The sequence below is a fragment of the Anopheles moucheti genome, chromosome 3 (genome assembly GCF_943734755.1).
Source record: "Anopheles moucheti chromosome 3, idAnoMoucSN_F20_07, whole genome shotgun sequence".
In the NCBI taxonomy this organism is placed as follows: domain Eukaryota; kingdom Metazoa; phylum Arthropoda; class Insecta; order Diptera; family Culicidae; genus Anopheles; species Anopheles moucheti.
Window position 1 is genome coordinate 20,450,347 of NC_069141.1, and position 139,490 is coordinate 20,589,836.

At 43.8% G+C, this 139,490-nt stretch overlaps 20 protein-coding genes across 29 annotated transcripts; 12 read left to right on the forward strand and 8 right to left on the reverse strand.

Annotated features, from left to right (window-relative positions):
- The first annotated feature begins 11,739 nt into the window (after nt 1–11,739).
- Nucleotides 11,740–16,662, forward strand: LOC128304712 (uncharacterized). Its single transcript, XM_053041925.1, has 4 exons — nt 11,740–11,836; nt 13,137–13,139; nt 14,826–14,996; nt 15,062–16,662. Exons 1-4 carry the CDS (start codon nt 11,740–11,742, stop codon nt 16,660–16,662), a joined length of 1,872 nt encoding a protein of 623 aa, XP_052897885.1.
- Nucleotides 13,102–14,379, reverse strand: LOC128304713 (uncharacterized). Its single transcript, XM_053041926.1, has 4 exons — nt 14,058–14,379; nt 13,796–13,958; nt 13,526–13,721; nt 13,102–13,455 (listed from the first exon to the last, which is right to left on the reverse strand). Exons 1-4 carry the CDS (start codon nt 14,377–14,379, stop codon nt 13,102–13,104), a joined length of 1,035 nt encoding a protein of 344 aa, XP_052897886.1.
- Nucleotides 16,663–17,184: 522 nt separating the features above from the next.
- On the forward strand, nt 17,185–18,163 carry LOC128300648 (uncharacterized). Its single transcript, XM_053036775.1, has 2 exons — nt 17,185–17,242; nt 17,307–18,163. The coding sequence occupies exons 1-2, from the start codon at nt 17,185–17,187 to the stop codon at nt 18,161–18,163; spliced, it is 915 nt and encodes a 304-aa protein (XP_052892735.1).
- Nucleotides 18,164–19,787: 1,624 nt separating this feature from the next.
- Nucleotides 19,788–20,280, forward strand: LOC128300652 (uncharacterized). Its single transcript, XM_053036784.1, has 2 exons — nt 19,788–19,848; nt 19,928–20,280. The coding sequence occupies exons 1-2, from the start codon at nt 19,788–19,790 to the stop codon at nt 20,278–20,280; spliced, it is 414 nt and encodes a 137-aa protein (XP_052892744.1).
- A 312-nt stretch (nt 20,281–20,592) lies between these two features.
- On the forward strand, nt 20,593–21,349 carry LOC128300654 (uncharacterized). The gene is made up of 2 exons (XM_053036786.1): nt 20,593–20,656; nt 20,727–21,349. The coding sequence occupies exons 1-2, from the start codon at nt 20,593–20,595 to the stop codon at nt 21,347–21,349; spliced, it is 687 nt and encodes a 228-aa protein (XP_052892746.1).
- A 70-nt stretch (nt 21,350–21,419) lies between these two features.
- On the reverse strand, nt 21,420–25,138 carry LOC128301197 (WD repeat and FYVE domain-containing protein 2). Its single transcript, XM_053037554.1, has 6 exons — nt 24,274–25,138; nt 23,675–24,022; nt 23,357–23,596; nt 22,955–23,293; nt 22,746–22,879; nt 21,420–22,109 (listed from the first exon to the last, which is right to left on the reverse strand). Exons 1-6 carry the CDS (start codon nt 24,432–24,434, stop codon nt 22,102–22,104), a joined length of 1,230 nt encoding a protein of 409 aa, XP_052893514.1. The 5' UTR covers nt 24,435–25,138; the 3' UTR covers nt 21,420–22,101.
- Nucleotides 25,139–28,215: 3,077 nt separating this feature from the next.
- LOC128300399 (putative inorganic phosphate cotransporter) lies at nt 28,216–38,357 on the forward strand. 3 transcript variants are annotated; one of them, XM_053036437.1, is made up of 5 exons: nt 28,216–28,629; nt 36,130–36,458; nt 36,523–37,398; nt 37,501–37,651; nt 38,065–38,357. In XM_053036437.1, the coding sequence occupies exons 1-5, from the start codon at nt 28,521–28,523 to the stop codon at nt 38,121–38,123; spliced, it is 1,524 nt and encodes a 507-aa protein (XP_052892397.1). In that variant the 5' UTR covers nt 28,216–28,520; the 3' UTR covers nt 38,124–38,357. The 3 variants fall into 3 exon arrangements, with proteins under 3 accessions (XP_052892397.1, XP_052892399.1, XP_052892398.1); XM_053036439.1 differs by lacking the exon at nt 28,216–28,629 and adding an exon at nt 33,346–33,464; XM_053036438.1 differs by lacking the exon at nt 28,216–28,629 and adding an exon at nt 35,414–36,013.
- A 188-nt stretch (nt 38,358–38,545) lies between these two features.
- LOC128300402 (phosphatidylinositol-glycan biosynthesis class X protein) lies at nt 38,546–39,705 on the reverse strand. Its single transcript, XM_053036440.1, has 4 exons — nt 39,473–39,705; nt 39,130–39,408; nt 38,856–39,039; nt 38,546–38,786 (listed from the first exon to the last, which is right to left on the reverse strand). Exons 1-4 carry the CDS (start codon nt 39,595–39,597, stop codon nt 38,628–38,630), a joined length of 747 nt encoding a protein of 248 aa, XP_052892400.1. The 5' UTR covers nt 39,598–39,705; the 3' UTR covers nt 38,546–38,627.
- Nucleotides 39,706–39,894: 189 nt separating this feature from the next.
- Nucleotides 39,895–43,837, reverse strand: LOC128300750 (threonine--tRNA ligase 1, cytoplasmic). Of its 5 annotated transcripts, none has more exons than XM_053036932.1 (4): nt 43,812–43,837; nt 42,348–42,396; nt 40,334–42,256; nt 39,895–40,271 (listed from the first exon to the last, which is right to left on the reverse strand). In XM_053036932.1, the coding sequence occupies exons 1-4, from the start codon at nt 43,827–43,829 to the stop codon at nt 40,126–40,128; spliced, it is 2,136 nt and encodes a 711-aa protein (XP_052892892.1). In that variant the 5' UTR covers nt 43,830–43,837; the 3' UTR covers nt 39,895–40,125. The 5 variants fall into 5 exon arrangements, with proteins under 5 accessions (XP_052892892.1, XP_052892891.1, XP_052892890.1 ...); XM_053036931.1 differs by lacking the exon at nt 43,812–43,837 and adding an exon at nt 43,085–43,214; XM_053036930.1 differs by lacking the exon at nt 43,812–43,837 and adding an exon at nt 43,085–43,214 and having other exon boundaries at nt 40,334–42,259.
- Nucleotides 43,838–44,839: 1,002 nt separating this feature from the next.
- LOC128304024 (uncharacterized) lies at nt 44,840–47,344 on the forward strand. The gene is made up of 4 exons (XM_053041146.1): nt 44,840–45,040; nt 45,101–45,884; nt 45,945–46,436; nt 46,507–47,344. Exons 1-4 carry the CDS (start codon nt 44,889–44,891, stop codon nt 46,696–46,698), a joined length of 1,620 nt encoding a protein of 539 aa, XP_052897106.1. The 5' UTR covers nt 44,840–44,888; the 3' UTR covers nt 46,699–47,344.
- Nucleotides 47,345–47,566: 222 nt separating this feature from the next.
- LOC128304136 (uncharacterized) lies at nt 47,567–48,318 on the forward strand. 2 transcript variants are annotated; one of them, XM_053041278.1, is made up of 3 exons: nt 47,567–47,723; nt 47,787–48,025; nt 48,094–48,318. In XM_053041278.1, the coding sequence occupies exons 1-3, from the start codon at nt 47,648–47,650 to the stop codon at nt 48,283–48,285; spliced, it is 507 nt and encodes a 168-aa protein (XP_052897238.1). In that variant the 5' UTR covers nt 47,567–47,647; the 3' UTR covers nt 48,286–48,318. The 2 variants fall into 2 exon arrangements, with proteins under 2 accessions (XP_052897238.1, XP_052897237.1); XM_053041277.1 differs by having other exon boundaries at nt 47,567–48,025.
- Nucleotides 48,316–49,593, reverse strand: LOC128304135 (protein tilB). Its single transcript, XM_053041276.1, has 2 exons — nt 49,584–49,593; nt 48,316–49,520 (listed from the first exon to the last, which is right to left on the reverse strand). Exons 1-2 carry the CDS (start codon nt 49,591–49,593, stop codon nt 48,316–48,318), a joined length of 1,215 nt encoding a protein of 404 aa, XP_052897236.1.
- Nucleotides 49,594–51,179: 1,586 nt separating this feature from the next.
- Nucleotides 51,180–70,439, reverse strand: LOC128300894 (phosphatidylcholine:ceramide cholinephosphotransferase 1-like). 3 transcript variants are annotated; one of them, XM_053037141.1, is made up of 4 exons: nt 69,784–70,439; nt 51,962–52,664; nt 51,711–51,889; nt 51,180–51,626 (listed from the first exon to the last, which is right to left on the reverse strand). In XM_053037141.1, the coding sequence occupies exons 1-4, from the start codon at nt 69,847–69,849 to the stop codon at nt 51,465–51,467; spliced, it is 1,110 nt and encodes a 369-aa protein (XP_052893101.1). In that variant the 5' UTR covers nt 69,850–70,439; the 3' UTR covers nt 51,180–51,464. The 3 variants fall into 3 exon arrangements, with proteins under 3 accessions (XP_052893101.1, XP_052893098.1, XP_052893099.1); XM_053037138.1 differs by lacking the exon at nt 69,784–70,439 and adding an exon at nt 61,046–61,945; XM_053037139.1 differs by lacking the exon at nt 69,784–70,439 and adding an exon at nt 54,644–54,951.
- Nucleotides 70,440–71,074: 635 nt separating this feature from the next.
- Nucleotides 71,075–73,309, forward strand: LOC128303372 (pre-mRNA-processing factor 17). The gene is made up of 4 exons (XM_053040306.1): nt 71,075–71,334; nt 71,393–71,951; nt 72,024–72,502; nt 72,581–73,309. Exons 1-4 carry the CDS (start codon nt 71,143–71,145, stop codon nt 73,112–73,114), a joined length of 1,764 nt encoding a protein of 587 aa, XP_052896266.1. The 5' UTR covers nt 71,075–71,142; the 3' UTR covers nt 73,115–73,309.
- Nucleotides 73,310–76,804: 3,495 nt separating this feature from the next.
- Nucleotides 76,805–77,692, reverse strand: LOC128300663 (SKI family transcriptional corepressor 2-like). The gene has a single exon (XM_053036812.1). The coding sequence runs from the start codon at nt 77,690–77,692 to the stop codon at nt 76,805–76,807; it is 888 nt and encodes a 295-aa protein (XP_052892772.1).
- A 1,752-nt stretch (nt 77,693–79,444) lies between these two features.
- LOC128304749 (uncharacterized) lies at nt 79,445–80,239 on the forward strand. The gene is made up of 2 exons (XM_053041978.1): nt 79,445–80,098; nt 80,159–80,239. Exons 1-2 carry the CDS (start codon nt 79,853–79,855, stop codon nt 80,237–80,239), a joined length of 327 nt encoding a protein of 108 aa, XP_052897938.1. The 5' UTR covers nt 79,445–79,852.
- A 7,048-nt stretch (nt 80,240–87,287) lies between these two features.
- LOC128303556 (uncharacterized) lies at nt 87,288–88,783 on the forward strand. Its single transcript, XM_053040544.1, has 2 exons — nt 87,288–87,468; nt 87,543–88,783. The coding sequence occupies exons 1-2, from the start codon at nt 87,458–87,460 to the stop codon at nt 88,057–88,059; spliced, it is 528 nt and encodes a 175-aa protein (XP_052896504.1). The 5' UTR covers nt 87,288–87,457; the 3' UTR covers nt 88,060–88,783.
- Nucleotides 88,784–90,636: 1,853 nt separating this feature from the next.
- Nucleotides 90,637–93,538, reverse strand: LOC128303980 (uncharacterized). The gene is made up of 4 exons (XM_053041089.1): nt 93,492–93,538; nt 91,346–91,458; nt 91,062–91,268; nt 90,637–90,983 (listed from the first exon to the last, which is right to left on the reverse strand). Exons 1-4 carry the CDS (start codon nt 93,536–93,538, stop codon nt 90,637–90,639), a joined length of 714 nt encoding a protein of 237 aa, XP_052897049.1.
- On the forward strand, nt 91,854–93,433 carry LOC128303979 (uncharacterized). The gene is made up of 2 exons (XM_053041088.1): nt 91,854–92,916; nt 92,982–93,433. Exons 1-2 carry the CDS (start codon nt 92,025–92,027, stop codon nt 93,356–93,358), a joined length of 1,269 nt encoding a protein of 422 aa, XP_052897048.1. The 5' UTR covers nt 91,854–92,024; the 3' UTR covers nt 93,359–93,433.
- Nucleotides 93,539–97,083: 3,545 nt separating the features above from the next.
- LOC128300674 (vitelline membrane protein 15a-1-like) lies at nt 97,084–97,542 on the forward strand. The gene has a single exon (XM_053036828.1). It carries the CDS (start codon nt 97,084–97,086, stop codon nt 97,540–97,542), a length of 459 nt encoding a protein of 152 aa, XP_052892788.1.
- Nucleotides 97,543–139,490: the final 41,948 nt, after the last annotated feature.

Sequence of the window (139,490 nt, forward strand, 5' to 3'; positions counted from 1 at the left end):
TTCTATTTTCACTTTACAATTATTTTCTCCTAACAACAGCCTCAGGAAAAAGAGCTGCTTAAGTCATGCTTTTATTTAGCGGACGTTCGGTGTGTCACGCCGGTTCGGTCATCGCATTCGTTGCCGAAAATGCGCTTATGAAACCCTCTTGAACAGTGTTACAGACCCACACCCGGTAATGCAACACTTGGGTGCCATAAATGTCACACGAGGTGCTAAAAATTTGGGTACATAAAAAAAATTCACACCTTGTGCGTTGGAATAGCACCGGGAAACACGATCACACATTGGGAAGATTATCTAAAGATCACGCCGAGAAACATCGAGCTGCATCGCCGGTGCAGCTTGCTGTAAATATAGATGAGAGCACCTGATACGGTGACGTTGAAATTCTGACAAAAAGTTCCTCCCGGGGAAAACGGGAAGGGGTTTGGCAGGTAGAACGAAAGGGAAGAAAAACAACCTGTCGTATAATTTCCCGCTAATCGCCAGCCAGGCACCAGAAGGCGTACCAGCACCCGAAGCTACCCCTAAAACCAGCTCCATCAAATTTAAGTCACAGCAAGCCGCGAGTTTTTCTTTGTTTATGTTTTTTTTTTGAGTTGTTTTGCAGCGGATCGCTTAACGGTTTTCCAGATTCCAAACAACAACCAGCTCATGACTCAATGGTGTTGTGGAGAATGTAGTGTTTGCTTGCCGTTGCCGTGAAACTTATTGGGTGATGTGATTTAAAGGGAATTTCACATGAAATAAACAAAATACAAGCAGAAATTCAACAAGCTTTAATATTAAATCATTCACTCTTTGAAATGATACCCTAAATCATAACTTTAAATTTTGAAGTTAATATAATTATACACTAACTAGTTATGACGTTGACAAATGCAACACAAAGTACTTTTGAGGATTTATTTTTTAGTTCGATGATTTTAATTTCTAATGCTGTAACATACTTCTCAAATTGTTAAGTTTTCCCGAGAATATGCACAGTTTTGGTTTTGGGTCTATTAAAGAGGAAGATGTCCTTCAGTTCTGTTTAATTCACATATATTTTATTTATTTCTGTAAGCGAAACACGTTGAAAATTTTCAATTTCATTTTTTTATTTTTTACGAATTGTCTACGAACAGACAAGGACAAATTGAAATCGAAAAATTGATTGACCAAAAAGCAAGAAGTGTATAGATTGCCTAGTTTTACTGTAGTAGCTCATAATGAATACTCAACTTCATATATATACCAATTATACGTCGTATGATTTATTCAGTTATATGTAGCTTTCCTCGCTAAAGAAAAGACAATCATTACAATAAGAAGCATGAAATGGGGTATCGAATAACAATCTTTTGTTTATCACCAAATAATCGACCACGTACTCTTTTTTTCCAATCTTTTTATTGGCCCCAAATGGCTTGGTAGAGTCAACTACATTTAAAACTATCAAATATAACTAAACGCCCCTAGAAACAGATAGCGTTGTTTAAAAAAAACCGGAATAAAAACACCCCACACGCAACCCATCCGAATGGAATGTGACCCCAACGAATCACGGTGGAAGCGCTTCTTCACTCTAAACACGTTTTCTTTATTACTATTTACATTCCACCGAAACTTCACCCATTACATATTCTCACCGGACACCGCTACAGCTACAGGGGACATTGCTGTGCGTTGTGGATTAGCTACGGAACTGTTCATCTGTTCAGCATGGCTCGCGAACGAACCATTTCTCCTTCGCACAGGAAAGCAAGAAATTTCACCATTCCTTGAATCAGGTTTCGAGTCACACTTTTTTTCGTTTTTTTTTCGTTTGTTACTGATCGATCAACCACTTGCGTTCGAGATTTCTGGGAGTGTGCAGTGGTTAGCTTGTTTATTTGCCTTGCATGCTTTTTTATGCGCTGGAGAATCACATACCAGCCGGTGTATGGATGGAATATGTTATCATTTAGCAACCGGTCCTTTGCAATCAATCAAATGCGAGACAATTCGATCGTGGAGCGTGGATTCGTAACCGAGGAGTGTGAAAGTTTGGTCTATGTTTGCTTCTAATCGGACGTGTTCCATCAATGTTAAGTTGAACTGATTTGTCCATCGTCGAATCATTCATTTCTTTACTTTAAATGGGCGGTGATTAAAGCAGCATTAAGAATATGCATAGGCAAAAAACGTGTCCGAAGTAAATCTTTTATTTAACGAGTTAATTTAAATTGAAAAGATTCGATCAACAGAAGTGTTGAAACTTAAAATTCACAATAGAAACAATCAATATTAATTCTAAAACATTTCACAACGATTGAAGATTATGTCCAAAAACTGTAAGCCATATACGTACAGCAGGTGTTGAATTTATCTCTAGACAGCTCCTTTCGACTTTCGACAACACGTATCATTTTACAGACCATCGCACTATCGCAAGGGCACACGTATGATTTCACCCGCACTCAGACAGACATTGTTCAAAAAGGTTTCCTATTGCATTCCCCAAATAAACATGATCACACAAACCTTAAAAAAAACACAGGTGTCGAAGGTAAAAAAAAACTTCCCTCTGCTTTACCGAAAGTATTAAAAAATGCTAATCATTTCCATCGAACCTTGTACACAGATGGTAGCTTTCGAATACACTGGGAACGCATTAGAATGGCACAGATATCAGACATAAACCACCAATAGCTCACGCGATGAGTTTACCCTCTTAGCAAAATAACGATATATATATAAGCAATATAACTTATATGCTAATTGTTTTTTTAAGAGAATCATAAATACCAGAGACCCATATTTCGATAGCAGAATCATTCAAATAAACGATTCACATACCAGTTTTAGCTGTGTACTTACATCTTAAATTCATTGGAAACAAACAAATCTTTACATAATTTGCCTCTTTTTTTGGTTATTCTTCAGCACATGAAGGTAAGTATTTGGCAATTAGTTTGCCTAACTCAAACCAATATTTAACTTTGGCTTTTTTTAGCAACTGTCGACAGCAGAACGACCCCTATCACGCGCGATGTGTGTTTTGTTTTTGTCGTTGTTTTGGGTTTTTGAGACACTTTTTCTAGCTGTTCGTTCTGCCACCGCTGTTACCGCCATCCTTCACATTTCCCCCTTTCCGTCTCTCTTCCTCATGACGATCCCCAAAACCCCCCCTCATTGTTGCTGTTCTATCACCCAACATTACATGGCGTTTTTTTTTATTAAGTTTGCTAGCTTTTCTACCATCCATAGCACACACCGCTTGGAATGAGTTGGTATTGTTCCAGCTTTTTCCACCCCGGGGCGCTCTCAAGCTCGACCAAAAACTTAGACACGGTACACAGCTACCCTGGCTGATGTGTGCCGTATGGGTAGCTGTGAGTGTGTCCGTGTGGTGCCTTTTGTTGTTGGATATTCATGAACCTTCTCTACCGTGACCGATCGCGCTGGAGAAAAAGGGGTGTCAGGCAGTGTATTGCCGAGCGGGGACGGAAAGGGCACGATACTGAGGCCGAATGTAAAATTAACCTTTTTTTAAACAAGTCAAAAAAAGAGCGAACTCAATAAAACATTACGACTAAAAACGCCATCCGAAGCAGGTGCCCCAGAATGGGGTGGTGACGATCATGTTTGGTGTGCGGTTTTCGTTTTCATGTTGGGCAACGGTGACCCCATCGGAATCCATTTACAATTTGCAACAAGCGAAGTGTCATAGTGCTTATGACATTGAGTGAAATGTTGTTGGAGGTTGAATATATTTAAATTTAATTTTAGTACTTCTTTTAAAAGCGTTACTACAGCTTTCAAGGTTAGAAAAGATTTGTTTTATAAAATATTTATTGAATAAATGAATTGCAACATATACTCACCTTCAGCACGAAACAGTATATTCAGTAGCTTTAGTCCAAATCAATTTCCACGAGGAGGCAAAATTTGTCAAATAAATTTGTTCTAACTTATATTGCCACGGATCTACTGAGCTAGTGAGCTAGCTTTGGAACGAATTTCACTACTTTAATAATCGAACGAATCACACACACACACACAAACTGAATCTTTTTCTCCTTCTTACCGCTGGCGATGATACGTTATCATGCTAATTTCGTTATGATTTCAATATATTATTTTTAGATTCACTTCCTGGCCGCCATCACCATTATTATTGATTGCACAGCTTCAGCACACACATACACCCCAAAAGCTCACTCATTTAAAATGTGGCGCTTGTCAGACAATTACACTCACTCACTCACGTACGCGCGAACGTTCTTCCGATCGCGATCACGGTGGGCGAATAAAAAAATATATGAGCTATGGAATTTTCTGCCACTTCTTGCTTTGCTTTCCCGCACTCTGCCACTCCTCCTTCCACCGGTCGGCTTTCCCTTAGCGCTCGCTTTTCCGCGCTCTATTCCGCTAAAGCACTGCCTACCACACGGCTGTTTTAGAAAATAATAATAAAAATGAAACAAAAACACACATTGTACACTGGCACACACACCTGCGATAGTCGCGAGTAACGTAGACGCGATGCGCGATGCTTGGAAAATTCTCGCCCCGTTCAAATTCACCTCTAATGTCCGATCCGGGTGGTTACTAGCATTCTTCACCCACCACCGGACGGATAAACGAAACACACCGAGACACGCGGCCAGATCTTGCGTGCCCCATTGCGATCTCGGTGCTCGTGCAGCTTCTTCCTGCCTGTGCCGTAAACCAGGCCAGGCCAGGCTGACCAGCTCCGATGAGTGCCCGATCGTGGTGCTGGTGCCTGTTCTGTCCAGGTTTTCTGCTTCGGACGGGCGAAAACTGCCGTTAATTACGCTGTGGTAGGCAACACCTTCCCCGATATGCAGCACCCCTTCACATTCCTACCCCCATCCCTCCCACCACCTCCCTTCTTTCCTCACCAGGGGAACCGGTTCGATCGTTTCGAACCACCCATTCCCCGTACAGCCATTGAACGGCCGGTTCGTCGCTGCGAGAATTCGAACGGTGCAGTCACTGGCGCATACGGAAGACTTCTTAAGCGGCAGAAGACGAACCCCTATTGTGGAAGAAGCGCGCCCGCTTTGCCAGTGTGTTGGTTTCTGTTGTTGGTGCTGCCCGCATCGGTATGCCTGTGTCTGTGCTTCGGTTGTGTTGTGTGCACGCTAGAGAAAGGTACGTACGAACGGGGCCGGGCGGAACCGGTGCGCGGCAGGGTATGGGTATCGAAGATCGAAGGGAAGAAATCAGAAACAGTCGAGTGCCGAATGCCTAGCGTAAAAGAAACGCGTTCCCAAAGAAGGCATACTTCTCGGTGACCTGTTTTTCTTTCGCCTTCGATTCTCACTTGATTTGAATAAAAATTTCATTTCTTTTCATTCGTTCTCCCTCGTTCGATGTTGCTTCTGCCCGATGTGCACACATAGCGGGAAGCGTATCTTACATTTTTATATTCCATTCTTTCATTTAACAACACACGAAAAAACACACACATTCACGCATAGATGTGGAAATGTGAGGAGAAAATGTCACACTGCTTAATGTCACCTCAGTCTGTTATCATTAACGTACAGTCGATTTTTTTAGAATTATGTGCAGCAAAAGGAATAAAAATCGGTCGAGTAAGGAAAAAAAAGGAAATTAACGTACACAACACAACAGCACACACACACACACACTAGTACAAACACACGCACACGGGTTTTCTCCATAGGTTAATGACGCAACCAGCAGACGATCTCATCGCATGATCATCACCATCATCATCGTCATCAGTGTGATCATCATCACCTTTCGAGTGTGTATTACGGGAGCACTGCGAATGATATGGGCGAAATACCACCAACTAAAAGCGAACCACTAAGCGCGCACACACAGACACGCGCCCATCACCTGATCACGCAAGAATGATCTTTCGGGAAGCAGTCGAACCATACCGGCCGAAATGGGCGTGCAATTAGCGCATCCTCCGTGTGTCTATTGATTGCACAAGTTGTTGTACGAGGGGTTTTTTCCAACCTTCGGAACTATGGTCACCGAGGAAAATCCACAATTTCAATTCTGGCACTAGCCACTCGAGGCTGCTAACACCCGTCGCGAATGGACATTTTCCTTTCGAGCCGAAAACGACACGTACACTTTTCCGGTATCTGATCACCGTGCACCGTTTTGTTGCCTTACCGTTGTTTACTAGCCTGCGTACGCATCAAAGGTATTACTCCAACTGGCCGGAGTTGCTCGGAGCTTCCGGAGCACGGTCTCGTACTCGGTGCCACTGAACCCGCCGCTCTCAGGCGGCTGAATCGTGCTCTCACCACATTGCTCGCGAGCGATCCGATTCGGCTCTCGCCCGTATGCAATTCTGACAGTTCGTTGCATTTAACGTTGATGCAGCTGGAGATCTTCGCGAGAGCGCGAGAGACAAAGAAAACAACCCCTGGAAAAACGTTCTTTTACTCGTCTAAAAAAGAGTGAGCGTTACTGCTCCATACGCACCGGCAACATATCGGTAGCTCAAAATGCACTTCAAGCGACGGGCTCTATGCTGGGAGATAAGTAGCAATCGGAGGTGTTCTGTGCTCAACCGTTCTCCCGATCGCTCACCGTTTCTCTCGAATCGCGCGCTTACGCACACACAACGCACCCGGCCAGCAGCGGCCGGCGAACATGCTGATGCATCTGCACTCTTTCTACCCTACATCGGGACACCTATCCGTCAGAGCCTTCTCTTTCTCCGTCCACTGACAGGTACGGTACGTATACAGCGCAACACCCCTAAATCGCGCAGGGGATGATGCTTAACACAACCTTTTGTAAACGCAATCACAATGCCGAACGAGGTGGACGCAGGAAAGAAAAAGTACCAACGGCCCAACGAACCTGTCTCTGTTGTGTTCCGGCATCTCTCGCAGGTTGGTCTCGGAGGGCCGGAAGGAAAAACAAGGTGTGTTCGATGGTGGTGCCTTTTCACGCTTGACGTACTCCTATCGACAGAACCACCTACCAGCTCCCGGTCACGTTACTTCCGGTCCGACGATCGTTCTCCGTGTTCACATTCTCCCTGGTGTCACGGGGTTGACCGAGCGACAAACAAAGGCCAAAAAAAGCAGAACTTTTACACAAAATCCCCAACCCCTCTACGGTGCGTTATGATTTGTACCACCCCTGCCAAACTCAAGCTTACAACTCCACTCGCGTCCGAAACACGGTGCGTGTTTATTTCCTTTCCGCGATATGAACTACACGCAACGAATGGTCGGACAGACTGTGGAGGCTTATACCCATCGCTCGGACTCCGCTGGTGTGCGTGGCTGTGAAAGGTACCGTAAGGCAAGCTGCGACCAATACTCACGCACCGTTTATTCGCCGCGAAAACGCGATTAATGCGCGAACAGGTGAGTAAGTGAAGAGAATTTCTGCACTATGGGTCCGATTGGTTGGTGTGGCGGATGATTTAATTTTGACCCGTTTCGTTTTTTGTTGATTGTTACTTGATCAAGTTCAAAGACCTGCGATATGTTTACAGTTTTATGAACAGTTTACGAGTTCGTACTGCAGAATAAATGTTAAAAAAAATCATGCATCAACTGCGTTTGATTGATTAACCCCAAAAATCAATTTAAAAAATCGTTATATGATGAACATATGAACATATGAACAATTATATGATTATTTCAATATGAATAATCATTTTTGATGCGTCTCTCTTAAAGGTCACGAAACATGTCACCGAACTACTTTTCTAATATTACTTCCTTTTTTTTATTATTAAATTTTCTTTTGCTATTTCAAAGTAAAATTTTAACATGAACGACGAAGGTTCCTTCGAAATTACAAATGATTTTTTAGTTATTCTTACAAAGTACAACTCTTTTAAACTCAATTTCAATCCCTTTCGTTTGCAAGCATGCCAAATAGGTCCATATGAAACTTAGAGCAAAATGCTCACAAAATTGAAAATTCATTTTCAATGAGTCATTACCAAGGAGATCCTGCTTGTCAGCGAACAATGACCCAGTGATCGCGACTAACGATGGTTTATTAATATTTCATCCTGAGAGGATCATCTTTCGGCTTGATACTTTACATACCATACCTTTAATATCTAGTAATTCACTCCCGGAATTCCATGATTCAAGATGATCTCACTCTACCCACAAAAGCTATGCCTACCAAGTTGTCTCCAATGGATTTAAATTTATCTTTTGTTTTACGATCATTTCTAATAATCAAACTTGTCGTTATGTTCTGTCGGCCAATAGCTATAGCTATTCTACTCGTCTCTATTTTCACCATAACGGGCGCGAATCATCATTGCAATAAATCCGGTTTGAACATTTATTCGACAATTTATTCCGACAAAAACGAAATGCCGCTAAAGTCGGTAGCCAATCTTATACACGCCCGTGCGGTAGCCTTTCTACGCCCGGTGTCAATCATTTACATAGCCATTAAGTAGCCTCCAACATAGCTTACAGGCTATCAATTACCGGAATCTTTCACTCCATCGTTTGGTAACCGACACCGTTGAACAGAAAAGCCGCCAAAAAGCAACGCTTCCCTTTAACACGATGTTACGCGCTGTAGATGTACGAAGATAAAAAGAACAAAAGATGATTCATCTTTTTCTTCACACCGTGATCGTCACCCGAAACCCGAACATTTTCAGCAGACAGAGAAGCGTCAAAATATTTCACGCCTTGCGGTTAAAATCAAACAAGCAAAAACGGCAAAGTCATGGATAATTAGCATGCAAATGTATACTATTCTCCAAAGATGTTAAATGACCCACAAAAAACAACAACTAACACCGCTAAATTAGGTTAAATGGCAATAGTTTGTGGAGTTGCTAGCCGTGGAGCAAACTACCAATCAAACCAGCAAATTCAATCACGTCCATATCAAAAAGCTAACAAAGGTTAAGCAACGGAATTTTGGGTTCAAAATTTCAATGGAGGCGCATGATCCTTTTCATTCTAACCCCATGGAGCAATTGGTATACGAAGGTGTTCCGGTGTCACTGGTCACAAACACATATACGAAGAATAAGGTAATAAAATAAAACAAAATTTAAACTAATGCGACATCATCTATCCGTAAACATAATAATAATCATCTGCTAATCGCATGAGCTTCAAAGTTTCACCACAAACCGAGTCATGTAACGAGAGAACATCCTCAAATTGTGCAAATTAGAGAATACTCTGCCTCACCCGCACCGATTCTCACTTTCTTGGCTGGCCTTTCATCCACGGCACACGGACGTCGTATCTAATTCTTCCAGAACTGGTTAAAGCTTGTCGGTAAAGCCCCACCCACCCAGCGAATAGCCGAAATAACCTCACACCGTGCAACATACGATGGACGTCTCGTCAACTGACGCTGAACGTACGCGTTCGATCTGCTCATGATGTTGCTCTTGCGTGCACGGGTTCTCTCCCTCTCGGGGGGAATCTTTTTTTCATTTCCCACCGACCTATAAATGCGAGACTCGCTGGCGACTCTGCCTTCATTCAGTCGATAGCCGGATGATCAGCTTCATCCATTTGCGTGCCACTGGACCGGTCGAAGAGTTCGCGCAACATTCACAATATTTATACTCAATGTTTGATTGAGCCGATCGATTATCGGCTGTGTGGGTTGGAAGAATTTGTGTGTTCTATGAACAGCTGCTTACCCGTTCGGTGTTCCTGTGCCATGTGAATTACCTTAGCTCGGTGACGTGCATGTAACAAAACGGCCAATGCCTGCTGGCGGTGGTTGATAAAGAGCAACGGATATCAGAAATATCAAGTGAGTGATTATTACACCTCATCAATTAAGCCGATAACCTTTCGCTAAAAGGTTTGCTCGGCTCGTTTGTGCCCCGTGCATTGTGCTACACGTTCGGTGCATTGTGTGCGTAAGAAAATATTGATGTTCCGATAAGCATTCAAACAGCTTCGCAAGCAGCGTGTGCATGTGAAACCAATTGAAGCCGGCTTGATCAGTTCCGGTAGTGCGAGTCGAGCGTTCGCCATGGGTTTATTTGCAGTTTTTTTTAGTGGTTTTGTTTTCTTACTGACACCGTTCCATCCATCCATCCATCCATCCATCGCGAGGATAAACGGAAAGACATAGCGATAAACATCATAAATAGGAGAGCAAAAAAAGGCAAATAAATAACATTGTGTAATCATCTTGTTTTGTAGTTCACAGGGATCCCAATCAGCAGCAGAATCGCTTACAACAATAATTAACATCAGCATGTTTTTAAATCATTAAAAATGCTTAAATGAGAGTTTTATCTTCAAACGCACAGTCTTAATCAGAGGTCAAGGCCTGCGCGTGTGCTATAAGTGATAAACAAAAACTACAGGGTGATTCATTTCCATTACTCACGCAACTATAAAAAACAATTAATGAATGATATTATTTTCTCTTAATGGAACTGTTTTAGTTCCAGGTTAGTGGTAAAAGTTTGTTAATTAAATATAAATTAAATTACAGTGTGGTCAAAGGGTCCACGTAGAACAAAAAGACATTTTGCAAACGAAAGACTGCAAGCGACGAACCTCCAAGAGAAACAGTGCCCATCGCATAGATAGGAATCTTTAGTTCCGGTAACTGTACGCACTTCACAAAACGTCCTTCAACTTGTTAATCGATGGACTACCGATGATACAACGCCGAATGCGTCCGTAAGCGCCAACCGTAGACCTTGACATATTAAAGGCGAGGCATTACAAAAAAAAAACACCCGCCTCCCCACACGACGGTAATAATGGACTGCACAGCTGAGCAGATTCTGGCTTCTGACGCCGGTTCCATCTCACACGATCGTGCGTAACATCGTATGCATCGTTCAAGAGAGCCATCCGCAAAAACCCGTATTTGTTTTGCGCATAAAACAAGAGATTAGTGCTTTAGTGCGCATTATCGGTGACATCTCGTAAACATCGTCCCATAAAACTGACATTAAACCAACGGCTTAGCGCTAGTGCTGTGTGATGGCCTGCGCGATGGCAGGCATGGGCTTCTAACCCATCCACGTAACGCTCCAATCTAGATCCGCCTTCACGAACTGGTTTCTGCTTTCTAGATTCATCTCTTTAGTGACGATCCTCCGGCGTGGTGGGTCTAAGCACGTACAGCCACAAACTCGTCGGCTTGTCGGTTTGGAATGCTTTTGCATGCATGTTCGGGGTGGGGAATACATAAAACACACATACAGTGGTCAGCATTCCGATACGCCAATAATCGAGTCAATCACCGCGCCATCAAGTCACGTGCCAAGACGTATCCCGCCACGCAAACCCGTGCCCACCTTCAATTGCTCTTGTCTATCAACCGCATTTGTTTTTCTCTCTCTGCCTTCAATTATACAGCGAATTCTCACCGCCACCACAGATTCACCCCGGCACTGGCAGCAACTCATCCGCTCCTCTAATCACCAACGGAGCAGCTAATTAAGCTGTAACCTCTCGTTTGTCGATTGCCAGTGGGCAACCGGAGAAACAACCGACGAAATCAAATTATAAAGACCCTAGCGTACCCTCCGCCACGGTAACAAATCGTGCCCTGGGTCGTGAATTCAAATTCGCCACTAAATCCGTTAACGGAAGCGCGAACAGACACGATCAGTGCCGGAGAACATCTCAATCGAATTACGCGACCGACGCGACAGACCTGCTGGCGTTTAACTACGCTTTGGTGGGCTCGGAAGGTGCGGTGAGTGTGCAAACGGGAGGAAGCAAGATTTGAGGTTCACGCGAGCGCCACGGTGGAAGGATGGGGAGTTCCGGGCGGAGTGGCGCACGGAGGAATGGAAATTTATGCAAACTCATAACGACCGCCGCTGCGCTGGCAATGACCGTCCTTGCCAGAGGTAAGCCCATCATAACTGAACCGAACGAGAAGAACAGTTCGTGACTATTTTTATACCATACAGATCCGGGCCGATAAACTGCGCTTATCTTAGCCGTTTTGGGAGATGGAGGTTCTTTTCACCATGTGGTTGAATATTTTCTTCTTAGGGGTGGTTTCCACTCGAAGTTGTTATCAGTGTATTAGGTTGTTCGAAAAGTTCTTTAGAGGTACTTTTTAGGTAGTGAAAATAGGTAGTGAAAACTAATTGACATCTAACTTATTTTCCTTGAAAGTTTTCACATTTACCTTTAGAAAAATTGATCTCTAGGTAGAATTTATTCTAAAGTGCAACTTTAAAAAATTTTAGTGGGAAGTTAATCTCGATACGGTAATTACAATAATATTCCTATAATAATTTTTATTAATCATCGATGCATTAAAAGCTTTTTAATGCTTATTTTACTTTGCGACTGTAATTTGTCATATTTGCTTTAGTTTATCTAACTTCCGTGAACTGGCAATTAAACTAATCATTGATAAAAAATAATTTTGACAGGTACGACTTACTGAGTCCCGAAAAGAAGTGCATATACCCTTTTTAAAAAGATAAATCTGTAAAAAGCATTATTCACGAAAAACGACAAAACTTTTCCTCCAACCCTATATCGACCACCATGATCGAGCTCTGGTGACAGCACGCCTTACATAGCTAATCAGTGCCTGTTTGGAAAACTATCCCAATCGCAGTGAAACGAAAGTAGAACCGACAGCAAAACGAAACACACCAAACAAACGCTAATCGGTTGATTTATCGTTCGATTGGTACGAAACACACCCGGGGGTACGTGTGTGGCTGCCGTACAATCATTCATAAAATTTAATGCCTTGTTAGGCGAATCCGGGATGGAAGAATAAATGTATCGAAATGTGGAATTAAATCGACAGCCTGTCGATTGGCCAATGTTCGTGACCAGCGTGTCCGCATACATGCTCTGCATAATATGGTTGACAGTTTTGTTTCCCATTCTGGACGCTAGAGCGGACATTGCCAGATGATGGTTCAGCCCACCTTCGTCGAGGAAAACAGATGGCAAACGTGTGCGAAGTGATGATGCAAAATTTGATATTCAAGCAGTGTAGCCATTCTATTGGAAGGTGTACGCGATCGGTTCGATACAATGCAACCAAACTCGTTACAAATTCACTCACGTGCTTATTGAAGCATGATTTATGTTCAGAACCAAAAAGTAAGCTGTTCTACATGGAAAAAGCCAATGAAACAATTCAAACAACGTCGCCTTCGTGGATATTCATCTCAGCTGGTGACATCGGAGTTAAAGAAAGCGAAAGGAATTCGGTCACCTGTTCGTCTGAGGATTCATTTTCTCCTTCGGTCTCCTCCAGTATTGCATCAATCCAAGGCTTCGCCACCGATAAGTTCATGAGAGTTAATTTCCCGAATACCCGCTCGTATTTCGTCCGATCCATGGTTAGCATACCGGCTAACGATTGGTCACAAATTAGCGCATAATCCAACCCATACGCAGCCGATGCACGTGTTCGTAGACAAATGTGGTTCTCGCTACACAATGCCTTTGCGCGTTTGAAAGGCAACGGTCGGATGGCCCAGGAATACAACTAGAGACGAAACGAGTCAATGTGTTATCTAGCTAATTTTATAAAGCATCCTAAAGAAGGAAAAGTTTACCTCAAACAATCCGTAATCTTCCTGCAGAACATACAATGCACAATCGTTAATGGACCCAGGGGTATGGTCTCGAATGATTGCCAAATGAAGTGGTTCTTGTTCTTCCGAAGGACTTAAATTTGGAAGCAATCGTAGAATCATTAAATTTAAATCTCTTTTCAAGAAAACTTCATCAACCGCATCTTCAATCTTCAGACTGCAAATCAGACATGGGAGAACATTAATGATTTGATATGCAGAAACTAGTGTAGACTTCCATGAAACACTTACTCCATATCCTTCGACCAACAGTCTCCGCGAACCAGTAACATATCCTTTTTTAGCCAATAGCCTGGGCACAAGAACTCTATCCCAAATTCATCCTCTTGATAGAGCAAAGCCGAATATGGTGTATATTCGATCCTTAACTTTGACTCCATCCAATCTATATAGTCTTCCATGATGGGCATTTCACTCAACAGGTCCAATTTCTCAGGAATTTCGGTTCTGTTCTCATCAATTGCAATGTTTTCATCAAGACTCACCGTAGTACTGAACCAATCTTCTTCTATGATGGGCATTTCACTGAGCAGACCTAATTCCTCAGGTATTTCAGTACTGTACTCATCAACTGCAGTGTTTTCTTCGAGATTCACCGTTGTACTAAACCAATGTTCGAAAATAGAGGCGTCTTCATCATCCGACGTTGAATATTGGCCACTATACGAACTCTCTTCCGAAAATATTCCACTCAACGCATCTTCTTCCTGATTGAGTATTTTGCCATAGCTTATACCGTGCGCAGTAGGGTCCAAATGTGCACCGTAGCACGAAAATACAAACGCGAGACAAAACCAGACTAACCACAGCTTCATCTTCACTGGGAGATACACCTGTTTTACGGATCAAAATGAGAATCGTAGCTGATGTCGTAGACTGTCTTAATATTTCTATGGCTGTTTGGATGACCTTTCTATCTTGTTGGTACTTGACATCGGTTATAGCAACGTAGTCGAAAGCCTACTATGACGATGCTGGCGAATAGTGCAGGGGCTTTAATAATCTACATTTTGAAACAAACATCAAAGAGATGGGAATTTCCTACTAAAAGAACGCTCAATATCCACCGGTTACCATTGACGTCAGAAGCTTAATTCCTTCCAAGGGAACTGGTGAGATCCGGTTGAAAACACATTCGAATAAGTCGTTACACGGATCCGAACTCAATGACGACACTGACGATAGATTCTTCATTTTATGAAAATATTCTGACCCCTACCTTGATGTCTTCTTCTGATTTCGTCCTCATTCCTCCCCGCAGGAACTTTAGCCCAAGAAGTGTTGTGTACGTACAGTGACGAGTTCTTCTATTCGCTGCCGGGATCACGCTGTGGTGCCTACTATCGATGCTACCAGAACCAACCGATCTATTACAGTTGCACCGATGGCGCCATGTTTGACTTTTACCAGCAGAGATGCATCAGAACAGAAGGTACATTTTGTGAGAATATACCAACAGAAACGATTTTAATTTTTTTTAAATGTTTGCCCTTCTAGGAACGTGCTACGAAGCTGTCTGTGTTGGCAAAACGAACGGATTGTACGCAGACACCTCCCAGGGTTGTCAGCGATCGTTCCGATGTCGGGGCGGAAAGATTACGACCATCGAAAACTGTCCCCAAGGATTGATGTTTAATGGGAAGGTTTGTGACGCAGAGGAGAACGTGATCTGCGAGAGTCCGGAAGCGACGGCAGCAAGCATCCGATACGAAACCGATCCACGCTGCTATGGACTCCCCGACGGGAATCACGTGCTGCCGGGGGATGGGTTGGATTGCACCAAGTATCTGCTCTGCGCGAACGATCAGGTGCTGGATGTATTGGAGTGCCCGTCGGGATATCGGTTTGACGAACGAAGCAAACGTTGTAGACTCTCCAGCAAAGGGGCGAGCTGTCGTACGTCCGATCAGTTTCACGACTGGAAGATGGCAGACGAAAATGGTTGTAGCTTTCTACCGGATGGTCTTCACCTTGCGATAACGTCCTACGATTGTCGGACGTACGTAAAGTGTGAGGGTCGTCGCATGATTAGCCGCCAGGACTGTCCCTCGATGACGGTGTTCGATGGCAAGCAGTGTGTTCCAACGTTTCTCCATCACTGTCCACGGATGGACGTACCGGGTGATATCTGCCAGCATCGGAACGACGGATACCAGGTGGATCCCCGTAAAGGCTGTGCGTATTATGTCCGCTGTCAAGCACAACGCACCGTAGAACAGCACTCCTGTCCGAATGGATTCCATTACGATGCGCTGGATAATGTGTGCCGTGAGGCAGTTCTGGACACAACTTGCCATCAGATCCCCTACTCCACGGATTGCGTGCAGCGGGCGGCTGGATTCTATCAGGACTTTACCGCCATGGACGATGTATCGTTAAGTCCTTGCCGTGCATACTTTCACTGCCATAATGGCGTGAAGACAAGCTTTCATTGCGACCAAGGTCACGTGTTCGATGGGGAAAACTGCGTGCCACAAGAGAGCTACCAATGCCCGGTAGAGGACGTCAACTCCTGCCAGGGAAAACCTAACGGGTACTACAGAGACACGCGCACCGCTTGCCGTTCGTACCATCTCTGCACGAACGGGAACAAGATATCGTACCTGTGCGCACCGGGACAAATCTTCATCGACGGTGCATGCATCCAACGGGTACAGCGCACGCACGAGTCGCTCTGTGCCAGCGACACGCCTTGTGCGGAACGGCCCGACGGGTACTACCAGGATCGGGATACCCAATGTCGCCAGTATTACTTCTGTCAGCGGGGTGAAAAGCTCCAGACGCTTACCTGCCGGGGAAGCAAAATCTTCGATGGGCGTACATGCGTCCAGCCGGACAGCTACACCTGCCCGACCGGGGCCGATGATGTGGATGCCGCTGCCAGTGAGAACTGTATCGTGCGCCACTGTGAACCGGTCTGCGCGAAGGGTGGATTCTTTGCCGATTATGATAGCGGGTGCGAACGGTACCATTTCTGCATCGACGGCAAACAGAGCACACTGTCCTGCTCGGGGAATTATGTTTTCAACGGTGAGCTGTGTGTCCCGAAAGTGTCCTATTACTGTCCCCGTTACTGTACACCACCCGAGTCGTGCTAGAGGGCAGCACACGATAAACGGACTCGAAGCCATATTGACCGTTGTAACGCAAATACTCTTACTCAATCTGTTCACCATACGTACTGCCCGGTAGATTTGGACCGTTAGTGGTTGTGTTAAGGATAAAGTAGTTTCCCTAGCCTCGAATGAGTCACGGTGTCCGTTGCTCATTGTACAATGTACGTTTGAATTCAAACAATGTTCGTAAACGGCTGATGTAGCTGCATCATTATTTATGTGTGTTACATGTTACCTTATTTTGCCAAATAAACTATTTCCATCTACACTGTACCTTCCATGGTCTTCCCTTTTCTATTTGGCGCTTTATTTGCTTGCAATTCTTGTGTCTCCCACGGGTACCTTCCAGGTATTCAGCAACATCAGGGATCAGAGTACCTGTTGTTCGGCATTTGGTCGATGTTATAAAAATGCCTCACTAGTTACAGATCGTCGACAGTCGTTCAAAAACCTTTTGGCAAAACGTGGGAAGCTCTGTCCATGAAATTCTGACAGAATTCTATAATGATCACCACACTAATCACCTTCTTATCCGTTGGAAGTTTTCTGCTGGTAAATGCAGGTGAGTTACTGAAGAACAAAATAGAAGTCACAGAAATAATCCTAAACCGTTGCATGTGTAACAGGAAAACTGGCTTACTACAATGACCGATTGCCAGCTCTGGAACCAGTTCCCGTCTCGTATTATTGGCCCAACGAGGATGTCCTTGCCTTCGATGAACCGGATGCGATTCATTATCCCGCGTGGTTCCAATTGCCCTGGAGACCGATTTCCCTACAGCAGCCGGTATTAGAAGAAGACCCCATAGAAAAGCATACACTACCCCCGGCAACTGAGTCTCCACCGGTAACAACTACCGAAGACGATACACCCGAAGGACGGCATCTTCATCAGAAAAAAACACACAAACACAAGCATCACCACAAGTACAAACAGCATCAGCATGATAAGGCGATCAAATCGGCTGGATTTCCTGTGGATGTTTCGGATGAGTTGCAGTACGCCAATGTTGGTCAGCTGAAAATGGTTATCCTACAGCTGGAACATAAACTGCAAGAGCTTAAGCTGCAACTATTCGGTAGTCGAACGCTAACCAGTGATGCCACTATTGATGATACCGATGATACTGCGCGAGCCGAAGACGAAAGCACTAACGGTGATCATGAAGCATACGAGAAGATGGAACAGACTGTTGAAGATGCATCTCGAGTATTGACGGATATTACGTCCACATCCGCTGAAAAGGATGAGGGAAAACTTCTGCTAGAGGAGAATAATAAACCCGCCACCGAGCTAGAGCTGGAACATCGGAAAATTGAAGCGAATCCCTTCGACAATGGAAGAAGCTTGACGGAAAATGTACAAAAGTGGTTCGAAGGACTTGATTTGGGTAAAATTGCCGCGTTACCATTGGAAGAGTCGGTGGAAAGTGAAGATGTTTCGGGAACTATCGATGTTAGGGGTAATTTTAATAAAAAGTAACCATCCGGAAACAAAGGTGTATGATGTTTTTTTTATAAATGGAAATAAAACTGCGAGAAAGGTATTATCGAAACAAAGCTGAAATGTCTTACAATTTGGATCAATTTTATGGATAAATGGAGTAATCTCTGGGTAGGTAAAATAAAATCGTATAGAATTTTGAAGATGGCGAAAATGTTTGGAATTATCTGGGAGTTTGCTTAAATTTGAACTATGAAACAACTCAATCTGTCGGTTAATTAAATAAACACCATTTTAGATAGCAATTGAATCCAAAAATTCTTGAAATTTCAATCAAAAGGCATCACGAAAGGTAGTTCGGGAGTAATATGCACCAATGTAAGTTATATTATCCAGAAGTGCAGCAACTGGTGGATCACAATTAAAGTTTAGCCCATCAAACTAGGGTAAATCAAAGGCAGCAGCTTCTTAGCTAATTGTTAAATATTTCCCTCGTTGATCAGGTGAATTTCTCTCGCCCTAATCTTATTCAAATAAGTAATCGATCGAGCGATCGAGTTGATCCCTACAGAAAAGCGTCGTGTCAAGCAAAGAATACTAAATCCTTGACACATTGTTGCCTCTACAAGTTTAATCCTTCTAGCGCATAATCGTAGCACGTCGTCGAGACGTGGTGATGTCGAGAGTAGCTAAAAGTGATCGTCACACATTTGTTTGGACAGAGTGTTAAGGCATTGCGATGGCACCTAGACTGAATAAACATCAAAATATTTTACTTGAAAATGTTCACATTTACCTTTAGAAAAATTGATCTCTAGGTAGAATTTATTCTAAAGTGCAACTTTAAAAAATTTTAGTGGGAAGTTAATCTCGATACGGTAATTACAATAATATTCCTATAATATTTTTTTTTAATCATCGAGGCATTAAAAGCTTTTTAATGCTTATTTTACTTTGTGACTGTAATTTGTCATATTTGCTTTAGTTTATCTAACTTCCGTGAACTGGCAATTAAACTAATCATTGATAAAAAATAGTTTTGACTGATACGACTTACTGAGTCCCGAGAAGATAAAGTATAAATACCCTTTTTAAAAAAATAAATCTGTAAAAAGCATTATTTACGAAAAACGACAAAACTTGCGATGGCACCTAGACTGGAAGTAGTGTAATGGCGCCTGTAATTGGGTATTGCCGTTAGGTCCCCGAATACCTGTACCTTAATTTAAAAATATAAAGCTCTTTGCTCAGTTTTATACAAAAAACAATACTAACTGAAGGTTATTGATGTGGTATTGGTTATAAGCCACACCTCAAAAAACCCAAACGCGTTTTTGGAACAAACCAAAATCTTTCTAAAAAAATACTACCTGTGTATCACCTAAAACAAATGAGACAAACATGAACATTGATGTAGGCGTTTACAAGCATTAAACTCAAACGAAATGTATTTTCTTAGATATTACCTGTAACACTCTGCACTAGACGTACCTAGACGTTTTCGTTAGGTAAAAACAATGTGGTAAACCAAAGTTTGACAATCTTTATCGTTCATCCTTAGTTACCCGTAAAATGTGTATAAATATGAACAAATTTCCACCGAGCTGTGTCAGTCAAGTTTGCTCCTTCCCTCGGAACGTTGTGTTTAACATTATTATAAACCATGAAGATCGTGATCGTAACATTTATCGCTTTAGGATACTGTGCATCACTCAACAGTGCTGGTAAGTGGATTTTTATAAAACTAAATCGTATTGCTTCTTGCAAACTAATTGTAACATTCATGAATCTATTCCACCCTAGGCATGTATCACTACCATAACCAACCAGCTGGACCACCGCCATCCCTTCCGCAATACCTGCCGAATTATGACGTCCCTCCGCCACAAGATCACGAAACGGTCAAGCATCAGTCCTGGGAAAATTTGCCGTGGACCCCGATCACAACTTTCCCATGGCCCGGACCGGAATATGGGCACGAGGTATACTACGCACCACACTATCATGGCGCAGCAAAAATACCGTGTCCGAACAAGAAGAAAGTAACGACAACGACAACACACAAGCCAACGACAACGACCACCACTACCCATCGTCCTGTGGAGACGAAGAAGCCACATCTGCTCGAGAAGCTGGGCAACACTCATAACCACTGATTGAAACGGATGATAGAAGAAATAAAAGGATTCGATTTCGACCTACCAAAAGTGTTATTTTACCTTGGTTTGAAGGACAAGTTCTTGGACATCTGTTTGACATAAAACTGTCCAACTGATCATCCAAAAAGTAATCCCGATATTCTGACGTTGTTTCTTAAGGGTACACAACTCACCAACTGTTTCCCATACCTGTACCATTTCTTTTCATTTCACAATAAAACTAAAGAATTGCTGTAGTATATGCTTCAGTCTTCAGTGCCGATCTTTTCAATCTTCACCACTCTGAACAAACTGATCATCAGCAGAAAGATGGGAAACATCTTTCTTGCCGTAACTATTGTTATTGGATTAAATATTTTGTCCACCTGCACAGGTAAATTGAAGCGTCCTAATAATATATAACACTAAATGATTTTGATTCGTACTTTACTTTTATGTTTCAGGACATCTTCCCTACTTCAACAATCATGCAACGCCAGCAAGGGTTGTTACTAAACAAAACCACTGGTACACTTCCGGTCGTCATCCTTCGTTTCATTACCAAAAAGAAAGCTATTCAAAATGGCACCCCATTTCTTCGAAACCAACTGTGTCTCTTATGCCTTGTCGAAACAAATTTGTTTCACCGCAACACAACACTATTACACCATCATCTCCCGTGGCACAACCATCACTGATAACTCAACCAAAAAACAACGTATCAGCCGATAAGCAAAAGGATTTGTCTGATCTTGAGGTCTTGATACATCAGCTTGAACGAAAGCTAGAACTAATCGAACAACAACTTTCCGCAAGCGGCGGCTTCAAACAAGGTGAACCTCACGAGAGTGTGACTAAGAAAACCTATCCTAAATCAGATCCAAAACTAACAGAAGACATCGCAAACGATCCATTTTGGTTAAAATTGGACGTAGTAAATAAGGAGATCGATCTTGAACATTTGCTTAAAACCATTAAGCTTTTGTTCGAAAATTTAAAACAACCCACACCTGCACCGGTCGCGGATCGGTCCGAGGAGAATGTGTATGATTTAATAGATATTCGAAGTAATTTTGGCAGCCGCTAGTGTGCACGTGTACATGCATTTAACAGCACAATAAAAAAAAGTCCCTATCGAATTGTTTCGAGGTTGTGTTTATTTAGTGATTAGTTTTATTATTAAATTTAACAATATATCTCTTCTATTTGCGAATTATTATTACGATTATAATGTACAGAGTTTGCTTGCGGGTTTTCTTTTTTGTTCCGTATCCGAGATGGTTCAGCGAGCTGAACATTCGGCCCACGGATTCTTTTCGTTTCAATTTGTTCAATTATGATTACAGTGCTAAACTATTTGTCCCCTTGTGTCGGATCGATATCCACTGTAGTCGGTTAGCAATAGGCATCACCAGGTCCTTTTTATCTTCCATTCTCCCCCAACGAAATCCTCATGGCCTACAGACAGAAACATTAAAAGCACCGACACTATTACTTTCCTTCTCTACGTCACGTTTTGTTGGTTTTGTTCGGTTTCACTTTCACAGTATTGCACTGTGTTTAATTTTGCTTTTTACTAGGTTTGCTCTGCTGGATCGCTTACCGTATTATTTGCACATCAATTTATTCCTTTCTGTGTGTCTCATCCCTACAATCCGACAGAAGGGAGGAAATCGCTTCATTTTAACGCTAGCAGCAGCGGTTTTGATTCGTTGGTTTTTTGGTCCGTTGAAAGACGCGAAATACCTCATGACACTTCATGGCATTTACACACGCCGGTTCCGGTCAAACAGACTCATTCCTCTTTTCCTTGCCTTTTGGTTACAAGTGTCTCTTGTATTACTCAACTGTAAACAAAATGGGGGGGAGGGTAGGGGGATATGAAATTCTCTTACAAGAATGTCGCGTTCTGTATTGTTTGGACAGAACCACGCACACATGTGTACACATTAAAGGTACTACACCGATTACTTGGCGGAACTAGGTTGTCACGCGAAATGGGAGGGACAGATATGAGCTATTTTAAGCATTCATTCTCTAATCGAACAAAGAAAACACACCTCTAAAGGAAAACGTATCTCTTTCAGCCTTAAACATAAAGCAACAAGGATTGTAACGAGGAAGTAGATAAAGGAATGGGATTGTGTTAAACAATAATTCAAAATATTAAAGCAAACAAAAAATCTCATCAAAAAGGAAAGGAACGTTCATTAGTAAGTGTCCCAGCCAAACGGACGGACACTCATTCAGGCGTAATAGCGGAGCACAGGGGAATAAATAAATGATAACCGGTAGTGGTTACTGTCTTACCGACATTAAAAAAAAAAACATTTTATCGATTCTGTCGTGCACCTGATTCCACTACCATTTCCAAGGTTGTTTTACAGTATTTCACCATTCTTCACTAAGAAAAACGCTTTTGCAAGCGATTATACACGTCACAAATGGGGTTTCTCAATTTCCAAGTCCAACACACTACTAACCCCAGATGGAGGATAGATCCCAGATCTTGATGATACGGTCCTGCCCGACGGTCAGTAATCTTTTCCGCGGTTCGTCCAAATCCATCCCGACGATACTGTGTTTGGCATCGTGGAACGTTGCCAGCGAGGGTCGTCTAAGTGGGAATTAAAATAAACCAAACGAATTAAACCTGAACTCACTGAAACTCGTACCATCATTTAACACTTACTCTTCACTCTTCAACCGCTGGTGACACTGGTCGCAAACGCGCACATCGAACTCGAAGCCCATGATCGGTATGTTGATCCGATTGGTCGAGCATTTGTCACACACCGCTTTGCCACAGTAGCGACAGTGATGCTGTCGTAAGCCGATCTGCTTCTGATCAATCATCGCACGCAAATTCCAGAAGAATGCACGCGTACACAGCTGACACGTGTCCGATTCGACCCATTCGGGTGTTACCTTGCGCATGGCGTTCATTTCCCAAAACACGATTACCGAATCTTCGCCGGCTGATATCAACTGTTGCGTGTTCGAACCGTACGACAGGGAAGACACTTTATTGCTGTGGAGAGTGGATATAAGCGATTAGTGCTTTGATAGTACGGTTAACGCTTCTATGCCATACTTGTGTCCGTGTAGTTCATAGGTAGTACCACGCTTGCCACCAACGTCCCACACGATTACGGACTGATCCTGAGATCCACTGAAGAGTAGCTGAGGCCCTTCCGCCCAGTACAGCGAGCGTACCGACCCCGAGTGGCCCTTCATCGTTGTTACCATTGTGGCACCGGTACCGCTTAGCTTTAGCATCGTTATTTGTCCACTGTAATCTCCAACGAACACATGCTTTGATAAGGCGTCATACCTAGGGGAGGCAACCGTGCGAAAATATAATTATTAGGGATGAAGTTAGCCTCCTAATCGTCATGCGTCTCACACTTACTGCATAGCAGTACACATAGCTTCGAACGTGTAGCAACCGATCCGTTCACCTGTTTCGGTGCTATGATAGGCGAAAAATTTGTCCTTTCCAACCGACAGAATCCACCCGGTGTGTTTGGCAAACGTGACGCTGGTGATGCGTGCCTGGTGCGCCAGATACTCCCGGATCGGTGTCAGCCTGTTGCAATCATCCGACAGCGTAAACTGCGATATTGTTCCATTCTCTTGGCCAATGAACAGTGTTCTCGTCTCCGGCGTGTAGCACAGTGACGTACATCCCGATGGCATGTACTGACAGATCGACGGCCAATACTGTCCCGAATCGCGCTTCTGCCATACCCGTATCGTTCTGGAATGGGGGAAAGAAGAAACAAATGCTTGATAATTCTACATCGCACATACCAGGCAGGCACTTGCCGATGGCAAAATCAATGATTCGGAACGAGACTCATGGGTTCGCCTTCTCGTGTTCGTCTTCATCCATTCTTTCGCTCGTTCCTTCTTCGTTCAATGTGTCGTGGCACACTGCGATCGATTCGGAACGGTCACTGTCACGGAAGCTTACAGTGCTGGGGACAAAATTCAATTAGACCCACTTACTTGCCATCACAAACACTGATAACACCGTCCTCGCCCGGAATCAGTACGGCCGCGTTCACGTCATCGTTGCTGCCCTCCAGCTTGCTCAGCAATTCCGGCTTTTTCGTTGTGCAGAAGCGGTCATTAGCACTCCGCGGTGCAGGCTTTATTTCGGCCGCCATCGCCAAACCAAAAACAGCGACTCAAATGCTTAACTCAACGGGAAGCTGCTACGCAACACGGGTTTTCTGTCTTGCTGATGACACACAAACGCCAGCAAGTGGTATACGCGGCGAACAAAACAAGCTCTCCTGTACGCGCACCAATTATGACGGGGCGGTGTGTGATGTTTGTGGTCGCCCAATGACGGTTCCCTCGTTGGGGAGGGTAGGTTGAACTTGATCGAAACGAACGAAACTTGATTCGTTCTTGTTTTCTTTTGGCTGATGCTCTTCTTTCCTGCTGCTGCTGCTGCTGCTGCACACTCTACAATCCACCCCAGGCCTTAATGATGCGTTGCACGTTCCAGAACACCGGATGTTCGAACGGAAGGTGACTAACGAATTCCACCAGTCGCTTGGCACTGTTTTCTCCACGCGAAACCGGAAGAAATAAAACCGGGATTGTCTAGATAACACGGAGGGAAAAACAAAAACACATTCGCTCACACAAGTTGCAGAGCCCGTGAAGTGGCCGACCGAACCCGCCCTTTGTAAAAATGCAGGCGAGCTATGGTAGAACAACGGGCGGATGTTGATATTCACAGATACACAATCGACCGAACGACACTAAACACAAAAGAGGGACGCTTTATCGCTACAGTACTGGTTTTTTCCTACACCCGAATGGTAATACAATTTGCCAACGAGAAAATTAACCAACGACGATGATTTTATTTTGCGATAGAGCCTGATAAAGGCGAGCGAAAACTGTCAAACTAGGGTTTTTTTTTTGTTGTGGCCATGTGTCATGTTGAGCGAAATCGATTAATCGACGAAAGAAACAATCGATGTACTGGATGCAAGTTCCAGCTTGAGATTCTTTCACAAGAATTTTGAAAAGGAAAACTATGATTTGCGATACGATTTATATTTGATTAATCAAATATAAACTTACAAACATGCTCAAAATGTAGCTCAAGTTGCCAACATGTTAAAATTGTTTAAAAATTAAAGCATAAATTTTATAGAGCGCAGCCTCATGTTGCGTGCAAACGGAATTCGCAAGGCTTCACACCTCGTCAAATAGCTTTGAAACAAATTACTCAACAGTTTAAAATTGTTCTTAAGTGAGAAATAAACTATTTAATAAAAATCTTATTCAAGGCTGATAACTTCTATCTATGTTCCTTATCTGTTTATCTATAGCTTAAAGCAGTCGTAGCTTGTGAAATAAGTAGTGAAGGGCTAGGAAGCAGGATTATCCTATAAAAACTGGATAATATGGTGAAAACCGTCATCATGGAAATATAAATAAATACATAAAAACTGCCTAAATATTGAAAAGAATAAAAAAACGGAGGTGAATGAACTTGATAGTCTCTAAAAAAAACTCACAACCAACCACAAGTTTATCCGTTCGCGTTATTTAAATTCATTCAAATTTTCAAAACATTTTCATGTTCCATAACATCTCCACGTACCGCTTGTGTTCCTTGATCATTAAGACACCCTGCAGCATGTTTGCGTTAGCTGTAACTTGTACCCATCAGCCGTGTGTTCTATCATCATAAATCTCCATTCCATCGTGCACGCGTGCCAACGACCGAATAGGAAACATGTTTTGGAAGCACGATCGTCACACTGTTCGAAGGCTGTTTATTAAACGTTGCTCCTAGTAGCGCAGTAGTGCAGCACCACGCGTGCTAGTAGCTGAACGTTCATTCATGTGATGTGTATCGCATCGAGCATGATGAATCCTCAACACACGCTTGGTGACGAACGATGAGTGTGCTGATTGATCGAAAGTCCTTGCTTTACATTGCACTCTAAAGCAAACTTTTCCCTCCATTATGGATGGTGCTGCATCTAACTCATATCATGTGAGATACCGTAGGCCTTTAACTGGTCCACGCCTGTATCAGCCAACGTCCCCGTGAAAGTGATAGCGTTGATTTAATTTTAGCTCTACGCTTCTTTTTTCCAACGTCAAGTACCGGCGTTGTGGATATTCCCTATCCATTACAATAGTACGATGCACTTACGCGTAGTACAGCTTTCAAACATTTCCCACTCGTCGTTTCCGGTACACTGTCACACGATAATGGGGCAGTAAAACAAAATAGAATGCGCGAATCTTCACCACATACTCTACGCTTCCTCGCAATAGTTCAAGGTGATCGGCACCCAAACACGTTTATGCGCAATTCTTGCAACATCGTCCGGGTATCATAACACTTCCCGAAAGGATAGCAGCTCATCATTGTGGGGCCTGTCCCCGCCTGTCCGTGCTGTTCGGATCTGACGCTGCGTCCGCCCGGTTGACCCTAACCTGACGCCCGTTCCATTGCCAAAGCGGTGTGTCAATGTGCCCCGCGTATCTAATTAACATTCACTCAAAAATTTATTGAACACCACCGGATATCTATCCACACGTACCTCTGTGTATGAATGTGTGCGATGGAACAGCTGCTCACGTGCGTAGCACACGACCGTACGCAACGAGCACTGGCGGGTTTTTACTTGCGTCTGATGTAACCCTGTACTTGAAGATCTAATTGACATTAAACGGCACATTTATGGAATCTCGCCATTTCCTTAAAACCCATCCTATTAGCTATGATTATTATCGGTACCCCTGTTGGTCCCATCCGATCGGTGCGATCGTCCACACGGTATCATCCCCGAGACGGAACAGGAACTACGGCAGGTGCCGCTGAGAGATTGTTCCAGGAAGCGGTCAGATTTTACTTTCCATCCGGATTATTTAAAAAAAACAGCGCAAATCTCGCCACAGAACAAGAACGCTAAACAATGCGCGTGTCGCGTAATATGTCGATTAGAACGTGATCGTGTAATACTTTCCCCGCGTGTAGTAGAATGCGCGCGCCAACATGTGGAGTGGTAATTAGTCAGCAAAATTAAAAAGCATTCCAGTGTGCATAGTTGCATTTTTCCTTTCCACCATTGGCAAACCCGGTTCATACCGGTATGGTGGGCTGATAGGCGACAGCTCCTAGTTTCACTACGTTCAGCCGTATCAGCCTCTATTGAAGTGGGTCATCAATAACCACCGCAGGACTGCATTGGTTCGCATGACCTGATGTGCGGGAATTCTGACGTCAACTTAAAACTGCATCAGTTTCAATGTACCTGGTAGGAGCTGGTGGTCACGGGCTGGACGACTGATAGGATTGTTCCTGATAATGAACCCGGATGGATAATGGTAATCTTACAGCTGAAGATTGCACGGGTTCTAACGGGTTCTAACAGGATACGGAACTCCAAGTATTTTAAACTCCAGAATTCGTGAAGAAACTGCAGAACTCTGCCGTGGAAAGTTCCTCCTAATCTCCCCCCAACAAAACCTTCCTCAATAGAACACTTCCCATTGCACCAACACACACAAACACACTATAGAAACGAAACCCATACACAAGCCCAGTGCCCACTATAATCCATTGTCGATTTAGTAGTACGGAGGGAGAACTTCGAAAGCTGCTGCAACATTAAAGTGCTACCAGATCGGGTTAGCCGTCGGTTCTCGATGACGGGCGCACAGGTGTAGTCGTGCGGTGACGGGGCCGGCCATTTCACGCTTTATCAGGCTCGAACGATCGATTGTTTCTGCATTCTATCGGGTGCCTCCGTTCAGTGCTGAGGTGCCATTCAGCGAGTCGGTTTGCCCAGTGCATGATAGGCGGTGCGTACTATAGCACGCCGTTCACCATATCCAGTGTGTTTGCCTTTGTACTTCCCTGATTCGGTTCTCACCGGGCCCATCTCACGTCGCGGCGCACGTCGATGACGGCGGTTGGCGCAGGTCGCGTGCTATTGTTTACGCGCATCAAACTCGATCGGCGCGAAAAAGCCCAACGATCGCACCAAATCATCCCATGGTAGACGGATGCGTATCCGGAAGCAGGTGGTTAAATAACGTGCAGTGAAGATAGTTTGAAACCTACAGGAAAAACCTAGTGACAGTTAAAACGCGCAACGAAATGTGTTAAAACATATTGGTTGAGAGAAAAAGGAAACAGAGGGCAATAGTTTAGAGAAAAAGATAAAAATAAGTGTGTAAGAATTGTTGCTTCTTCTGAAATCACAAAGATGGGAACCGACAATAGTTTGTCAACCGAAGGAAAACCGATCGACGGTACGAATGGGTCGGTGAAGGATTTGGAGCAGATGAAAACGTACACCGGTGAAGGAAAATCTCGTAAGTAGCTTCATATCGATTACAAATTTACAACACACACGGTGATGAACCCAATTAAAACACGCGAATTCTGCGAACTGTGAAATTCAGCAAGTCACCAGTTAAAGGGCAACTTATAACAACTATGTGGAACATTGTTCTCGATAGCTCGTTTGTTTTAGCAAGCCGTTTTAGCTACGATTCTATCACGTTAACGACCGATAAGCTTTCGATGAAGTTATTGGTGGAATGTGCAACTTAAGTATTTTTAGAACAGCAATGGAGGCATTGGCTAACCATAATTCGTTGGAATTTTCTACGCAAACGATCTATTGTTATTGAATTATTCCGATTTTGTGGAAGAAGTTTTGAATGCTATTTGGAAGCTTACGTTTGTGCTGAAAAGGTGTATTACTTTCCAAAGAGTTTAGTGAATTTGAGTGCATTTGAGTAATGAACAGAAACACGAAAATGCTTTATTTGCATTTCGGCAAACTCTGATTCGACTTACGCGGATTTTTCCCGGGTTATAGCGGTCCGCTGCCTGTAGTTTGATTGTGTGAATTCTTTGGAAACAAGAATATTTGTACGCATGTATTGGACCAGAATTAATAAAGTTGATAGTGTGCGACTCTAGAACAAACGAGGTCTGGACTTTAATTCTATAACAATTCTAAACCTGTACTACATAAGCTTTGAAAAATACATTAGATTGAATTTGTGAAAGAACAGCGAAATAAGGTATTCGTAATACAAAAACGATCACCTATTGTACCTATTGTGCAATGTCAAAAGACTCACCATAGCTCTGTGACGCCCCTGTCCGCAAATATATGCCACAAAATACATCCATTATAAAAGTTCAGTATCATTGTTGATCATCGAAGCATCATTGAATCAACTCGTTTTGAAAGGTTTATGTTTCTACTCCAAACAAACAATTCCTGTCGGTTGGAAATCTTCATTGTTGTGTACATTTTAACTGTGCACTCACTCGTACAAAGTGCCCAACTGTTTGCTAACTGGCGCTTGTTTCCGCATACTGCAATGTACAACCAGCAGAGGACATAAATGTCGGAGCACTCTGCTACGGTGGATCCGAATCGGTTCACCCCGTGTGTCCGGTAAACGTTATTCATCCAGATCGCAAATTCGCAATTCGCAATTTGCCAGATCAATATTGAATAAACGGTCTGATGGGGCTTGCTTCATGCTCGCATTAAGCGTACAGGTGCCTGTGTTGACCTTCCCCGGTTGGTAAAAACGGTACTACGGTTACAGACATAACCGTAGGTCCTTAACCTACCCGGTCACACGCAGCATGGCCGCAAAAAGCTGCTTTTTCTGGCTGATCGATGTGGGCTTTTTATCGGTTCGGTTGCCATTCTTCCGCAATATTTACGATCTTCACCGCTTGTGTTCCATCACAGTTCCGCTCGATCTGCTCACTGTTACCCGTCCAGAATGTCTGTCTACATTCGTTCTGGTATCGGTAGCGCTCTTGCACGGCTCTCCCCACGGGATTGCAAACAGAACCCGACCAATCTAAAAATCTCCCCACTCTGCGTGCAGCGAAACCGAATCCTTTCCAAAAACCTTGACCGTCCTTGGAGAGTAGAAGTCAGTGTCGACGGCACTACAACGGGCACCGAACCGAAGATATTCGTACCAAAACAAAGCATTTACACGGACCAAGGGCCGGACCAGGTGGTGGAAAAAATATGTTGCGAGGAGGCGAGCAGCAGACGGTGTTAATCAAAACAAACCAGAACTAAGAAACCGCATTAAAAAAAACGAGACCTGACCACAGCATCGTGGTTCCTTCCCACCGAAGAATCGGGATCGTGCCGAAACTTTCGCTGCGCTGTTGAAAAGGTGAAGGTAACGCGAATCAAACAAGAATTCCAACCGCTGCTGACCAATACACAAACGCGGTGGTCAAATATTCATAGCACCCGGTTCCATAATTCCTAACGCTCTCCCACCGCAGACTCCGAACTCGCGAAGGATCGCAAAATTATGCCAAGATCGCGGAACCAACCAAATTGTTTATAAACAAAACGAGTTCCGAGCGGTCCCTACGCTGTGTGTGTCTGAAGGAATTCTACTGGCAGCAATGGTTTGTCTTCTTTTCGTGAGCTTTCGAAGGCTACTTTTGGACGAGAACAGGCAACAGGTGATGTGCGCCACCACACAAAACCGCAACCGGTCCCCAAACCGAACCGTGTCCGTAAATCGACGGTAGCTATTTTGTGCCACCATTAGACGACCCTGTTACCCTGTTCTCCGGTGTGATTGAGTTTGATACGCGATCGTGCCCCACCAATGTCTCTGTTTGCCGATCGTGATGCTCTCGCAAAAACCCCCGAAAGGAAGTTGTCGTGAAGTTGACAGCTCTACAGCAAGATCTCATATCCGGACGTCTGGACACAGGCACGCACGCGCTCGCAAGATCTGTCGCGATCTTCGCCGGGGGAACATGAATCCGCGCGTCGTGCCTAAACACATCAATCAGATCGGTACGGAGTAGCGTCGGAACGTTGATGGGAAGTTCCGTTTGACATTCAGCCAGAGCCCTCGCAGCACCACCGTTAAAGTTCCGGTGGTATCGCCGATGCAATGCATGTCGTTTGATTTATGATCTTGCATACCTGAAACGTTGCTAGTTATTTTTGTATAAAGTTCAGCTCTGTTTGTCAAAGGGAGAACACGTGGGAGACGTGAGCGTGGAGACATTCATTACAGAACCTTTGGTTGAACATTCTAACGTCCACAGAGAGATGGCTTTATCACAATACCTCATGATCGGACATGATTTCTAGACGTCCGGAGGATTAGTGTGTTTGACAGATTGATTGCGTTAATATTGCCTGTCATGTGCGGCAAGCGCCCACAGAGATGAACTTATAATTAGCCAATTTGCATATTCCACTCACGGATTGAAAAGATTTAGTCAATACTGAGTCATCTAACATTATCAAAGAATGTAGAATTCTGTAAATAGAATGTATTGACAGTTGCTCTCTACTGTTGTACAACAAACGCTGGAAAGTTTCATAACCGTTAACTTGCTAGCATTGACGAGATGGGTTAATTAACCCCATCTGGCTATATTTCTTCAAGAGTCCTTAATCCACTTACAGTCCCAATAAACAACAACCGCACCGTAGCGCCAATCTGATAACCCGGCCACTTTAAGAACCATTCCATAACATCCTCTTCGGCGTACGCTCACTATCAATCAGGTCGATGCGGTTGTAAAGATAAACCGTCACGGTCGTGGTCCCAGGATGCTTGACCGGCCGATCGTGTCCCAATCAATTAGTTCATTAGTACACAACCCTAAGCCCCAACCCCCATCGGATAAAAATCAACCTCGAGTGCATTGTTCCACCGTGGTGTTATCATCAACTCGAGCGTTGCGATGGTTATCAGACAGCGTGGAGGGATTAACACCCGCAACTGCAACAAACAAATGGCGCGTGATGGCAGTTAGTGGTGATCTTTGCCGACAGTGCAGCCGCACACAACGTTGGAAATGGTGTCATCGGGCGTTTGGCACTAGCAAACAGTATGTACATAGCATCTGAAACTGTCGAGTTCAGGAATTGACCGAATGGCCCAACGGTTCTGCTCACACGTACCCATATACAGTACATTATGCCGCCGTGGATTTCCATTGCAAGGTGGTCACGTTCCAGTGGTGGCAAGGTGCAATGGTAGTTGGTGAACAGTTTATACTTCCGGTCGTCGATTTCGATCACCGCCGGGACCGCCACGGGACGTTATTTCGTGCGTCATGGCGCTATGCTTGATGAATATGTTTTGTAATCGTGTTGTTTCTGGCGATCGGTTTCGATTGACATTATTAAAAGGCTTTATAGCCTTGAAGCTGAGGTATTGTTTGTGGTGAAGTTAATTTAACCACGTACAAGTTCAAGGTATGGCCTGCTGCTGAAGACGCGGTTTCAGTACCGCAAGAATTCACGACGTTGCTTAGGAAACACCTATCACTGAAAGCGAATTCTTCAATTAGTAGCAACTGCTTCAAGAATCTGTGCTTGCTACACGATTTATTCGACATTTATAAGGTTGAGAGCTATTACCCTCACTTTAAGATCCCTCAATCTGATATTGCGGCACAGATTCTATGAGCTCATTAAGTGTGTCCCTAGATGTGATCGCTAATCTCCTGTGCCCGATCTTCAGTTCTTAGCTATTAGCATTCGTGCGGTCACATATGTTTATTGTTCCTGTCGCGTAGTAGTAAGCACCGTCATCGATTATCGCTCATCAGGACATTCAAGGGCAATCTTAGCGCTGCTAGAGGTGACCAAACGGTGGTCACGTTTCGCAACCGAACGACTCCACTTGACCGATCGGCACGGTCAAGTGTTCAATGACGGTTTCGGATATTACTTTCTCACCCAAGTGCCGTAAAGAAATTGTTCAAAATTTACAATGTTTGCAGCGCCCACACACTCCATGTTCTTCTCCGGTGAATAAATAGTAAGTGAAGCACACTGTCCCTTTATCGATCGTGGATTCTCCCGCACGCTTAAGGTGGCTACCGACTGTTTGTCAGGGAATTTGTTTGCTGTTTGATTTCTTCGGTTCGGTGCACACACATACTTCATCCATACAATCTGATAACGATGGACTGAATTGCTTATTGCCTGGCGGTTTTTATCGATATTTCCACCCAAGGCGTCACCGTGATGCAATAACCACCGGAGACTCGATTTGAGTGTGATTAGTTGATAGGAAATATAGAACAGCGACACATTCGGTGGTCGAAAGCAAGAGCAAGCAGCCCTAGTTCTAAACCATCATGGTTCGGAATCGTAAAGACGAAGGTATTTTAATCGCATTTTTATTACGGATTATAGTCGTAGTGTAATTTCCTGTCGGAGTAATTTTTAATCACAGTTCAATGTGTTGAGTGCAAAATAGAATAACAAACATCCTCGTGTATACAACGATCGACTAGTAGAGTTAAAATATTAAAAAAGGAACATTCATAGTGTACGATAGAAGCAAGTGTACTACTACAGTACGTAACAAAACACCGGGAAACGGAAGTAATCGAGGGGGAGAGTGAAAAAACAACGATTCATTTGTTTTTAGTGCTACAGAAAACATTGCTGCTATAATAAATCCCATCGGTCGAATGAGTGTCGGATGAGCAAATGTCAAACTGTTTATAGCAAATGTACTACCTTTCGGCTATAAAGCTTATTATTCGTGCTTGTGGAGTCAATATTAGTTCTGCTTACTTTGTTGGGTATGTTATTCACACCCAATTTTACGATGATTACGTTCCTAAACCGCAAACAAACCGTCAAGATCGTGTATTTGAGGATTGTAAAGATTGGCATTAGAGCCGTCACCTCCTGCGGCGTGTGTTATGATAAGCGAAGGATTTACCAACTGGCAGCACTGAATATAGCAATCGTTCTACGATAAAACATAGGTGTGTCAATGGGCCCTGATACGGGTGTGCAAGAATGTCCAATAGAGGTTTACATTGAGAATTGTGTCACAGAAATTTTGCTTAAATTTACCCAATTAAGTCCCACAAACACACGGCCTGTTCGGCCGGTGGGGCGATTGACTTGGTTAGAGGTTTGTCTACTCCCCACTGAAGGAAGTCCTTCGTATCGTTCGCTTTATCACCGGCGCATTATGCATATTTTAGGTGATTAACATTTATTACAGACACAGCGACGTTATCGGAACCGGTCCCCACTCAACATAGTGGAGGGGAAGCAGTTTTAACAAGCCATAAACCGAGTTTGCTGTGGCTTTGTTACTATAAACTGCCAGATTTATAATGTTTAACATAAAATTTCGAAGTTTATTCGAAGCTGTCGAGCCATCAAAACAATTATCTTCGATTAGCCAAGCTTTGGGCAGTAGGTTTTCTAGATTCTAGCACCACAGCTCATTGTGATAAGATGCATACATGTGCACAACAACAGCTGAGCACGTGTTTTTATGCCCCAGCATGTTAGATGAGTATCGCGGTCATTCTCTTTATTATACCCCATGTTTAGGTGGCTGAGTTTGTATATAATTGGATCAGTCGAAGCCAACACTCTCCAAACAACCTTTCACTGGTATGAAGCAGCCAATGGAAGTGAATTGTTTTAAAATGTTTAATTTAATTGAATAGATACCTGCTTGTACTAATGAAATTAGGATGGTAATATTAGGCTTTGAGATAATTTAGTAATTTATTTATTATTTTTCGATTATTTCGATTGAAGAAACCACAAAAATTGGAGCAAGTTTATTTAAATCTTGTTCAATCGAATCAGATGTTCCCGAGTACCAGAAGGATGATGCGAAACAGAAAAAAATAGTTATAATTTCATAAAACTGCATAACAAAACACTCAAAATGCAACAACGCCTTGCAAACCCCTGAAGTGCACAACCCGAGAGAGAAAAGATTGTTTTCGCGCTCTTAGTCCCGCTAAACAGAGAGAGCTTCATATTGTTTACGTGTATGGTTTCCATAGTACAGAGCGAGAGAGGCTACTTGGTGCAACAAGCCACAAAAGCAACAGGTAAACGCTCGGCGAAAAAAAAGAGAGATATCTTTCCTCGCGAGAGAATCACAGACCGCGCGCTGCATTGGTATGCGTTGAGCTTCAGTCATGCGTGTGTGCGGTCAAACAGCTGCTGTGTAAAATAAACACACTCCCAGCGGGTCTACAAAGCGCCCACAAAACACTTGCAATCACAGCAAATCGCAAGATTTGCGAAACATATCGTCCGTGATAGCCTACCAGTTCGGTCAGCTTGCAGCCGCTTTACTAGCAAAAGTTTCGCGACAAAATAAAGGTTCCATCGTGTTACCGGGAGCGTACTGGATAAAAGAAATGCAGCACGCACCGAATACGTGAAAGTTATTGTTTCGTGGCAGATTGGTATCTTGTTGACAGTGTTGAAGCCATATTTATGTAGCGATTAACGCAGCACAGTGCCTTTGTTTTACTGCTGTGTTCCATCGCCACCACCGCATGATAATACGCGACCGTCGGAAACAACTTTATCATTTGTTCTGCTAACTTCGATCCGTATACCATATGGCCCAACGATAGTGCATGTCTACTATGACCTACCACGCACGTCCAGGAAGTGGAAACCTTAGATATTTTTAGAAGAAATAATCGAAAAATATGATGCGTGCGGCAGCTGCACTTCAGCGTAACGCATTGTAACGCAAATAAAAGACAAAGGCCGTAACCACTGATGCCCCGGTTCGTTGGTTGGGTTGAGTTTGAAAAGCGCGACCAGCGAGACGTGAAAACCTTAAGCCACGATGCCCTTCTGTTGTGGTTGCTGCGGGGACTCCACCTCAGAATACGAATATCGCCCTATAGGAGTGCCACAGCCACGTAATGATTAGCTGCATAGCTTTAGTCAAGTTTTCTACACGAAAAACGATAACCACAGCTCTTCTGTGAGTGATCCACCTTTCTAACTTGATTTTCTTTCTACTTGTCTCACACAGCAAGCGGTTTTGGTGCGCGCCATGTACAAACACTGTTGCTATTCTTCGGTCTCACGGTGGCCTACGCGTTGCGCGTTAACCTTTCCGTCGCGATCGTGGCAATGGTCGATCGGCATGCCGTCAACAAGGACTTTGAGGATTTTAACTGGAACGAAGAGACGAAATCGATCATCCTGAGCAGCTTCTTCTGGGGGTACGTGGTAACGCAGATACCTGCCGGTCAGATGGCGCAACGGTTTGGTCCAAAGATTCTACTACTGTTCTCGATTGGCATCTGCTCAATGCTGGCAGTATTGACACCCTTCTGTGCCCATGCCGGTGATGCAAAGGTAAGCATAATCGGTAGCTTATTAATTTTATTTAAAAATAACGTTGGTTTTCCACTTCTTGCAGGCAGTTATCGGTTTGAGGATAGTGCAGGGTTTGAGTCAGGGATTTATTTTTCCCTCCACACACACGATGCTGTCACGGTGGGCACCGGCATCGGAACGTGGTCGACTCGGTACACTCAGCTACGCAGGCGCTCAGTTTGGTACGGTGATAATGCTAGCGGTTAGCGGATTTCTCGCCTCTTCGAGCATGGGCTGGCCGAGCATATTTTACATTTCGGGCGCAGCTGGAATCTTGTGGTCGGTAGCGTGGTTCTTCTACGGTAGCAACTCACCGGCCGAGTATCGTGGAATTGCTCCGGAGGAACGTGAGTTTATTGAGAGCTCGTTCGGACCGCAAGATCACAGCCGCCGTATCGTGACGCCCTGGATTGCCATCATAACATCCGCACCGATGATTGCGCTTACGATCGCGCATATGGCTCACAACTGGGGCTTCTGGACGTTGCTAACGGAGATGCCCACGTACATGAAGGAAGTGCTAGAACTGGACATCAAAAAGAACGCTCTGCTGTCCTCACTGCCGTATTTAGTGATGTGGATTCTAAGCTTCGTGTTTAGCGCACTGTCGGATTTCCTTATCAACCGGCAGTATCTGTCGCGTGTGGTTAGCCGCAAGCTGTTCAACACGATCGGTCTGTGGATTCCGATGGCTGCCTTGCTGGGACTCGCCTTTGTGCCAAAGGGTGGATCGGATCTTGCGATCGTGCTGCTTACGCTGGCGGTTGGTATCAATTCGGCGACGTATTTGGGCTTCCAGGTGAACCATATCGATCTCGCTCCCAACCATGCGGGCACGATGATGGGCATCACGAACTGTGCGGCCAACATTATGTCCATTATTGCACCGCTCATCGTGGGACAAGTGATAACGGACGCGGTAAGAGCGAGAGACTATTATTATCCTCTTCTTCGGGAAGATCCTTCCACCGATACAGATCTTATATATATAATTATCTTACTACTTCGTGTTACATTACAGACTGATCCTATACAGTGGCGCTGGGTGTTTTACATTGCCGCCGGAGTGTATTTCTCCGGTAATCTTATTTTCATCATCTTCGGCCAGGCTGATATTCAGTCGTGGAATCAACCTGAATCACCGATTCCTCGTACCATATCCAATGCTAATGGTATGTATTAGAGATGCGAATAAAAGCTTATTTGCGAGAATTTGACTGGAGGGAGTGAGTTAGAATAAAGAGTAAAGTATTTAACTCATTTACGATTAAATTATTCAACAAAGTGAGTTGATTTAAGATTTAATTCTTCGTGCTGACTATCAATTCACTTTCGATTTGAGTAACTCACTAGTGATTCAAATGTGAGTGAACTGTGGGTCATTACCAAAAACTAATCTCAAACCTGCTCTCTCATGATTACAAGCACTGTAATAATTTAATACGCAATTGAGTTAAATCACAATAGAATTATAAAAACTTTTCGCCGTAATTTATATAAACTCACTCTCTAGTAAGATTTAATTTACTCACTCATTCTACTATCTATTATACTCTTCTATCTAAATTTGATTTTTACACTTCAGAAACCCAATCTGCACGGAATGCAAACAATACGACAAGCAACGTGAACCATAGCGATTGAACAAATTGAAATGGAGGGGCTTTTTCTAGTCCACCTATCAAACACTTGGGGGTAAACGATATACGCAACAATGCAGAAACCGTCTAAAACCGTAATACCATGAACCGAAAAAGATAGGAACTGCGTTACAGGATCAAAGAAGAGGTGTGATAAAACGTACTGGGAATTTTCTCGTTGTAGTCATATCATTTAGTATTATAAGAAAAAGTACGAAAAAGGGATTTACACTAAAAACCTCCCCGCCTAAAGGGAGAAATCTTTCCAGAAACAACTAAGCGACAGAAAGAGGCGTGAAAAAGGCACACGCGACGTTGCTTTTTTAATCTTTAGGCTGAAGTTGTATCATCGTAGAAAGATTGGCTATATTTATAAAAATGTTATGTTAATAAAAACAAAAATACTAAATGCGATCGAATGCATTTGAAAGAATTGAGCCTTGCATACAAACGTGCACATGAGATCGACGTGTTTAGTGCTTTCTGTGTGGTATTGGTGACCGGTTGTCTAGAGCAGCTTTTTGTTCACCTTTCTTCCCACCTTAAGAATTACGTAGATCAGATACATACTGCCGATCCAGCTGACAATGATGGTGGCCGGTAGTACGAAGCTGTACGATGCACTATTCCCGACCGGAATCAGGACACTTATTACCGTAGGTAGGTTCTAAAACGAAAGAATAAACAATGATGTAGTTTTGCACAACATGCAAAGAGCCGTACACCAATAGCCTACATTGAATTCCATCTCATCCCATTCACATAATTCCGCCTGATCTAGCTTATCGTAGTCTTCAATCTCCGCACTGTCCGAGCAGGGTAGATTCGCTTTCCCAACCGTTCGTAGTGGATACTTGCTTGCATGCACATTACTGCACCGCACATACAGTGTGGGACTTTCCACTTGAATCCGTTCGAACCTTGCAAAGCAAACAAACGGTGTTAAATATTGCACCAGATAACGATACACTTGCAAAAGGAACGAGGCTATGCAAATAAACCACACATACTTGCGCCCGGACGGATCGTGATAGCGGAAATGGATCGGTAGCGTAATGTTGATTTCCCTCCGCACCGATTCGTACAAGTACACGGTGAACGGGTACGATTTACTGGCCGGTTTTTCCACGTCGACGTACAAAGGCACGTAGCTGTTGATTTTGTGGAAGCGCTTCATATCCACCAACTGGTCCGTGTTCACGTAGATTGCTGCCGGTAGCTGCTGTACGAGCAATAGCTCACACGACATACGTCCGATGCCACCAAACCGAAGGCCATAATGTATATCACTATGTGGAAAGACAATTTACCTGTTGTATCAATAACTACATCCACTATTCCACTGTAACTTACCGATGAAAACCACTGTTGTGTATGGCAACATTAAGAAAAGCGCTCAATGCTTCCGACGTGGGAATGCAAACAGTTAACGCTAGCACTGCACTTATGGCTTGGATTGTACTCGTAGTTGAAACCATTGTCAGACAATCCTTATGGGATCGTAGCGGGAAGGAACTAAACGCGAGAGATACTTCCTAATGGAGAAATTAGGTGATCCATTCGCGTAAATTGCACAAGTGCGGCTTGTTCTGTTGAGTATTTGTTTACAATGGCACGATGTGACAGCCGGTACAAATGTCAGACCGCAAACTGGCAGTTTTCCATTTGTTTTGTTTACTTCAATTTTTCCTCAGTTCGTTTTTCGAACGACATGTCGCAAGAACAGGTTTATTTAATATTTCAAATTGTTGTTAACGAAAACTATTCAATTTAAGATTCCAAATGAAGTTTATTTCATTTCAAAACATTATCGGGAGATTGTGGTACAAGCAGAACGTATGATGAACAATAACTTATATAGAAATTTCAAAGAATGAACAGACCCTGTCTAATCACTGCAGTTCCACGCGACAAATTGGCTTGTTATATTCGATGCAAAAGGCTGTACGGCTGCTTTATTGCAAACGATATGGTTCTCTAAATGCACTGGACAATTCCAATTCAGCTTAAAACTGATCTTCTCCGCGAGCATACTCGTCACGCAGCTTTGATAGCTTTGTTACCAAATCGTCCACTGATACCTCGCCATGGACCTTGTTGTCGCGTGTGCGCACATTTACCGTTTCCGAGCCTCGTTCTTTCTCGCCAACCACTGTAAAAATAATTAAATTAACATTAACTTCCAACCACAGCAATTGTCTTCGAAATGCTTACCCAATATAAAGTTAAACTGTGCCAACTGTGCGTTGCGGATTTTCTTGTTCATAGTATCGCCCGCATCCAGATCGGCCTCTACCATAAACCCGGCCTCGTGCAGCCGCTGCCGCACCTTGTCCGCATAATCATCGTACATCGGTCCGACCGGGACCACCATCACCTGCCGTGGGGACAACCAGAACGGCCACTTGCCGGCATAATTTTCCGTCAGGATGGCAATCATACGTTCCACCGAGCCCAGCACCGCACGGTGAATGATGACCGGTCGTTTCTTTTCCCCATTGTCGTCGATGTAGTTCAGGTTGAACCGAATCGGCAGTTGGAAATCGAGCTGAATCGTAGCACATTGATGGTTTCGCTTGAGCGCATCCATAATCGTAATGTCAATCTTCGGACCGTAGAACGCACCATCGCCCGGATTTTCTTTCCACGGTTCGCCAAACTTATCGAGTGAGTCGGCAAGCGCTTTTTCCGCCTCGTTCCACACCTCAATCTCACCCAGATACTTCTCGGGCCGTGTGGAGAGGACCAAATTGAAGGTAAATCCAAAGACCGTGTACACGTGTCGCAAAAAGTCCAAACAGCCGGTAATTTCTTCACGAATTTGTTCCGGCATGCAGAAGATATGTGCATCATCCTGCTGGAATCGACGTACACGCGTCAATCCGGTCAGTGCGCCGGACAGCTCATTGCGATGAAGCACACCAAAATCCGCCATACGCAGTGGCAACTCACGCCACGATCGGTTCCGATGGTCAAACATTAAACAATGCCCCGGACAGTTCATTGGCTTCAACGCGAACGTTTCCTTTTCGCTCTCGAACGAAAACATATTCTCCGCGTAGTGCTGCCAGTGACCGGACGTTTGCCACAGCTTCGCGTTGTAAATATTCGGTGAAATAACTTCCTGGAAGCCACGCTTACGGTACTCGCTCCGAATGAAACCCATCAGCGTGTTGTAGATGTGGGCACCTTTCGGTTGGAAAAAGCACGACCCGGGTGACAGTTCGTGGAAGAAGAACAGTTCCTGCTCCTTGCCCAACTTCCGATGGTCACGTTTGGCCGCCTCTTCCTGAATTTTTTCCCATTCCTTCAGCTGCTTCGGATCAGGGAACGAAATTCCGTACACGCGCTGCAGTGTTTCCGCATCCGCCTTACCCTCCCAGTAGGTGGCCGAGTTCTTCACCACCTTTAACGCCTTCACCTTGCCCGTGTTTCGTACATGCGGCCCACGGCACAGATCAATTAAGGGGCCACACCGGTACACCGTTGTAGTGTCGGTTGTTACTTTCTCGTTCAAAATACGCACTTTAAACTGGTTGTACTCGAACATGCGTAAAAGATCGGCTTTCTTCATTACCAGCCGCTCAAACGGTTGTTTCTCCTTTACGATGCGCTTAACCTCCGATTCCAGCGTACCGTAATCCTGGTTAGAAATTCCACTACCCTCCAGGAACATGTCGTAGTAGAACCCGTTCTCGATCGGTGGCCCGTAACAGAGGTGACCACCGTAACGATTTTCCATCGCTTCCCCTAGGATGTGGGCCGAACTGTGCCAGAATACGGCTTGCGCGTCAGGATCGTCGAACTTGAGCAGCTGCAGCTTACAGTCACCCTCGAGCGGACGGTCCAGATCCCACAATTCGTTGTTTACGCGCGAAATCACGGTATTATCCGCCAATCCCTGGCTGATTCCTCTTGCCACGTCGTACGGTGTTGTTTGCCAGCTTAATCCATCCACCTGCTTGCCATCGGGTAACGTTACCTTGATGGGAGTCTTCTCTTTCTTCTCCAGTTCCTCCTTGTACTGAGCCATCAGCTCATCATAGATCTTGATCCGGTGATCAATGAATTCCGGCCCATCTTTGGATGCTCCACCGGCATTCGAAGCCTGACCGGCCTGAGCGGTTTCGACGGCTGCTGCTATCGATAGAAACAAGTGGGAAGTATTGCATCAGAATAGTTGCACGCAGTATTTATCATATCCGCACTCCACTATTATGCGTCATACCTTTTTCCGCTGCAGCATTCTTCTGTTTCTCCTTCTTCGCCTTACTTGCCTACAAATAGAAGAACATCCGTCTGTTAACATCGTAAAACCTTGCAAATATGTGTATTCGTGCTTATTTCTAAATAAACAACTAAATAAAATCGTTTCCATTGTGCTGCTCGGAGGCAGTGTGACGTTAGTTATTCGTCCTCCTCAAAAAAGGCCACCCATTCTCCCCATGCGCAATGTAGAGGTTATGTCACTATTGTGTACGCTACGGAACATAAGCGGAATTCCCCATCGCACCGTCGATGTGCGCTTTCAGAAGACATCAATGTAAAACAAGAAAAGAAAACACATTCCAAGCAAAAAATAAAACATTTATGCTTTGTCGACTAACGAACCAGTGTAGCAAAAGGACGATTCTTGCCGGAATGCTGATTTCCAATAGTAGGCTGCGCCAATCGATGCAACTGCCGTAACATCAACCATTCCCGGCTACCATTTCCACGGTACGCAATCCGAACACCGGTCACCAGCGACCATCGTGCACATCGGCCCGCCAACACACCGACTGTCTGTTGCATTTTTGCTTAACTTTTACTCTACTTTGCACATTTAGCGTCAGTTTTACAGGCGGATGCACTTTTCCTTCACTGTTGCCGAAACACAACACGTTGGCAGATGATGGTACACGGTCACCGCACACCACACGGCGCTAATGATAGGTTTAAGAATAGGGATGTTTTAACTCATGCCTTTTGTTTGTTCAAATCCAGCTTTTCCATCTCGGCGACTGGAGCGTTTTCCGACATTTTCTTCACCTTTAGCTTTTGTGAGCACTTCTCCAGAACACCTGAATTCAATTGATTCGCAAATAAAAATCCCTTTTCCTGGCTTTTGCAGTCGTGGGGAAAGGTCGTTTTGACAGTTGTTCGGTGGAGACGCTGTCAAATCATCGATCTCAAGCACGGTCGACACAGAGTTGGAAACTGGAATTCTTTCAAAGGGCAAAGGGCTGGAGAGGAATCGATGAAACGTTTCATCGATCAGGTTTTTGGATGATTCTCCTTGCGTTTTTTTTTCTTTTGTAAAAATGGGTTTTAAAACAATCTTGCTTAAGAAAGTTCTATAGAAATTAAGTTAAATTTCATGTTCCGTCACTCTTTTACATTTTTGGATAGCCAAAGATAAACTATATCCTATGATGATGATGTCCATTCCAGTTGCAGCTCCAGTGGATGCCGTACACGTATTGCATCATATCAGGGACATATGCTGCCTATCCCGTTGCACCAATCAGAAGCAAACTTCCCACTTTTGTAGTCACGTTTTCACACAGATAAACGACAAATTAACTGTATGCCACATTAATATTGGGCACCCATGTGCATCTATTTATATGTGGAAATTATGACCGAACACCGGTAGCCATTGAACGTGTCCGCATGTTACAACGTGTGCTACCCTTTTCCTGATCCTTACCTTGTTGTTTTTACCCATTACAATGGCGTTCTTCTAGTGCCTGTTGGTTGTAAAACAGCTTGCACACCCAAAAAATAACCCGGACACTGTTTTTTTGGGTCAATCTTTGATAAATCTCAAATCTAACAGAGAAACCAGGTCTTCCCTTTGGACTTCTTGCAGGTCGGAGAATGTTTTTGACAGAATCAAGTGCGCAGGCTCCGAAAACGTTGTCGTTAGAATAGATGGTTGTTGCCAAACTGTGCCATTTTTAAGTAAACATGATCGTTTATTGAAACACGAAACGTTGAAGCGTTTAGTACAGATTTAGAAAAAAAAATCCTTTCCAAATTTTTCCCTATTCAGTAATGCACAATTATTTTCGTCGTTAGTTATTGTTATGTATTCAAGAAGAACATATGGATTGTATTAACATAAAACAACATACAAATTATGTTGGGATGTCTCCAAATCACACCCCCTTTGGCTTTGTAGTTGTCACTGACCTACCGCATCGAACGATGCAATTCCAAAACAAATGCTTCATTCCTTTTGCACCCCTTCCGGTTCCTTGTTGGCGCAATCGACCGGTTGTCAAAAATTTCCATTCACGCCAACCACGCATGCTCCTGCAATATCGCGGAAGTTTCTTGTCTTTTGTGGAAAGTTTTCACTTTTTCCCAATCGCTGTCCATCAATCGGAAAATCAATATCACCGCAGTACCAGTCATACGGCTTGTTTCCAGACATTCGCGACAGTCTTTGGCGCCTTCGGATTCGACAGTGAGCAAGGTTTTCCTGGAGTTGTGTTGGACACTGAAACAAATAGTTTCACCAGCTGCTTATAACTTTTCCGTTGCACATCAGTTTTGAAGCGTAAAGACAATTTCTGGAGCTAGGGAACGGCTTCGATTTGATACACTGAAGGCAAGTTCCGGAAGCGATTGTAGCCAGCAGGAGCAGCAGTGACCGAAGTGGACGTCCGTTTATTCGAAAGTGGCGCTCGACAACGGTATCAAAACGCAGTCCCGAGTGCATCCGAGTCCTGGTAGTGCTCGCACTTTGGTGTGGGCACTGCCCCTGACCGCATCATGCAATATGGTCACCGAGGAGAGTGATCATCCACACCATCCGGAGGAAGAGAAGACTCCAACGCAGGAGAAGGATAGCAACTTGCTAGCGCGTACCGACAGCAGCGAGATATTGATCCAGAGCAGCATGGATGACATATTCGATGTTATCAAATCGGGGTAAGCACGCAAACTTTTGTCCTCCAGGTAGATTATTACTACAACAATTCTCCATTCCAGCGAGTTGTCGGAGGTGGAGAATTTGGTGGAGAAGGTGGGCCAGGAGGCACTGAGTGCCCGAGACAAGCACGGATACACCCCAGCTCACTGGGCGGCACTAGACGGTAATGTGGAAATGATGCGCTATCTCGTGGAAAGGAATGCCCCAGTCGATTTGCCCTGTCTGGGAACGCAAGGACCACGTCCTATTCATTGGGCCTGTCGGAAAGGCCATGCTGCAGTCGTGCAGGTACTCCTACAGGCCGGTGTTGCAGTAAATGCGGCCGACTTTAAAGGTCTCACACCGTTGATGACGGCCTGTATGTACGGCCGTACCGCTACGGCAGCTTACCTGTTGGGAATGGGCGCACAGAACCATCTTACCGACATAAACGGTGATACGGCACTGCACTGGGCAGCGTATAAGGGACATGCCGATCTCATCCGTCTGCTAATGTACTCCGGGGTGGATCTGCAAAAGACGGACAACTTCGGTTCGACACCTCTCCATCTTGCCTGCCTGTCGGGCAACTTGCAGTGTGTGAAGATTCTGTGCGAGAAGCGTAATCTGGAGCTGGAACCGCGTGATAAGAATGGCAAGACGCCTGTGATGCTTGCCCAAAGCCACCGAAACAGTGAGGTGGTTAAGCTGCTGCACAACGAGATGAAGAAAAAGTCTCGCTGGATGCCACCGATCTCGGAGATCTGGGGAATGCTGTTCGGTGGGGCAGGCGCTTCGAAGGGTCCACTGATACTGTTCCTCGTATCCGTTTTGCTGTGGGGATATCCGATGTACATGATAAGGGTAAGAACTGTTCGGCGGGTCTCGTTACTGATCATTTACTAGCTGCTGATCTTGTTACAGTGCATTCCCATCACGTGGAACATCTTGAGACGATCGCACTATTGCTTCATCTATTGGAATGCGGTTATGTGGATCAGCTGGATAATAGCTAATCGGCGAGACCCTGGCTATATCCCACTCAACTCCGACACCTACTATCGGGCGATCAAGCAGATCCCGTACTTTGATAAGTGGAAGAAGCGAAATGTTATCCTGTCGCGACTGTGTCACAGCTGTAGGTGTTTGCGACCATTGAGAGCCAAGCATTGCCGTATATGCAATCGATGCGTATCGTACTTCGATCATCACTGTCCGTTCATCTACAACTGCGTCGGTCTACGCAATCGGATGTGGTTTCTACTGTTTGTGCTGAGCATCGCCATCAACTGTTCGTTCACTATCTACTTCGCGTGCTACTGCGTAATGATCGAGGGCTTCAGTTTGCTGTACGTGCTTGGGCTTTTGGAAGCGTTCGTTTTTTGTGGACTTGGTTGGATTCTTACGTGCACATCGGTAAGTGTGACGCATACAAAATGGGAATGCATGCCGTATGTAACATAACGCATTTACATATACCTTTTAGATCCTCCATGCCTGCATGAACCTCACAACGAACGAAATGTTCAATTACAAACGTTACCCATATCTGCGGGACAAGCGTGGCCGATACCAGAACCCATTTTCCCGAGGTCCTGTGCTGAATTTGTTCGAGTTCTTTGTTTGCCTGCCGGACCGTCAGGATGAGCAGGACTACATTCTGGATGAGAACCTTTGAAAATTGCCCAACAGCTCCGGCGAACGTCGGAAACGCATCACCAGCAGTGGCAGCAATAGTAGCAGCAGCTAGCTCGAACCGCGCAATTAAGGTGCGTAAGACGCCGATGCACGCGGGAACACTTTTGGCAGTTGCATCTCTTTTCTAATCGATCTTCGCCATTCGCAATAATGCGTGTATCGCAAAACACACTGGGATTCCGTTGCGTTCGACAGCTTAACGATAACACTTTGATGGCAGCAGAACACGCGCATGTTAAATTGTGAACGTACAACCAAGGTTAGTAAGTCTACGTTTGAAGGAAAGATTTATCATTCTTAAGCAGTTTGTTGAGAGTTTCTGCATTTGTTATTGAGCTTGCCGAATGATAGGCGTATGTAATGTTTTCTATTGAAAGAAGTACGCGATTTTATGTTAATGTTAACAGTACGAAATAGCTTAAAATCGAAAACGTAATAGCTTATCGATACGATCGTGTGTCTAAAGATAAGTACAAGGAAACAAGTTCGTTCTTTTAACGTACATTCCATCTAAAGCCCGTAGCACAAATCGATGTCGAATTCTTATATAAACACTAATTTTGCTCCGGAATTTATACCACAGCTTTACCGCCGTGAATTTGCAGTGTGACGACGACCGCTTTAATACACTGTTCAATTCAAGATTGAAATAAACGCTTGTACACAAAACGATAAACACAAAAGACTTTCAAACGATTTTAATTTGTGAAAGAATCAGTGGAAAACGACAATTTTGAACCGCGCGGTGTTTTCGCTTATTTGCAATCACTGTGAAATGTCATCAATGACAGTGGGCCGCATTAAAATGTAATAATGGCCGGAATAAAATGTAAACAAATGCATGTGTTGATGATATCGGCCACCCGGAGAGCGTTTCTACGCCGTTTCGTTTAAATGCAGCAAAATTAAAGTATAATTTAGTTATAAAAATGTCTAAATCGCTTGTGAAAAAAGCATTTGCTTTAGCAGAACAAGAACTGTCTTCGTCAAAGCACAAAACAGATGGTAAAAGCACTCACAATTGCCGTCCAAACATTGCACCAATAACACAATCTGTTCTCGTTACAGAAAAAGCAACCAAACGAAAAGCAAGTGCTATGGACCTGATACCTCGACACCAGAAACTAGTACAGATAGTTGGGAAGAAAGGGAAAAAGGTAGAAAAAGATTTGATACGCCGGCGGGAAAAGCTCACCGTCACGGACGTACGACAAGAGCTTGCCAATCGGCGCGATCCTACAGACGATAACGTTAAAAAACTGCTAATGCTAACCACATCCAACCTGGACGATGTATCCCGCGAAACGGTACGTTTGGTAAAGTGAACTTTCGCAGAAAAACATATAACCTCAATTGTCCATTTCCTTTTGCGTAGATCTTAAAGCGTGCGCGCACCGGTCACTACGTATCACGGGTACGCGTGCCAAAAAGCAACAGAAATAAGAATGAAAGCACAACGGCTACAGATGAAACAGGTAACACAGGTGCCGCAGGAGAAAGTGTATTTACTGAGGATGATTTTGCTAACTTTGCAAAAGAGTTGGAAAAAAGTGGATTACTGCATTGAAATAAAGAGGTAAACGAGTGGTTAATGATTTTAAATCAAGTCCGGTACTTCGTCTTCATTTATTCGGGACGGTTTTGAATTGTTGGTGCTGTTGCAAATGCTTCGAATATCTACGGTTCCAGTTAAATTAGTGTTGGGTCGTGCCACCGTTCCAGATCCTGAAGAAGAAATCATTTGTCTTCCCGTAGATGGTTTAATCATGCGTTCGGGGTGTACCTTTGGCATCACAACTAACATGTGTCCGGTGGTTTGCGATCGTTGACAGGTGGAACGATCTGCCTGGATTTCATGCTTAAGGGCAAGTTGAAACACCTTACCTTTGACCGTTACGCGCACATAGTTTGGTTGGGCGTCCACATCCACCAGCGACGTGTCGAGATATTTGTACAGATGTAAATCCAGCTCGAATCGATCCGGTTCATCGCGAAATTCAAAGCTTAACCGTGGTTCATTCAAACTGTACGGGCGACCACATTCAGCAAAGAGTCTTCGCTTTCGTTTCTGCTCTTCCGACTTATCGGCATCCCTGGCAGGGCGGTCTTTACCGCGGCGTGAGAACTTTGCCATTTGGATGCGTGTTTCTGGACAGTGTTCGCTTTTCTGCTGCCAGAATTCGCTTGCCTTTCGCTCATCATCATCCGGCAGATCACGTACACACTCTTCCTGCTCCGTAATCGACTGCTGCACACGAACCCGTTGCTCATCCCGTTCGATCTTGTGTAACACTTCATGCTGTACGACCGTTTCACGCAAGGAAGCAAAGTCTTTGGCAGCACGCAAACGTTCACTGCGTGTAATTTCTTTCCCGTCGAGATGGTCTAGCTGCGGGAGAACCGTTATGACGTACTCCCGATATCCCGGAAAATCCGTGCAGGGATTACCGGTAAGGAACATCTCACGCAAGTTGTAGTTACCCTGGAGACTTTCAACACTCGTTAGCTCCCCGACAAAGTTGAGTGTTAGGTCGAGCTTCCGAAGTGCCTCTAGTGGTTCCAGGTTTTCGATACGTTCGATGTTGTTGATTGCTACATTTAGATATTCTAGTCTCTTCAGTCGATTTAGATTCTCCAACCTTGGGATGAGATTCGATTGCAGCAGTAGTATCTTGAGATCTCGACACCATTGACCGATATGCTCGATGCGCTCGATGTCTTCCTGATGTAACGAAAGTTCCTCAAGCGTACCGATAATTAGCTCGTTATGCTCCGATTTCTTACGTATCAACTGTTCTGTAACTATTGGGATATGGAATTATTAAAGAAATTTAAATTTTAAGAAACTAGAGTGTAATTACTTACTTCTAACCATAACTTCACAAAATTGAAATCAGCTCTAAAAATCCTTCTACCACGTCGAACTGTTTTGAAACGTTTCCATGGTAACCATTGATTTGATGCAACATTCGTTTGTTTGGTGAATTGATCATATCGGGTAATTTATCAACCTCCAAGAGGCATGCGCGCAAACGATGCTCTGAAGCACGTGGACATTTGCAATATTCAAATAGGAACTTTCAGGGCATTCAAATTGAAATCTTCAGTATCAGTTACAATTTTGAGTAAGATAAGTGATAAGATAAATGAGTTGGTGACTCTTTGTCTCATCAAGATTGTTGAAAATGGTCCTTATCATTTTACTGGGCTTTCTCTCCTCCAAAATGCGTCAATCGAACGTGTTGGGAAAATCCCTAACAAAGGGTTGATTGCTTATCGTATTTTTAACCAATCCCTCCCAAAAGAAGGGGGTTTCAATTCTGTAAACACTCGTATTAACTTACTCCTAAGTCATCAGATTGCTCTAAAACACATATAAGAATTGTATTCAATTCGTTTCATTTCTATTTCATAAATGTTGAACAGTTTATTTTTTCATTTTACAAGGCAGTTAAGAAGGCACACGTGAATTCGTTTCGGGCGACAGTCTATAGTTTTAAAGGTGTGAGTACACGTGCGCACATCTAGGGAGCGAAACAAAATTACTCCACTTCACTCAAATGGTAGCTCACCATCTTGAGAAATGGAAAAAAATGAATATATCAAACCATCCTGCGTCTAATTTCATGGTCATCTTTCCTTAGGATTACTGAACGTTAATGTGACCTTTACTAGATTATTTGTTTACTTATTTTCACACCCAGACCGGCCTTCATCGTCGATAGTAGTATGAGATTTTACAACCGGATATAAACAGTAATCATATTTTTCATTCTTCTTTTGGTACTATGAAGTTGTGTTCATTAGACAATAAGCGAACGACACTGTTTATGTTCTGTCTTCCTTCGCATTGATGTATTTTCTCTTCTGTGTGGATTGTCACTTGCACAATTAAGGGAAAATTGTATAAAATATGGAGCTCACACACTACAATAGCCTCCTGTTTAACCTATGCTATTCGTAAACGCATTGAAAAGGAGAAACAAAAAAAAACACTAAAATTTGCTACACCATTCATATACAAAAAACGAAAAAAATGAAACAAAAATACCACACAAATGGACGCATCCCTTTTTTTGACTCTTTCGCTAGCATTGCGCTCGGCGCAATTTGTTATATCACATTGGTTTCTCTTATCCGTTTGCTTGTGGTAAATTTGCAAATTAAACCTTGCTCAATTAGTTCCCTAAACAAATATTCGCTTACACAACTATACTAAAAAATAATCTAACTAATCTGACTGTAGGATGCTGCCTGGGTGAGTGATACGATCCTTCGTACAGCAGTTTAGCATGTTAGCTGATAACTGGGATTGTAGTGGTAAAGAATTGTGTTTTAACGTTGTGGTTTAAAAAATGGTAATGTACATCCGAATCGACAGATAAATGTCCTAGCCATTTGGGAACGTTATCTGTACGTTTGCTAATAATTGCTATACTATATCATACCTTATTCAATTGGTTTTAAAAAGTCTTTTGTTTTAGTTTTGCTTTCCGCTTCGTATGAACAAAAATCATGTTCTCGGTGAGTATGCTTTTCACGCTAGAACTGATTGTCCTTCTCGTCTTGTAATGCTGCATTAAAGCATCGTGGATTAGAGCTCGGAATTCAGTTGTGGCATACGATATGCAACTGGACAAATCACATACGCAACCGGTACGTACACTAATCCTCCCTCGGGTGGGTGGGTTCAGCGAACACAATCAGGTAAGTGTCGACGATCAGCCATCGGTGGTGGTGATGGTATCAACTTTCACGTCCTGGCAACTTGGGCGACTTTTTCGTCCAGGACGCCGGGAGTGCAAGCGGACAGTCGTACTGGAGCGGGATGGGACCGCGTACATTGCGCTCAAAGTACCGGAATCCGAAGTACCACCATTCACGTCCAATATAATTATTACCATTTTGCTGGAAGAGATAAAGAATAAAAGCAATTTAGTTAAATACGGTATTGGAAAAGTGAATATATGAAATATTAAACTTCATGCATACCTTTAAAAGTAAGCTGTTGTTGGCAAGTGTGTGATAGGTCCAGAAAAGCCGCGTCGTTGCGTAGTACGCTATTAGCACATCAACTGTATAATGACCGTGTGCAACGAGCACCATCACAACACCGGTCGCACTGGCCATCCAATAGATCCAATGTATCGGCCAGAAGCGTTTGGGTGAATCTGTACGGACGGAGATAGATACAAATATTTGCTTAACAACAGAAACAAACGCGATGAATCCACAATACTTACATTCGGATATCACTAAATAACCCAGCACTAGCGTCACTGTATGGCCACTGTAGATGTAATCACCGCAGTAGATCTGCTTCCCGTTGATCGACAGACCCATGCCGGAGATTAGCTGAAACGCTCGCTTCACGATCACTCCCGCACTGCTCGCATTCGACTTCGGGCTGCAGTAGTACGTCCGGCTGGACACGGGCAGCACTGTGACGTACATCGTAACCGACCGCATCATGTACAGCACCGACAGGAGCAGAAACACACGCCGCATCACGATGAACCGGTGCTTGTGGAAGGTGATCAGCAGTACGCACGAGTTCACCACCACCATGATCAGTATTTCGCTCACATCGAGCGCCCAGTCCTGGGCCTGCACCCGGTCTAGAAATGCATCCGGCAGCGGTTCGTGCGTATCCCGATCCGGCACACGGTCGTGCACGAGCGACAGTGACACGGTGGCGATGAAAAAGTTAAGTGCCAGAAAGAGTAACGCTAGGAGCGTTTTGCCAATTTCCTTCGGGTAACGCTGCTGATCGTCGCGCAACGGTGACGGTGTGTCGATCTTGATCATAACCGCATCGCTCGATGGACTGCCGGTGTCGGACGGTGGCGGTTGGTTCTGCTGGTGGTATGGTGAACCTGGGTGTGCGTACGCGGACTGATGGCTGGTAGCATTTGGGCTGTTGTAATCGTACGAGTCAGGCACTTCCTGGAAGAACATAAGCAAGCGATAAAAAAGGTTAGTTTCCTTGTCAGACATTTACAAGTATCTTTTTTATTCCATTTTGTTTCGCTATCCACTATTTTTGGATTTCCTTGTGTCCGGGAAATTGCATTACCTTGGCAAAATATTCCACAGGAAATGCACATTTCATGTCCCACCTAATCTTATCTTGTGGCGCACATCCCTAGTTGTCGCCATGCAATCAAACAATGAATGAATGGCATCGATTTTTTTTTCTTCGTTTACTTCTCTTGTACAGCTTTTAATCAGTGTTCCCCAAACAGGACGTTACATTAAATACGTCTTCTTCACTTGGTGGGAGTGTATCAACGCCTCCGCTTGTAATGGAAAATGTAAAACAAATATTGTAAAAGGTATTTTGGGGAGCGGTTCCAAAGGCATCTAATCGAAGTTTTGTTTGCCCTGTTGTTGCTGTTTGCCGTGGTTAGCTAAGATAACAATCGTAAAAGAGAAGCAGGCAATTGTGCACGTTGAAGTACTTCAGATACATGCTTATTATGCATAGTTGTTCCGTGACGATCGTTTCTACTTGAAGTATAAATAGAACCAGTGCTGTAAATAATAAATAATCTACTTAATCTATTCTCATTTACCATTTTATGCCAGCAGGTCAGGTCTTAGAAAATAAATTGAATTAAAACACCAGAACCTTCGTGTCGACAACTTCATATAGATATCCTAATGAAATACCGTGTTTATATCGATTGATAAAAATTGGACTCTCTCAATCGACTCGACGTCCTCAATTTTTCCTGAATAATTGAGAATTCCTTGGTTCGTTGCATGACACTTCCATACCGGAGGTTGTAGCGTTACTTCACCAACAAGATATCACGTATTCCATATTCCGTAAGATGGAATATCTTAGCATTCTTAAATCCATCAGATAGCGTTCTTTTATCATAACCAGAGTTTTGTCGACAAAGCTATTACCAATCTTATCGTCATTTATCCTGTAATCCTGCTGACTGGCTCGTGGTTAATTCCAACGGCCTCTTCAGTTGCGTATGAATGACTCCCATATTCTGAACGGAAAGATTAACTCATGGCTCACAAAGCACTGCTATGAGTCAGCAGAGATCATACGATTTAGACACTGCTGAAAGCAGACCATCTTCAACTCCTTCCTTCTGTATATAATCTCGCACAACGGTAAGATATCCGAATCATATGATTTAGGCGCGTAGATTCTTTTTTCTTCTATTAAAATTGTGTCTGACGCCAGTTAGAAATCGCTACAGAAAATATAGCCAATCGGTGGTAAGATAATGTAATATTGGACATACAGTGAAGTTATTCGTCGATTGATCGATGAGCACATTGCAAACACAGACTAGTTCCTGCACAACTCGTGCTGCGATTAGATTGTGTAGACATGATTTTGATAACTGATATATCAAACATATCTATTTATCATATTACACTGTTTTCCAACAAAAGAACCAGCAAACTTGTTATTGATGGGTCGTTGAAACACGATCACTTCGGTAATCATAGGAAAGTTCGATGTCGCAAGATATTACAGCTCTTATTTACGGTTCGTGGCAGCTTACAGCGGGTGTCCTGTTACTCGTTTCTCGATGTGCACTTTCATCTGTGACTGTGTGGCACAAGTGATCATAACGTATCACCTTCAGAATGACTGTCCATTACAGAAATGATCGTGTACACACGGGTCATTTTTACAGAGCGATAGAGGAAAAAACAAGATGCGATTGCGAATGGCGACCCCCAGTGGCGTCAGCAGCCATGAAAAGGAACGCGAAAGAATAACTTTTTTCCTTATCAACCACTATTACAACACAGAAACATTCTTCGTTTTTTACTTGCGTCAAGTTACCAAGGTAGCTTTAATGTTTTGTTTTGTCACAAAGGCATATCCTTATTATCCTCTGTCGACAGGACACACCTAATGAAGCACATATTTAAAACCCCACACTTGCCTGGCACGGAAAGTAACTCCAAAGATACACACTGTACGTGGACGAAAGCTTTTGTATGATCTTGGTCGAGGGCCATGCCGCCTTCAGGATCACCTTCATTTTGTACGCAGCTAAAGAGACACAACAAACCACCGATGAGTCACATAAACGTTCTGCCGGTACACGCGCACCAGCGTTTCTTTACGGTGCACAGGAAATGGAAGGCGCACAACAACAAGATCGAGGTCGCGACTGGTACACCGGTAACTAACGAAACAGCCGACTCGACACAGCGCGCACAACGTACAATACGCACAACCGTTGCACTGTGCTGTTCTACTACAAATGATTCTCGCGCGCGAAGCGCTGCGGATTGTCGCGCTGTGTTAGGATGTGTTTGTGCCTGTATGATCGTCATCGTTGTCGTCATTGTGTCGAATCAGCAAAACGATCGCGTCTGTGGTGGGTGGGTGACTCGTTAGTTGAGTTCCCGTTCTTCTTCTTTTTTTTAGAAGGTCCTTATCAGATTACAGTGTGTGCTGAATAAGATTGTAGAAATGATTAAATGCAAAATTGTACCACATTATTCAACTCAGGTGTTTTGTCATAAATACATCATTAAGTAAAACAATTTGAGCAATGTTAGATTAAAACTTTTAATCACAATGCTACTAAAAAAAGCATTTACCAATAAAAAAACACACACACATATTGCAAAAAGTTCTGTATAAATCAAAACCGTCCCCAAGTGAGACATCTGACCTAACGTTGCTTATCCGTTGTTTATCCGTGCAGTTGTATTTAATTTTGCTTTATCGCTCCCCACAGCAGACGTTTATACAAATCATCATATACAACTGGCTAAGGTGCATACTGCGTGTCCAACCGAGGCAGTGACGTCCCGGCAACGCCTCTCCGGTAAGTCTCTAGTGAATTATGAAAAGGGTCTGGACATTTGCCGCAGTGCTGATGCAGCTGTCACAGGAGGACCCCGCCAAAGGTATGTATTCATGCGACGCGTGTACATATAGATAGCATCGCTATCAGAGCTTGATAAAATAATCTTGCTCTCCATCTACGGAACAGCGCACGTCAAGTACGGATGGTTATCGCGGAAAAGGGAAGTCAATTTTCGTACAAATTAGTAAGCAAAGATTGTCCAAGCTCATTCGGGGTTTTTGGGGGGGTCGCAACAGCGTTTCAAAGCTGCCACCGTACGAGCTGCTACAACGATAACATTCGAGACAAAATATCAGTAGCGTACAGGGTGTGTACCGTGAATTGCCATTGTAAATCGTACAAACCTGCTGCAACGGCTGCGATTTGAGCAATCCGTTTCTTCCTTGGCCGGTGGAATGTTCTATGTAGTGCTAGCAAAACATTACCTTTGTATATCTGCTGCTACACCTATGTGTACTTGCTTCAACGACCCACTTCAAAGTAACAGCTTGTAAGTAAACAAAATTATTATCACCATCCTCTGGCACTGGCATTCGCACATTGTTTGACTCTCTCGGGTTGGGTGCTGCACTTCAAATATCTGATTCAGCTTGCTCTTTCAAACGGTTGGACCTTGATTTGCTGATAAATATTTATTCGACATCTTTGATGGGACAAAACCCCGGTGGAGGGTGCTGTACGATCGGCAAGATTGGAGGAGTTCAGCTGGCCCCAGTAGGTTTAGATGTACAGCTTATTTTTGTGTGTGGAAAAAGAACGATCAGTCGACGACAGTGTGACGATAATAAAAAGAGCACCGACACCATTACGGGCGTAGTTCTTTTGGAATTTTCCATCACGCACGCATCATCAAACGATAAGCACTGTAAGCATCATCAGTCCCACCAGGTAGAGATACATCTAAATCAAACGAATAATCGCTTTATCCACTGTATCGGTGTTACTTATTCAGGACTAAACGTCACACAGAGATCGTGACCTTCCTAATGTGATGTTTAGACAGAGATGACAGCAAAAAAAAACAATAAAAAGGGGTCAACTCATTTCCTTCTGCTACACTGATGCGGGCAGATAAAAAAAAACGGAAACCATGAAGTACAACTAATTGATGGTAATGGTAGCGTATGACTTAGTTCATTAGTGAGGTACATTGACAATGGAATTCAAGCATGGGGGAATGGTTACAGAATATACTTATATCGCTACACCATAAAACGGCTCGAACATTGCCGGGGATTAAATAATTCATCCCATGTGTAGAGAAGTCGAAATCGACCTATTCGACACGATACGGTTGTGTAAATGAAGTTTTTCAACCTGCTTCACATAGCTTTGAATTATTCAAAAGCCTTAGAACCTTGTGCCGACTGGTACTAGAACCACTATCGCCTACGATCGAGAAGAGTGCTAGCGCAAGAATGCAAATAAAATGAAACAACTTTCGCCTCGCAATCAAATACGCTGGATTCTTTCAGTTGCGTTTTGCCAAAAAAGATGGGTGTGCTCGTGATGGACTTTTTACATGTCCGCACATCAAATTCCAAGGTATAAAAAAGACCCATCTCCTTATCATCTCGCCAACTTTGTGATGATAATGTTCTACTGCCCAACAGGAAAGATGGCGCGTAGGGTTTTATTTTGATTGACGCTACCAACCACTCAATAGTCAAGTCATCCATCTTCTAGCCTTCAGATTCAGATTGGTGTTACACACCACACATACTGCGGGCTCGTGTACCTGACCAAGCCGACGAGAGTACACGAGTACCGAGCTGTGTGGAAGCTGTGCCTACCGAGATAATGATGATGCTGAATTTGATCACTCAAACTGGCCTTGGACAGTTGGACGACGACGATGGTAAACGATGATGACAATAGCAGAGACAGTGTACTACTTGTCACTCATCATGCTACAGTGCATGTGCGATCACCTCTAACTCTATCTGACTGACTTATCACCTGCGAACGACGAAGAACTTTCGTGTGAACAGCACATTTGTGGCGGTAATGTTATTGTGTATCAAAGGTTCATGTCTAAATTGATCAATTGCTTGATATTGTAATGGGTTTTGTGGTCGGCATTGAAGAGCGAATAAAGAAAAAAAGCACAAGTTGACACATTTCATTAACACCGAAGCGCAGAACACAAAGAGTCCCCACCAATCGCCCACAACGCACTATGTACTGTCTTCATTCAACCGCTTCAAGTGTTTACGTCCATAAGTACCATTAAAAGAAGAGTACAAAAATGCAACGAGTAATGTGTGCACATTTGCATTTGCGTCCGCTTCCGTCCTGCCACCGAAATCGGTATCTAATACAGCTAATAAATTATTCACCCTCCGTGCTTCTCGAGCACCGAAACCGGCGGGACAAACCACATAGCTTCCGTTCTCGCTTGTACACTCGGCTGATATAGCAATCAATCGCTATCTACCATCGGGAATCGGGTTGCTTTCTGGCAGAATGAAACGATTTGTCTTCATGCCGATAGGAGCGAGCAACTGGGCAAACGGGGTTGGGACAAATGGGGAGACACGCTTGCATTTGGGGTAATCGGTCGCGTCAATACTTCAACACTCTGGCGGCCTTCACACAACACACCGCTCCGGACAGCTGGGCCCGTTTGTCGACCACCGCACGCATTTAATCTGTGCCGGGCGATCGATATTTATATTCGCAACGATCCGCGCAGTGCAAACGAATTGCTAATTTCCGCACTCATCGGTGTCCGCGAACGTCAGTCGCAATCGCCGGCGAGCTCCACGGTGCACTACACGGTCAGCTGTGTGTGCTTACGACGTTAAAATCCATCAGTAAACACCGCGTACGTAGGACTGATCGCGATCACTCACCGTTTCGAAGGGACGGGTCTATAAATAATTATAAAGCAAACCAACCCAGCGTCAACAGAGATACCACCGTTAAACGTCCCGTACCGACCCATCAATGGTGCATTCAGTTGCAATGCGTCGATCGTGTGATCGCTTGGGAGCTGCAGTGAAACACAACAAAAGAGCTGCCACAGAGCTTGAAAGTTCCAGGTTCAACATCGCCGAACGAACCGGGAGTTGGGGAAGACACTCGTCTAAGATCCAGTATTTGCCAACCCCGGCAATATTAATCAGCTTCAATTGACTCCCAATAACAATTGGTTACTCGCGCTGACTGCACATAAATCTTCCGCTTGATAGAAAACTCGAAAGACTGTCCCAAACGGTGGATAAGAGGCAAAACAAACCAATAACTGATACTGAATTCGTTGTTTTATACCGGTAGGCTGCAAACAAACAGCAGACATCTGCTGCATTTATGCTGTATGAATGGAAGAACGCGTTTGAGTGGGAAAAATTCCGTTGCACAACCTCGCGACACCGTTGATTATCATATTGACGATGGAGAGATCATATAGCCAAGGCCGCTCAGACGACGCCGTACTCTTCGTCTATCGCTGGAGTGCTTTCCAATGCGCATACACACGCGTAGTATGTACCTTTATTGCCATACAAAAGAGATATTGTGCTAACTTGGTTCAAGTACACCTCTTGGTCTAAGTGGTTACACAGTGGGACTTGTTGGATGTACTCACTGGGCCACTAAGCCAGAGGTTGTCAAAGTGAGATTCTTTAAAATTCCTCTACTTCGTTAGTCCAGAGTTCCAAGAATTAAAATTACTTTTGTAGACAAATGTTTCCCAACAAATGTTTTCCAACTCTCTTTCTGTGCATAGTATTTCTAAGTTATAAAACAAATTAAAGAACTTTTAAAAGCGGATATTCAAGAACTATTCACAAAATGATCTAAAACTTAGATAAAACAACAGCAACTGCTTGAAGATTATATGATATTCCGAAATATTATGTGTTTTTTCGATGATCTTCACTTCGTATCATGCAATTGTTTGATGTCCACTGCACTACCGCACACATATTGACAACCAGTAGTGCAACGCTAGTCTGTTGCGAAAAGGAACAATGCTGTCGACAAGTATTTGCATCCGAAGCGGTGTAAATTGCCATTCAGTAGGTTTTTTTCTAATCATTTAGCACGTGTTTAGCAGCAGCAGTTGCATTGTTGCTAAAATCTGAAGAGTCTGGAGGGCGCTTGATGATTAGGGTCGCCGGCGAGGTGGTGTGTGCTAATGGGATGTGCTCACTAAAGCCTGTATCTAATGACGTTTTAGCAATTAACAGTGTATCAAGCAACATAATTAATAGGAACTGGACATATTTTTAGAAATGGAAAGTATAGTGTTAAAAACGAATGAAATAGAATAAATAAATGTAAGGACATTGGATATACTTAATTGCATCTCGCATCACTGAGAGATGCAGCCGAACTCGCACTGTAAACTTCGATCTCTACCTTCAATGTCTCAGAATTTGAAAGCCGGTCGATTAATGCTGATTAACCACAAAATAAAGCGCAATCGAACTGGTTTTATATTACCTCCAACAAGCAACGATCCCATTCGACATCTTTTCGTCTCGCAACCAACCTGAAGTTTCTTGATCAGAACGTGAATCACCGTAAATCAATGTTTGTTTCATCTGGTTTACTTTGAAGAAAACAAAACCGAAAACAACTGTATGATGAAGGTATCATCCAAAACGAACACATCTCCGTGGATGTGTTTTGTTGCTACAGTTTCTTAACGAAACAAAATAAACAAATAAATCTGCCAACACCAACACCCAAACGGCAGGCGATAGCAGTCGGTTGGCGTAGTGTTCATGAGGTGAACGGTTTTTAGTTTCCCCTTCGATTTGTGTGGCTTCCGGGACGGGGGAGGAATTCAGCTGACTGTAACAACTACCCCCCTCATGGCTACCAATACTAGCCACAGCTATAAGGCACCCGTGGAAAACATGCGTCGTCAGCAGCTCGCGGCTGCCCATAACAACACATCCCCAACAAGTCCATTCATCCGTATTCTGGTGCAGCTCATTGAAAGCCGGCGGGGTTTGACATAATTTCTAACGGCGCAATTTTCCACAATGTAATATAAAGAAACCTTGCTGCGGTTGACGGTGCGCAACTCGATACCTTTTTCATTTATTTTGACCCATTAATGGGACGATCGTCTCAGTCAGATGTCGTCCAAAGGGTACAACCCACCAGCAATATCCGCCATCCACTTGTGTGCAACTGCTTATTTATGATTCTAAACGAAAGTCTCGCCATGTTTTCGAAACATTCTCTATCGGGTTATTTTTAGTGGTACTCCATTCTATAGTCGATGCGATCGGTCCCGTCCGACGATCTGATCTGAAGTGATCTCTCTAGCGGTGGATGTCAAATTACCACTTTCAGGCGCACGCCAACACTTCGCGTAGAATCGAAGCAAAATAGCACGCTGAATGGAACGGTCGAGAAATAGAACGTGGCTATGGATGCCGCCGGTACCTTGCGTCACATGGTCCGCGGACAGTAACGTTAAGCACTCCCCACCCTCCTACTTACTTCATAGTGCAGCTTGCGGAATGTTGAACAGTTGCTGTATAGTTTGTCGTACACGGCCCTCAAGGTGCCTCCTCCCGGCTTTGCTTTCGGTGCGTAGTATGACATCGTTGGGCGAAGGAGGAAACACACTCACACAACCAACACGCACTTGCACACAGGCAGTCCACGCAGCGGTCACAATTTTTTTTTCTTACCAAACCACACCAGACACCAGACGCGACGAAACGGTCTAATAATGGTAAAGAGGCCCTTCCTATCCCTCTTTTGCTTTTTAAGGTCGTTCGATGGCAGAAGGGATAGATATGCTTTAATTTCTAGGCTGGCCAACCCAATTCCACACACTCACGCACAACAACAACGCTCACTGTCAGACAAGGCGGAAGAAGAGCCTCCTCAAAATGTGCGTCTTTTGCCTTGAACGCCGAATTAGATTTGTCCAAGGATATATTATTCCGGTTTTTCTTGTCGCTGCTGCTCACTACACACGGTCAACCTAACAGCGATGATTAACCCGCGCACGATCACGCTTATCGGGGCAACATTGTAGAGCTGGCAAAGATTCACAACTGGTTGTCACGAGGTAAACACCGCCGCAGCGTCACCAATGTTCTTCCGGGCCAATTATGAATGCGTGCGGCGTGGTGCGTATGTTGCTGGGTCTTCAGACAAGGTTCACCATAACTGCACATCCATGCACCAACCGTAAGTTCATTGTACGCACTCACCGTACCACCCTTCTGTTTGGGAGAAATGCAACGCCTGAATGCTGAGACACCCTTGGCACGGTCGGACGCGCCACTGAATGCAGCGAGCGAACGTGGATGCTCTTTTACCTCGACGGCATTATAGAACCGTACTATTGTTTTCTTATCACACACTCATTCGCTTTCCGATTTGCTTTTATCAACCCACCCCATTTAGAGGGTGGCGAGGATGGGGGATGAAAGTTTAATTCCTTCTGACAGACAGATGATCGCGGTAGGTACATGCGTACCGTTCCGTTTGTTGCAGTATTGATTGACTTTATCGCAGACACAACAAAGCAAACGATGTTACAATGCTCGCACCGCTTTTCCGCTTACTGTACATCAACAGATTCAAACAAACAAATTGCACTCTCTCGCACACACTCCGGCCACTTGGATTCCCTTTTGGTGCGTACCACAACCGTACACACTAAAGTGGATGGAAAATCACGTACGCGATCGCGCTGGTACTGATGTGCGTTGGAAGATCGAACGGTCGGTGCAGTGGCGCTCTCGAGCGCATAGGAAATGCCGCGGAGCCGGCGACTCGGCGAGTTCGAAGAACAACCTTCAAGTAATACGCCGCGGCAACCAAACAATAGAGGGTACGCAGTCCCGGACGCTCTCTTTACAACTGTTAGGGGAAGATAGGGCCAAGATGACCAACTCGAAACTTGCGCTTTAAATCTATATTATATGAAGGAGTTTCTGATTGGTTGTTCTCTGTAATCGAATACTTCACATGTCAAACTCCACTCCATTACACCATTCTCACTGTTGGAATTTTCCAAGAGCAAAATCTTTATGCTTTTTCGCTCTTTCTAATTAACTATTAAAACTAGTGGCCAAAACGAAATACGAAGGGCTCCCTTTCAACAACAAACCTACGAAAACGAGAAAGCATGATGATTTTACTCACACCTAGAGCGAAAAGGATACGCCACACATTGGTGCGATTGGTTCGACGATTGTCCTAACTAACTTCGACATATGAAGAGAAACAGTACCACAATGATCCATAAAGGACAATGTAATATAATGAACTGTAATTTCATTTTATTATATTTTAAATAGTTGAAAGATTGATTTTCATACAGATATTGCTTTTAGTAATCGTAGCTGCAAGTAAAACCTTCTTTAATCATTTTCAAAAGAGTGTTTTTAGAGGCTTTAGAGTGTATCTAAAGCTTTCGAAACATAATTTCCAGGATTTTTTATGTAACAGAATTTATTTAATATTTATTTATTATTCTATAGCTTAATGTCATATTTTAAAAAATAACTACGTGAGGTGTTCAGCGTCTTGCTCCTTGAAAACCCTCCCGTTTTAACTCCGTTAAAATAAAATACCTTCACGGTGGTATTTTGCCCTTTGGTCCCGTACAACTATTTTTCCGCTCCCAGCTGGTTTATGTTCGCTATAACGTGCCACCACTCACGGTACTCGCGAGAAGCAAACGAACCATTGCGATGTGGCCCTTTAGCGCGTTGGATTACCCCGCGATCAGACACTTGTTGGGATTCTTCCATGCAAGGGTGCAAGGGTGTCAAACTCATAGGAAAATTGCGTTTTGTTTAGGGTTGTTTCTACAAAAGACCTACTTCTTCGTTAAATTCCAACGTTTTTAAAAAGCTTTTGGACCAGCTTTGCAATAGCATGTAGAATTGGTCAAGTTTGACACCCTTGGCGGCCAAACTGGTAAACAAACGCATTTTTCTTATTCTCTCACTCTTGCGTACTGAATTGTAATTTATAAATCTATGTAATTCTTAGCAAAAAAACATTTATAAATTTGCATATCGATTCAGTGCTTTTAAATTCAGCATTAAAGTAAGTAATTTAACTAACTCGTGTATGTTATTAACGTAATATTTTCTTTCCTTCATCCACCGTTTTCCCTCTCAAACCAACAACAGGTTTGTTTGATGTTGTTGCGTATCATTTTTCCAACTTTCTCTCACATTGCGCACCAAAACGACGCGGCTTGTTCACGGCGATCTTTCGAGAGTTTCTCGCCGACCGACCGATTTCCGGGGTCGGTTGTTGCAAAGCACCGAGAGTCGTTGATGGTGTTGGTGGTAGTGTTGCTGATGTAAAACTATTTTTCAAGCATCTTTTGCTATTCATTAGATGCGTCAGCTAATCGCCACGATTGTGGACCAGAAGGGGGCGGGAAAAGGAAACCTCGCGCGAGTGCGAGAGTTTGTGCCCGCGGGCGGTGCAGCGACGATCGCGGAAGCAGTTGCACTACGCGTCTTTGAATGCACTCTTGAGTGGTTGAGTGAATACGATCGGGTTTTGGAATGTGATCTCTGGCTATATGCATACGTGAAGGAAATTAATGTGGAGTTCCTTTGCGCAGCAAATGCATCCACAATCGGTTCAATCAATAGTGTGTTTGCAACGAAACTGTTTTCACTAAATCACATCGACACTTCAAAAAACGTTTGTTTTACTTTTGCTGTAATATAAAATAATACATTTTAAAGTCCCTTTCGTGGCTGATGCAATAATCGTACCGGAAACATGGCATTGAAACTGGTTCCACAAACTTCTCGTACACCAACAGGGCGCCAAAAGACACGCTGAAATCCAATTACGCTTCAATCATTGGGCAATGTTCGCTTTTCCAGCCTTCAAGTTCCATTCCTACGCAGCATTACACAGAATAACACTACTCCGAATGAGTAAGCATCTGGCTAATACCAGCACATTCCTTTTGAAGCAATTGGAACATGGACATTTTCAGCCTTTCCCTGCACAGGAATAAAACTTGGTTGTGTACGTGAAAATCTAAACCATAGCACACAGGAACGATACTGTTGGTAGATAAATTATTCATAAATGTTTCAAAGTCAATGGACGGCGCGGAAAAGCCGGGGGTGTCTCGAACGACGGTAATTGAAAAATTGAAACCTCACACTATGGGTTGTTTACGCGACTAGTAATTACATTAAGCAGTAATTCAATGATGGTCTGGCCTTATCATTTTATATCAGTAGTTTTTCGTTTAAAAAGTGTTGGATAAATATTAAGGCACATGAAAATGTGGGGAACAAACATTTTGTTGGGGAAAATAATGCAACAAACCTGTCAACCTTTAACCCACTTGCAATTCTTCAATATGACCTACATAACTCGGTGATACGCCACCCTAAGTGACTCAATGTCTGCGAATTCACTAGAACGGTGTCATAGTGGAACGATGGAATGTGGTGCTAGTAACATTGGTAATTTCACCTCGAACAGACAAGATTGAGACAAGAACTCTTATGGACCGTCAGTGAGCGATTGTTATTATCAATGGAATGGAATGGCTAGTGTTGATTGAATCTATCCCATGTTCATGAAGTTGGATGCATTTTTTTTTAAACAAATGAATGACTCCATTCCTCAGTTAAGAAGATTCTTTGATCGCTAAAAGATCTTCAAAGATGGTTGATTCTTTTGCGAGCCTTATCTTGATTCAACTGTCTCTTAACTAGAGACTTATTTGATGTTTCCGCTAAACAATAACCTTTTCACAATGGCAAACATCTTCACCAACACTGTGGTTACACATCGAAATAAAATTAAGGCAAAACCAACAATCACTAATTCCAATCAATTAGCCAACAACCGGAAGCCGTTCATCCTGCGCAGTAAACAGGCAGCACTGGAACCATCCGCACCACAAAAGTGAAACCCACCGTACGAAAGATGAAAGGACGAGAACAGGAATGGCACGCGGTATTGCGGTATCCAACACATTCCCGTCCGGTTTTTCCTGAAGGAGTGCGAAAAGTAAATCGCCAAAGCGAGGAAAAAATGACACAGCGAGAAAATTGGATAGCGAACAGCGGAAGGAGAAAGGATATTTCACCATTACCGTCACGCACGGCATATCCGTTTTGCTTGCTTTGCTTTTCCCCGGTCTAGCTTCAACCCCGTCTGCGCCGTCCAGGGAGTGGACGTTGCGTTTTGTGTCCGCAGACAAAATAATTGTAGTGTCCCTTCCGTGCGCTTCACTGTGGTGGTCACTTCCTTGACCTAATTCACCGGTTTGGTTATAATGGGGTGTGCATGTGTGCGGTCGCCGGGAGCCGAACAATCATGCAATCCTTTCCGATATCCGTTTTTCCGCATCATAATCCTGGTTTTGTGGTCAATCGTGGTCAGCAGCGCGTACGCACGCGTTCGCTCTACAGGTTTTTCCACCCATTGTGCCCAGCACGACGATGACCCATTGACCGGCAAGCCCTGGCTACACACCCTTGTTGGCCCCCTCCCCGTTTCCCCACTGGCGAATGATGTGGATATCATTCGAATCATTCCCTGCGGGACACACACACACACACAGAGGTTTTGATGGTATCCTTTTTTTTACTGTTCCCACCCAGTCCGTGCCGCTGCGTGCTGCTACATGATTGATAGTGATAAAAAAGTAATATATTGTGACATTTCCGTAGATTGGCGCTCATGGGGTGAACAGATACCAGCAAATAAGTGAAAATCTTAACTAAAAAATATCAATACATATCATATAGATAAATTTAATGCGGTAAAAATATATGTCTAACTAACTGCTTTTCATGCAACTCACAATACACAATATTTTATGGGTCCCACCATTATTTTGTTTTTGTTTGAACTTCACTCTGTTTTTCACCTACATATTTCGACCTTATCTACTCTAGATGGTGATAAATCTTTATTTCCATTAGTGTCATCTAGATGGTGGTGCTTTTCTTTATAATCTTCCAGTACACTAAACGTTACTACAGTACTTTATCATATAACCGTTCTATGGGCAAATGACACACCTTAAGCAATTAGATCCTTTCAGCGGTAAGACCCATCATTGGAAGGCAACAGAGCTTTCTTTAGCCATGCTCGTACGATAAGCACATGATAACGCATTGGGAAAGTGTCATTAATGTGGTCCGCCCTGACTACGCCTAAGCCAGCGCCTCAACATAAATGAAATGGCTAGCCATACGGGGTGAAGAAATTATAATGTCTCACACAAAGTATGATTTAAGGCGGTCATCAAGGATTCATCCGTGACTTCTAACGACGTACATGCACCTGCCCGTTGAGTATACAGATTTTCTTCGACAGATACACTCCAGCGCCATAATGGGGCACCATGTTATACCGACAAGGGAAGGCAAATTTAGTAGCATTTACAATCTGTTTAAACGGGGAAAAGAGGAACGCATTTTCACCGGTCTGCACACGCCCCGTACCCATTGGTTTGGGTTGACCTTTAAGTCGTGGTTAACGGTTGGGGAACGGAACGGTTTAGTGGAAGACATGGTCCACGGCACAGTTTAACGGTGGCTTGCCCAATATCAGGGCAGTAATTTTTTTGTTTATTTCTTTCAATGGTCTCGTTTTGCTTCCGCTGTGAAAATGTTCCACTTCGATGCGCTTTCCATCTGTACGGTACATGTTCGAACTGAAAAACTGAACTAGAAAAAAAAGACACTACACAATCGTATGTGAATCTATTACAATTGTGTTTGAAAAGTTTGAATGTGCAACCAAGGTTAACAAACTGTTTTTTATTTATATTCAATAGAATTAAACAAATTACACTCTACCATTAAAAACTAAGCCTCAGAATTTAATAACAGATTATGGCATTCACTGACCTTACCCTATTAGTACGAAGAAAACATTAAAACCCACAGATAACGAACACATTCACGCTCAGTACGCAAGAGAACTGGGTGCAAAATTAATCCCCATTTACAAAGACCTGCGGGTCGATAAGAACGGTACGCAGTGCGAGGAGCTCCTCAGTAGCGGCTCGTCATACGTCGGTCTTATCATTTACGTCGAAATTACGACAGACGCCGGGAAGCTTACGATACTGACCTCGGTGGCGCTATTCCAACCCATCTCCGCGAAACCGGTGTTAGGTGATTCATCGTTCGAGCGGGTGATACTCTACCGTTTGGAGCTGTCAGCCAAGTCAATGAATCACCTTCGACCGATCATCTCCGACAGGGAGCGGAGTTAAATCATCAGCTAAAAGTGTGCATCACGCCAACATCCGAGAAGACAGGATCATCGTCGGTTTCGTAGAATTTGCGATACGACGTACGATCTAATGGGAGGAGTTTCTTGAATTTCGAACGATGATCGAACAATTCTAAACATATTTTTAAGTGTTTTGATTTAATTCCTATATTACAATACATGCATACTGTACGGAGAGTAGTTAATTTTGAGTAATCTCCCATACAATCTGTTTGAAAGGGAATTGCAACGATTAACCTTAATTAATGTGACACTATGAATAATTCAAAAACAACAAACATCAGTTCCGTGGCCAACACACATGTTGAAACGCAAACGCACACAAACCATTTCCCATTCATTTTGCAATCTTTTTTGTGGTGCAATTTTACATTCAAAACTGAAACGATCGAATAATCCACAACATGCTTGCATGAGACTATCAACACGTCTAACGATCAGCTCGCACCAACATTGAAAATTGGAAAAACGCTCAAGATCAACGTACGGCGTGCGATGGCAACTCTGTTGCAATTGCCTTTGTATCATTTATGGCGCCTTTTGGCATGGCCGCGTATTTGTCGTGTTTTTTTTTTTACTGGTGGTGGAAAAATGCCTCCTATCTCCATGTGGCATTGTTGTTCAATGAAAAACATCCGCCCCGATGTGGACCGCATGGCCTTCACCGTGGATATTTGGGAGGGGAAAGATTCCAGGAGGTCAACAACGACGAAAAACCTCAAGTGCCTTTACCTTGACCAACACCCAATCACCTCAGGCCATTCGAGCGAAACCATACCGCCGAAATTGTTCACACATTTGGCCAGATTGGACCCGAGAGGGTTTTTATTTGGAAGAAGAAAAAAACATGATTAACTCACGGAATCCAGTACTCAATCTGTTCGAATAAAATGTGCTATTTTTAGCTTAACATCTCCAAAAATCCCATTTCCCATTCAAATCCAGCATCAGCGCGATATTTATTTGTGTATCTTTCTCGTTCCACATGCCAAAGTCAGCTGTCGTAGAATTGCTATTACGTTTTTCTTGTGATCCCGTCGGTGTACGACGGTTCCTGCCGTGGGGCATGTTTATGAATGAAATGTTAAAAATAGTTCCCATCACTAGAAACCGGTTTGCCGAAGTCGTTTATAGGACAATTTGCTTACGCCTCACCCAGCTGCACTTTCCACCGCCCGGGTTTTTGCCCTGGGTGTAGATTATTCATTCATAACAACATCGCTTTGTTATGTGTGCGGAGCATAGGACATTCCGAGAATGTTGCGGGTGAAGTTACAAAAGCAATACCGGAAACGATGACGAGTTTAAAAGCATCCGGATCAATTTGGAATTGGAATATGTCCTTTCCGTGGTTTGGGATTTGTCGGTAAAGTGAGCGATGGACTATTATTAGCTATCGTCACACAATGAGACAGCATATCTAATAAAGGAAAAGGGAAATTAAGGAAATTACATTGAGGCCTTTAATAATAAAACTATTTGTGTGGAATATTTTTATAATCCCAATTCTTATAAAAAAAAACTACGTAAAATGACAACTGAATTGGTTTTTCTATCTTGCCTGTCCTGGAATTCTTGGTTTATGCAAGGGCTAAGAGGAAGTCTGGGGTATTTTTGTGCATAATGATCTCAACTAAATCACCCTTCGAAAAGCTGAGTCGATCGATCTATGCGATTCCATTGGCTGATGTGCTGCAATATTAAAACCTGCACCGTATTGTGTAACAAATGCTGGTTAGCAACCCTTCTCGTTTACAATGGTGCACTATTGCCCGTGCTTATCAAGGTGTGCTCATTTGGTGTGCCTGTGCAACGCACAATCAGAAGTGCCTTCGAAAGCAAACAAAGGCACACACCTTCGGTGCAATACAGCGAAGTAGTTTGGCAAAATATTTAGCACTAAAATATAAGGTAAATAAATAAATAAATACGAGGATAGAACGGTTTTCAATTCGCATACTCACCATTACGACCGTGGAAACATCCAAAACTGAACCGTTCTTCTTGCTTCCTCTGGTGTTAATTTCCATTTTGATGATTAATTATTTGCTATTTTCTTTGTCGTTTCACTTGTATGTGGTGGGTTTGTTTTTTTGTTAATAAATTCTTCTATTAGTTCGGCTTCGCTGACGCACCCCCTCTCGGCGCTAGACAGGCTTTCCTTTGGGACTAGGATGACGACACACCTGTGTACACAAGCAAACCAGCAAACGAATACGTACTACCTCTTTAGGCACTTTTTTCCTTGGCTCAAACGCAACTTTTTAAGCTAGTGATCAACTTTTTTTACCTCCGAACGCCATGTATGATTCACATTTACGCTTATTATAGAACACTTAGCAGCTTGTACATTTCGGCGAACAAGTAGCCATAATGATCATGCGATCTTCTAAGCACTTGGGCGATAACATACGTATCATTCACGACACGATTATTTCGAACGAAGCACAACACACTGCACTGTTCAACAACGAAAAATAAACCTCCGGTGTTGCATAAAACTTCACAGGAAAACGCTTTTTACAATATATGGTTCTACAAACCGACACAAAACCGTGTTGGCGGGAATAAGAAATGCAACAAAATTGCGGCACACTTTGGCTGCTCGCAACCGGTGCCAGCTACTTTTCGATTTTGACTGAACGTAAACAACGACCGCGTGCACTGGCGCAGCCGTTGCCTCTCGAACGCCCAAACACGTACGGTAAAAGTACGTCATCAGCTAGCGTAACGCAATCGCGAAACGGTTCCACTCGACAATGGAAAGGGTTGTAAAGGAGCGCAGCTGAAAGGGTGAGATTGGTGGAGACAATTACATGAGTGGCGTCATCGATGGAGGATGGTGGATGGAGTTTCTACATGCTGGATGGAGAAGAGAAAATCATTTGTTTGATAGCTATTTGACAGAATAAAGGTAGATAATCTTGCTCATCAATCGTTTGTTTGGAAGCCATTTGACAGAACAAATATGCAGAGAAATTTGCTCGACTTCGATGAATTAAATAATGAATAATATCGGGATACATACAATTCGTTGTGATGATTTATAAAGAATAATGTTGGTTGTTTAGAAAGGTTTCATTTCATAAGGAAAAATGAAGCTATTGCCGTTTTTGAAAACAATTTATTCCATCAAACCACCCAATGGCCGTTACCTTCGATTGCAACTGTCAAAATAGTACCAAAAACAAGTCATACGTGTATATGGGGCTTTATCGCGCCCAGCTGTCACAATTGTAAACAAACACATTCGGTCAGCAATTGTGCGTCGTTTTCGGGTTCTCTTCTCAAATATAGGAGTTTAACTAGTAAAATCTACAAATATGCTTCATCTACAAGGCTACGGCAGCAGTAGCAGTGATTCAGAACCGGATGATGGTAAAACTCGCACGGAAAAACCTCAAACAGAAGCACAACCATCCGCAGACGCATCGGCCCATCTAAAGCCTATCGACACTCAGTATTCCGTTGTTAAATCGTTGGAAATATGTGCTGCACCTTTGGTGGTACCGATGGTAAGTAGAATAAACATTATTGTCCTCTTTCTGGTTATTAATGGTCCATTACTTACAGGGTCAGTCGGATGTGTCCCGTTCGCTAGCACCCACGGTCAAAGAAATCAGCTACAACCCACGCTATGAAGAACTGTTTGCGCCGGTTGCTGGTCCAGAAAATCCGTTTCTTACACAACAAATGCGTGCACCGAAGAACATGTTGACGGGTTTTGTCGAGAATGCCCACATAAGTGATTTTCAGTTTGAAAACCAGCGCAAAACTTTTCACAGCTACGGGTACGCGCTGGATCCTTCGGTTGATGGTAAAGGAACGGCTCCGGAAGAAGGACCAAGCTATGTGGGTCACCTGCAGGCTGCCTACGATACGGACGGGGTCACCGTGTTTGAATCATCCAAATCGAAAGCGATTGCAGGGGAGAAAAGAAAACGTGTGAAAAATGATCATCCGGAAGATGTGGAAGGTTTCATGGGTCCGTGGGGTAAATACGAGGATGAGCAGACGGTAGCGAGACCGAATGAAAAGGAACGGGCGGAAATCGAGGAAATGATGGCAAAGAAACACCGTCGTCACAAGGTTAAGGAAGACAAACCGATCGAAGAGAAATCGGTTCTGCATAGTAAGTGTTGCTGGTATAGCAGTGTTTATATGAAATATGTATTAATTGTGATGATATTATTCTCCCTTACAGTCAAAGATGCATTTGATTACCAGGGACGTTCGTTTCTGCATCCACCGCACGATGTTGGTGTTAACTTGCGAAGAGCTGGTGCTCCGGATCGTTGTTTCCTGCCAAAGGCTCACATTCATACCTGGACTGGCCACACGAAGGGCATATCGGCAATTCGCTGGTTTCCTGTATCGGCTCATTTGCTTCTGTCTTGCAGTATGGACGCACGCGTAAAGCTTTGGGAAGTGTACAATGAACGTCGCTGCGTGCGAACGTATTCTGGTCATCGGCAAGCCGTTCGAGACGTCAGTTTCAACAATAAAGGCGAAAGATTTATCTCAGCTGGTTACGATCGCTACCTGAAACTGTGGGATACAGAAACCGGTGACGTAATATCGCGGTTCAATTCCCGCAAGATTCCATTCTGCGTGAAGTTCCATCCCGATTTTAACAAGCAACATCTGTTTGTGGCTGGAACCTCGGATAAGAAAATTATTTGTGTAAGTAATCAGTCAGCGTATGGTACATTGAATTATTTAAGTATATTTAGAACTAACATTATTGATTTTCCATTTCAGTGGGACACACGTACCGGGGAAATCGTGCAGGAGTACGATCGCCATCTCGGTGCAGTCAATACGATCACATTCGTTGACGAAAATCGACGCTTTGTGACGACCTCGGACGATAAAAGTTTGCGCGTGTGGGAGTGGGACATTCCGGTGGATATGAAGTACATTGCTGATCCCACGATGCATTCGATGCCGGCTGTAACACTCGCTCCGAACGGTAAGTGGCTGGCGTGCCAGAGCCTGGACAACAAGATCGTCATCTTTTCCGCCATCAATCGGTTCAAGATGAATCGCAAGAAAACGTTCACCGGCCACATGGTGTCGGGGTACGCTTGTAATCTTGATTTCTCGCCGGACATGAGCTATTTGGTGTCGGGCGATGGCGATGGCAAATGTTACATATGGGACTGGAAAACGACAAAGCTGTACAAGAAGTGGCAGGCGCACGATAATGTCTGCATAGCAACGCTCTGGCATCCGCACGAAGCGAGCAAACTGGTGACGGCCGGATGGGATGGATTAATAAAGTACTGGGATTGAGCGACAATTCGCCGACCGAGGGTGAACAAACAATGTAAGGATGAATTGTAAGTTTTGAAAGCATCAAAGATCCGAATTCCACTGCAGACTATTTTTTGTTAATATTCGTTCTATATTGATATTTTTTAAGAAGATTTTTAGTTCTAAGATCAGTACAAGATCCTCACTTTTTCCGCAAATCTCGCATGTCACTCGCTATTCCAATTATGTAATGCGAATGATGCTATACAAGCTAGACATAGGTTTTCTTAAATAAAAGAAACATAAAGGGTTTTTTGTTGCGAACCATTTTATTTTATTTATTTTAAAATGATTTTATGCGTTATATTCGACAATTTACACTATTCTTACTTAACTCTTAGTATTATGGCTTAATCAGTCTTGTTGGAATCATACGATCATTCCGTTGTCTATACTGGAATCCATAGAATTTCGGCTGGCTCTTGAACTTTTTTCACTGCAGGTTCTTAGTCCTTTCAATGCCTCACCAGATTAAGATAAACCTTAGGTTTCGGAGCTGGTGTCACGGTCGTAAAGAACCGACAGAACGTGCACGGTCTTAGCTGATTCTGCGTAAACGTTCTTCGCTTCGGGCCATTCGAATCCGGCACAACTGGTGGTTCAAGCTCCAGTAGATTGTCACGCTTTCGGTGGTGTTTGTCATCGCTCGGAATTATCGACACGTAACGTGCGCCACCGCTCGGTGGGTCCATTTTCACCGATGAAACCGTCCGGCTGTCTGCTCTGCTGATAACTACCGCACCCTGCCCATGTTCAATCACAAGCACCACAATGAAGCCAATCAAAAGGGCCGATGAGACGAAATGTATCCGTGTGATCATTTTCACCTATTCTGAGCACTTTGTTACTAAGGGCCGGTCGGTTTATTCCTACTGTGTGTTGTAATGTTGGTGGATGGGTACTATTAACCAGCTTCCGGTATTCCAGCGCTTTATATAGCTCCGACCGCCATGGTACTCTAAAACGGCAAACGAGCCCCTTTTCACACGTCCTCAACGCTAGCTTTAGGTCATTGGTGTATGTTATTTCCCCTCTGTAACGCATCCCGAGCCTCCGTTCTTGATCGTTCAAAGAAACTAGTGCTATCGGTTGAATAAGTGATGAAAAATAAAAACAATCGGTTTTATTTGCGCAATGCGCGCCGTGCATTTGCGGTGTACGTAAATGCGAGTACCGATCGCGTGCTTGTTTGTTGCGTATCGACCGCATGGGGTCGATCACGAGATTTTTAACTTTCATATAGCGCCAGCATCAGCTGAGATGAGGTGGCTGTTATCAACAACAATTGAGGGGGGCAATTTTAAGGATTTATTGCAAATGGTACGTGAAAAATAAGTTATAGAAATTAATATTATAATACACAAGTTCTTCATAATTATAATTTTTTTTGTTAAAAAGTTACATGTAATAAAAGAAAAAAATATTATTCTACTTTAAATTTATTCGGTTATTGAAGTCGAAATAAAATTAATAAAAAAATATTATTTCAATCAACTATTTATTTGAAATTCTTTGGTAGAGCACTTTTGCTTCAAGTGAACCAAAGACATATTAAAGTATTAAATTATTAATATAATGCAATTGTTCTCTTGGAATCTTTCTCTTTCCAACGCTCAATATACGAATTCTTGTTACACCAGGTTGTTCGGGACGCACCAAGTATTTTCTTACATTACAATTATGACGAATTGTTGCCGTGGGATCCATTTTTGCACCATTATCCTTATCACAATTATTTTGGGCATTGTAGCACTGCCCCTAGTGGCAATAGGTTATCATAACCTCTGAACCTGTGATATTATACACCTTTTGTTTCGTTAATCGAGAGCATTCACTTTTGTAGTCATCAAGTTAGCAAAAAACGATGCAAAGTGCTTGCCAAAATTTCATCAGCTACGGTTTTGTTAAAATTTAAATATGTAGTGTCCGATTTAGTAATAATATAGTAATATAGTATGAGCGCACAACGATTAGTGTTTAGCATTTGTTCGTCTGATGTTGGTGATAAACAACTCGTAGGTATACTATCACGGTTGCGTATGAATTGCGTCAGAAACATCGCAAGTCTTTAGCAGTGAGTAAGGAAGTTAATGAAAAACATGTTGTTGTTGTTCCCGGTAAGAATAGGACGCCTGGAGGTGGTCGTGTTGTTTGTTCAAACGCTTATTTACGTTTTCATTCCGATGTAAATATTGTTGCAATACTATGCAATAAGGTATAGGAATCCCCAGGATCCCGAGGAAGACAGGCCTTCCCCAAAGAGAAAGGAATATGGTTGTACGGAGTTTATATATTTTTTAAATATATTTTTATAGTATAAATCATCTACAAAATATGGAATTTCAATTAAAATGTTTTTCTCTAATTCGTCTTTTAGGAAGTTTTGAAGACTGAAATGTTTATCGATAAACTTGATCCTCGTTGAAATACGACTTGAGATGTTATGACATTGCTTCCAGTTGTCCTAAAAATAGTGAACAAATGTGATCCAGGCACTTTTAACACAAATTTAAAATTAATGTAGCACGTGGCCGGTAATGCTTATAAAACGGACTATCGATCGATTTCAAATGCAACAGGAGCTTTGACGAAAGCTCTCTATGGTGCAACAATCATTGCCTACTAAAAGGCGAACCATGCACATAATCGACGAAGTGTACTGCCGTCACCGGAAACGGAAACGTTTCGCATCAGTATCACTCAACGTGCTGTAAAATAAATACACCCCGTTGCTTCTAACACACTAAACTCTTTATTATCAATATTTAGTTGTATAAAAAATATGTGGTAATCGCTAAATCAGTACAATCAAAGCTTAACTCTTCTCTTTATCATTCTCTCGCTCACTGTCCCTCTTTTTGCTTTGCTGGGAGGCTTTTGTTTTGCTTTCTGCGCACAACCAACTGCCCGCCGAGTCTTCTCCATCGACAAACAAAACTGCCACCACCAAACATACGCGGACCGGTACGAATAGCAACCCGTGCAACACACCCCGCACAAAGCACTTAACGAATTAAATAAAATACAAACGACAGTCACCGACCAATTGATGATCGTTGTGACGACGTGATTTCCGGTCGCTACCGCAATCGCCCGGTGCGGCTGCTGCAGGGTGCACGATCTCCGGCTGGGCATTCGGTGAAATGTGAAAATGTCGGCTCTGACGTAAATTGCGCATCATTTTCGAGTGCAGGATCGGTGGTGGTGATAGCGACGGCGCTGTTCGGCTAGGGTTCGGCGAAGGATTCCCGTACATGATGCCTCCCAAGCCGTAGCAGTTGCGCCGTGTGTTAATGCGTCCGGTGGTGGATGCTGTAAGCCACACCAGCACTACAAGAAAGCGCCAGAGCTGCATCCCACAGAGACAGAGTGGGAGAGAGAGAGAGGGAGCGTACTGATCAAAGACCTTTTGCTTGCTGTTTTGCCGGCCCCGGTATCCCAGCGGTGTGGAACTATCTCGAAGCCGAACCGATTAACATTAACACAATAAATACACAGTCGTATATTACAGAAAACTCCGACCGGGTTCCGGTGCCACCACCGGTGAAGAAGTGTCCGGACGTGGAGGATAGGCGAGGCGTGCGAAAGTTTGTGATAAGACGAATCGACCGGATGATGGAGAAGAAGGATGCCTGAGTTGTGGAGCCACTGGTTGGGACGTCTCACGGTTCACGTTTGAGCGCTCGTCTGTTCACTCGGTTCACTCGTAGTGCTGTCTGGCTGGGGTTGCGCTTCCTGCGGGTTGGGCGATGGTCCGAAGTCGAAGTTGGCGTTCACCTGGATGTGCGGGTTCTCCACCTCCGGTGGTAGCGTACTCGTCTCACCTTCGCCATGCGGGCTATGGTGGGCGTGGTGGTAGAAATGTTCCTCCGAGTTCACTCCATGCTCACCAGCACCGTGGTGATGGTGGTGATGATGATGTCCAATGCCGTGCGCAACGTGCCACAGTGCGGCTCCCGTCAGAATGCTGCCCATGCTGAACGGGCTGGACCCGCGGTGGTGATAGCCGTAGCTAGATCCATAGCTGGAACCGATCGCATTCGAATCGCCGTACAGTGCACTGTTGTGATTGTAATCGTAGTGTCGAGGACCGACGAGTGGTGCTGCCGCCGCGTACGAATGCTGATGACCCACTGCTTCGGCGTAGCTCGGTGGATTAATCTTGGAATGCGAGTATGCCGGTGGAGCTCCACCACCGGGCACGGCATGGTGTCCCAACCCGGGATAGGCCGGCGGTGGCCCAATCGGATGACTGTTCGAATGCCCATCGACGCTCCAGCCGATCGGTCTCGGAGGTTGTATGTCCGGTACCGGTGGATTCCGCACCATTCCACCAACGCCTTCCTGGTGCATGTGGTGGTAGTTCTTGCGCGAATTTCGTCCCAGCGCACTGCCCGTATTGTGGTTGCTCTTGCTACGCATTCGGATCGCAAATGCCCGCTTTCCGTCCACGGTCGTAACACCGAACAGCATCAGGTGTAGGGTCAGTACGCAAAAGATCACCACCAAACGCTTGGAATGTCCAGACGCTATACGAAAGCCACATCGTGCGGCCATTATTGTTCGGTTCACTTGCACCTGCTCGCGTAAGGGTATGCCGAGGTAAGTCCTTCCAATATTAACTTTTCCAAAACACCAACACCCACTAAAGGATTTGTTCGACACTTTTGCAATGTTTGCGCGAGGGGCCTAAGAGCTACGACTCGTTCGCGATCTCGAGTGGAACTGAGTTTCGCAGCACCCGTAGCGTGCTGGATACACCCGAACGTTGGCACTGATTGGTTTGCTAATGAAATGATTGGTTCGCCTCCGGGACCCGATCCTGCCGATCCCCCGATCCCCCTCGAAACATCTTCCAACATCTGACAGCCCCGCCAGCCAACCATGGACAGATCGCTGGTGGTGAAATGATTGGGGTTTCGTACACACGCTTTCCACATCTTATCCCATCGCCACGACCACTGATCACTGATGGGACGCACGTCAGGATCAGTGACAAAGTAATCTAAATCGGATTTCGCTCCCTTTGGCTCGGTAGGCTTGCTTGTCCAAAGTCTCGCGGCTTGCAAGAAGATTCCACTGACAGCAATACGGACATTATCTAATTCTGCAACCGACGCCACAGAATCCGCTACAGCCGGTGGGACTCTTGCGCGGCAATGTGGGACATCTCGGGTGCACAAGACACCCGGGGGAGTCTTATCTGCGTAACGATCATGTTGTTGTTTTTCTTTCATCATGATCGCGAAGAATTTGTCAACGCGTAATTGAATTAAACGAAGCGCACTGAAGGGGCACGGTTTAAGGGTGGTGAACATTTTCTACGCCATAGCACAACATCGTTTTGCAGGTGATGGGAGGGTGTTGATATATGTAAAGCCGGGGCGTAAATTATCTGTTCCGCAAGATCGCGATAACGCAATAAGCTGCATGTCCTATTCTCCAGCGTTACTTTTGCTGTGCGTAATCCATTTTGAACACATCGAAATGAAATAGGGAAGAGTTTTGGAATTTCCTAGGGAATTGATTCTTGGTAACGAGTAATTATAATCACTTACACACTTCTAGTTAAGCTGAAAAATGTCCATGAGCTAACAATAACTCTTATACATCCCATCCGAAATTGAATGACTCTCATGATCAATATTCCAAATACTACTTCCGATTGTAATAAGAAGTACAGTCATCGATATCGTTGCACTGATCATCCTCCAATTCGAAGAACACATATCAAACCAGAGTCTGTAAAGATCGATTTGTTTGCGACGCAACGCAACAGTGGTTTGATTTCTCGAACGATCTCGAACAATACTGATCAGACAACAATGTGCGCAAGAAAAATATGCGGACACATTTAACACATTTTTGGGGGTAGTCGTGAATACCAAAAAACTTTTACCACATAAAAGACTAAATCGAGAGATTTTGATAGACCTTTTATAGATATTCTGGCATGCCTTTTTGGTGTTGGGAAGTCTCGCCATTTTAGAATGGAGAGAGCTAAGGAACAAATGTCTCGCAATTGTTGAAGTTAAAACCACAAACGTCGTAAAAAATCATTAGCCTCTTCACAGAATTATATCCTGAAACGTGTACGTATAGAAATGTGTCTTTTTTTTCCAACAGATGGCGCCACTGAAAATAACCAAAATGAATCCCCAACAAATAAAAGCTTCGGATTTTTATATAATTTCTTTTACATTATTACAGATTTGTGTACAATTTTCGAGTATTTTTCTTCTGATGCTGCTCAGTTTATGAATAAATTATATTCTACAGTTTAGCGAAACATAAATATGCTTTGTGGGAAATAAACGTCCTATTCTAACCAAACTGGAATGAACGAGTTACGAAACACAGAAATCGATCTGGCAATGGGTTTCTTGCAAAATAAATAAATAAAAGCAAACAGACACAACCTTCCTGATAGTGCATTCGCAACAAAAATCCCCGAACATTAATCTCAACCCTCCATTCAGCGACCCAAATTCTTCCTCCGAATTACTTCAAGTAAATTCGGTTGTTGATAATCCTGAGCTCGATGCAAAAAAAAGGTGCACAATGCTATATTTCTCTCCTTCACTCACCATCATTGTGTCCGGTCGTTGTCTCGCTCCGTACAGCATCCGAAACAGGGGTTGATAAGCCGACGGTAAACACTGTCTACCCGCGTAAAGCCATTGTAATTGCATCACTCGCTGTACTGTAGCATCAATCATGAAGAAATCAACACGTTTGACGGTGTGTATTTGTCTTCTTTTGATGGCGATCACTGCGCCACTGGTTTTATCCGACGAAACGGAAGAGCAGGAACAGAGCAGCCAGGAAGCGGTTGTACACGATGGTCAGGATGCACCGGCACCGGAAGCTGACACTGAAGTGACCGATGGTGAAACGACCGATACGGAACAGCAGGAGGAAACGGAAGGATCAGAACTGGTTCAGGGAGTGCTTCCACAGCAGGTACGTGTTCCTTGGTAGTGTGTCATGTGCACAAACGCAACTAAAAACCTCCTCTTTCAGATAAATATCCTTATGGTACCGGCTGCCTGTAAACCGGGCTATCGTGTCGACCATAAGGGCAAGTGTCGTCCGTCTCTGTGAAGGTGAGTAAGTCCGTATCACGGCCCGGCCATGTGCTCACCGGCGGTATTTTCCATGCGACGCTCTGGGAAATGATCGTTGAACGAATTTTGTACCAGCTCATCCTGCAAATTGTGCGATGCGTGAAGATTAAGCTGAGTGTTCACAATTGACGGGTCTAGTGCTTTCTTGATTGATCGTGACGTGTGCGGCACCGGACGGTGTCTACGTGATACCCTTGACCTTTTTTTTTGCTCTAGCTTAACGAACCAACGGGCAACGGCGTGTCGCCACAGTTGCGTTCAAATAATGGTGGAAAACAGGAGATCCACATTAGCGTGAAGCTTCAAAATCAAACGTTCAAGTAGTCACCGCACTTATTTGCTGGTGGACAACATTTGCCCATGAGCGTACTGCCCCATCATTACGAGTTGGGTCGGCGCAACATCACTCCCCCTTGCGATAGGAAGTTTGATACGGCGAAGGAAAGGGTAACCCATTGATAAATTTACACCGCGTCACTGGTCTTACCGGTGATGGAGGTGAACAACTTTTTGCAAACTTGGACTCCCCGTTGTCGCCGACTAATGCAAGAGCGCCCATGTGTTTGCCAGCAAATGGGTACCGATGCGCCCGACACGATATCGATTTTATCCTACTTCAGTGGCAGTCAGTGCGGTTGGTACAGTGCAGCAGAGGTTCCATTACAATAGGCACACAATGATCGGTCAAGTGGCAGACTAAACCGCATGTCCAGTAAATGGCGTGTGATTGCAGCTGATGATGTTATTTTTTTTTTGTGTGTATACAAGTGATCCCGCCTGTTCCCCCACCGTGATAAGATAAAACTGAGAAAACATTAGCGCGTCGGGACTAGCACCAGAAGGAAGTAATTTTGCATTCGCGTCCGGTAAAAGTTTAGTCGCGCGCTAGATATATCAAGGCGACGGAACCGTGTTCGTGCACGATCGAAGTGATCCGCTGGTATCGCGGTATTTGAACAATTGCCGCAGAGTTGCGATGGGAAAAGTTGCGTGGATTTGCATGATCGGGATGCTGGTGTTGAGTGTCGGTAGGGCTCAATACGAAACAGACTACGACGAAGAAAGTGCCAGTACACCAGCAAGAACGTTCGCACCAGATACAGTACCAGCCATGATACTGCAATCGGTAGGCATGATAGTGTTGGTTGTTGCAATTCTAGTGTAATGCAGATAGCAAATTAGTGGAAAAGACGCTTAATGTGCAGCCGTGATATAAGCAAAAGAGCTTGGATACTAATTTTACCGTAAATGTACTTATTCTACTTCTAGAGAGCAGTCTTTGACGTTCCTCTCTTGTGTCCGGATGGATTGGTACTGGACCACAAGGGTATATGCCGGCGAAAGATGGGCTAACTGGGAGATATCGAATTGCTACAATACAAACAAAACAAAGAAATCACCAACAATCGAATTCTTCAACACACTGATTTCAAAGCTATCTCCACAGATAAACCTGAAGTAACACTATTGTTTTTAGTAGCTAATATACGTCAAATGATGCAATAAATAAAAGCTTATCAAACTACCTTTCAATTGAAATCGCTCGTCGCCTACTTTGATTGTCTGTGCCAAGTTCGTTGATGACTAACACCGAGAGACTCCAGTGCACTGGAGTGGGTTATTCATTCAAACATTATAGTAATCCTTCTTTCGACTAGCACACTTTTTAGACAAATGCCGCCATTCATTGTTCAATCGTAAATCGATAATCGATAACGGAGATCGTAAATCGTAATCTCTTCCACGCATACCATCAGTCACGGAGGAATTTCCCCGTGCACTCTGTATCTACATTGCAATTGTGGTTGAAGTAAATTACAAACAATTTCCGGAATCTTGTCCACGGTCCATTACTGATACCAATGGCAATGATAAGATTAGAGCTATTAATTCTTTGAAGGGATCAGCTTTATTTACTCCTTGTGTTAGGGTGATAGATCTGAACACTTCTGACAAAGTGACTCTCTTGTTAGTAATGAAGTAAGTCTAAGGTCAGTTTGGTGTTTAAACTATCAAAGAAACGAAGTCGTTCAAAGTCGATCATTTCAATCGTTCGAGGCTGGTGATATGACGAGTTCGCAGCGAGTGGCCAGAGGATAGAACTAATTCGCATTGTTTTAGGCTCTTGTCGGAGAGCTGCGCATGGGAAGTGTTCCCTCTTAACCCGTCGATACCTCGTAAAACGAAGTGGGCGAAAAAGATAAGATAAGCTACCTGTCGGACAATTGAAAACAGTGGTTTTTGTGTGTTGAAAAGCTTATCTAAGCGCATTGGCCAGAGGCAACGACGTATTTAATTGCGAACTACCCACCGAAGAAGCTGGTGCTCCTTTAAGACGTTGATCTGAACATTGAGAGAGCGATTCGTGTTTTTTGAGCAGGTAATATAAGGCAAGCGAATATAATGAAATTAGTGCTGCTGCTATTCGGTGTTGTTGTGTTGGCGAGCTTGGCCTACGGACGTCCGGTGGGATGTGAAGATGATCCGGAAGCTCCACCAGTACCAGTGGCTGAACAACAGCTGGATACAGCCGATCAACCGAAGAATGTGGCACAAGCTCCAAAGGTAACGAACGTGATATAAACGCATACCATTTAAAAACGTTTATGACGAGGACTTTTGTACGGAATATTTTCAGAACGTAATTGATCCTCCAAAGCTATGCCCTGAAGGACAAGTGCTTGACCACCAAGGAAAATGTAGACCTATCATGGGTTAATGCGGTCGTATTGGATATAGTGAGATGGCTACAAAACACACGCAGGAACCGTTTCGTTTCGTTGTAAATAAAGTTGTTGTGCTTTAGAAGTTTATCGTTTCGGACATCATCCAGAGTAGTGTTTGTAGCGTTGCAAAAATGTGAAATACTAAACCGTTTATTAGATGCCTTGCTAGAAAAAGTCAACAATCTTTTTGCACTTTCCCCTGGTATCAGTAGCTTCTCCAGGTCCGCATGCTGCTGGAGCATCGATCAAAACAAATTGTTGCGCATCATCTTCTGGCTGTTTAGCTTCGTTTACTGAATCAGATTCAACGTCAGCTGCTGGTACCTCCACTTCAATCATATCTCTTGTGCCGGGTGATTCCATTTGATCGAGTTTGTATATGTAGGAACTCAACTGATACACTATTGGATGGTTGTAGTAATGCAGTTGCTGTGGAAGCTGTAGGTCGCTGGGCACACAGAGGCTGGATTAAAGGATAAGATGTTCTAACCAAGTGTGTAGAAATGAGGAGCATTAGTGTTATGAATATTTCCAGATGAATTCTTCCAGTTAGTAATTAAGTTTAACTAAACCTAGAATGTGCAATATTTAGAACTCTAAAACGAAATTAGGTTCAATGCAATTAAGTATAGATTTCTTCAGTACATATCGCAGTATATAGTCGCCTATGTTTTCAAATTTATTATAAAAAAGGGATAAATTTGTCTTCGAACATTGAAAACTTTGAATTACAATATATAACATATAAACAACATAACAACATATAAAATTTTCGGTCTTTCGAATGATCGAACGTAATAAGGGTTTTGTTAGGTATACAATTGAGTTTATTAGTATTTTTTTAATTACCTAACTTACTACCGCCGATAAGGAAAATGGAAAACAAACGCTGAAAGAGCGCTGTATGTAACTAAAACTATCGATAACGAGAACCACGTGTTAGCGGTTTTAAAACAGTAAACTGTTGAAGGCATTTTGCACAACTGCATCTCAAGCGCAGACCGTTAGCGCTTATCTAAGCGCATTGGCCAGAGGCAACGACGTATTTAATTGCGAACTACCCACCGAAGAAGTTGGTGCTCCTTTAAGACGTTTATTTGAACATTGAGAGAGCGATTCGTGTTTTTTGAGCTGGTAATATAAGGCAAGCGAATATAATGAAATTAATGCTGCTGCTATTCGGTGTTGTTTTGTTGGCGAGCTTGGCCTATGGACGTCCGGTGGGATTTGAAGATGAACCAGAAGCTTCACCAGTACCAGTGGCTGAACAACATCTGGATACAGCCGATCAACCGAAGAATGTGGCACAGGATCCAAAGATAACGAACGTGATATAAACGCATACCACATAAAAAAACGTTTATGACAAGGATTTTTGTACGGAATATTTTCAGGGCGTATTTAATCCTCCAAAGCTATGCCCTCAAGGACAAGAGCTTGATCGCCTAGGAAAATGTAGACCTATCATGGGTTAAGGCGCTCGTATTGGATATAATGAGATGACTACGAAACACACGCAGGAACCGTTTCGTTTCGTTGTAAATAAAGTTGTTGTGCTTTAGAAGTTTATCGTTTCGGACATCATCCAGAGTAGTGTTTGTTGCGTTGCAAAAATGATAAATACTAAACCGTTTATTAGAAACCATGCTAGAAAAAGTCAACAATCTTTTTGCACTTTCCTCTGGTATCAGTAGCTTCTCCAGGTCCGCATGCTGCTGGAGCATCGATCAAAACAAATTGTTGCGCATCATCTTCTGGCTGTTTAGCTTCGTTTACTGAATCGGATTCAACGTCAACTGCTGGTACCTCCACTTCAATCATATCTCTTGTGCCGGGTGATTCCATTTGATCGAGTTTGTATATGTAGGAACTCAACTGATACACTATTGGATGGTTGTAGTAATGCAGTTGCTGTGGAAGCTGTAAGCCGCTGGGCACACAGAGGCTGGATTAAAGGATAAGATGTTCTAACCAAGTGTGTAGAAATGAGGAGCATTAGTGTTATGAATATTTCCAGATGAATTCTTCCAGTTAGTAATTAAGTTTAACTAAACCTAGAATGTGCAATATTTAGAACTCTAAAACGAAATTAGGTTCAATGCAATTAAGTATAGATTTCTTCAGTACATATCGCAGTATATAGTCGCCTATGTTTTCAAATTTATTATAAAAAAGGGATAAATTTGTCTTCGAACATTGAAAACTTTGAATTACAATATATAACATATAAACAACATAACAACATATAAAATTTTCGGTCTTTCGAATGATCGAACGTAATAAGGGTTTTGTTAGGTATACAATTGAGTTTATTAGTATTTTTTTAATTACCTAACTTACTACCGCCGATAAGGAAAATGGAAAACAAACGCTGAAAGAGCGCTGTATGTAACTAAAACTATCGATAACGAGAACCACGTGTTAGCGGTTTTAAAACAGTAAACTGTTGAAGGCATTTTGCACAACTGCATCTCAAGCGCAGACCGTTAGCGCTTATCTAAGCGCATTGGCCAGAGGCAACGACGTATTTAATTGCGAACTACCCACCGAAGAAGTTGGTGCTCCTTTAAGACGTTTATTTGAACATTGAGAGAGCGATTCGTGTTTTTTGAGCTGGTAATATAAGGCAAGCGAATATAATGAAATTAATGCTGCTGCTATTCGGTGTTGTTTTGTTGGCGAGCTTGGCCTATGGACGTCCGGTGGGATTTGAAGATGAACCAGAAGCTTCACCAGTACCAGTGGCTGAACAACATCTGGATACAGCCGATCAACCGAAGAATGTGGCACAGGATCCAAAGATAACGAACGTGATATAAACGCATACCACATAAAAAAACGTTTATGACAAGGATTTTTGTACGGAATATTTTCAGGGCGTATTTAATCCTCCAAAGCTATGCCCTCAAGGACAAGAGCTTGATCGCCTAGGAAAATGTAGACCTATCATGGGTTAAGGCGCTCGTATTGGATATAATGAGATGACTACGAAACACACGCAGGAACCGTTTCGTTTCGTTGTAAATAAAGTTGTTGTGCTTTAGAAGTTTATCGTTTCGGACATCATCCAGAGTAGTGTTTGTTGCGTTGCAAAAATGATAAATACTAAACCGTTTATTAGAAACCATGCTAGAAAAAGTCAACAATCTTTTTGCACTTTCCTCTGGTATCAGTAGCTTCTCCAGGTCCGCATGCTGCTGGAGCATCGATCAAAACAAATTGTTGCGCATCATCTTCTGGCTGTTTAGCTTCGTTTACTGAATCAGATTCAACGTCAGCTGCTGGTACCTCCACTTCAATCATATCTCTTGTGCCGGGTGATTCCATTTGATCGAGTTTGTATATGTAGGAACTCAACTGATACACTATTGGATGGTTGTAGTAATGCAGTTGCTGTGGAAGCTGTAGGTCGCTGGGCACGTTCGTCGGAAGATAAGCACATCGTACGACAACGAACAGCACTAAACAACATTGAACGATGTTGAAGGGGCGAATATCGAACATTTTCTGTAGAATGTCTACCTGTCCAAAGTAGAAAATGAAGCACAACTGAGCATGAATCGGATCGAGGATGTCTATTTTATAGTGCGATGAGCTTGTGTCTTCAGAAAGTAAGAAATTCCAGTTTCTCTTCGGTAGTCGATATGATCTTTGTTTGCATCATTCGTTGATGATCTTCAAATGGTCAAATGTTTACTTAATAAACAGCACGGGTAGCGTATTATGAAATCGATCCGAATAAATGATATCGAAAAGCAGTATTGAAGGTCATTCGTTCAGATGACTATTCTTCAAAGATTTACAGCGGTGCATAGGTGCATGAAGCACGGAATAGAGCGTATATTCTCTTTTCATTTCATTTGAGTATGTTTCATTAAATGGATTTGATTAGGTTGGATAATGTAGCCAATATCATTGTGGTGAATGAAGTTAGATGAAACTTTGGTATAGTGTCCAAGTCACAATGTTGTGAGGAAAATGTTGTCATTCATTACACTCATTTCGTTACTTTTAATAGAAAAACCATTTCGCTTAATTTAATACAATTTATCGACCTCATTTATTTAACTCTCCTATTTTATTAATACAAATGCTGTTTTTTAAAGAAACAGTACAGATATTAAATAATACTGTGGTACTTAACGGTTGATTTAAAAAATTGTTCGAACAATCTTGAAAAATAATTAAAGAAGAATACTTTCTTGCTTCGCTGGTACGCTATTCGATTCAACTGTGGCTTGACATTGACGTATATCGAAGGGGTACTTGACCGCAGAATCAAAACAAACCACACAAAAATAAGCATTGCGTCTCGATATTTTACCACTGATCTTAACCATAAAACACGAAATAATTACTGAATGACGAGTGATAATAGTAAGCATGATTTAAATATTTATTGATTTATTGTAGAGTTTGTGTATTACAATCGTTCTTCATGTGAAACTGTAATTCAGAGCAAATGAACAATGGCCGATAGGTATGAGAATGGTAACTGGTGGCTCTGCCGCCAATTATGCGCTTTAGATAAAATGATTGTGATTTTTCTTTTAGAACACTCATTCTAAGTTCCGCCGTTACTGATAATGCACAACAGTATCGTGCTTCTGAAGAGGACGTTCTGAGTGAAACATCCGACGAGTGTGCCGATACGCATCACAGTTTTAACTATGGATATCGCTCCTCCAGCAACTCGGATGATAATGCCGCCGATGATGAAGAGGACGAGGAAGACCCGTATCAGGAATTGTTTATGAATGCGTACCGTTCTGCGCCGCAATCATCGGACGACGAAGAGACTGAAAAGGACTCCAAAGGATGCACGAATCCCGCTGCAAAACCGCTTTGCCTGATGGAGGATTGGGATCTGTGGGATTACATGGACGAGAGTGAACTGAAGGAACGGTTGAAAGACCATCCCCAGCTGCTGGAAGAAATTACACGCAAACGCAAACGACGCATGCAGGAGGAAGAGGATGCAGCAACAGCACTGGAGGACGATGAACTTTGTAATGTGATGAATAGAGCCGTGAAATGTATCCGTATTGAACAATCCCAATTGACCAGTTAGGGTATGCACGTGGAAGAATTTAAAGGCACAATGTACATACATACGTAAAATCATTTTTCACCAGAGCTCCTTGTATTCCCAGTATATTCTTTTAGTTTTTTTCCAAATTTTAGAATAACTGTTTCCCATTTTTTTGTTTTTAACAATGGTTAGGCCATTTATTTGGAAATTGTGGCTCTAAGTGGATAAAAAATCGGAAACATTATCACTTGAACGACAGGAACTTGCTTTAAATCAGTAGTCTCAAAAATTTTCAGCCTACTAGGCGCATTGGTTGAAACTAACGTTGTTGGGGGTCATTTATACAGAGGCTGGAAGCTCACGAGGGCCGCAGTTTCGAGACCCCTGCTTTAAATGATAAGATGTTCTAACCAAGTGTGTAGAAATTAGGAGCATTAGTGTTATGAATATTTCCAGATGAATTCTTCCAATTATTAATTAAGTTTAACTAAACGTAGAATTGACAGCAGCCAAATCTCTTCAATATTTAGAACTCTAAAACGAAATTAGGTTCAATGCAATTAAGTATAGATTTCTTCAGTACATATCGTAGTATATAGTCGCCTATGCTTTCAAATTTATTATAAAAAAGGGATAAATTTGTCTTCAAACATTGAAAACTTTGAATTACAGTATATAACATATAAACAACATAACAACATATAAAATTTTCGGTCTTTCGAATGATCGAACGTAATAAGGGTTTTGTTACGTATACAATTGAATTTATTAGTATTTTTTAATTACCTAAACTTACTACCGCCGATAAGAAAAATGGAAAACAAATGCTGAAAGAGCGCTGTATGTAACTAAAACTATCGATAACGAGAACCACGTGTTAGCGGTTTTAAAACAGTAAACTGTTGAAGGCATTTTGCACAACTGCATCTCAAGCGCAACTCTTTTGTCATTGATAAGGGTGATAGCTAAAGATGATATCACAAATGGAATTTAGCTGATACGGGGCCCGATCATCATCACAAGTGCGTTAGGCTCGGTGTAACTCATCGTGCATCCGCAGCGGTGGAACCTTCGGTAACGGCCACTGCACCGTTGGTCGGTTGACTAACTATCACAATCGGTGGTCCCACTTCAGCCGTCTGAAACAACACGATAAGAGAAAATAGTTTTTGTTTCTGGTGATCACTTGGCATTGGTGTTGAGATTCAGCTATTGATGAGGCCTTGGTGCACGGTACTGTAAATTCTACACGCTGCGAAACTTTATCGTAAGGTTCGAATCGAATTACTATGATAACAAATACCGTTTTGAATATCTTTAGGTCACATTTAAAGTTGCAGTTGAATATTCACTGTTCCCGTTCAACTCACTTGACTCGTGCTAAAGCTTTCGTTGTACGATTTACCAAAATTGGCATCATCGATATCGTAACCTTCGCGATTTCCGCAACACAAACACATGGTCGCTTCCGGTTTTGGTGGTGATGGCCGTACGTTAAGGAAACTTTTGTACCCAGTTTCGAAGACGATTCAAGTGCAACTGAGTGATCGGCGATAGCAGCGGGAACTTGAAATACCTTCCACGATAGGCTGCGTCAGACTACGAAAAGTTTCTCTTCGTTCGTTCTACCACAAAAGGGATGACTAAAGCGGATCCAGACGGAACAATTCCGTACGATAGGAAGGAAGCATACCGCGTACCGTGATTGTGACGAAGCATTTGATTGTTTTTTGCCCCCTTTTTTGTCCCCTTGTTTAGTCACGGTTTTGCTATCCATGCGTAGCAAATGTTTTCAGCAAATATGCACCACCATCACATACGCTTGGCAGAGTTTCATAACCGATAAAGACGCCTGACTTGAGGAAGGTACAGGGGACAACCTGAAGGGGAGGTCTTCCTTATCGGTCGACGATAGAACGCGTTGAGACGCTGTAGCAGGTTTATTAGTGAGAACAAAATGCTACCAAGTCGAGTAAAGACACGCAGTTTGTTCAAATATAAAAACCCAGAAGGACAAATACTAGTAGCAGCACAGATTGCAACTCATGTGGCTGTGGATGTGCATTTTAGCCGAGTGAAAAAATATGATAAAGATTGTTTTGTGACGAATTTCAGATAAAGATGTTGGAAATTGCATGATTCACATCTGGAAGGAAATGATATGCAAACAACCCCAAAGATATACCGTATAAATGAGATACCCTTTCATGATGCTAATGATGAGCAGCTCTGAATAAGCTCGTTTTATCGCTAAGAACAAAATTAGATCATTTTGTGATGGATATAGTTGCATATTGACAGAGTGAATTAGAAAAGCAGCATGCAAACGATTGTTTGATGGAAGTGGCAATCAGTACTATCTTATCTCCAGAGGACGTAACGCCGACGAAAGTAAGGAATGCTTTCGACAGATTTGTGTCGATGATAGCTTATTAAATCTGTCGATACTTCAAACGATTCCCCGATAACGTGTGCCCTATTTTTCGTTGTGCCTCAGGTGTCTTCTAACGGTGCCATTGATATGGTGCGTTTGTTTACATACCGCATGAGTTATCATTCTTTTAAAAACAAACTAGGTTATCTAAAATTATGCCATATATCGTTATCTTTACGCTTTTAGTCTTCCTTTCTTTGCCAATATGAGATACAGGCTTGTTGCAGTTGTACTGACAGTGACATCGGATCGTCCAGCAGCTGGGCCATCAGAAACAGCTCCAACAGGGTCATCGTTTTCGACTGCATATTCGTGCGTGTGTCGGGCCCGGGGAATATTTTCGACAATGCCAGATACGGTGTAATGACGACGTGCACTTCCGTGGGCCGAAGATATCCGTAGATTGTGTACCGGCGCATCAGCTGCAGATATCGTTTGGCAAAGTGAAGTCGCGTGTCGTCAAACTCCTCGTGCAGCAGGTTTAGCACATCCAGCGCGATCAGACGCTTCGGCACACCGACAACATCTCCTGTGAAAGGTGTAAAAAAGCGCTCTTTAAGGTATGAAGATTTGTTTCGGTTTGGTTTCACCTGCTTTAACCCCGTACCCGTAACGACATCGATGCAACGCTGTGGAAGAACCTGAACCTGATAGATGGAGAGAAACTGATGGAAGGCCATCGCACATTCTCTTGGGGCGTGCACTGTGCGGAGGTGTTCTAGCAGATTCGGTGCTCCGGATTTAATTTTTTCGTATATCTTCTTCACATGCATTATGCTGCCTCCGGTAACGAACAGCCCGTACACGCCAATGTCTGTAAAAAGGAATATCGTTTGAATTCGAGAAGAACTTTTCACTCGGGCAGAGCGAATGTGATAAGCTATTCCTTACGTTGTTCTAAGTAATCGATGCATGCCAGCAGAGCTTGGTATTGTTGTCTGGTGATCTTGTGGCTCCCGCATACTTCCAAGACCGAATGACGTCTTCTTCCAAAAGCGAAGCCACTTGAATGATAGAATGATATACGTAATATAGTTAAAAATAGGAATGTACACAATGGAAATGCTTTCACCACTTCATAGGTCACATTCTAAACCAGCATGCAAGCGGATAAGTGGTACTGATGGCCTCACACCGATGTTTTAAATTACGATTTAAAGAGCCTCGTTTTAGAGGTCTCTCGTAACGAAACACAAACAAACTCCCCTGTCATGTGAGGTGTGTGACCGTGTTCGAGGTATAGAAGGTCTTTCAGATTCCATAGAATCGGCAAACGAACCGGCTCTTTCCCCCCTTTTTTTTTGCATGCCTGGTGTGCCATTGGGGGTCTTATCCGAGGTAAGCTGACCGCGAAACTCGAGCGTTTGTTTACAGTTGCAGGCCTGTCCCAGCTGAAGGTAAAGTCACGGTCAGGTTGTTGGTGGGTTTGACCCACAGCTCTGCGGGAATGGCATGACATGGTTGAAATATATAAAACAGTGTGCCAGCACCCGAGTATGGCTTAATTAGTGACCGATCGAGCGTCAGCTTGATCTAGTATTGGGAGGGAACCGCCGCTTGGAAGAAAGTGATGAGCATCATGTGCACGATAGTGTCAGTTGTTCTAGCCAGTTCGCTGCTGCTGGTATCGATCGCTTTTATCGGTGCAAGCAGCCGTGGAGATGATCGGCAATTCGCGGAACAGAAGCGAGAAGCGAACGATCGTGCCGGAGTGTGGGAACTGGTCTCAGCAGCTACCGTGGCACCTAAGGCACCCGTCGATATGATGATGCGCTTTGGGGAATTTAAAAGGAAGTCACAAAAAGCTGATGAGGAAGATCCACTGAAGGCCGAAAACAGCCATGTGGTGGTGCAGGTTTACTCGGTCGATTCGGACCAGGAAGTCGCAAACGATTCGACAGGTACGGCAATCCGTACATTGAAGGTGGAGAACTTCGTCACTCCGAAGGAACACATGGACGGTAAATCGACGGATCGAGTAGAGCGGAAGGTGCTTGCACCGGCCAGAAACGTTAAGGTGGAGTCGGATGAAAAGGAGGATTTGCTGTCGGAACAATTCTTCGTCGACGAAACGGCCACGGGTCAAGAATCAAATACTCCTGCAGGAAGACGAACGTACGGTCAAGGCTTTGGAAGTAACAGACCGGCGGTAGAGAGATTCGACCAGGAGCAGGAACATACTCCTCCAAAGTTTTCCCAATCATCGTACGCAAATCCACCACCATTCTTCGACTACAACGAACAGACCAGTCAGCGCATGTTGGATGAGTTCTTCGCACTGCGCAACCAGGACACATTGGCCGCTCGTCGATCGAATTACGATTGGGGTGAGGGACAGCTGAGATCGCGAACGCTGGAGGATATTAAGAGTCAAAATCGAGCCTCGACGGCATCGCGCAGGAAGACTCCGACGGACTTTTCCAAGGATGATGATATGAGTTATGATCGATATGCAGACTATGGTGAGTGATAGGAGGACGATTCCTCTGTACATTGTTTCACCTCATATTACCCTTCTTCTCGGCAGCCGAAGCAGAACAGCGAGCGATTGGGTACACCGCACAGAAGCTTGGCCGTAAGCAACGTGCAACACCCTCGACAGGTGGACAGACGCACGTACTCAACAAGGTACCGATCGTGGCGTACGATGGTGACGGATCGATGCCACCGATGTACAAATCCGACAACGCACAACGGTCACAGTTTGAGCGTTCCCGGTTCCACTACGCGCTGCCATCGATGGTGTACAACCCGTACGCCTGGGACCCGTACCACATGAACATGCTGCGGTTTCCACAGTGTAACGCCTGCCAGAAGAATGCGCGGGCCCTCTGCACCACGTGTGGGCTCTGTGCGGACTGCTGTGCCCACAGCAAATGTAGCTGCGGTTGTCTAAACGGTTGATCGCCGGGCCGTAACCCTTGACACTAACCAATAAAGCACTTCCAGCCAACATCACGACCGTTTTAGACACAACCGAAAGGCAAATAAAGACTTGCTCGACGTGGACAAATAAGAAACGATAAGAAATACGTACTTCTTTCGCCGGTACTTGAAGTTGTCCTCCAGCCACTTCCACAGCATTGGAATTCAATTTGGAGCGCGTGTTTGGGTGTTCCGAAAACTTAATTTTGCTACACCATGGACGAAAGATGTATTGTTTGTGGGTTCTTTTGAGCTATTAGTATTTTGACAGATGATATGATGTGGCTGCGGCACGGTTGCTTCGATGCAACAGTGTACATTTTGTCTAACCTCAAAAAAGCAGGCAGGAGAGTTTTTGTGGGTTTGATGCTGTAATATGAACCGAACCATGCGCGTCAAAGACATAACAACGCACAACGGCACATCTTATAAACAGCGCAGATAACGTTACGTAAATAATGCTGATGGTGTAGTGGCAACTAAAACCCACAACCATTTTTGGATCGTTTAGGGGTGAAAATTGGGAGTCACTTTTTTTTTGTAGCTCCACTATAGTATTGTGTATGGTTTGTGCATGAATTGTGTAATAGGATATCCTTTTCCGCTTGGTCCGTGTGTTGCTATGAAAGTGTGTCCGTGGGTGGCTAGAATTGGGTCAGGGAGTCGGTGCACTAAATCATAATAAGTGACCTCATGAAGTTTGTTTTGCTTTGTAGAACCATTGGTTACTACAATCAAATTAATACATCCAAATTGAACATTGGTTGTAGTGCAGCAAACTACAGGAAGCAACCGGAAAAAAACGACCGCTTTACATAAAAAAAACAACTTCTACACACCGCCCGTTTGAATGCATTTTTCACCCCTTATGGGGTGAATTGTTTGTCTCCACTCGCAAACGCATAAAGACAAAACGAGGAACTAAAAGCCGCGATCGCGCTAAACAAATGTCGCTGATCGCAGCACTATTTGTGCAACAGTTTCACCGCCCAAGAACAACGGGCTAGTCATTCGATTGGCCACCATTCATTTTCCATCGAACAGTGACCGGTAGTGGAGTTGGTTCGGTTTTCCGCCTGGTGCCACCTTGTATGTGGCCACAACACCGGAAAAAGATAATCCCGTTGAAGGTAATCATCCCGGTTGTGATACGGAAACCGGTTTCTCCCGGTGACCCAGTTCGGAAGATTCCGCGAAGGAGTCTGGCAGCTGCCTTGTCACGGCTGATTGTTGCTTCTATATAAGAAAGACCTTCGGACATAGTGCAGTGAACAGTGATCGCGGCACGTTATGACTATGAAGATCGTTCTGGTGTGTCTACTGTGGGCGGTGGAAGCGTTAGGGCAGTGCGGTGAGGACTGGTATGGTGAGGCGCGGGCCGTGTACAGGCCAGACGAATACCCGAGCGTTGAAGAGCGGGCGCCCAGTTTTGAGGAAGTCAGCGAAGAGTACTACCCGGTAAAGCAACAGCGTTCCCTTCGGTCTAGCCGTTATTCACCACCGGTTTATGGATATGGTAACAGCTACAGGCAGGACAGTGACGATTGGGAGCGTTACGAAGAGCCTCGGAAATCACATTACGATGTGCACAAGAGTCGTAGAAAGTACGAGTTGTACGGGAAAAGTTCTCGTGGCGATTACAGCTACAAGGGTTCGTTGGGTGTGAATGTGCATGAGCGCAAGAAGACAAGCCGGGCGGCAAAATATGGCGGTGAAGGTGGTTCGTACGGCAAGACGACCTCGTTGACGTACAAAGCGGTTCCACCGAAGGCAAGTTGTGCACAGAATTTGCTAATTGGTTGTACACCAACTGTCACGCGAGTACCCTGTTCGGCGAGTTCGCCATATGATACGTACGGACATTCGGGTGGAGTGCCGTACTACCCACCCGCTCCAGCGTACCATCATTATGCACCATCTCACCATCATGGAATGCCTCACCCGGGATCGTATGGACCACCACCTTCTGCCAGCTACTATCCTCCTGCACCAGCAGCTCACCAGCAAGATCACCCGGCATCAGATCTGCACGCGAAACCTTCGGAAGATGCCCATGGATACGGTCCATCGTACAAGGTCGCCACACCGGAAGAGATACCCGGGTTTGCCGCTCCCGTGCGGGAAGATCTGAGCGAATCTCCCAAGGTACCGATCATTTCTGCCTTTTCCAAATCGACCGATTCCACGACCGGACTGGCAGCGTCCAACTCTACCGCTCCGAAAGGGATGCCCTCAAACGGGACAGCCGCGGTCGAGACGACATCTTCGCGAACGAGCCCGCTGCCAGTGTTGACGCCCGCCCCCGAACAGAAGGAGGACGCCGACGAGTTCTGGGTGGTGGAATCGAACGTGGAAAGTTCAACGGACGTTACCGAGGGGTCTACCGCACGGTGAAACATTACAGTGTCACACGATATAACGCATTAATGTTGTTCTTTTTTTTGGAGTAACAATAAACTGGAAAACCAAAGTTGCGTGGTTCTATGGTTGCATTTGGCTCGATGGAGGGGGGTTTTATTCGATCTTCGCTTTAACGCCCCAGTGTCCGGACCGTCGACGTGGTAGCGTAAAATTGCGTTTGTCAGCTAAAAGCGGTTGCTTGGTTGATTGGCATGACCTAAATGATGTCGTCGGCTGTAAGTTGGTGTACATTTTTTATTTATGTTTCTCTTTCCAGAAGTCATTGGTGGATTGCTAACTAAAGTGAGGTACTTGTTCGGAAAGAAATCCCCTAGCGAATTCATGTTAAGCAAAATAACGGCCAATTTGTATAAGTCATTCAATTCTTGTGGTCAGAAAATTTATTGTACAGAAGTTCTTCGAAAATATCTTACATCAGTACCAGCTTTCTCAGACCATTCCTGTTCCTGTTCATTAATATTTAAAATTATGAAAACTAAAAATTATGAGAGATCCTTTCCAACAATATAGTTGATTCAATCGACCCTGTTTGGAAAATTTTCAGAGTTCAAAAGTTATTGTATTCTCCAAAAATTGGATGAATTATGACATTTCGATTTACCCAGATATGATTTAGGGATATCAAGCATATTATGAAATAGGCACTCCTACTCGAAAGGGCAAGAACACCCGCAATGATGAACGAAATAGATTGGATGATCAATCACCAAAAATAGTTTGTCGCTTTCATAGCAACGCAAGTCACTGGCTTGTCAAATCTAAATTAAAAATAAACTATACTGAAAACAATTAAAAAATTTAACGTAAAAAAGAATATTGTCTAAACCTTCTTTACTTAAGGAAATATCAGCGTAAAATTCAACTCGGCTTTGCCGTGGTTTACACACATAATGCAAAAATGCGTAAGGTGCTCGAGTCAGTTTTTTTGTAGCTTCTGTCGCCAATTCAGCAAACTGAACCAACTTATGCGTGCGTGTTTTTTCGTTTTTCAACAACTGCTACGCCCTGCGTTGGGGTTGTTTCTTACGCCGCTATGAAAGCGTAAACAAAAATTTCGGGCAACCGTAGAAATGTATTGTTTGAGGAAACTTTTGAGAAGTGAAAGACAAAAAAGGTCAACCACGTTTGTTTGTTTCACTGTGGGTTACGGGTAAAGCCCGTGCTTCCTTTTTCAGCTACGGATCTTTGGGAGATATAAAAGAACCCGTGCACGGTTGGTAAGATCATCAGTCAGCGGTGAAAGCTTCCAACCAGTAGTACATCACAGTAGAAACATCACGAAAATGAACAGCTTCATTACGATCACTCTGTTGGCTGTGGTTGGTGTGGCCATTGCGGCACCCTCGAAGTACGGACACGCCGGTGGCCATCATGGAGGAGTTGTGCCCGGACCGGCTGAGGTTCACACCTACCCGGCAGTTGCCCCGGTCGTCAAGTGTGGCCACAGTCTGCTGGTAAGCTGCGATCCTCATCATCAGCCCGTGCCGTGCAAGGCGGCTGCTCACGGCCATCACGGGGGCCACGGTGGATACGGACATCACGCACCTGCCCCGGCACCGGCCTATCACCATGCTCCGGCCCCGCATTACGCCCCGGCTCCGGCCTACCATGCGCCGGCCGAACATGGCGGTGAGTACCGTGCCAAGCACCACAAGAAGCACCACAAGAAGCATCACGGACACAAGGGTAAGAGCGCCGACAATGTTGGCGAAGCGATCGACAGCAGCTCGGAGACGATGTAAGCGGTGCGCGCTCCTGTCCAAGGCATGGTCCAGCAGACTTCAACTCCCCAAGACTGAATTACATTCCCATCCTTTTCCTGATCTTCCTGATTCTGTCCTAACCTTCCTGTCACCTTTTTACGGAATGTAAAATGAGCCAAAAATGTCGTCACAATAAAGTGTGAATTTTCTTTACAAAAAAAAAAAACATTCTCTACCAGTTGGTATTGGAAAAATGTTCGAAAGAAAAAAAGTGTCTGATTTGTTTGATGAGAGATGAAAATAGTACTTCATTCTACCACTTGAAAGCTTCCGAAAGAGACATAGTTGTCTTAGTAATTGAACGTAAATATAATGAAGCAAATAAACAGACTGTTTGTTATTTGGACTGTGTTCAACGTCAGCTGACTGTATATTTCTCTTCGATCATTCAAATATGTTTCGATTTCATGAGAGAGATACAAGCCCATATTTTTTTCTGCAAATCAAAAGCAGATTTGTTGGTGCCATTACCGTTTTAGACAAAGCGTTTCGAAGAAGCACACGGTATTCCGCACACCACTTGTGACAATACAGGCCAACCCATTTATGAAGGACATCGCGAATAACGATGCCGCTATATAAACGATCGTTGAAGAAGTTGCGAACGTTTGTTGGATATCTGTAGTGTATACGGTACGGGGATTGGTTCAAAATGAAGTTCGCTTTCACAATCACACTAGTGCTTCTCGCAGTACTATGCTTCTCGCAGGTTTACGCAGAAGCTACCACGGAAGAAAGTGCTACCGGTGGTGATCAACCAGAACCAGTGAACGAGGGCCCTTATGATCCAGTGAAAATTGCCCAACTGCAGTCAACATCAAAGGGCCGATACTGGCTGGGACTAGCGGCGAATTTGATCAGCAAATTCCTTGAAAATTAATTTTAACCACGGTTGAATAAAGCGTGTTGAAACGAAATCAGTTGTTTCATTACTTATCTTCCACAGTCTCGCAGTTGTGTACGAATGTCTGCCAACTTGTACAAACAGTTCAGACTACACGCGTGATCGGGATCGGCTTAGTTACTGTTTATGAAAGAAAAATCATCTAGGCTAGCAGTAGTGTATTCCATTTCAAAATTCGTTGTGTAGTACAGAAAAAAGAGATTGTTAATTTAATTTATCCAAATAATTTCGGAATAGAGAAAATAATGGATTACTTAAAAATAAGGAGTAATGAATACATATATGAATACATCTAGTTTGATTTAATTTTTATGTTGTGTTCCTAGATGTTCTATTCAGAAGATATCATCTCATAAAAAGATCGAAGATATCAGAAATGTTGGATAAAGGCACAGCTGCTATCGTTCTCTCTTTACTAGCGACGAATAGAAGAGAATCGTTAGCCTCGCTCACACCAGTGCAAAACGAAAATTATGTTCGATTCTCTAAAGAGTCGTGAATGAAAAAGATGAAGAATCGATTCTTTCGTTATTTTCGCAAAAAAAAAACTTTGAATGTGAGAGTCGACTCTTTCCGCCCATCTCTAGTCACAAGTACTGCAGTATGACGTAGAGATCCTTTGTTTGAAAAAAAAAATGCATAATTTTGTATTATACCAAGTAATCAAATGCACGTTTTATTATTAGAACATTTATCCTCGGCTGATGAGGTTTGCAATAAGGCCGAAGACTTGCCACCAGATACGACCGTTAGGGTTCGCCTTCAACTCAGCGATCACTTTATCCTCGGATGTGGCCTCTGCCTTCACTTCTGCACCTTGGGAAGCGGTTGCTTCCTCGGCGGGTTGTGGGTAGGCCTGGCAAACGCACAGGATCGCGAACAAGGCGAGCAGGAAAGCGAATGCGAACTTCATGTTGGCTGTTACTTTTCGATTGATAATCTATCGCCCGACGTGCCTGTGTTTTTATAGCACACGATATGATCCCAATTGACCTACGAAACCTTGTTTTTCGTTTCAGTTTGTTTAGCTGGAATACCATATGGAGAGCATATGGTGTACAAGATGCAAATTTTTCCCCCCTGACGTCAATGTCAATCGTCAATGTCAACTGGGCAATCAGATATTTCCAACATGAAATTCGCTTCCATAATCACACTAGTGCTTTTCGCAGGTTCACGCAGAAGCTACTACGGAAGAAAGTGCTACTGTTGGTGATCAGCCGGAACCAGTTAACGAGGGATTTTATGATTTAATGAAAATGGCCGAAATCTGCAATATCCAAGATTGAATACAGCGTGTTGAAACGAAATCAGTTGTTCCTTCTTATCTTCCATAGTCTCGCAGTTGTGTGCAAATGTCTGCCAACTTGTACAAACAGTTCATACTACACGCGTGATGGGTTACAGCCTAGTTGGTGTTTGTGAAAGAAAAATTGTTTTGGCTAGCAGTGGTATAGTCCATTTTATAATTCGTGGTCTGGGACACCAATAAGAGATTGTTAATTCAATGTATCCAAATCATTGCTGAAGAGACAAAATGATCAGTATGTTTTACTATTTATGATCTAGCTAACATTAGCTTAGAATAATGTTTTATTCTTTCAAAAATATCACACAAAATGGCTTCCTAGAAGATAGCATTGGAGTAATACATAAGAACAGAATTAAGTTATATGTTGTGTTTTTCGGATACAATTTTAGTTTGAATTAAGTTATAAAAATCAGTATTAGCCATTCATGTACTAATCGATTAGGTTGCAGATTTGCAAGATGAGCTTAATATTTTTTTATGTAAACCAGCATCATCTACAGAGGCTATCAAAACATTAGAATATATCTGATGTTCATATTTTGCAATCTCAAAAAGGTCTCGTGACTTTAGATCTATAGACTATGGTGGACTAAAGATGGTGCAAGAGAAGCATGACAATGAAATGCAAACATGTACGTCGGATAGTATAGCGGCGGGCGCAATTGTTTCGTACAATTATTCAGTTGTCAATCAAACCAAATTTGATGAAACGAGTAAAACTACTGATGTAGCATTGATGTTTACGACATTTCCATGTCTTAACAAACATTTCATCTAAGCTAAGATAACGATGTTTACGACCTCTTTATTGTAGTCTGGTCCGCTCCGCTTCTTGTGTTTTCTGGAGTCCCTCAAGCTTCGAGAGTTGTACCAGAATTGAGAACCTTCAAAAATACTTCACCAGAGTCCTTTATAGACGTATGTTTGGGTCAGCGGCGGATCAAACGGTAGGCGTAGTAGGCAGTCGCTTAGGGCCTCGCCGTTTTGGCGGCCCTAAAAATTTGTGTAGTAAAAGGTGTATACACAGGCCCCTTTTCCTTATGCTAGAGGGGGCCCCGAAGGGTGCCACAAGAGGTCTCTGGCAAAATTTGACCGCCATTTGATTGGAAATTATGTCTTATAAATAATCATTGCAAAATGATCTGTTTTTGAAGGACATCTTAAAATTGCCTCGGATTGGTTCAGTGTGGTTCGGATTGTTTAATCTACGTCCAATGTCATTAGATGCTTTTGATCATTCTTTTAAAGGGTGGAGAGCTTACTCATTCAAAAATTCGAACTTTTTGGTAGTATATTAGTTCAAAAACCCCTGTGCTAAAATTCAATTGTTACAATCAGCTTGCATTTCATTTTAGAACATCGAGTACCAGCGTTTTTAGTATTGCACAGTTCGCAACTTTGCCCGTCGGCTCAGGGCCCTGCTTCCGAGACACTGAACTAGACAACAACTTTCCTAGTGGAGCAGGAATGTTGTGCGCAAGAAACTGTGTTGTACTCTCCCAGCAAAAACAGCCCAGAGAAGCCCTACCGTACAGATGCTCCAGATGGTTCACAGTACCGGTTACACATACCACCGCGCCAACAACGCTACACAACCAAACAATCCCCAATGTCAATGAATGCAAAAGGTGTGCTTGCTCGTGGTGTGAGAATCGAAGAGAAACGGTGAACGCCAAAGTGTACAACCTGAAGAGAATCGGCGTGCTTTCAAAAGGACACGCAATCCTCCCACACCGACCGAGCGGCGAAACGAGCGAGAGAACCGACCACACTGGCGAGGGAGTGTAACGATCGTGGGAGCGCATGAGAGCAGCCGAGAGATCCGATCCTAGGCAAGGACGAACGAAGGCTGGCTGGTGTGCGGTTGCACTCGGAAAAACGGCAGTTAGCGTTTGGGGTCGGGAAAAAAAAGCCGTTAGTCTTCAGTCAGTTTTCCCACCGGTCGTATGTGCGGTACGCGTTTCGCAGGCCAACATCGCCTATCGGTCAATCTCTGTCACTCTGTTGTCTTCTGTACCACCTGCACCTTCCCTCCATCTCAGCGTCAGTCATCATCTCATCCCGAATAGACTACGGTACGGTGGCTTTGTCCTTTATTCCCAGGATATACGCGTGTGTGTCAGTTTTCCTTTGCTCCAGTGGGTCTCCGTAGTCATGGCTTGTCCGTGGCCAATGTTAGCCAGTGCCAGTGGGTACCCGAGCGCACCCGAGCAGGTGAACCAAAAAGGATACATGCACGCACCGAAATCTTCTTGCCCCGAAAGCGTCTTGTTGAGAACGGAGCTCAAGGCGTAATAGGGGGTAGTCTTAGCAGTGGAACAGTGGAACGACCGGAAGTACCGATACTGTGCGGTATTGGTACAAGGGTATTGGTACACAACAGACTGGTGTCCAAACGGGCTGTCCACGGTGATGCCTCCGTTGCGTGACTGTTCTTCGCATGCGAATAAATCAATTCTTTTTTCGTTGTTAATTAACTTAAAAGTTTTCCTTTCGTTGCCTTCGCATTGTGGTCGTTTCATGCTGTGCATAGGTTTCTCTCGCTCTCTCTCACTCTCTCGCTCTCTCTCTCTCTCTCTCTGTTTCCTTCTGTGTTTGTTCATCTTCCTGCCAACCATATTAGGATCAGGCAAGTGACGACTGATAATAAGTTCGCCCAAGTCTCCCTGGTGCCGTCCCCGATAAGACATGACCGAAGACAGAGGGTGCTCGTAGCAAAAGGGCACTCATGCTACGGGGCTCCCTGGACATGGGTGGGATGGGCCCCATTTTCCCCCGAATTTCAGTCTCATACCGAATGTCCTGGCCGTGAATGGTTGTGTGCACTAATGTGTGCGCGAAATAGACGTTACTATGCTAGTGTAATGGTAATGCTGAACGAGCAGGACCGATTAGTGTTTTTGGGGGAGAGCGTGGAAGAGAGAGCACCCAGGGAACGAGTGATCGTTCGCCGCGCATAAAGCTACGCTATCCGTTCCCTATCGTCAACACAACATTGCCCGCACTCTTGGGTACAGTTTTGGAGGACTTCCCGTGCAGGAGCTAGGGAACCGTTGCCAATCAATTTCGCGTCGACGTCGCCATTATGAGCACGGGTCGGGCCGCGGTGACGGGGACGAGTGGGAGGAATAAATAAATCCCTTCCTGCGACGGTCCGATCCCTGCCAGCGCCTGCCATAAAATGAAGGTCGAGAGTTGGGGTGTGTTCCGTTGCGTCCTTGCTTTGCAGGTGGTTGTATGTGTGTGTGTGTGAGTGTGTAGATTGGTGGAAAAGGTCGCACACATCTCCAATTGGAAACGAATGCGAATGCTCGAGTGGAACTACGTGTTGCAGCATGGTGCGCTCTCGGCTGTGAGACACTATTATGTCATAGTACAATGGGCGAAGTTTGCGTTTTTTTTTTTGGGCCGCGAGGAGCCATAACTCCTCGCAGTTCGAACTGGCAATCCGGCAGTGCTTGCCGAAGCTGCGCCACTTAATAAAAACTGTGCTGGAAATGCTATTTACTCAGCATAATGACCACTTGTCCAAATAGCGTACCAATGCATAGTTTATGAGTATGCGTGACGTTTTTCGGGTGGATTTTGTTATCCGATTCCCCTGACGCGTGTGTGACGGAAACGCGTTAATGTCAGCTCTCGAACGCAGACCGAACCGTGCTCGGATTGCTCCTGACTGATCATGCGAACCCATCATATGTTTGCCCACGGCTTTCGCTCTCCGGACTCACTCTCTATTTGTCAGCTCTATTGACATTGAGGTAGCGAGGCCGTTAGTGATAAGATTTTGTGCGAAGCAGCAGACGAGCCGATACCGGATGTTGTTGGGGTTGACAGGCTGATACGAAAACGCACACGCCAGCGGGATTCGGACGACGGAGCATACGCGAGAGCACCCGAGAGCACGAGGACATCCGTGCTGGGCTGTGGAGAGTAACGCTCGTTTCGGAGTTCGGCCCACCGGAAACCCGATGCGGAGTGATCAGCACACACTCACACGCATGCCATAAAGTCACACACACACACTAATTCAAGCTCGCGTAACGCGTAACGCACAACAGCGAACGCATTGGCGGTGGTTTTTGTGGGCTCCAAAGCATCTCGGTCTAAAACTTCCGAGCATCACCGCCAAATCGGGAAGAGCAAATTGCCGAGATCTCGCGTTTGGGTGTGTGTGTGTGTGAGGGAGGGAGAAGGGTAGTTTTTTTTTCTCTCACAACTCCAGTTCGCTGTCGGTTACCATGGTGATAGCGCATCACTTGCTTCTGTGATGGTGGTCGTCAGTTTCGTTCGGCAGACAGGACACAGTTGGCTGTGCGTGTCGGTTGTAGTCTCGTCGGGGATTTCTACTTCGTCCCAGCCGAACGGACACTGTTGATCGGGGCGCGGACGTTCGCAAGGATTGCCCGTTACGGTACGACCCCCTTTGTTACAAGACGCCAGCTGAGACCAGCCAGCTGAAACCAGTGTCGGAGTGATTGTGAGCGTGTGTGATCTTGTGCGGGAATTGTGGGTGAAATACCGTGCTCAGGATTATAATACAACTATTTACGATTGTCCGAGTAGTAACTGTGTGTGTCCCACAAGTGGAGGGAGTCGAGCTCCCATAATCTGTGAAAGACTTCCTTAAATTGAAGAAGTATTATTAGCGTGTTTTCTCCTGCCCGCACTACATTCATCGTTTTCAGTAGCTGTTCTTAGCGAGGACGGTTTACCGTGTGGTTTAATGGGTGGCAAAATGGTTAGTGATGGCAAATTAGCAACCAAATAAAGCACAAGCGTGCAACAGACGGAATAAACTACAAAAGAAGCCCCATACTACGGAACGCTAATGCCAAACCGACCCCGAAAGCAAAACAAAACCGTCCGTGGCCTCAACGGGAAAGCCTTCGCGGGGTAACGAAAGAAACCGGAAACTTCAACATAACGGAGCCCGAGATGAATGCCAAAGAAACAAAAGAAACGGAAGTGTAGGGAGCAACGGAATGATCCACTTGTGAATGCTTGTTGTGCCGCTGCTTCCGTGGGCGGGTTGGCATTGTATCGAGAACAGTTCAGCTTCCCGTGTGACGCGCGGGTTTCTTCGCGAGTGGAAGCGTGCGAGCACAACTTTGTCGCGGATGGGTTGTCTACGAGTGGTTGCAATAGAATGCGAGCGCTGATGCAAAACCCCCGAAACAGCTTCAAAGCAATCAGGACGGATTGAGGTAGTGCTGGTAGTGATGAAATAACACAATGCCCCGTGTGGGATAGTGACAATAGGCTGCACGGTGCAGAAAGAAATATGGAGCAAGTTGTGCAATTTCGTCCTTCCTGTTACGGGGGTCCTCCTCTGCTTCAGTTGAGAAAGGAAAAACGCACACACCCAGGGCAAGGGTAGTGGAAAGTTTACTTTCTTCATCAGTGGCTGTGCGGATTCCTCGTTGGAGGATTGTGCATGGCGAAGATAATAGAAGCAGCAAGTGGACCGATTTACATGTGCTCTACTATTTCTTCGGTTCTTCATCATCTTCCGTTTCGGTTTGTTTTGCCAAGCGACAGATATTCAGCACGCGAAGATGTAACACTTTAAATAATCACAGTAGGCTTTAAGTATATTGAACAGAGAAAAATTAAAGCTCATGCAATCATGTTTTTTGCAGATGTGACGAAGCTGTCGGTGTAGTAAGATTTAATCCACGTAGAAAGTGCATTGTGCGAGTGTGTTGTGAGCGTGCAGACGCACTTGTCTATACATGTTTTATACCAACTAAATAATCCCGCTGCTGTATCTGTGTCGTGAATGTTTGCTAGTGTCTATTCCCTCCGCGCATTTGTGAAGTGGTTAGTAGGATAATTGTTGTCTACGTCCAATAGCCGGAAGCTCGTTATAAATAGTGCTGCTTTAATGGTTACGATACCGGCACGTTGCTTCATCGAATATTGTGTGTGTGTGTGTGTTTGATGTGACAAGAATATAATTAGTGAAGCTTTTTTTGTGAAGCAGGCCCGAGGCAAGGCAAAAGCTTGGGCAAATGTGTGAACATACGCTGTACTGAGGATTAACTAAGCAAGGACGGGAAGGATTCTACAGCGTTACCTTCGGCAGGTAAGGTGTACATTTGTTTGCGCGCTGTACCCATTCGATCGGTCACCATTGAAGGACTGGCACTACATTTTATGAACCGAGCGAATCGTCATCCTCCCGTTCGGGAACAGCAATTTGTACGCTCATGAATATTTATTTTGCCACTTCGTCGACAAACCGTAGCTTTGGGGGGAGGGCGTTCCGGGCGGGGATTTGTGTCTCGTTCTATGACTCCTCCGTGTGGAAATCGTGAGCAAGAGCGTAAATGCGTTTTTGACCACTTTCTCGGGAAATTCCACTGCCATCACATCCAACACGGGTAACCTTCACCGAAAACGGCACTTGCCGTTTGGAAGTTGTCGCTTTTTGGCTCTGTTTTCTTTCTTTTTTTTTTCGTTGGCCCTCGTTTGTGAAGCTTTTGAAGATGCCCTACGGTCCCCCGTGATACGATGGATGCGCATGCTTTCGGGCTAAGCGTGGCAAGTAATGGAGGCTGGAAGCGTGACAGTCTCACGTACGAGCCATTTATCACGGCCCAAGTGGAGTGCGAGTGGCCCAATGGAGAGCGAAGTGACTATGCATGATGGAGCTGGCAGCACAAAAGCGTGTGGATTTCCTATATTTTCGGTAACTTTTACATCGGTAATTTGTGTCGATCGAATTTTCGTAGCCGATAAATATGGAAGTTTGTTGTTGGGTACTTGTTGGAGATAGTTATGGCGTTTTTTTCTGTTTGTAAAATAAATTTACTACAATCGGATCAGATCGTTAGACGAATGCAACAATTTCTCATTGGTTCAACAGACAACAAGCCATTCTACGCCGTTGTAATGTGCGTCCTGGAACAGAGCATCAGGCCGTAATCGTGTGCCTTCAAACACATGTAGCGTTTTGCATTTTAAAGGCAGATTTTTAATCCGCAACAGCACGTATGCTGGCTCCGATATGCTAATACACTAATGCCGACAGAAAAGCGTCTCTGTTCTCCCCGCGATGGCCGTGCCGTGCTGGTCGATGACAGTTTTGTCAGATGATAGAGGTGGAAAAAAAATCCCCAGGCCGCTATTTCAACGCCCGCATTCCGGCAAAAGGAAGCCGTAACGAAATGTAAATTTTATTTCATTCCATACTTATTATTTTAAACGACCGTTTCGCATGGGAGATGCCGATATTCATTTTCCGACCACCATCCCTCCCTCACCAGCCACCCAATCTGCCCGGTGGTTTGCTTTTTCATCGTACATTTTTGTGGCCAAAAACGAAACAAACCCCATGGCACGCCTCGGAATCGGTTCTGCTTTAAGCGGGGTGGTGTTTGTGTGCAAAGGATTTCGAAACCGACCGGAACACCGGGCACCAGGCGTCTCCATCGCGAAGTGTGTCGAGGAAGCGTTGGCAGTTTCGCCTTACCGCGGGAGTACATTTGAAGTAGCGCGAAGCGGCCTTCGCGTGGAGGCAAAAAATCACTTTTTGCCTTTTGGTGCGATAACGCTTGGGCCGGGTTCTTGTCGCTAGCGCGGTGCTTTTGTTTGGCTTTTGCATTTTTCTTTGTTTCAAAAGCAACGAAGCGCCTTTGCTGGGGGTTCTTTTTGGACGGTGTTGGTTTCGTATCCGGGTCCTTTGACCGGCCCGAAAGATTTCAGCGTTCGCCAGGGTATCCCTTTCCCGCGTCCGCGTTACATCAAAGCAAATTTGAATATTGTCATTAGACGGTGGTGTGAAATTGGGTGAAAATTATGGGATTGCCAGTGCGCCGATCCTTTGAAGAAGAACAATGAGGATGGGACGAAAACTTATCGTCACTTTTTCCATCCGCCGTGCAGCGGAGCGAAGCGGATTAGGTGATGAACTGGCCGGTTCGATGGGACAGGATTTGGGCCGTTGATCATCGGGCATTAGGCGACCGGGGCCGGTGTACGACGGCAGTCAATTTGTTTTGCTTGGATCATCAACCCGCTAGGAATCGATCGATTTTGAGTTGAGTGCGGTTGTGTTATACTGGCGCGCGGAAGTGCGCCAATTTTCCAGCGAGCTTTTTGTTTTGTTTTGTCTCGCTTTTGAGCGACCGAAATTAATTATGAGTGGCGCCCTGGAGCGTGGCGTTTCATTATCTTCCATTCGCTCGCGCTTGGATTTTGCTGGAAATGTGGCTTTTAATTGATATTGTTTCAGCGATCAATAGAGGGAGTGAAGTAATAAAGATAAAAGTATAATAAATTAATTGCCCTACGTTTTTACTCTTCGTTATCTTTTATCGGAATGGTTGAAACAACTTTTTGATTGAATTCGCCGCTGCGCAATGCAGTTCACACATAGCTTTAATTGTATATACAACAGCAAATATTAATATATATGGTTTTAAAAAAACTGATAGTGGCTACCTTTAGAGACAGCTTTACCAGGAATAAAACGAGTGTTAGCTTAGACTTACGTGTTTTAATCTTGTTCCCCTTTTGTGGACGAATTGAATAGAAATTGAATCATATTTCAATACCAACCATGATTACACTCGCCTATTCATGGTGCCACTTTTGCACCGACGGGGCATTCTGTTGACGAAAAGACCGTACCAACCGTGCTAGAAGTTGTAAGCTGTCCATGCCGCTTGAGATATTCTTCCCGAAAGTATCTTCAACGCCACTCCGCCACACGCCCTGTGTGCTGTGTGGTTTGTGGCATATGATGTTGCGCATCGCATGTAATCTATATTACACATCATGCCAAGCGTCATCTTGCTACATCACCACGCAGCATAATACACACCGCCAGCATCGAAAGAGCAGCAATGATCCATTCAAACGATGAAGTATCATCAGCGTGGAGTATTGTGTGCCTACCAGCCGGCGGAAGGTAAACACCGCGCGTAGAAGAAGAAGGCCAACATTGGCCGCGCTTCTGACACGAGCGCCTGACGAGCATGACGCTTTTCCCCGGTCGGCTCGTTGGCTCGCCCAAATCACGTCAAGCGCCGGTGTCGTATCGCACGGGTTTTTGGAGTGTGGTGTCAATCGTAGAAACATGCGAATAGAAGATCTATTATGCTAGGGCCACGGTTTCGGCAGCGGGGCCGCGGGGTGGTGGAGTGGAGTGGGGCGACATTGACGCTTATGATGTGACCTAAGTGTGACCTAAGATTAGCCTGCCATTGAATGTGCAAAAGAGGAAGTGTGTGTTCATCTTTTCGAGAGTTGTTAGTTCTGTTTTGCTACAGCTCCAGAGAGAAGGCCAAAAAGGACGATAAAATAAATCTTATGTGAAGTGCGCGCCATATGGGAAGAAGAGATGATAGAACATAAAGAAAAGCAGTCTTTAAACGAGCTACCATTTGATGTCTAACCCAAATAACTAGAAAACATCCAGCGGTATCCATTTGCTGGAAAACATAGAATGTTTTCTTGTATTTCTTTTCCTTTTTATAAGTTTTACAATCTCTAATTTATTTTTGAACAAGTTATTGCCCAAAAAAATTTTTGGTTTGCTCCCGCTGCTATGTCTGTATTTAAAAATTTTAAATGTAATACACAAAAAATAATAATGAAAATTAATAAATTCAATTCAAAGCCGAATATCCGGGTGTCCAGCCATTCGCGCTGTTGACAGTGCTGAAATGACAGTTTGTAAAGAAATTTGACATATTTATTGCAACATTATTGAGGAAATGATTATATATCATGAAATGTGTTAATATTTTTACAAAAGCCACACGTTTCTTATGAAACCAAAAAAAACACTAAAAAGTAATATACTAATAGTAAACTAATAAACAGAAAAGTAAATTCAATGATGAATGAACTAAATAGAGAATTAACAAAATTAAAAGATAAAGTATACTTTTCATAATTTAGGTAAAAAAATAAAAATGTATCTACAATAACATTTATAAAACAAAGGAAAGCTACTATAAATGTTTTCAGCAAAACGAATTACAACGCTTTTGAACGTTCCATCGTAACGCCCAACAACTTACACGAACAAACGATCTCGACTGTTCCGATTGCTGACTTTTCGACAAACACAAACTTTGCACAAACAAATTTCCGTAAAAACCGATAATTGATATTCAATGAGGTGAACCCACTCAATCGTACCAGCGTGCAGTGATTGCACTATGAAAATGCATTCGATTGTGAATCCAACTCCACTACGCCCGCCCGCCCCTTTGCCGGTTTCGCCCAGCCAGCTGATGAGCAATTGCATTACGCTGGAAGCGTTGGGGCGGCGCACGGATGCATCGGCGAGAATAAATTACTTCGCCAACAATGCTCGCCACGGTGGCGTCCATTGTGTCGACTTATCTGGAAGCGAACAAGCGCTTTCGCACTGTTTCAAAGGATTACTCAGCAGCGGCAAGGCAACCAACGGGTTACGTGTGGCCGGGGTACGTGGAGAATGCAACATTGATGTATTTTTTTTTGCGTTGGCCCCGTTGCTGCGCGGCCTTGCTGTTGTTTTTGTTCCACATCGGGAAAATGGGGAAAATGAAAATTTTCCACTCATCTCATCTTGCTTCATATTCAAAGGCGGCGGAAGCATCATCGCCAGTCCGGAGCGGGTGGGCAACGATGGTGGTCACGGAATGGGAGAATGGCCGGGATCTATTCGCGAATTCGCTGTAATCGGCTCAGGCGGAAAAGCTCTTCATGCACCCGGTTGGTTCGAGAGCGATTAAGCCTTCCGGTTTTGGTGATGGGGAAATAAATTAATTTATGTTGCTGAGTGTTTTTTTCCCCTTCGATATTATTCTTTCGCACGCCGTTTCTTTTTCGTTCAGTGGTCTACGAGGGTTAGGTAGTGTCTTTCGCTGGGATTACTGCCGTAGCGCTAGCGAAGAAGATGGGATGAATATTTTTCATCAATTTTAATTAAAATGGGAATCATCTGTCAACGTTGCGTGATGGTGCGTTGGCTTTATTCCAGCCGGGAAATTTTCAGGATCAGTATTTCTAATGGGTGCTTCATCATAGACACTAATTTTGCTGCGCAATGTTTGAGCTTGAAGCTTTGAAGCTAGAAGATGGTTTTGTGCAATAAATGTTGTAGTATAATACAGTACAAAAAATGCTTTAGTTTAATGAAACAACCAGGAAGAAAAAATAGCAAGAAAATGTATTTCCTTCTTTATATTAACTCGTTTTAATTTCATGATCATGAGAGCGCCCAAAAATATGCAATATGCATCACAAAATTTTCTTATGCATGTCAGTTAGCGCCTGAAGACGTGGAAAATTAAATTAATAAAAACGACGTGATACAAGCGTGAATATACTCATAAGTATTAAGTGTAGTAAGTGTAACGGAAAATAGTTTTCACACATTTTGCAGATATATTTCTGCCAAAAAACGAAGCTTAATCCAAACTAACCTTCATAATAGTATACTTTTCGTTCTATCGATCTCTTCTTTGAAGTATTTAACGACCAACGTTGGTTTGTGTGCACAACAACGTGAAAAAATCAGCGTCACACATTGTCTCACGAGAGCGAAAAAAAAAATCCCCAAAATGAACGCACTTTCCCCATGGCATGGGAGAAATGGCTTACGATTGTGACAAAGCGACTTCCCGTTTCGATACACCCTGTGGCGTTTGGAAACTTTACCAGCGTGGCGGAAATCGATGCTGTGGACTGCAAAGAGGAGTGCTCGTCAGCGAGTCGCCCTCATTTTATACTTCCCATATATATGTATCGGTTCAGATTCTGCCAGTGGTTTAAGTTTTGCAAAAGGTTTGGATGGACCGTTTTTATTTTATGTTTTTCTTCGATGGTACGATGACGGTTGATGAAGCTTTCGAACATGGTTTATACTTTTCTCCCCACGACTATCCTCACACCCACGATTGAGGCTGTCTGAAAGCACACTGAAGTCTCCCACCTAGGGGAAGGAAAAACGGAAAAAAGTGACACATCCTTTTGAAGGGTATTTCAGTACAACGGTGGCGTCGCTAGTTCCTTCCAGCCAACGCAACGTTCGCTGCCGGAAGCAAACGGAAAACTTTCTCCTCACTTCCGGGCATGCATGTGTGTGTATGTGTGTTGCTAGCTGGGTCTTTACCCATGGCGTCATTTAATCTCCTCGATGTCATATATTTCAAAGAAACCGTCACACATTTGGCTCGGGCATGATTGCTAGACGAAGAATTATATCTATATATTAAAAATATGAAAAATTGAAGACCATAAAAATTGGAATATTTCACTTCACCCCCCAATCACAACCGTCCCGTGGTTGCCAGTTTGCCGCTAACAATTCGCTTTCCCGGCCAGTGCCCATTCTTCATTCTGCGCTCGGTTTTGTTCTGGAGCAATCGACCACCGTTGCGTTTGGGGGTGGTTTGCGTTTTTTTTTGCTTCTCTTTGTTGGCCAAACCGCCATAATAAAACCCATCGTCCCATATTTATTTTATGTGATTTTGTGTCTTCGGGATCGGTCCGCGCGAAGGCGTTTGTGTGGCTCGGTGCGTACGTACGACGGCGACAGACTCGCACAGCTCGCAGAGTGCCGCCTCATTGCGCTGACATATCCATGCGCTCCGTATAGCGCCCGTTCGTCCTTGGCATCGCGAGTACACAAAGGATTATATTTTTATGAGCGTGACTTGCGAACGCTGAAAAACCCATCCATCCGTGCGCGTCCTTCTCGGTGGGCGAGACGGCCTTCGTCGGTGGGAGGGGGGTTTTGGCACGCGAACCAGCACGCAGCAGCATTTGTTGAAGGAAACGCAAACTTCGTTGAACCGTCCCACTCGTTCCCGTTTTGCAAAGACGCCTGAAAGTAGGCAATGAATTTTTAATGAAAATTTTACCAATAAAAGAATCAAACCGCGCGCCGCTGGTGGGCGATGGCATGGGAAAAGGTTGTGGAGGGGGAGGGAGAGGGAACGAATAAATCTGTGCCCAACCGCTGAGAACCGGAATCTTTACTAAGGCTACCCATGAAAGATTCGGGTGTGCCCGAGGGTTGTGAAGCCGTAACATTTTGACACTTGGCGAAAACGATACCCGCCACAGGTTGGTGATAATCTAACTTTTATTTTAATGGCCCCTTAGTATTTCTCGGGAACCGGGCCAACAATGTGTGTGTGTGTGTTTTGGGTAAAATGTCGTCGAAGGTTTTCAACAAGTAGAGCGCTACCGATCGTTGAACTTACGAAATTCCGGCTAAGCCAGCTCACGGTGTTTCGAGTTTCGTTCGCCAGGCACGTGCTTGGCACGGACGAAAGGAGGCAAAACAATGGACGCGTTTGCCAATATGGTCCATGACAGCGAATTTGTTTGATGACAGCGTGTACCGCGAGTGACCAAAAGCCGCAGAGCTCATCAATCAATGGTAGACAAACAGTGTGGGTGGACACGTTGAAGAAAACTCGCTTGTTTGCGTGTGTTGCATTTTCCTGTTTGTGGATATGTAGGAAATATTTGTTCCCTTCTAGCGCCAGATCCGTCAATGAGTCGTATCGGATCGGATTTGTGTGATGGTGGCCAGGCTCTAGCGATGATTGAAAATCCTTGAACTGTTTGCTGCTTGTTGCGTTGTGTTCTGCGTGTGTGTGTGTTTGTGTATTTTTTCTTCTTCGCTCTCAGCAAGTATCCAACAAACCGAACCAGCGGCTTATATAAAGTGATCGCGAGCAAAGTGCGGGAAGAGAATTGTTTTACCCACTAGTGGGCCATATACTCGTATCCGGATAATCTGGTACACGGTGCGACAAGGATGCATACGGTCGTGTCGAGCTGAACCAAACTCGTCACACACTAACGCAACCGTGTGGCGCGTCAGGACGAAAATGAGCGAAAGTAGTCTCACGAAACTTGTTTTGCTAGTTTCGGTTTCCTTGCACACTGTACGACGCGATGCGAAATAAAACTCCACCCCAGGGAGGGGGTTTCGAATGGCAAGCGATAAGAATGCGGGCGAACATGTTCGCAAACCACTGGCGCCAGCATAGTTCAATATTGAATTAAGATTTGCTGCAGCAAGTCTGGTGCGGCCACCATCCACGGCACGGCCACGGTAAGTTGTTGCGCAAAGTTGGTCCTGTTGGGTGGCTGCTGCTTGCGGGATTCACGCGCCCCAAACCGGTCGGACGCACACTCGATTGGGTTCTTATCTTGTGTGACGTCCTCCTGCCATTCATTCGGCGTGGGACAAGATTAACTACCTTTCGGTCTGATGGTGTCTGATCCATTTTCTTATTGTGCTCATACCCGGGGGGGGAGGGGGGGGGTATATTCTTCTATTTATCTTTCACGCTTCGTAAAGTGGCGAAAGCTACGAATAAATAAAGCGAGTGGTTTCTTATTTCAACTAATTCCAATTTACTACGTCAAAGTTATTTTCATCGTCTCTCCTCGTTAAGTGTGCACTCGGCAGTGTTCGCGTCGGTGAGCAAGGTGTAGTGATGCAAACTGGTGGCTTAAAATAATATCAACTGAACCGAGCACTACTTGGTAGTTGGTACACTGTAGCTCTGTGTAGAGAGCAAGTTTAAATGAAGCAATATTGAAGCAGTTCTGGCAATTAAGATGGGGGCAGAGGAGTCTACACCAAGCAGTTAACAGCGAACCGGTGCAATTAACACAAATTTTATTTAACAACTTATCTCGATGGCTGTAATTGCATTTAAACAGTAAAAGCAACGTTTATTGTCATATATTAAACTTATTGAAATTATACTAAATCCTTCGAAAAATATGGATACTTTTTAAATAAAGCTTTATATTCTTTATGAAAACTATATAGCATCAGCTCATCGACCCTCAGTTGTATTAGGTCTTGGGAACATCCCTCCTGGAAGTATGCAAAGATTTCTGAAAATATTGCTTGCATACTTGTAGGCGTACGGAAGCCAAGATAGCTCTAATTGACTGTCATCTAGAGTGATTTTGTTATACTTTTCTTACTCTAATGTCATAAAACTTTGAAGAAAGTTGTAATATCCCTTTTTTTCTAAGTGTATTTATGAAATACGTACATGTAGTTGGCAAATTGTGATGATTATTATTATTGTGATCTCACTGGAGATTTATAAAACATCAAAACCAAAATAATGATTCCGAATGACGTGCAACAATCATATCACAAAAGTGACCCCACACTAAGTTTAACGAATAATTAGAAACGAAATATAAATCAGATTACGGCACGCCTAGTTGGCTATTCAGAAAGGAGCTTATTCGAAGAAAAATAGATTCATTCATCTCGTTCGGTTTTCTATTCATTTGATGCAAATGCAATATCCTATTAGCCGCACCATGGAGACGGCATTGCGCCCAGGCAAAACGGCAGTACCGTAATTTATTCGCCCATTCTCGGGGTGGTTCGTTCCGTTCCGTGGACGGTCGGGACCATGATGAAGGAGTGCATCAACTTCCGGAATTTGCAAACCGGAAAGGATTTTGCATATTTCTTCACTGTGGTTTTGCCCGAACTCATTTCGAATTTGAATGTCTGCCCTCCCTTTGCCGAATGTGTGCTCTGCAACATGGCCGAACGCAGCGTGCACGGGTGTGGTGACTCCATTACGTTTGGTCCGCGCACTTCCATTCGGACGCACTTTACCCACAAGCGTTTTGCTACGAAAAACGGTGCCACCAGCAACGGTATGGAACCGATTGGGAGTTTTTGGCGTACGCAAGGTAGTAATAAGTTTTCCAGCTGCTGTTGGCACCGTGTCAACGATGCTCTGTGTAAGTAATTTTGACCTAGGTTAGCGGTGCTCATAAAGCGTAGTTTTTGCCTCAAGTATAGCGCACCAGACAATTGTTTCAATTTTCCCCACACTAAATTGGAGGATGCAACTGTCGCAGGCCATAACTTCTCCATTACTTGATTTGTGCTGTAACAGTTGCCGCATTTTTCCGAGCAGCTTCGTCCGATTCGTTCGGTGAAGTTGCTCGAAGGTGAGTTGCTTGTTATAATGAAAGGGCTTTGGAGGCACTTGAGATGAGGACCAGATGGGAATGAAAAGTATTTTTTTCCATTCTAGTGCCATTTATTACAACAAGTTTTGTCCATTAGTGGAGACGGCGCTGGAAGCGCTCTCGGGGTGCAGAATGTTGTGCCGAGCTTTTTTGAGAAATTCATTAAGCGACGATGACTGGCACTGTTCGAGAAATAGTTAGCCCACGGCAAGTATTATCGAATTAAGCGAGCCGGATTGGGGTGGTTTCAAAGGTTTAGCCTTATAAATAAATCCCGTAAATCGTTTACAGCTCATTAGGATGCTGGAAGGTAAGCCTTTGAACTGATGCGGTTAACTTTACTGCCAAGCGTGAATATTCGAAGAGCAGCAGCAAATTCCAGCAAAAATATCTTCAACCAAATTCGATTTCAAGACCCGACCGATCCTTTCATTCGATTGACCTTTCACCCTTACGGTTCAACTTCTCGGGGACATCGTCATTACCTCGCCAAAGCCTGGCAACTACAACTACTATCCATCTCCCTTATCCAAGCTGCTCTCGCTCGACATACAAATCCCCTTTGGCATTTCGGGGATCGGAAACGTTTGCGCTTGAGCGGATACTGTGCAGTGTAGATTTTACAACGGTTGATGCCGTACCGTTCTGCGTTTGGCACGGTGGCACTTACATCGTTCCAGGAGAGAAAACATCGTTATGCAACTACGCTCGGTCCACTTTGAAGGGTGAACTACAAGAAGTTTCAATCTTGGGAGATCTGCTAACAAAGCAAAAGTAACAGCGGGACGCCAGCGCTGGTTGCCAGGTTGGTTGGTTTGGACCGGCGTGAGGTTTTCTACTAAACTTGTATGTTACCAACCCGAACGATGTGTAATGTGGCGGTGGATCTCAAGGGACAACTACGACGTAAAACAATTTTCTTAGAAATGTCGTCAGAACGAACTTTGCAAAATAGAAAACTTGTAGACGCTGTGTGGGAATTATCCAACAAATAACACGTAGAAGTAAACCAAACGCAAAGATTCATTTACAGTTTTAAAAGTTAAGGTAACTTTATTACACAAAAGAAACGGGAGTTGATGAAGCAATTTCGTCAAAAATAGTAAATTTCGTGAGATTAAAAATATTGTTTTTTATTATAAAAGTATTTTTTGATAATTTTGTTTCCATTTTAAAATTGGTAGTAATAATATAGCTTTTAAATAATGTATAAAATGGACAACAAAGCCCCAACGCACAGCGCGCCTTTTAAAGGACTTTATCAGTTTTTTTGTGTGTGTCATTCTCTGCTCTTTTCTAAATTTGAATGGTTGACTGCGATTCGTTGATCTTTTTTTGTCATTTTTATCCGGATAAACACAGGGAAGATAAAAAAAACATTCCTTACGTCAACAACGTTTTGGTAAACAATCACAAAGCGGCAGTTAAAAGAAGTGAACAGCCGAAAAAAACCACATAAAACAATGGACAACAACTGAAGCGAGTTTATAGCGCGAGCATTTCTAACCGGAGCCCTGTCCGAAGAAACGCGGGAATAAAAGAAAATGCGGCCAAAAAAGATGTAATCAAATAGGTCGAAACAAAAACCGGACTACCTCCGGGGAGTTGTGCGAGAAAAAGGAGCAGAAATGTTAGGATTTGCTGGATCAGTTGCGAAGTGGATAACTGTTGGTATGATTATGAAACGGGGAAAACTGTTGCCAAAAAATATTGTTTTCCTATTGCCCAGTCGTGTCGCTTCATGCGCTATTTATTTTATCCCATACCACCCAGCCGCCCACCCAAGGGGTTGATCCGCCCCCTCCCCTTCCTACGACGCGTTTTCGTTTTGGTTATTTTACGCGTTTCCCTTTTTTTTCTTCTGCTGCTGCCTTGAAGCTGTATGTAAGAAATATTTCACGACTCAGTGTAGCATCGTCAGCATCATCGACTGGGAGGTGGCTCCAACGAACCCGGAAAATTTGCTATCCCACCCACCACGCCAGGGAGGTTTGGAGAGGGGGTGGGGGGTGACTACCAGCTCGATCGTTTACCCCGCAACGGACGGAATCCATCTGGAACCGGGTCGAATGCACACCAGCACACCAGTGTATGCGCACCCATCGGCTAGAAGGTAGTTCGATTTTCCATTTCCCGGACGGTTCCTATTTTTCATTCCTTCTCTAATTCAACCTTCCTTCGTCTGTCTTCATCCGGTCGGGGGGTTTTTTTTTTATAGCGAAGGCGAATATCTGTTTTGGGTGATGGGGAAGTTTGTTTTCTTCATTCCATTGCGCCGTTGGTATGTTTCTTTCGTTTCCATTTATCTTGCAGCAAAGCAGCGAGATGGGAATGTAAAAATTGATGTACTGCTCAAGCTCACGGTTCACTGGGGAGGGAATTGAATGAAATTTCCGTCCCATGCGCTGAGCTGGGCAACCATTGAATGTTTTTCTCTATTGAATTGTCAACTTCCTCGTCAGCAGGGATTTGAGTGTGTGTGTTTGTGTGGCTCTTTTGGGACGGGCGCGTATGCGAATTTGGGACAGGACAGTGGACGGCGATTGGCCAAATGGTTTCAAGAAACGCTCCGAAGCAATGTCACTCAGCGATTGTGATGTGACGGCAAATGGACGAAAATGGAACTGGATGTTGTTGTGGTTGAGGAGATGGAGGCCAAGAAAAAACTCCAACGCGTCTAAATGCGACAGATCAACTCAATGTGATGTGGCAAGCTTTCGGTAGGCTTTTGCCCAATGCTGCATGGGAGATGTGCCATGTCCATGCTGGCACATAGCAAACAAAAAAAAAACACTGCTGCTCCAATGGCAGTGGATGAACATAAAAATGGACAGAGTGGTCGATTGGAAAGCTTTCTCTGTGATGAAAAGAAATGATCAGCTCCAGCAACATCATCATCGACAGCGTTGAGATTATTCGCCATTGGCTGGGACGGAGATGGCCGGTTTGTTTTAGTTTATAAATGTTTCATGCTCTGTAGTACGAGAAGCAAGCAGCCTTTACCTTGTGTATTTTTAGCCACACACGTTTACGTTTGTGGGGTTTTAGCCTGGGTTCTGGCAAAATAAAAGTGCATTCGGGTGCTAGCTTATAGTGGTGCTGCACTTTTGGAGCTGTTCGCTGCTCGTGCTCCGCTTCAATGTGCAACCGGTCGTGTCTGGTGGATGCCAAATAAGGCACAGACAAGAAGCCAAATGCTGTTTGCCCGGCAACAGGGTGACAGGTTTGCTAGAAAGTTAGATGAAGCTTCTTTGGTACCTTGCCAATACGCAATACGATGTCAACGTGGTTGTTCTCATTACGTATAAATATAGAAAGTGTTTTGATATTAATAAAATATAGTACATTTGTTTTTATTATCCGTTTGAATTGATTAATTTAAAATATATTGAAATAAATGACATATAACAAAAACTGGATTTAATGACAATGTTTAAGCGGTAAATAATACACTGCTATTAGAAGTTCATAATGTTGTTAAAACATTAATGATTAGTTGAAGTTTGAACTTGGTATAAATCAATAGAACACTTATACAAACATTTCAAACCTTGTTCTAAAAAGTAACGACACAAAAACAACATCTTTCTCCTTCGATTATCTGTAAAAAATTTTGCAAAACCTTGCACCTTCCAAACCGACACCGAATTGGGTGGAGTCGAATCACTCCGATTGCAATCAATTTAACAGCAATGTGGGTTAATCTGCTCACATGAGCAAAACAGCTACATAACCCGGTACACCATAGGAACGCAAACGCAAACATCACACGCAGAACACTAAATAAGAAGCAAAAAACATAAACTCGCTCACACTCACACATCATCAAGAAAAAAGTTCCCAAATTGAGGGGGAAAACTTTCTGCCCCAAGATATCATTGGTGAGTGAATGTTGCAACCCGTACCACTTACACAATGTCATCAACAAAAACTGGCACATAAACATCTCCCCAAACACAACCACATGTAACACAAACATAAGCAATTTTATCGCCATGTTGCTAATTAGATTGGAAGCAAAAGCGCTCCGTACTTGGAAGGGTTGGCAGTACCGCAGTTTTTTTTTGTACGCAAACACCCACTACATTATGTTGTTCGAACCCTTTTCCGCCCCAATTTCTCTGCCATCAGATCAACTAATCGTGAAGCGTCAATGGATTATTGGATTCGGGAGGAAACATATTATAATGGTTTTTTGTTGCTAGCGGCATTCGCACTACCGCAACCGATACTCATCCCGACAGCCAGTTTGAGAACCTGATGAAAAACCGAAGAATTTATTACAGCCCACACGAGCTGGTCACCCACAAATACCGACGGTTCTGTTTTTTAAAGCTACGCTTCATTAATTATGCGCGAAAACTCCCTCTCCCTCCATCCCTCCCATTCCACTCGGCCTTGTGGATGTCCGTGGCAGTTGGTGTGTTTTCCCGGTTGTGGTTTGGGAGTCCCTGAAAGGTGTAGAACAATGGGAAGGGCCGAACTGGCATAATGCGCGGTGCTCGCCGTGGTTGACAGTAATTACGTTATCTATGCTTTTGATTATGTTCTGTCTAATTAAGACCTTCATTAAAACTCCCATAGTCCGGTCTGATCTCGTTGTGCCCTTTGGGGACATCGGGCTTGTGCAGAGTTTTACTAAACACGAAGCAATTCCAGCGGATGGTTATCGATGGGGTAGTTTATTCCCCAGTTCGTTTCGTTTCGTTTCGTTGCCACAGTATGCTGCTCATCGCGAGATGAGTACCGTATTGTTCCCGATAGAGGTAGGATAATTAAAAATGACTTCCAGTTATCGGGTTGTAATTGTGAAATGAAATGACAACGATTCAGCGCTGAATAAATCAAACTGCTATGACGCCATACTTCGGTAGGTTTTGTTGCATTTGCAAGTGGTGGGTCTCTAGTGGTCTGGTGACGCTTTTTGAGAAAGAATTCTAATGAGCCCCTCGTTTTCCAGCCCATTAACGGGAACCCCTTTTAATCGTGCGTTCGCAGTGCTCTTTAAATGTCTAAGTTATTATTCAAAACATCCAAAGCCGGGCCGTTCTTTACAACGCTCCCGTACCGTCGTGCCCCATTCGCTGCGGTTTGTTATACTCACAGCAAATATGTCCAGCGACGCAGAAATAAAGCCAAGAAACAGACCCGTCCCGGAAAGATAGATGATGCTTCCGTGACTGACGTAGTGACCAGTGGTCCCGGCTACTACCGACCATCTTTGCCGGTTCGCCAGTTTCCGCACGGTGCGCCCGAAAACCGCGGGAACAAGTTATGCGGAGCGCATTAAGCTAAAGTTTGCATAATTTTACGATCCATCTTAGGTAATTGGATTAACGGTGAATTATTCATTAAAGCCCAGTTACAAACGGTAACCGTGCGGCGATCGTGTCAGCAGCCAGCTCCTGACGCGTCTGAGCATGAAACCCTGGGCGGAACGGAACCGGCGGACTGTTGCTAGAACGCCAAAGCAAAAGAGAACACTGGGCACAATCTGAATGGGGCTGTGTTTAGAGCGAGAGTCATTTAAAATGCTGCGTCAGTCTTGGACGGAAGTTAGTCCTTCATGGTTGGATTAAGGCTGATATTTTACAAGCAATTCTAAGGTGGTTATTTAGAGTTGTGAAGATGCTACTTAAGGTACGGTGAAACGCTTTGAAGGCACGCGTAATTAAATTTTAGACTTACGGTGTCGGAATATAAAAGTATTCTGTAAAAAGCATCAAAAAGTTCCTTTCAAATGCGGTTTAAAAAGTATCAAATTAGCTTTTTAGCATAAAATAATATTATTTACACAACATTTGCATAACTTCAGGCGTTAAATAGTAAAATTTTCTATATAGCTAATACCACTTAAACCTACTTCAATCTAGTTGAAATGACATATTGAAATCTGATTTTAGATAAATTCTCACCAACACAGGTTAGACAATAACGGCATTAAGGATTGAAACACAAATTTTATGGCGACCCAAACGAACCGGCCAATTAAACCGGTGGACCCAGAAAGAATCGACTGACAGTGCACGATAATTCAATTGAATGGTACGATTTGAAATGGCACACCCCTGCCATCGCACCTATAAATTAGAAATGTCCAATAAATTACTCACACCGCGCTATCCGGGCGGCTACCACGTGGCGCACGAACAGGCGAGAAAAATGGTGAACGAGCGGTTTTTATTTCATGCCACGCGCCACAAATTTAATAGATTAATGATGGAAAAGGTATCAAACGTACCGGTGTGTCGATCAATCAATCATTCAGATAAAAATAAAACTTCAACTATCAGCGTGAGTGGTGTACGCTTAGCATTTGGCTTCCAGTCTTGCTCCGATGCAACCGTGCAGTTCGTTTTATTGAATGCGCACAGTTTTATGCGATTTGCTCCCCGTTTCAGAAATCCCTTTTTGGGGGTTGGGATTCTTTTCCCTCCCCAGAACGATGCATGTTTTGCAGCTGTCTTCAATAGATATAAGGAAAGCTTTCGCCCTTCCATTTGGGGTTTGGTTAAAATGGAGTAAGCTCATGCTGATTGTATTGCGGCGATAACGTCAAAATACCCACTCTCACTTGGCCGGTTCCATCTCACTGCAGTGGGTGGTTCCTGGGTGGATGGTGCAAAGAATGCAGCACCATTTACAGTTTTGTTTTCCTTGCGCGAGCGGAAAGTGCCCCAACTGGCGGTAAATCGGTCTAAGTGTCTTCGTCCTGCCAGCAGGTTCCCCGTATCGCGTTATCGGAAAAAGGGTTTGGATGCAAACTAGAACCATCACCCGGCATGTACCTTGTGAGGTGTTTTCGCGAGCCAAAAGTTTGTGCGGGGGAAGGTGCGCATTGTTTTCGTATGCAAATTTATGCAGCGAAAGAATACACACTCTTCGGTGGTGCCCGATGCACCTGGGTACTTATTTGTTTCACTGTCCCAGTTCAATAGCGTTTGGGTGAGGTACTTTTGTGGAAAATGTGAGCGATACCATAATTTGGTTGGTGCTGTGCTTCATGCAAAAATAAGCACAGCAAAACCATGGTATGTTCGCGGACTCGGAAACCGGATGTAAAGCATTTTCTGTTAAAAATCGGTTTGCTTTTCTGCCTGTAGATGATCCTCCAAAAGAATTTTTCCGATAAGACCTGAAAAGGCGAACAAAAACGTGACAAACTGCAAGCAAATTAAGTGCAAAAATTAATATTTAATGTGTTTAATGGTCGATACGAATGTGACATTGGCTTTGATCGTTTCGATCGGCATCGAGGGCGCTTTATCGAGCGGCGAAACCGATCGATACGATGATATCCGAGTTAAGAGGATCAACGACCGGGAGAAAGCGGTCTCAAAAAACCCAACCCAACGAACGAGGACGTGATTTTTTAGTGGTTCTAATTTGCCAATCAATTTGGCAAATAAAGATTGTTAAAAGAAGTCCGTTTTGTATGTTTTAATTATGTTTGTGCAGTTAGTGTTTTATGTGATACAAAGATGGCTGTTGCAATTTGCAACAATGACGATTTATCGTCACAAATGGTTGGTAATCAATTAATTACTATTATAAAACTGATGTAATGTTCTTTTTTGTTTAAATTATAGATTTAAGCAGGTTGTACTTGTTGTTGTATCACACAAAAGTCAATTAAACGAAAAATTATGCACAAATTTAAAGCATTTATCATTTCCCAATAAGAGCTCCGGGTTTGAACGATCTGTTGTTACTTTCTTCAACGGATGCAGCGAACAAACTCGGGACGTCGTTTGCATTTGTACTGCAGTTCTCAAGGATTTGACCCAACTCCTTTTACCCGATCGCCTGTATTGATTCTTACAACTGTCGATTCGATTGAGTGATTACGCAAATCGATGTGACGAACGAAAACGTGCTGTTGCAAGGACGTACCAACGTCGTTTAAGAATGCAGCTGATGGACGGTTCATATCGAATACATAACGAATCGATAAGTGGCGAATGAAAGCAGGGACTGTGAACGAAACGGATAATGGATTATTACTTGCAATGAGAAAAAAACTTGATTTGCGAGTTGAAGTGAAATGTTGCTGCTTTCTTTGCCAGCTGCTTCTAGTTTCGTACCGCAGCGTGCGATAGGGAAAGTTTAAACTACCAATCTTTCATCGATGATCGCTATTCCCTTAATCCCGAAAGCACCGCCAAGTAACCAAGTACGAACTTTGTAAAAAAAAAATACCTTCACCCCTGTCGGAAGCTTTTGCGCTGCGTCCGTAATTTCAGTAATGGCCAGTAAGTATGCAAATGTCCGGTGCTCGAAAAAAAAATGGGGATGCTCTTTCATTTGCATAATGGAATAGTCCCCTGGCTTTCATGCACCGCGGGAAAGTATTCATCTGCAGGGATTCCATCTGTTTGTGTGTACAGCTGCTTGCAGCAGTAAGCGAGAGCGAAATATTTTCTTACGAGCAATGATTGATGATTGCTGGAATATATATTGAGGTAATATTTTAATGCCGCTTGCAAAAGGATTGCAGCGAAAGAAGCGCGTTGAAAGTGCCTCGCTGTTGGATAGTTGGCCATCGCGTTAGTGATTAATTGAAGAAGCAAGTGTGCATTCCACGTTGTCAGTGTAAGACGTGCTGTTGTGTGAATTTTGAATCCTGCTCTTGTATGTTCAACTCTTGTTGTTTGAACTTGTGAGTTCAAAAATTACTTTGTTCAGAAACACCAGCATCATCAACCAGCACAACAATGTGCTTCCAGATGGAATAAGTCATGTATTTACATTGATCTCTTGTTGGCAAAAGCGAACGGCAATGTTGCATCCCGTGCGACACAGTAAACATGCAAAGTCCATAAGCACTTTAGCACATTGCGCCACATCATCCTTACTGCCCAGGGCAAAGCTCTGTCACTGGCAGACAGTAACTCCTGTACTCTGGTGTACATTCGTGCTGAACGGCCGATGATAATCACATCGACCATAACCTCAAACCGCATGCTGAAATTACAATTCAATCGAAGTGGATGACGGAGAAGCTCGTCGGATAATTACAATGCGCCGGGCTCGATACGTTGTGGGTACGTGCGAGATGTGTGAAATATAGTCTACTACCTTTGTGTACGTTTGTATGTTGGAACCTGCTGGAGAGTGCGAGGTATGTAGGATTAAGCGAATGCAATGATAGCCATAATGGTTGCTGTATGTTGCTTGCACTCACACGTATCACTGCCTATTGTGAAACAATGGATAATCTTTGTTTGCCAGATTCTTTAGCTTATCCTGGAGTTGAGTTGGAGTCTGTGCATTTGGTGAAACTGGAAGGAAATCATTTATTATAAGCAGCTTTTTTATGGCAGATCATCAGGTCAGCAGATCATCAAAATTAGATCTATACGGTGCACATTTGAACCGTTTGAAGCGATCAGAAATGATCAGAGGAGGCATTGTGTTACTGTGTTATGTCTATGATAACTCGCAAACAAACTCAACTAGCTTGTTTGGGAAGTTTTATTGCATTCACCTTAAGGTCCGGTCTAGACATCAAGCGATTATCACCTTTTTCTTCCATTACAAAACTTCTTGAGTGATAAGAAGTTGTGATCAAAAGATAATTGTGAAAAACAATCAGTAGAGTTTTTTGGCAACAAGGAACAAAATTTCTCATTGTGAGGAACAAAGAGGCATTGTGACAATAACTGGAACAATGGGAATGGGCTGTTCGGTGTTATTTTTATGACGAACGAAAACTTATGCCAACTTGATTGTGTTATAAAATTGAATACAGGCAGTCCCCGACATACTCTATTATAGTGGAAGCTTTAATTCGGGAAAATCCCGGGAAAGTTCTTGGTGCAATTCCGTTTATACTTCACAGTCACAGAGTCGACTTCCTTCTCTGCACCTGATTTATTCTGCGAATGAGGTGTGTTTTAGAAAGAATATATTGAAATAAATTAAAATAAAATGTTTTCTATGACAAAAGATACCATGCTCGACCAATTTTTCCCCTTTTTGCTTAGATTTTGTACTATAAATTAACTCAGCTGTCAAATTTCCAACAACCGCGTATCTCCGAATCCACGTATAAGAGGAATTGCGTATCTCAGAGACTGCCTGTATGTTTTAAAATAGATGATTTATGATTTATGATTTATGAGCTTTTTATTAATTTTGATCGTATTAGTTGCAAATACCAACGTATTCCACGTCTAGTAATTTACGTACCCTTTGTCACGATTGATTTAATCGATCATCACTTGGGCGTAGCCGAACTAAAACGATCTGAAGGTAAAATCACACTAAAATAATTAAATGTTGAACACCAGCGCGTGCATGCGAAGGTTGCTCGCTCGTTCGCTTATATTAAATGTACTACCCTTTCGAGAATCGATTAGCCGAAAGGTTCTCGAAAGGGGGTTTGTATGTTGTTTTTGGCTGTCCTTTGATACCATTTCAACAACGCCCTCGGTTGAGCGACAGTTTCACTGTTTGTTCGCTCTTTATCATCCGGAGCTGATGTGATGAGGGTTGACAAGCCAGACAGCTCCGTTAGAGCAGCGCCGGGTCGAAGTGATCCTTCTCCAAAAAAGAAAATGCGAAAAATCGGACTGTCATCCTAAATACACATGCACGTACCACCGTACCGCCTTACATAAGAAAAACGAACACACCTGCAATCGTTTCGCAGCCGTACACGCACGCACAATCTTCCAAATTTACTTTTAGTGAGAGCACCGTGTCTAGTCATGCGGGAATTGTGAACCAGATGGATGGTTGAAACACAACGAGAAACAAATTGTTCCTTCGCTCACGAACTCATGCACAGGTCAGGGTTTGGGTTCGGTACGGTGCTTATCTAGTGCAGCTTTAGTGGCTTTTTTATATTTTTGTAATGCCAAAAGTTTTGAACCATCTTGTTCGTTTTCGTTTGCTTTTTTCGCTTCGTCGCTTTCATTTTAGTGCAGATATTTTTGTACCCCTTTTTTTTCCTTCCAAAAACCAGATACCCATGGAGCTCGTTTAGTTCAACCACTTTTATACTGCCCCAGGGCACTTTGGCCGGGCTGGGGCATCGTTTGGCAGGATAGTTTTACTGGGACATTGCCGGGTTTTCTCTTTTCGGATCAGATTTGAAGCAAAGTTTCTGTCGCCCAGGCCATTGGAGGATTGTTATCGTAGGAGAACTCTGAACGTGTTCTTTTCGGGGTATTTCATTTTGTTCGTCTACACTCGACTGTCCTCTCGAGTTGTGGTGGTTTGTTGTTGGGGAATAGTCAAAACTCCCACCGATGCAATAAAAGGACCATCGGACCAACGTTTTCAAAATAGAATGTTATGATTTCTATTACCGGTGCTTGTTGGAGATGCCATTGCATTGGACCTAACCCTTCTCAAGGAACTATGCGCCACCCACAGTTTTGTGTAATTGAATTTAAATGCCATTAAATATTTTATTCCTTTCGGTTTGTCTTACAATGGGCACTGGCCGTGGAAGTTCATAATTATTTCAATACAAGCAAACATAAATTAATGGCGGCACTGTATGGCTTAAATCCTTGAACAGTAGTTGCGGGCGCCTGCTTCAACGTGGTGTAGCTGGAACAAAACAAACGCAATGTCGTTGAAGAAATGTCACTAAAGCACACATATCGTTAAAAGACAAACAATCTAAACAAACAGTAATTTAACATCAATCAATGCTCCCTAACTGGATGTGCCGTTGCCGTGGAAAAGCTTTACACATTCCGCAACACAGGCAAACCACCTAGAATGGCATAACCATGTGAATTTGCCGGAGCATGTGCGCATAATGGTGTGTGGGTGTTTGAAGAATTTGTAATTAAATTTTTGCGCTGTGCTAAACCAGCCACCGTTGCACGGGTGGCCCACTAGCGACCTTCGCTGGAGTGCGCTGGAATGTTTCATAATTTGTTTTCGGTGGGTAAAGATCCTTAACGAGCGTAACATTTCTCGGCACTGGGTGGTTTTTCGGAGAATAGTGTAGGAGTTTTATACCACCAAGACTTTAGATTCCTGTACAGCACATGCTTCCGGAGGGATAGAAATATTGAAGACAAATCGGGAATAGAAAAACGTTGTAAATATTTGAATTAATTCTGTTTGCCTAACACAAAAATGTATGCTTGTGTAATAAATTGTGTTGAACGTGAAAAATATGTTACAATTACGTGTTTTAATCATATGTGCACATATGCGTGTTATTTGTACCATACATACCTCATAGCACCGTCGAATTTTAAAATTAAACCAAATTAAATTAATTAAATCGATTATTATGGAGAAGAAATAAAATAATAAGAATGATTTAACGAACCTATAGTGATAAATTATTTTACATGGTTTCTTTATACATCCTATCTTTAATATTTCTTGTGAGTGTTTAACGCTATTCGCATATGATTATGCTTTCGAAAATAGTAATACATAGGAAGAAATCTATAGCTTAAAACGGTTATTATTTTATTCGTTACTATTTTCTCCATAATCACACTCAATGGAATCATAGACGATGTAGCAAAGGGAACCGCCAATTCCGACCAAAACCACGCTCACCTTGGGCAGTTTTTCACTTCAAAGCTTGTTCAAACGCCCAACACTCTGGTGATACCCAGTAATAAAAAACGCAAATGCCCAATGGTTGAGGTTTTGCCTTACCGGCAAAGGCAAAACAACCAATCCAACCACACCGGTTATGGTGTACATATTTCAGTTGTGCTTGGTTAAAAAAATTGTACACCATTTGCTTACTTCACGCAAGGATCGTTTGGGGTAGCAACATAAAAAAAACAAGACGAGAGCAACTCATTTGGTTAGTTGAATTATTAAACCGCGACACGTGGGTTGTTTTGATTTTTATTTAAAATGTGGATTGAGTAAATGCCGCTCTTTGGCATTTTAATTTTAAACGAGACCGTGTTAAAAATACATCTTTCTTAAAGACGCGCTTACTTTACTGTGGAATAGTAGCAGAATCGTGATTGTACTATTTCCGTTTTGTGCAGCATTGTAGTGTGCGCTTTGCGTGAGGCACGGATGTTTGCAGCTCTGCTAAATATAGGCGGGAATGGATGCATTGGGCTAAGCAGCATTACCAATTATAGTTTTGATCAAGATGGTGAAGGATGAAGGACGCCAAAAACCGTCCATCAGCACCGATGAGGTTCGTGAGAGTAGCTGCTTATTTGGTTCCTTTACTGATATTCTTAGCAGGTGCATGCTCGATTGCAATAATGACCCACATTTAAGAGCGGCAGCGCATGCCGCACCATTCGATGCCACAGGTTTCAATGTTTATTGCTGCAATTCATACACCATTAGCTGTAAACATACTATTTTAGTGGAGAATGAGCCATTTTGGTGGTGCTTTTCAAGTTATTAATTTAAGGTATAGTTATGTTCGTGTCCGTGTAAGTTCACCAAACTTGTCATTAATTTTCACAACATGTAAGTAAATGATTAAAGATTGGGAATTTGGAGTATAATTTATGTATTTCGATTTCACTGTCTAATTTGAAATCAAATCAAATGAGCAAACTTTGTATGAAAACAACGCTTTTACTTAAAAACGTTCTCTACTTTACTTTTAGTACTTTACGTTTCTCATGGATTAGATAACAAGTAAAGGCATAATGGTTTAGGTTAAAACAGAATAAAACGCAATTTTATACTATTTTTAGCTCTTTAATTATGCTGCTAGTTAAAGGCTTTGCACAGGAATCAATTTTAATATTTAATTATACATTTATACAATTAAATTAAACAGAATCCTTTTAATTGCTGCATTTTTTCATACACCCGCATTCGCTTCATCTGTGTACGACGCACCGAGACCAACAAATCGCACCGCACTGTACATACGTACAGTAGTGCTGCGACGGAATTCATTCACTCCGACAGCAATGGCGCCTGTGTAATGGACCGGCCCGCAACAGCACACGGCACGTACCGTGATTTACAATCATTCACCTCATTGGCCTCCGAAAATGGGGGAAAGCATGCATAAGTTATGGCCCGTTACCGGTACGCCACCTCATTCAACATAATCACGACCAATTCTTTGATGGCTCGGAAGAAACATGCACGAAGCAAAAAGAACCGAACCAGGTCCTTTGGTGTGTACTCATTTAGAGTGGGGCAAAAAAAAAGGGTATTACATCCATTTGTGGTTGTACTTTTGCGGTGGGACCTTTGCTGTCGAGGAGTTGGCACTAGCTCGAACGCTGTTCCTTAGGTAGACAGGAACTGAATGGCGAGATCTCACACACACACGCACACGCGCACGTCAAGCCTAGCGTTCGTGTTGATACTTTCCCGATTACCCAATTGGCAGAGCTTAGATTCCCATCACGTACGTTCTAATCAACGGACTAAAGCTACTGTCGGATGTTATAAGTCGGATGTATGCTTTTTTTTCAATAAACTTTCAACAGCATAGGCCGATGCGAAACCTGCAAAACCGCAACAAGAGTGTGTGGGTAAGTGGAGTCAGGGACAAGGACGGCCAACATCCGTCTTGTTGAAAATGGGAACCTGAATGCGTTGTCGAAGGCCTTGCGTGGTCAAAATCATGATTCAAACTCAACGAACCAATAAAAATTCATGTATTCCTTTGCGTTTCTTGGGGTTTTCTTTGCCCCCTTTTTCCGTACTGTGGACCGCAGGAGCCTTTGAGGTTGCCCTTTTCGGCAGGTTCCTGGGATGGAGGAAAACGGAAAAGCGCCGGAAAAGCTGAGCAGCTCGAGCATACGGAGGCCGTGTTCAAAGTTTTTGTTGGCCTTGAACCGTATCGATGGAATTGAAGGCCCCTAAGGCGCGTTCGTTCCGCCACCGCCACCGCCTTCACACGCTGGTGGTGTTGCCCCTTTGCTTGGCAATCCATCATCTTTAGGGCACGGTAAACATCATGGGTATGACTGAAAGTTTCAATTTACTCAGAAAACTTTACCCTTGCTTTGTGAGCGCTTCGCAATTGCAATCATTTCATGGTGCGAAATCAACTCTTCAAAGCTCATTGGAAAGGTCTCGACTGTAACGCCTACTGCGTTATACATTGCGCTGTACAGTGCTAAAAAAAAGGTCATAACTGGAGAATGTGTGTTCCGGTTGGATGGTGAGAGGAGGGGAGAAAGGAGTGGTGGGTGGGTCAGAAGGAGGGAAATAAATAGAGCAAAAGTTCAAAAGATTTCCCTTGCCCTGTTGGACGGTTGGCAGGCGTGGAAAGTTAACAACTTCACAGCGATCCACGGGGGGAAATGTAGCGAAAATTCATAACGCCTCCTGCTCGAGTGGTGAATGCGTTAGAATTTATGGCGCAGCAAGCAATTGATCGATGAAGGGACGAGGCGTAGAATCAATCCGATTGTCAGCTCGTAAAGTTATGCTGCCAGCCCGGTCAATTGCTGTTTTATGAGTAGGCAATGTTTATATTTTCCCTCATCGAACCGAATCGAACCGTACGCACTGTGTGGCAACACAAACAGACAACTCTTATCGCACCCCTAGCAGCAAAAGGCTGCTGGGGGTTCTTCCAGTGCAGTCGAAATTAATTGTATTGTTGTTTGTGCTCCGTACAGCAAGTAAACACGAAATAACACCCCCCACACAATCACTAACCGATGTGCGGAAAAGTTTGTACAGCAGATTATGAAAACAAAACAGCAAAACTTGTACACCACTGTCCGGTTTGTTCGGCCGGAAAACCCGGAGTGCATCGGACGGGCGTTTAACATTATGTAAGCCTATCGAAGCGAACGTCAACCTTTTACCCATCGGCAGCATGGGTCCGTGCACCGTGATACGATAAACCTTCCTATCGCCGTATTTGCTCATCCAGATAAGGCCTCAAAAACATGAGATTGCTGTTTACGGCGGGGCCCAATGTTTGTGTATGCAAAATTAGTATTCCATTTCCTTTTCACTGTGTGCCTGCCTTGCCGTGTGCTCGCATCCCCAAACCGGGCCCCAGAAGCACTATCGGGGGTAGTAAATCGGAATGTTTGGTGCCTGTGAAGTGCGTAACACTGTCGACCGGAAGTCCATTTTCACTCCATTAGATAACGGTGGCATTCTGGCGACCGTACGGCAAGAAGCGTGCCCGCATGGCTATCGATATTTCGAGGAACCGGATAGGATCCGGAATTGCATTTAATCCGAAGCTGGAGCCCCTTATGCCGGGGGAAAGTGCGTTAGCGCTTTACAATGTGATTTTGTGCTGCGGGCGCATGCCGTACCTTTGGGGTAAGATGAAATGTGAAGATAAATGGTTATTGGGAAAGGTGATAATGTTGGAGCAGGGGTTGCATTGTAGTACGTACGCCAATAAGAACTTGGAAATGATGTGTTTGAAAGCGGCTTGAGTATCACACAAGATGGGATACCATTTTTTCAACAATACACACTATGATTTCATGATTTTAGATAATCATAAAGAACATTGTAAATGAGCCACACGAAAAAATAATTAAAAGTTTGATTATAGTACTTTTTCCTCGTTAGCACGTAGTATCTCCTAGCCGGATAGCTACTGGGGATTTGGTCCGAATGGGATTTTGGTCCGGTCCCTTCGAGTGAAGATCGAATCCGCTACCATCATGACACCGGGCAGCCACAAAAGATTGTAAATTAAAAAGAAAAGAAAATTTCTGCACAGTTTCCTTGGTTTTATACAGTAGTTGAACAATATTTGCTGCATTTTATGCAATTTTTTTATATAATATTAATTTTTTAATGTAGTTTAATATCTTTTAATTTAAATTAATTTTTTTAATACTTTCGATTAAATATTTTTTATCTTAGTTTTATTATTTGATGCATTTGTATTTTCATTTCATTAATACAATTGAAACAATAAAATTTAATTTAATCTATTTTAATAATTCTTTTTAAAATTTCTTTTACTTTTCTGTTTTAAATAAAATTTATTTTTAATGCAGCAATTAAATTGAACAGCTAATAAAATCAACAAAATTAAATGCTTTCATAATACGATAAGCCGAACTTGTCCTTTTCGTACTTTCCTTTCGATCATAAAACCTTGTATAGATTTATTTGACGATACAGTGATTGGTTCAATTTATCAGTGTCCTTAGAACGATTCCATCAGATACAGCTCGAAAACGCCTAAATAAAGCCTCCACGGTTGAAAGTGCCGAATTGATCGAAACTACTATGCAAAAACTCTCTGTAAAAGTATTTCCCCCCCCGCTCGTAGCACATTACATACGTTCCAAACATTTATCCGTTGTCACATGTGAAAGCACTCCAGCATTGTTCAGGGTTGCAAACTTTTCCATAACCCCCTTAACCATCACTACTCGTACAGAAACTTCGCTTTTTGCCAGCACTCGCTGGAACAAAGTGCCACTAAATTTAATGGATTGATGCTAAAACTTTCCAAAAAAGGCACATTAGTTACGGGGCCCGTAATGTTGATCGATATTTGCTACGTGTTTGTCGGTGTCGATGGTTGTGGTTCATTGTTTCGCCATCTATCGTTGCCAGTTTTCCTAATGTTTTCGTTTTTGTGTGTGTTTCCTTTCCTTCTTCTCATCTACCTAGTTTCTGTGGCCGGACAGTTGAAACGCGTCGTACATCACGGTGGAGTAAAGTTTTTGCGAGCGCCCGCTACCCGTGCTACTGATCTGGGAATGGGAATTGTTCGAACGTGAAGCAATCGACACATTGTTACGTAACGGATGAAGTAAGCACAAACTAAGCACCGGCGGGGGAAGGTTTTGCTGGTAGAAATTATTTACCTTCTTGCGTGGAAACCGGCAAATAAACTACCAGACGCGATACAACCAACAACCAGAATAAATACTACCAGTGAAAATCGTCCCTTTGGAAATGTTAAGAAAAATTAATGGAAGTGAAAATATGTGAAAAGTCCTGAATTATCATAAGTCAGTAGTATATATCCGAAATTGCATAAATGAATTTACACAGAGAAAATAGTGGTTACAACCGTGTAATTAAAAATAATTCCTCATTCCCTTGTTTGCATAGTGGCAATCTACCAATGGCAAATTGTTCTCATGTGCAAAATGTGTGCTCCGTGGCAGAGTAAAGTGCAAAAGTAGCAGTAAAAGCTGGTCGAAAAGCGTTAAGAGAATGTGTGGCTTCATGCGATCAAAACTAAGGAAGCGCCTCCATCGCAGCAATCCGCAAAATTAGTGCACAGTCAGTGTCAAAATATGCCGGCAGTGAAAAAAACCTCTCACGCCGCCGCGGTTCGACTCGTGGTAAATGGATAAGTCAGGCGGGGCCATCGGTGATGGAAAGCGGTCCGTAGTGAGCGACAGCACAAAAAAGGGTATCGGAGAAAATTAATGATGTCCGGCGGCGGAAAACAAAAGCAGTGCTTCGGTGTGGATTTTCGGTGCAAGTGTCCGGAAAAGTGATCGGAAGGCATAGTGAGCGAACAGTGCTTAACGTGGTGAATGAAAGCTGTGAACGCGTTGGGTTGTAACGTCTTGGAGCTATCGAAGGTGCTGATTATTTTTCCCAGCCCATACCAAGAAGTGGTTCTGTGTGTCCGTGTGGGGCAAATGTATACCCAGTGCGTGTCGATGATGTGACAGGGGAATAAATCGTACATGCTAGCGGAAGTGAAGTTGATTTGAAATCACCGACCAAAAACCAACACGCCACAAATAGTTTGATCTGCTTACTGATGCTTTGAGTGAGCAATGACGTCTGGCGTGTGACGTGTGTGTTCGTTCGTTCGTGTGTGTGACGGATCAATTGCGTAAACTCTGCAGGCAGTTGTTGCGTACGGGTGGCGTGTACGACACAAAAGCCATTTCCCGAAAGACAAGGCAAGGACATCTTCACTGTTGCCGTTAGCCTGCAGCCAGTCTCCGAATATCTTACCGACCATCTGTCCCAACGCAGTCAGCAACGGACCTAACAGGTGAGATCAGTTATAGCTATTCCATTTCAACCCACCCTCCTTCATCCTCTTGTCACCCCTCGGACGTGTGTGTGTTTTTAAGGCCAGAAATAGAAAAGAGTGTGGGCACAAAAAATCCATGCCGTACACAAAAAAACAATACTGGAGCCAGTGAGTCACGACAAAACGAATCTCCTAAACATACAGCCAAAATGATCAAAACAACACCGGTACAGGCGCCAGAAACTTTGGTTTGAAATCATTTTTTTTTTGTTGCTTTGAAACATTTCGAGCGCAAAGTCATACGCAAACAAACTTGTGAAGAAAGCAAGCACGGCACTGCACGGCCGAGGTGTTGGTGTGCGAAAATGACCCCCGTAGGGTGCTTTTGCGCGTCGGGTTTGGGTTGGCACCCGTGCGGAAAAGGATACACACCTACACCGATCCGTTATCGCGTCGGTCCGCTCTGGACGTTTTTCCATGCGAGGCTTTAACACGAGCACGCTTGGGGGTTTCGTCCGGAGAGCAGAATAATAATCTGACCCCCTGAGGGGACACCACTGTCTGGGTCTTATCACCTGAAGCCTATCGCTCGTTTCTTCACACCTTACTCTAGACACACACACACACGCGTATATCTGTGTACGTGTGTGTGTGAATGTGGAAAATTGTTTGTAGTATTGTGTTTTTTTTTGTTTCTTGCAATAACATTACCTTAGGTGGCTGACGATGTCTGTGCGATGAGAACATAAGGCTCCAGTTTGGTAAACGATTTCCTAATGGACCAGAACGAGCCGCCCCGTAAGTGCTACGGAGCGCTCGTGCTGAGATTCCGATTGCATGGATACCAGAACAAAAAAAAAACAAGTCCCCACTTACATCCGGCTTTAGAGAACACACGCGCTTCGAGTGTGGGACGATAAGAGGATAATGATATGGCGCCGTAAAAATTAAGCTGTATTGACTACCGACAACAACACCGGACGGCCCCCGACGTTGGCTGCGGAGCTGCCATAAAAGGCAAGACGCAGATCGTCAGGGTTTGAATCCGAACATTGCGCTTAAAATCATCAACGTTGCCCGCGCTGAATGGAAGAAAACATTGAGAAAGCCCAAACAGGTGCTTTACACCTGATAACTTCATTCTGGGACCCACCTGTGGACAAAGGCAACCCAGCAGCACGAGATGTGTATCTTGTGTGTTTTTGTTCTTCGAAAAACAATCGAACAAAATTAAATAACACAGCTTGCGTTCGGATGGTGTGATAGTGATGCTACTGGAGCAAACATTAGACAAGATTAACACTGGTCTTATTCTGGATGGTGTCTTCTGAAGGGACATTGTGTTGGAAGATTTCCTGTGAGCTTGCCTGTGATAGCCTACCCATGGTGTTATTACTGTCCAGTACAAATGACCAACAAACGATTATGGTTGTTTGTGGAGTTGTGGATGTCATAAACGTAGAATCCCGGAGCGCTTAGAATAGCCATCCTCGAAGTGTTAAAGTGCGTATTAGGACACATTGATGTGTTTTGTTGTATGTTTCATACCAATGAGTGTACGTACTATTGATAACTCCACAAGGGACACCTCTACCAGCAGTACACAGTAGTGTCTCTTAATCAGACATTGATACCTATCATGAGTGTTTGCAATGTGCTCATCGGGAAGTCCTCCCCGTTTGTATAATGTAAGAAAAATTCCATCAGCAATAACTGTGAAATGTGTGAGAATTACCTAATTCCTGTTAAAAATCCGTTACTAGTTGTCCGATTCCTCCAATATTTTACATGGAATGCCATTTTATGGCAATTTTTTATGGCTTGTTATCACGTTTTTTTTATAGCGGAAGGTAGAGGAGCTCCTAATGCTAATTATGTCGTTTTATTGATTTTATGTCATTTTAAGTATATCATATGACAAAATCCATTGCATAAAATCAGGCGCAAGGCCCCCAAAAATCAATATCCAGCGTACTATCCTGCTTCACTAATTAACAGCAAGTAATGGGAGCAGTTGTTGAACTAGTTGCTTCGTGAGCAATTAAATAGAAGCATGAATAATGAATGTGCCTAAACATCTGGACTGGAGGCAATAAATAATGTATGATCAAATGCGTCTAGATTAAGCTATGCATCCATTCCTTTGATTGGAATGCTTCGTTCTACAACGATCCATAAATAAGGATATATCATTATGTAATTCACTAACCGACTCATAATAATGTATAGCAAATAAGCCACACACATGATGCACCGGCTAATAATAATTGCAACATTGGATGGTACGAGTTCATAAATGGAATCGTATTTCGCAATTGGTTCGGTTCGGTTAGCGTTATTGGATGGCACCAACCGGCAACCGACGCTGATCGATACCGATTGAGTTCGAGCCCGATTTATGATCGGCGCGTGGAGGTGGCAGGTTATCGTATAAATCATTTATTTATTAGCTACTGCTCTCGCAGTTGGCTTTATCCTTCCGATCAGCCTTATCGTCTTACTAATAACACGACCGTGTTACCGAACGCACCGATCCGTTCGAGTGAGTGTGAGGACATTTGATGGTCAGGAGAAGAAAAAAAAAACGCCAATAAGCGGCAAGGATGAAGCGAATCCTACGCCAGTGTAACACATCCGTGCGTGTTGTTCTGTCCATCCATGTTGTGATATTTCTCCACTCCGTGTCTGTGGTTGCCAAGCATCCGTACGGCAAAAGGGGTTTGGTAAAAGGATGTTTGTCGATTAAAGCTGCTGCGATTAGAGTAATGGTTCAGAAGTCTCGTAATTCGATCTGTTTTCGGGGGTGTGCCGGTAGGTCGGGATGAGGTTTCAGTTCCGGGAACTACGAACTGCACGGTTCATCCACAAATCAATCCGTTACTGGAAGTCGGGCGGTGTTTCACGCCCCGACCACCCGGCAAGATGTGTCGGTGGAATGCTTTCCATTACGAGTACGAGTGGTACGATCGAGACACGAGATATTTGTTTGGATTCCGCAAGCAATCGTCGGTAACATCGGCTCGGACAGAGAACGGCTTCATCACAATATCCTCCACGATAAATCAACCCCGCCCGGGGTGTTTCTCGCTTTTGCATCGCCTGTGCTGCAATGCTTTTCAGTTGCACAACTTCGAAGAACTACAGCACGCGCATAACACGGATACCACACATCTGCAATAAACCGTTCGTTGCATCGTTTGCCTTTAGGGTTTGGGACCTTTTGTCTGAAAGCTTTCTTCCTGCCTAGCGTGCCGCTTCGCTCAATGATGCAAAGCCCCGAACAGTCAGAGTTCGTTTATGTTCATCTTGGTTCCGGGTTTTCTTTTTGCCTTACCGGTACCGAGAAAACCAGCACTGCTACATTGCATCCAGCAGCATTTGGAAAGGTACAGAGAAAGTGCGGAATTTTCCTCGGGAAAAAGCGTCCCAGAAACTGTCGGTGTGTATGTGTGCTATAGATCGATGAAGGATGGTTGGTTTGAATCTAGCCCTCAACAACAGACAGTTTGGACGAAGGTTTCTTACCAACGTACCGAATAACCTACGTTACGAAACCACCAGTTCACTGGAGAGAGCGTACGTATGTATCTCTGGCAACATAACCCCCCAAGCATCAGTTTTCCCCAACGATTGTCGAGTTCTCGGTGTCGGTGTACATACATGAACATCGCCCCCGCCGATACACCCGAAGGCTAACGTACTGCCGGTGCCGACTGGTGGAGTGTTCCTGCTGACTTGATTAGTATTGATTTTTGATGTCTTCCGATGGTGATAAAAGATGACCATGGGTTTTCCAGCTGTCAGCCGAACGCATCCATCGCAAGCTGTTCAGTTCTGTTTGGACGACGCCGGAAACCACCGGTCGGAGTCGACAATCAAACGGGTTTAATTAAATTGCTGCCCGGACAGTGCTGGGGGGTTTTGTGCCAAACACTCTCGGGGAATATGAGTGAATGACAACACCAACACCATACCGGTATGGTTTTCGCAGCCCCGTCGTACACTGGGGACGGTAATCGATTTAATTTATTTATGTCACAAAAGGTGACGATTATTTGACGACAATGCGTTGCAGGTAGCAGGTGACTGGCCACTTGTATGGATACCAGGCCGGTATAGAGTGTCCGGGAGTTGAATATGCAATGGCTTATGTGCTTGGTATACGGATGTTATTATTGTTCGATGGCAGAAGAAGAAACATCACTCTCGGTTGGTTAAACGAGGGATCCAAGGATCATTTTGCTGGGATGGTCATTTAGTGTAAGACACACCAATTATTAGCATAACGTTAATTAGTGGCGGTAGCAGCATATAGGGACATCCAAATTGATTGCTTTTAGCTGTATCTAAAACCCTTGTTCCCTTTCACCTGCACAAGACACTCTGTCCGTATGTGTAACGTGCTCATCCTCAACCACACCCCAAAAGCTACGCCAAGCCACCTGTTGAACAGTTTGTCGGCAAAGAGCGTTTTATTGTTGTCTGTGCCAAAAATTGTTGTTCGTGCCGAAAGTGCCCCAAAGCACGTATGCTTCAGCCTGGGCCGTGGGCTAGCAGTCTGTTTGAAGTTTCTTCCCTTTTTGGCCAATGAATAGTGCAGCTATGACTTCAAAGCAAAACACCAACCCTCCCGGGCACTAAGTCAACAACGGTTCGGTCACAGCCTGAGCGGGATGTGATTTTCTGATGGAACCAGACAGACATGTTGTGCGTCGGATGTACAGGGAGTGTCGGAAAAAGGCACAGCCGCTTTGCGCATATATAATTCTCCAGCTCTCGAATGTGTGTTCCAAGAATGGACGAACTCGTGCCAGCATTGGAGCGAACGCTTCTGCAGACTCTGC

Bases quoted from the DNA above. Each gene is read 5' to 3' on its own strand.
- LOC128304712 (XM_053041925.1), top strand. From the start codon at position 11,740: ATGGGGAGTTCCGGGCGGAGTGGCGCACGGAGGAATGGAAATTTATGC. The intron at 14,997-15,061 runs GTACATTTTGTG...TTGCCCTTCTAG, and splicing joins GAGATGCATCAGAACAGAAG to GAACGTGCTACGAAGCTGTC.
- LOC128304713 (XM_053041926.1), bottom strand. From the start codon at position 14,379: ATGAAGCTGTGGTTAGTCTGGTTTTGTCTCGCGTTTGTATTTTCGTGC. The intron at 13,722-13,795 runs GTAAGTGTTTCA...TCTGATTTGCAG, and splicing joins TGTTGGTCGAAGGATATGGA to TCTGAAGATTGAAGATGCGG. The intron at 13,456-13,525 runs GTAAACTTTTCC...TTTCGTCTCTAG, and splicing joins AAGATTACGGATTGTTTGAG to TTGTATTCCTGGGCCATCCG.
- LOC128300648 (XM_053036775.1), top strand. From the start codon at position 17,185: ATGATCACCACACTAATCACCTTCTTATCCGTTGGAAGTTTTCTGCTG. The intron at 17,243-17,306 runs GTGAGTTACTGA...CATGTGTAACAG, and splicing joins TTTTCTGCTGGTAAATGCAG to GAAAACTGGCTTACTACAAT.
- LOC128300652 (XM_053036784.1), top strand. From the start codon at position 19,788: ATGAAGATCGTGATCGTAACATTTATCGCTTTAGGATACTGTGCATCA. The intron at 19,849-19,927 runs GTAAGTGGATTT...ATTCCACCCTAG, and splicing joins TGCATCACTCAACAGTGCTG to GCATGTATCACTACCATAAC.
- LOC128300654 (XM_053036786.1), top strand. From the start codon at position 20,593: ATGGGAAACATCTTTCTTGCCGTAACTATTGTTATTGGATTAAATATT. The intron at 20,657-20,726 runs GTAAATTGAAGC...TTTATGTTTCAG, and splicing joins TATTTTGTCCACCTGCACAG to GACATCTTCCCTACTTCAAC.
- LOC128301197 (XM_053037554.1), bottom strand. From the start codon at position 24,434: ATGGCGGCCGAAATAAAGCCTGCACCGCGGAGTGCTAATGACCGCTTC. The intron at 24,023-24,273 runs GTAAGTGGGTCT...CCCCCATTCCAG, and splicing joins ATCAGTGTTTGTGATGGCAA to AACGATACGGGTATGGCAGA. The intron at 23,597-23,674 runs GTAAGTGTGAGA...TGCCTCCCCTAG, and splicing joins GCTATGTGTACTGCTATGCA to GTATGACGCCTTATCAAAGC.
- LOC128300399 (XM_053036437.1), top strand. From the start codon at position 28,521: ATGGGAACCGACAATAGTTTGTCAACCGAAGGAAAACCGATCGACGGT. The intron at 28,630-36,129 runs GTAAGTAGCTTC...TGTCTCACACAG, and splicing joins CACCGGTGAAGGAAAATCTC to CAAGCGGTTTTGGTGCGCGC. The intron at 36,459-36,522 runs GTAAGCATAATC...CACTTCTTGCAG, and splicing joins CCCATGCCGGTGATGCAAAG to GCAGTTATCGGTTTGAGGAT.
- LOC128300402 (XM_053036440.1), bottom strand. From the start codon at position 39,597: ATGGTTTCAACTACGAGTACAATCCAAGCCATAAGTGCAGTGCTAGCG. The intron at 39,409-39,472 runs GTAAGTTACAGT...CTTTCCACATAG, and splicing joins CACAACAGTGGTTTTCATCG to TGATATACATTATGGCCTTC. The intron at 39,040-39,129 runs GTATGTGTGGTT...TTGCTTTGCAAG, and splicing joins CACGATCCGTCCGGGCGCAA to GTTCGAACGGATTCAAGTGG.
- LOC128300750 (XM_053036928.1), bottom strand. From the start codon at position 42,913: ATGCAACAGACAGTCGGTGTGTTGGCGGGCCGATGTGCACGATGGTCG. The intron at 42,397-42,730 runs GTTCGTTAGTCG...TTCTATTTGTAG, and splicing joins ATCGTCCTTTTGCTACACTG to GCAAGTAAGGCGAAGAAGGA. The intron at 42,260-42,347 runs GTATGACGCATA...TTCTATCGATAG, and splicing joins GAATGCTGCAGCGGAAAAAG to CAGCAGCCGTCGAAACCGCT.
- LOC128304024 (XM_053041146.1), top strand. From the start codon at position 44,889: ATGGTCACCGAGGAGAGTGATCATCCACACCATCCGGAGGAAGAGAAG. The intron at 45,041-45,100 runs GTAAGCACGCAA...TCTCCATTCCAG, and splicing joins TTCGATGTTATCAAATCGGG to CGAGTTGTCGGAGGTGGAGA. The intron at 45,885-45,944 runs GTAAGAACTGTT...ATCTTGTTACAG, and splicing joins ATCCGATGTACATGATAAGG to TGCATTCCCATCACGTGGAA.
- LOC128304136 (XM_053041277.1), top strand. From the start codon at position 47,648: ATGTCTAAATCGCTTGTGAAAAAAGCATTTGCTTTAGCAGAACAAGAA. The intron at 48,026-48,093 runs GTACGTTTGGTA...CCTTTTGCGTAG, and splicing joins ACGATGTATCCCGCGAAACG to ATCTTAAAGCGTGCGCGCAC.
- LOC128300894 (XM_053037138.1), bottom strand. From the start codon at position 61,150: ATGTCATACTACGCACCGAAAGCAAAGCCGGGAGGAGGCACCTTGAGG. The intron at 52,665-61,045 runs GTAAGTAGGAGG...ATGTTCTTCCAG, and splicing joins TCCGCAAGCTGCACTATGAA to GAAGTGCCTGACTCGTACGA. The intron at 51,890-51,961 runs GTAAGTATTGTG...CCGTCCGTACAG, and splicing joins TTATTTAGTGATATCCGAAT to ATTCACCCAAACGCTTCTGG.
- LOC128303372 (XM_053040306.1), top strand. From the start codon at position 71,143: ATGCTTCATCTACAAGGCTACGGCAGCAGTAGCAGTGATTCAGAACCG. The intron at 71,335-71,392 runs GTAAGTAGAATA...CATTACTTACAG, and splicing joins CACCTTTGGTGGTACCGATG to GGTCAGTCGGATGTGTCCCG. The intron at 71,952-72,023 runs GTAAGTGTTGCT...TCTCCCTTACAG, and splicing joins AGAGAAATCGGTTCTGCATA to TCAAAGATGCATTTGATTAC.
- LOC128300663 (XM_053036812.1), bottom strand. From the start codon at position 77,692: ATGGCCGCACGATGTGGCTTTCGTATAGCGTCTGGACATTCCAAGCGT.
- LOC128304749 (XM_053041978.1), top strand. From the start codon at position 79,853: ATGAAGAAATCAACACGTTTGACGGTGTGTATTTGTCTTCTTTTGATG. The intron at 80,099-80,158 runs GTACGTGTTCCT...CTCCTCTTTCAG, and splicing joins AGGGAGTGCTTCCACAGCAG to ATAAATATCCTTATGGTACC.
- LOC128303979 (XM_053041088.1), top strand. From the start codon at position 92,025: ATGAGCATCATGTGCACGATAGTGTCAGTTGTTCTAGCCAGTTCGCTG. The intron at 92,917-92,981 runs GTGAGTGATAGG...TCTTCTCGGCAG, and splicing joins TGATCGATATGCAGACTATG to CCGAAGCAGAACAGCGAGCG.
- LOC128303980 (XM_053041089.1), bottom strand. From the start codon at position 93,538: ATGCTGTGGAAGTGGCTGGAGGACAACTTCAAGTACCGGCGAAAGAA. The intron at 91,459-93,491 runs GTACGTATTTCT...CTATCATTCAAG, and splicing joins TTCAAGTACCGGCGAAAGAA to TGGCTTCGCTTTTGGAAGAA. The intron at 91,269-91,345 runs GTAAGGAATAGC...TCCTTTTTACAG, and splicing joins CATCGATTACTTAGAACAAC to ACATTGGCGTGTACGGGCTG.
- LOC128300674 (XM_053036828.1), top strand. From the start codon at position 97,084: ATGAACAGCTTCATTACGATCACTCTGTTGGCTGTGGTTGGTGTGGCC.